Below are 144,179 nucleotides of genomic sequence, written 5' to 3' on the forward strand. Positions count from 1 at the left end.
ATGGTTTCTTTGAGATTGTGGTCCCAGCTTTCTTCAGGTCATTGACCAGGCCCTGCCGTGTTGTTCTGGGCTGATCCCTCATCTTCCTCATGATCCTTGATGCCCCACGAGATGAGATCTTGCATGGAGCCCCAGACCGAGGGTGATTGACTGTCATCTTGAACTTCTTCCATTTTCTAATAATTGTGCCAACAGTTGTTGTCTTCTCACCAAGCTGCTTGCCTATTGTCCTGTAGCCCATCCCAGCCTTGTGCAGGTCTACAATTTTATCCCTGATGTCCTTATACAGCTCCCTGGTCTTGGCCATTGTGGAGAGGTTGGAGTCTGTTTGATTGAGTGTGTGGACAGGTGTCTTTTATACAGGTAATGAGTTCAAACAGGTGCAGTTAATACAGGTAATGAGTGGAGAACAGGAGGGCCCACACAAGCTGCTGGCTCCAGGTGGTGGGGTTGGCGGAGACCAGGCAGTGCAGGTTGGTCTCGAGGTCCTGGTTGGCTTGCTCCAACTGGCCGTTGAACTGGGGGTGGAACCCGGAGGACAGGCTGGCGGCGATCCAATGAGGGTGCAAAATGCCTTCCAGAACTGGGATGAGAACTGAGAACCCCGGTCGGAGACCATGTCCACGGCAGTCCATGGATCCAGAAGACATGCTGCGCCATGAGCTGGGCCATCTCTTTGGCAGAGGGTAGTGTGGGGAGAGGAATGAAGTGGGCGGCCGATCCACCACGGTCAGGATGGCGGTATTGCCATCAGATGGGGGAAGACCCGTGAAAAAGTGTGCAAGCGGCAACGAATGCGGACACGTCCGTGACCATGGTAGGCCAACAAAAGCGGTGTTGCACAAAGGCCAGGGTGCAGGCCTTCCTGAAGGAGTGGTCCCACTCCAGGACCGTGGAGCGGACAGTGTCGGGAATAAACATCCGGTTATCAGCCCCCCCTCCGGGTTTGACTGGGAACTCTGTGCCTCACAGAGCTACTTACCTATTCCCCATCTGAGTTCCGTCGTCAAGCATGAGGTGGGAAGGATGTTCTCGGGTTCCGGGATAGTAGTTGTGGGGCTGTAGCTGTGGGACATTGCTTCCGGCTTGACATTCTTGGATCCCGGCAGCTACGAGAGGGAGAAGTTGAACCGTGTGAACAGCAGAGCCAATCTGACTTGCCTGGAGTTGAGGTGCTTGGCGGTGCAGAGATACTCCAGGTTCTTGTGGTCAGTCCACACGATGAACGGATGTTCCGCACCCTCCAGCCAGTGCCTCCAATCCTCCAAAGCTATCTTCACCGCGAGAAGCTCCCGATTCCCCACATCGTAATTCCTTTCCATGGCGTTGAGGCGATGGGAGAAGAAAGCACAGGGATGTAGCTTGAGGTCAAGGGCAGAACGTTGGGACAGGACAGACCCCACTCCGACGTCCGAAGCATCGGCTTGCACCACGAACTGACAAGATGGGTCCGGATGAAACAGGATGGGAGCTGTGGTGAAGCAATGTTTGAGGTCCCGAAATGCCCGGTCAGCAGCTGGCGACTACGTGAACAGAAACTTGGGCAAAGTGAGTGCTGACAGGGGGAAATCCAGGGTGCTGTAACCCCAGATAAAGCGGCGATAGAAATTGTCAAACCCCAGGAAACATTGCAGCTACACGCTGGACATAGGCTGAGGCCAATCCATCACTGCTCTCATCTTCCCGGGATCCATCTGGACACTCCCAGCAGAGATGATGTAACCCAGAAAGGGTGTGGAGCACTTGTTCTTGAGGGGAAAGGGAGAAGACGAGGATGTCATCAATGTAGAAGATTACGAACCGGTTGAACATGTCACAGAGAATATAATTCACCAGAGCCTGGAACACCGCATGGGCGTTGTTGGTGAGGCCAAAGGGCATGACCAGATACTCGTAGTGGCCACTGGCCATGTTGAAGGCAGTCTTCCACTCGTCCCCCTCTCATATCTGTTCAGTAGAACCAGCTTGGAAAACACAGTGGCACTCTGGAGCGGCTCGAAGGCCGAGGAGATGAGTGGTAGAAGGTTCTTAACCATACTTTCTTTGAGTTCCCGGTAGTCAATGCATGTCTGCAGGGTCTTGTTATTTTTCTCTACGAAAAAGAAGCCTGCACCGGCGGGAGAGGAAGAGGGACAGATAAATTCAGCAGCTAGGGAGTCCCCAATGTAGGTATCCATAGCCTTGGTCTCCGGTCCCGACAGAGAATACAGACATCCATGGGGCAGTGTGGTGCTAGGGAGAAGGTCAATCCCGCAGTCATAGGATTGATGTGGCAGAAGCGACGTGGCCCGGGCCTTGCTGAACACCTCCTGAAGGTCCATGGCACTTTCCGAGCCCCCCGGAAAACATCCCAGGGCAGGTTGTGTTGATTTCAGGCAATGGGCCTGGCAGAACGGGTTCCAGCCCATGATTGCACCTGTAGACCAGTTAATGATGGAATTGAGTCGTTGGAGCCAGGAGAATGCCCAATACGACAGGAATCAGGGGGGACTTTATGAGCACGAATTGGATAGCCTTGCTGTTGTTCCCTGACACCCATAGGTGGATGGGGGTGGTGTTGTGGGTGACTCTGCCTATAGAGTGCACATTCAGTGCTCTAACGTCCATGGGAATGGAGAGGGGCTGAGTGAGCATGTTCAGCTCGGAAGAGAGTCAATGAGGACCCGGAGAGATTTAGACTGGTTTCCCCACAGCAGAATGGAATGAAAAGGGGTGCGAGCAAGAGAAACAGAATAGTTTTCAATATGGCCAACCAGAGTCCTTGCTCCTACCGCCTTCTTTAGAGGACAAAAGGACACTAAATGACCAAGAGTCCTGCAATACAGACAACTCTTCATGTCAATCCTGTTTTGCCATTCCGCTGGCGACAGCCCAACTCTGTCTAGTGGCATATGCTCAGGAAGCGGTGACTCGGCCGTCGTCGGCAGCCCTCGAGACCGTCGGTAGCTTCCAGGTTGACTCGGAGGCAAGGAGGGATCCCTCGGCGTGCGAGCAACATCGAATTTCCTCTCCCTCCATCGTTCCCGTAGTCGCCCATTGATTCGGATGGTCAAAGCGATGAGGGAATCGAGATCCGTAGGTAACTCCCGAGCAGCAAGCTCGTCCTTGACCTCCTCCGATGCGCCGTGCAGGAACATATCAAACAGTGCTTCCTGGTTCCAAGCACTCTTCGCTGCCAATGTGCGGAAATCCACTGCATAGTCAGCCACACTGCAGGAGGGAGCCCTGCCGAAGCTGGAATAGCCTCTGGTCAGTTTCTCTCCCAGAGAATGGGGTGTAAAAAACCTTTGTCACCTCTGCCACGAATCCCTCCAGACTAACGCATATGGCCGGCTGCTGAGCTAGAAATGCACGACAGGTGCTCGACTATCCATTGAGAGAGGGGGGGTTCCCGAGAAGGTGGACAACCTGCTGAATTTCTCCAGAAAACTGTCCAATGCCCAGTCATAATGTTCAGCCAACGTTTGGACCCCCTCTATAAGGCCCTGAAGCAGTTCCTCGGGCCTCCAGATGGTGGCTCCTTGGGAGGAGATGACGTCACACAGCTGGCCCAGGTCTGCTGCGTCAGTCATGGCCAGTACGTACTATCAGGATAAGGTAAGACCCAGATGTAAACTGTGTCATAGTAACAGTGTGTATTACAGCAACAGAGACAAAGGTACAGGATGGCAGGCAGGCTCAGGGTCAGGTCAGGGTGAGGTCGAAAATTCAGATAGGGGCAAAGGTACAGGACGGCAGGCAGGCTCAGGGTCAGGGGAAGGCAGAGGGATCAGGCAGGCTGGTTCAGGGTCAGGGCAGGCAAGGGTCAAAGATGGGAAAGATGGGCGACACCTGGATGGGGGTAGAGACAAACACAAAGACAGGTGAAACCTATCAGGGCGTGACAGTACCTGCTACAAGCTTTGCACATCTGTATTTGGGGTATTTCTCAGTTTCTTCTCTGCAAATCCTCTCAAGTTCTGTCAGCTTGGATGGGGGAGCGTCTTTCCACAGCTATTTTCAAGTCTCTACAGAGATGTTCGATCGGGTTCAAGTACCGGGCTCTGGCTGGGCCACTCAAGGACATTGAGACTTGTCCGAAATCCACTCCTGCGTTGTCTTGGCTGTGTGCTTAGGGTCGTTGTCCTGTTGGAAGGTGAACCTTCACACCAGTCTGAGGTCCTGAGCGCTCTGTAGCATGTTTTCATCAAGGATCTCTCTGTACTTTGCTCCAGTAATCTTTCCCTCAATGCAGCCACCAATATGCTTGAAAATATGGAGAGTGGTGCTCAGTAATGGGTTATATTGCATTTGCCCCAAACAGAACACTTTGTATTCAGGACAAAAGTGAATTGTTTGACCACATTTATGGCAGTATTACTTTAGTGCCTTGTTGCAAACAGGATGCATGTTTTGGAATATTTTTATGCTGTGTAGGCCTCCTTCTTTTCACCCTGTGAATAAGGTTAGTTGTTCTATCTTCAGTTTTCTCTTATCACAGCCATTAAACTCTGTAATTAAACTCTGTAAGTCAACATTGGCCTCATGGTGAAATCCCTGAGCGGTTTCCTTCCTCTCCGGCAACTGAGTTAGGAAAGACGCATGTGTCTTTGTAGTGACTGGGTACATTGATAAAGTAGACCAGCCAAAGATAAATGAATAATTCCACCATGCTCGAAGGGATATTAAATGTCTGTTTTTTTACCCAACTACCAATAGTTGCCCTCCTTGGTCTTTGTGGTTGAATTTGTGTTTTAAATTCACAACTCAACTGAGGGACCTTACAGATAATGAAATGTGTTTGTGGGGTATGGAGATGAGGTAGTCATTCAAAAATCACGTGTAATACTATTATTGCACACAGAGTTCTAATTTGACATTTTTTGGTATTATGTGTAGGCCAGAGACAAAATTCTCAATTTAATCCATTTTAAATTCAGGCTGCAACACAACAAATTGTGGAAAAAGTCAATGGGTGTGAATACTTCATGAAGGCACTGTTTAATGCACAATGTCTCAGGAAAGACTGTGTGGGTTAACAATACTCAGTACAGAAAAAAGTCGGACTCAAAACCTGGTGAAATTATTTGCACACAGAAATGCAAGGCGATGCAGTCACATACTGTAGCTGCTATAGGCCTCTACAAAAATAGACAAACAAGCACAGACACTGGAATATTTGTTTCTAAGAGAAAGAAAGAGAAAAACTAACACAGAGAGAAAATCAGAATTGAGGGCTTCAGGACTCCAGGGGAGTCTCTCAAGTTGGATTAATTTGATATAATGTTAATTACCTTGAATATTGCAGCCCATTTGTGTAGGCTATAAGCCAGACAAAACACGTTGAGTTCAGCAATAAATAGTGTCTGAATTTATCCTCAAGCCAACTACTTTTTTCCTCATTGTTAGGTATTTTTATGTGTAATTCTATAAAAATCTTATAAATAGCAGACAAATAGCAGCTAAATACAGTATATTGCTATAGATAGTACACTGAATAATGAAACAATCCCTAGTAAGCAAGTGTTTTAAGGGTGGACTGACTGTATTATTTGGCATTAATAGACTGGTTTTATGTACAACTGCAGTGTTTGAATTTCCAACTTTAATTACCAAACAAGTAATTATTATAAACACCAGCCAACCAGCATACCCTGTGTACAGCTTTGTGAAATGCCAGGCTTAACATGAGAAAATTATGACCAAATAGGCCTGCCAATGAACATTTACACATTAGCTAAAACAAAGCTATAGGCTACATGCCCTGGCAGTGGCGTCACAGAAAGCCAATAATCGATTTGATAGGCAACTGTCAGCGATTGGGTGCAGAGTGAAAGCGGAGTCAGGCGCAGGACACAAGTATGGATTAATCCAACTGAGTTTACTCAAAGAATAAAGTGAAATTCCAAAATGGAACATACAACACAACTCTAACACAAACACAACCACTAACGACATAAACAATCATGGACAGAACAGAAATGTCTGTCAGATGGTTAAATAGGGAATGTAATGAGGGGATGTAAAACAGGTGTGTGTAATCAGACAAAACAAAACGAAACAGAAAAATGGATCGGTAGTGACTAGAAAGCCGGTGACGTCGACCGCCGAACACCACCCGAACAAGGAGAAGGGCCGACTTCGGCGGAAGTTGTGACAGCAACTGCATAGTCATGTCGCAATTTCAGCACCATGGACAGAGGTCTGTAGTCTATACTTTGTGAGTGGCTGTCTGGCGAACTCCATAGAACTCCAGTCCATAGAAACTGCATTACCCAAGTGGATAGCCTTCAAAATTGTACTAAACCATATGGTTTTAAAAATGTAGCGATATAATGTTAATTCATAACATACTTAAGTACCCCTGCCTGTGTGTTGCACTAAGGGTTGAGCAAAGTGCAAACTCATGGTAAGATCTTATTCAAAAATATTCACAGCTGTAATGGCTATCAATGGTGCTTCCACAAAGTATTAACTCTGGGGTGTGAAAACATATGCAATCAAGACATCTTTATTTATTTTTTATCAGTTTGGAAAATGTTCTATAATTGTCTTTCACTTTGAAAATGTGGAGTAGGTCAGCAGAATGTGAAGACTGCGCAACGGGTGTGCAGACTTTCACTAGGTACTGTGTACTAAGATATGCTATACTATTCTTTGTTCTGTGCTGTGCTTTGAGCGAAACCATACTGAATCTGTACCCTCTGGCCTGGAAGATGAGCCATGAGATCATTAATTCACCATTAATGAATTAATGAATTCATAGATATTAATTTGGCTATGATAAAGAGTAGAATGTCTCCTAATGTCTTCCAGTCTCTATCATCACACTCTCTCTGCATCTCTTCCCTCTATGCTATCTTTCTCTAGCATTTATTTTGACACCCTTTCCTAACTCGCTCTCTCATTGTCACACCCTCACTCCCTTTCTCACACTCTCTCTTTCTCCATTTCCCCTAATCTCCTCCATCTCACCCCTCTCTGTCTGTCTCCCACTCCAGCTCACTCTCCTCTCACTCTCACTCTCTCTGTCTCTGTGATGAGGGTAAGGCAGCTGTTCCTGAGAGACCACCCGTTGTCTCTCACCATGAGGCTCATGTCCAGACATATACTCATCCTGCATCTTCACACAGCCTATTACACACAGAGAGAGAGGTGGGGTGGAGGGAAAGAGAGGGGTGGGAGGTAGTGGGAGAGAGAGGGAGATAGAGATAAAGGAAAGGTAAAGGAACGAGAGAGGAGGGAGATATATCCCATCCTGAATCTTCAGGCAGCCCATTACATCCAGCCAGACACACTGAGAGACACAACACCCCGTCAGTAATCACCCAGGCCAGCCACGTCCTACTCACTGTGCAGGGGGAGAGTGAGCGAGAGGGGGGAGAGCAAAGGGGAGGGATGTAGGAAAAAGGGAGACAGAGCAGAGCGAAATGGAAGGTGGTGAGTAGAGAGAGAAGGAGTAAGTGATGTGAGGGAGATAGATAAAGAGAGGAGGGTGAGAAGGAGAGAGAGATGGGGAGGAAAGGAAAGTGTACAGACAACACAGAGGGAATTAAATGACTGGGAGACCATAAATGCCAGTTTTATGCAAATGGTGTTTGTATATTCTGGACTCCAGCATATATATATTCATAAGCAGCAGTGTTAAGGTATTCTCAAGATCACCCATTCGTTACACACTCAGACAGATGAATAATACAAGCCAGGCTGGGTAGAATCCATCTCCACTTCAGTTCGTTACTGTTTCTAACCCTGAGTGTGTCTCAAATGGCATCCTATTCCCTATATATGTTCAAAAGTAGTTCACTATGTGGGAATAGGGTGCCCTTTGTGACACATTCCCTGTCTGCTTTAGGCTTTGAATGGGTGTCTTTCTAGACACACACAACCTTCGGTTGATATTTAACTCATATACATTTGTCAGTCGTAGAGTACACTAATGTCATATACAGTGCCTTGCGAAAGTATTCGGCCCCCTTGAACTTTGCGACCTTTTGTCACATTTCAGGCTTCAAACATAAAGATATAAAACTGTATTTTTTTGTGAAGAATCAACAACAAGTGGGACACAATCATGAAGTGGAACGACATTTATTGGATATTTCAAACTTTTTTAACAAATCAAAAACTTAAAAATTGGGCGTGCAAAATAAGTTCAAGGGGGCCGAATACTTTCGCAAGGCACTGTATAATCAACTAACATGTCATTTGTCTTGCTGGTCCCCCTTTTCCTCCTCATTCATGACAGTTACAATATGCTAACTCTCTGTTCGCCAGCATATACCTTGTAAAACTCAGTAATGAAAAGGACTATGAAGGTATATATACAGTAGCAATAGACATATCCATGTATCCAACTGTATCATATTTTTTTAATGTCTTTATTCTTTAAAGGATCATCTTAGAATATAATACATATTGTATACCTCCCCCACAGACACTCAAACGATCCTCAATCAGCCATCTCCAAAGTTTGATCCGTCCATTGTTTTTACCATCACACGCTTCCTGTAGGTTGTTCGGTTGAGTTGCTTTACCTCTCCTCGGTGAAATCAAGGCAAGTTGGTGGGTGTATTTTTTCTGAGTCAAACTTCAAAGTGCTACAACCACCCACTCTGATACTGATACAAGCCCTGGTTACAAGCTATACCCAACCAGATCTATCTTCATTTATAATATGTTGTTGCCAATGTTTTTACATCTAAGATCGGTGCACTTATTTATACATGGTTTTTCCATAGTTCCATTTTGACATAGCTTTTTAAGGTTTATTCAAGGATTTACCACAAGTGGGTTCCGAGAGGGACTGTTTTCATTTCCACCCCTGGGTAAGTGTACTGATGTTGTCTATTTTGGCATGTGATGTGATGACCATACCTGCGTCCCAAATGGAACCCTACTTCCTATCTAGTACTACGTAGGGGATAGAGTGCCATTTGGGACGCAGGCCATGATAACAAGGTTGACACTGATCCAGAGGGAGATGGCATTTTAAGGGCCGGAAGGCGGATAATATGAAATATGAAACTGATTTGTACATTTTTGCTGCTCTGCAACAATATGTTTCTCCTGAGAGTTTTGTTGGTACTGTTTTTAGTAAACAAAATGAATAAAAAAATACAGAGCAAAACACAATTGGGTCGTTCCACGAAATAGGTGCTTTTGGAGTCCCTTTGATATTTAAAGTAGAAATTATACACCAATAATGCAGTTTTTAAAACCTGTTAAATAAAGTGCACGTTAATATAGACCAAGTGGAGAATTGAATACATCTGATTTGTATATGAATAAGGTTAGATCAAGTTCCAAAATTCAGATTTTATTTTTTACATGTCCCTCTATCAACCCTGTGTTACTTCTAGGAAGTAATCCAAAAATGTCTCCAAGATTCACCATCATTGTAAAGGCCTAGTTATTGTGCCGCTTTGACAAAGTCATTTCTGGAGATGATCATTTATTTAATTTGAATAGTGATGCATTTACATATTTTAAGGACAACCCTTATGCGAACAATTCACCCATTTTAAAATAATGGACCGTTCCACCAAGTTAAATGATTCACCGTAGGAGACATAGTTTGTCTTCTGAGCAGCATGGTGGAAAAGATAAGTCTTCTCTCTCTTCTTGGTCTACTTATAACACCTCAACCCTGTTCGCTCAATTTATGTCAGGAAAACTTACATTTGATTAAACTTTCATTATGTGTGGAACATATGTATAATTCCTAATTTCATGAACACCATGTGGTCCCATGCTCTTCACCACATAAGTCATTTCTGATCTTCACCTAAAACCTCAACCCTGTCATCGTCAACCCAACGGTAACTCTATCAGTTTGATATTATATGTGTGTTGATTTGATTACTTAAGAAAGAGAAATCGATTTATCTCAAACGTGCTTTTATATAATAGTTAGGCTAGGTAGTTGCACAAGTGTCTGTAACATAGTTGACAGACTGTGTGGTACAAGTGCAGATAAAATGCTCTTAGTTCATAGGACTTTAATGCCTGAGATGGGAAATGTGTTTCTCCGTAGGGTAAACATATCCTCCATGCAATTGAATGTTGAAAGAACAGATCTTTTAAAGAAAAAAAAATGTAAAGGCACCCATTTCGTGGAACAACCCAGTTACACAATTTCTCTAAGGGTCACAACATACGTAGGTCATTAGTACTATTCACTTAATTGCCCAATATTCACTTGTCAGCCTCGGAGAGCAAGACTCAAAGTAAGACCTGGTAAGGCAGAATGAGAAGCCCCATACACACTCAAGTTGTATAACTGATGTACAACGCATTTGACATGGCTGTGTTGATACAATGGAGAGTTTATCTGCACAAAAATAATTGCACAAGTGGTTTGGAGATACCGCATGATGGTTGTGTAAATATTTCATCCCAAGAATATCAGTTGTGTATCATAACCATGGTGTCAAATGGGTTGTAGATTAGTTGTACAACCTGAGTGTGTACGGGGCCTGAAATAAAACATCTGATCTGGTACAAGTTGTACTAATCCGATGATACGAATGGCACCCTAGTTCCTATATCGTGCACTACTTTTGACAATAGGGACAGGGGTGCTATTTGGGACAGAGACCGATGGTGTGTATTTACATTTCTAATCTAAATGCTAATAATTATTTTCTAGATTTGGAACAGTGCAGCCCATGAGGGTATATTGTACTACTGTAGGTAAATTATTGTGTGTATCGTGTGTATCATTATGCTAAAATACTGCTCTGGGAGAAATGTGTGTGTGTGTGCGTGCCTGTGTGTGCGAGGACCTCCATTCTGTATGTTCGTCTTCTCTCATATTTGCGGTCACATGTTTGGTTGTTGCTTTTTCTCCCCCGCCACTTACAGAGTGGGTTTATACAGAATTCGATATATAGTGAATCTTTCCTCCTTGTTTTGGTTTGTTTAATCGACCCCCAAGACATATTATATGTTTTTCACAGGCTTGCATCATCACTGTTTAATAATGAATTGAATCTGTTCATAAGGTGTGTCAGATATCCCAATTGTTTTTAACCTCAAGATAAATGTTGTTTCATGTTAATTGGCCCTATGGTATATTGCTATCAATAGGTTTTGCTATCAATTCAGCTTTCCAAACATAGATATTTATTTGGGTGATGTTCACATTTATTGCTTATAAAAAGATACACAGTTCCAATACAAAATATTACACTATAAAAGGAGCAGAATCTATGAGCATGTAATGTGATACGGTAAGAACCGTATGCCGTCTCCTCTCACTTGTGCTAACACTTCCTGGTCACGTGCGACCTATATACATGCGACCAGTGACCCATGAACCCATATATAGTGCCCCAAAACAAGTTAAAACATTCCTAGAAAGACAACATATACACAGTCTGCACTTTCATCAGAATAGTCATAAATAATCTAAGATAAATAAAGAAATCTGTAATCATTGTTGACCTTTTTTTGCTGAGGATGTCTTAGTCGCACAATTGAACTCATATCAAATGTTTGTGCTGTGCTTCTCAAGTGAAAAAATGTGCATGAAATCTAGTTGTCTCTCATTGAATGATAACCAACCCTTAATTGGAGTAGTACTGTTGACCAATCAACGACAAAGGGGCGTAGACTTCGACTATCAAACTTCGACTTGCCTCAAGAAAAAACAAAAATTGTGCACAAACAGTCACTAAAAAACCCAGTTGAAAACCAAAATGAACAAAACAAAGTCACAACATGTCTTCGTAATATATGCACAAGCTTTTTCGACTGGGAAGCGTGCAACACTCTTAAGAGACCAGATCACAGCGGTGTGGAATCCATCACCAACATTGTCGTCATCAGCAGGGTCGCTGGCCTGTGGAGCATCGCTGCAAATCAGCAACCCCATGCCGGCCCCAATATGACCCTGCTGTCCAAAGTCAGACGGCCCCTGTTTCACATGATCCAAAAACTCAAGGCTCGTAGACATTTTGGATTTAAACCAGTCAGTCTGCATGTGGTCTGATCTTTTCCATAGATCTGTCCATTTTCTTTCATGTTCAGATAATACCTTCTATAACACATTCGATTACATACCTATAGGCAGGTCAAAACGGCTCCTACAGGTTTTGTCGGCTTGGTAATAAAAAGAGAGTTAGAAAAGTTAGAGAACTGATTGATTGTTGTAATTCTCTGAACTATGTGATTACAATGATGAAGTCTACTGAGTATGGTGTAAAAAAGTGAAGTGAGGTGTAAAAGGAGTGTTGTATTCCAAACGTTACCCCATATCCTATATACTGCATTACTTTTGACCTGAACCCTATGGGCCCTGGTCAAAAGTAGTGTGGAAAAACAGGAATAGGGTGCCATTTGGGACATGAGGAGCAGGGACCCAAGTGTAGAGTCCAGGGGCAGGCCATTGTCAACTCAATTATACTGTAATTATACATTGAAATGAAAGAACACATATGACATGTGAGATGGATGTTTCGGTAAATAAATGAGTACAAGCAGAGATCTGTTTTGCATCAAACATTTACTTGCAATTTTCATGACCCACATACCACAACAGTCATTCATTCTTCTCCAAATGCTGGAACAACAGAGAGAGAGAGAGAGAGAGAGAGAGAGAGAGAGAGAGAGAGAGAGAGAGAGAGAGAGAGAGAGAGAGAGAGAGAGAGAGAGAGAGAGAGAGAGAGACTTACAAACGCCCGCAAACACTCACGCACGCACGCACTCACACACACAGTCGGTGCGTCTCTTTTGGTTTGTAGCCTAATACAACATCTAGATGTTTCATCAGAGACTGAGTGACCACTGTACAGGAAGTCTTTGATAACAGACTGTTCTCTATAATTCCCCACTACATTAATTGACATGCTCCTATCTAACGTCCCTACTCTCCCTCCTCCTCCCCAGAGATCCCTGCCATTGTAATGTTAAACTAAAAGTCTATTTCAGGAGGAAATTGGTCCCTTTGTGTTGGCAGAGGGGGAATTATGCAACGAACATGGACTAACTTCTAGTCATTTTAATTACCTCTCTCTCTCCAACTGAAAATAAACTGTTCTGTTTGTCCGGAGGTGTGTGTGCGTGTGTGAGTGAGAGAGAGAGAGAGAGAGAGAGAGAGATCTTAATTGGAGATAGAATGATCTTTGTTTTCATATGTTGCTTCCTGTCCTTGTTTCCAGATTTTCTCTTAATTGGTTGTGTGCTCATTGACGATCTGCCAACAAAAGACGACTGAAGAGGGGAAAGGAAGACGGAAGGAGAGAGAGGGGATGAGGACTTCATGAACACCTCCTCTGTGACAGATCATGCAACAGTTATTTGGCTGATGTTACGTACATCAGCCAAATAATTCAACAAAAGTGCTAAAAAATAGCCTGCGGGCTCTGGACCGTTTGAGACAATATCATGAAGTTTGTACGGTCAAAGTATGTTGTCTATGAACAATTCTAATAGGGAGTGGTAAACTTGTCAAAGGGTGGTGCACTTACTTTCATGTCATTGAACTAGTTGTGTATTTTGGTTCAGAGAACAATTGGTGTGCATTTCCTTTTCTGGCTTCTATAGCAGCCTACACACACACACACACACACACACACACACACACACACACACACACACATAAACACTCTTCTCCTGACTGTGTTCGGGAGATTCCTGTGGGGATCCATCACACCTCATCGAGTTCCACATGGATAGCTCATCCAAACAGCCACACCACTGAATGGCCCAAACAGCCCTCTGTCCATCCGCCACCTACGAGCTGTAGGCCTAACTCCTTCTCTCCCTCTCTGTTATTTCTGAAGCAGAGAGTTATTGTAGCTCAAAACAACTAACCTAATTTGTCACACAGAAGAAAAACTCTCCTCTCAGTAGTACAGTCAAATAGAAAGTTTGTTGTTGAGAATGACCACAGCTTACAAAGATCAGCAATACTCCCCTCTCAGCTTTCTGACCATAATGTGCAGTTACCTTGACAAGTACACTCACTCAGACAAACTAATGTTGTATATTAATAATGTGTGTGTGTGTGTGTGTGTGTGCGTGTGCGTGTGCGTGTGTGTGTGTGTGTGGTGTGTGAAAAATGGATGACATAACGCCCCTACTCACAACCATAAAATAGTATGTGATTTATATATTGTTACCATTAATCCATGCTGGGCTAAAGAATAGAGCTACCCATTAGACAAAGCTGGAACACGGATATGGACGAATACAAAAAAGCCCGCTACGACCTCGGACAATATAGGAGGAATGTGGATTCCTATTACACCGGTTTCAATGCACATCATATGTGGCAGGGCTTGTAGACGATAATGAATTACAAAGCAAAAACAAGCCAAGAGATGCCCAGTGATGCAGAACTCCCAAATTAGCTAAATGCCTTTTATGCTTGCTTCAAGCAAGGAATGCTTGCTTCCGAGTCTTGCATGAAAGCCCCTGTTTTCGGGATGACTGTGTAATCTCGCTCTCTGTGAGTTGTGAGTAAAAATGTTAAACAGGTTAACATTCGCAAGGCAGGCGGAATACAAGGGCGCATTCTCAAAGCATGTGCAGACCAGCTGGCAAGTGTGTTCAGGGACATTTTCAATCTCCCCTTGTCCCAATCGGTAATCGCAACATGTTTCAAGCTGACCACCATTGTCCCTATTCCCAAGAACTTCAATGTAACCTGACTAGATTGTCAATGGCGCCAGAGGAGATGGCTGCCGTTTTACGGGCTCTTAACCAATTGTGCTATTGTGTGTGTTTTTTTGAGTTAATTGTAACTTATTTTGTACATAATGTTTCTGCCACCGTCCCTTATAACCGAAAGATCTACTGGATATCAGGACAACGATTACTCACATCGTACTGGATGAAGGCCCACATCCCCGTCATTCGCATGAGAAAGAGACTTAGATATTGGGGGCGTAGGTTGGTGTGCCTTGTAAGGATCTGATGGCGAGTGGGTAATATCCTACCAACGGGACATTAAAAACTGTAATATCTAATGTATCACCGAGTCGTGGCTGACTGAATGACGACATGGACAAAATACAGCTGGCGGGGTTTACTCTGCATCGGCATGATAGAACCGCTGCCTCCGGTAAGACTAGGGGTAGCGGTCTGCGTATATTTATAAACAACAACTGGTGCACAAAATCTAATATTAAGGAAGTGTGGTGGTTTTTCTCACCTGAGGTAGACTATCTCATGATAAGCTGTAGACCACACTATTTACCAAGAGAGTTTTCATCTATATTTTTCGTAGCTGTTTATTTACCACCACAAACCAATACTGGCACTAAGTTGGCACTCAATGAGCTGTATATGGCCACAAGCAAACAGGAAAACGCTCATTCAGAGGCGGCGCTCCTTCTGAACAGGTAATCAAATGGCTAACCAGAATATTTGCATTGTCGCCTCCCTCCCCCCTCTTTTACACTGCTGATACTCTCTGGTTATTATCTATGCATAGTCACTTTATCTCTACCTACATGTACATTTTACCACAATTACATAGACTAACCTGTGCCCCTGCACATTGACTGTGTACCGGTACCCCCTGTATATTGCCTCGCTACTGTTATTTTTCTGCTGCTCTTTAATTATTTGTTATATTATTTTACAGTTGTTATTTATCTGTTTTTTACTTAACACTTATTTTTCTTAACTGCATTGTTGGTTAAGGGCTTGTAAGTATTTCACTGTAAGGTGTAACCTGTTGTATTGGGCACGTGACAAATACTATTTTATTTTATTTTATTTGATTTGAAATGACTGTGGTACTGACAGCTGTAATTAAGAAGTGCTTTGAAAGGCTGGTCATGACACACATCAACACCATCATCCCAGACACTCTGGACCCCCTCCAATTCGCATACCACCCCAACAGATCCACAGATGATGGAATCTCAATTGCACTTCACACTGCCCTCTTCCACCTGGCCGATGAGGTGGAAATGACTATGTGAGAATACTGTTCATAGATTACAGCTCACATACTGGGCACAGACGTAAATTCAACATGTAGTTTTGACTTGCATTTGATTGAGTTGTCAACTAACGTGAATTCAATGCGAAAAAAATAAATCAACATGTTATTGGATTTACGTAAAATAATTATAATAATGAAATGAAAAAAAATATGAAATTCCCTTACGTTGATGACTTTTCTCCAATGCAATCAGTTCATGTTGTTTCAATGTCATCACATTTAATGTTTTTGAAATTATGTGGAAACAACATTTATTCAAACAGTTTTGTCCCAGTGGGCAGTGTTCAACACCACAGTCCACTCCAAGCTCATCACCAAGCTGAGGGCCCTGGGAATGAACACGTCCCTCTAACTGGACTTCCTGATGGGACGGTCCCAAGTGATGAGGGTAGGCAACAACACCTCCGCCACGCTGACCATTAACACTGGGGCCCCTCAAGGGTGTGTGCTTAGTCCCCTCCTGTACTCCCTGTTCACCCACGAGTGCATTGCCACGCACGACTCCAACACCATCATTAAGTTTGCTGATGACAGAACTGTGCTAGGCCTGATCACCAACTGCATCATTGGGGCCGAGCTCCCTGCTATTCAGGACTTCCATATCAGTCGGTGTCAAAGGAAGCCCTGAAAATGTGTCAAACATTCCAGCCACCCAAGCCATAGAGTGTTCACTCTGCTACCATCCATCAAATGGTACCAGAGCACTGGCTCTCGGACCAAAATCAAATCAAATCAATTTATATAGCCCTTCGTACATCAGCTGATATCTCAAAGTGCTGTACAGAAACCCAGCCTAAAACCCCAAACAGCAAGCAATGCAGGTGTAGAAGCACGGTGGCTAGGAAAAACTCCCTAGAAAGGCCAAAACCTAGGAAGAAACCGAGAGAGGAACCAGGCTATGTGGGGTGGCCAGTCCTCTTCTGGCTGTGCCGGGTGGAGATTATAACAGAACATGGCCAAGATGTTCAAATGTTCATAAATGACCAGCATGGTCGAATAATAATAAGGCAGAACAGTTGAAACTGGAGCAGCAGCACGGTCAGGTGGACTGGGGACAGCAAGGAGTCATCATGTCAGGTAGTCCTGGGGCATGGTCCTAGGGCTCAGGTCAGTTGAAACTGGAGCAGCAGCACGGCCAGGTGGACTGGGGACAGCAAGGAGTCATCATGTCAGGTAGTCCTGGGGCATGGTCCTAGGGCTCAGGTCCTCCGAGAGAGAGAAAGAAAGAGAGAAGGAGAGGATTAGAGAACGCACACTTAGATTCACACAGGACACCGAATAGGACAGGAGAAGTACTCCAGATATAACAAACTGACCCCAGCCCCCCGACACATAAACTACTGCAGCATAAATACTGGAGGCTGAGACAAGAGGGGTCAGGAGACACTGTGGCCCCATCCGTGGACACCCCCGGACAGGGCCAAACAGGAAGGATATAACCCCACCCACTTTGCCAAAGCACAGCCCCCACACCACTAGAGGGATATCTTCAACCACCAACTTACCATCCTGAGACAAGGCTGAGTATAGCCCACAAAGACCTCCGCCACGGCACAACCCAAGGAGGGGGGGGCGCCAACCCAGACAGGATGACCACATCAGTGAATCAACCCACTCACGTGACGCACCCCCTCCAGGGACGGCATGAGAGAGCCCCAGTAAGCCAGTGACTCAGCCCCTGTAATAGGGTTAGAGGCAGAGAATCCCAGTGGAAAGAGGGGAACCGGCCAGGCAGAGACAGCAAGGGCGGTTCGTTGCTCCAGAGGCTTTCCGTTTACCTTCCCACTCCTGGGCCAGACTACACTCAATCATATGACCCACTTAAGAGATGAGTCTTCAGTAAAGACTTAAAGGTTGAGACCGAGTTTGCGTCTCTGACATGGGTAGGCAGACCGTTCCATAAAAATGGAGCTCTATAGGAGGAAGCCCTGCCTCCAGCTGTTTGCTTAGAAATTCATGAATTTATCACTGCTAAAGTGAAAGTCATCCTCTCTTGGGAATGCTGCTTTTTATTTAGCTTTGCGACAGTATCAAAAAGGAATTTTGGGATTGTTCTTATTTTCCTCAATTAAGTTAGAAAAATAGGATGATCGAGCAGCAGTAAGGGCTCTTCGGTATTGCACAGTACTGTCTTTCCAAGCTAGTCGGAAGACTTCCAGTTTGGTGTGGCGCCATTTCCGTTCCAATTTTCTGGAAGCTTGCTTCAGAGCTCGGGTATTTTCTGTGTACCAGGGAGCTAGTTTCTTATGAAAAATGTTTTTAATTTTTAGGGGTGCAACTGCATCTAGGGTATTGCGCAAGGTTAAATTGAGTTCCTCAAATAGGTGGTTAACTGATTTTTGTCCTCTGGCGTCCTTGGGTAGACAGAGGGAATCTGGAAGGACATCAAGGAATCTTTGTGTTGTCTGTGAATTTATAGCACGACTTTTGATGTTCCTTGGTTGGGGTCTGAGCAGATTATTTGTTGCAATTGCAAAAATAAAATGGTGGTCCGATAGTCCAGGATTATGAGGAAAAACATTAAGATCCACAACATTTATTCCATGGGACAAAACTAGGTCCAGCGTATGACTGTGACAGTGAGTGGGTCCAGAGACATGTTGGACAAACACAACTGAGTCGATGATGGCTCCGAAAGCCTTTTGGAGTGGGTCTGTGGACTTTTCCATGTGAATATTAAAGTCACCAAAGATTAGAATATTATCTGCTATGACTACAAGGTCCGATAGGAATTCAGGGAACTCAGTGAGGAACGCTGTATATGGCCCAGGAGGCCTGTAAACAGTAGCTATAAAAAGTGATTGAGTAGGCTGCATAGATTTCATGACTAGAAGCTCAAAAGACGAAAACGTCATTTTTTTTTTTGTAAATTGAAATTTGCTATCGTAAATGTTAGCAACACCTCCGCCTTTGCGGGATGCACGGGGGATATGGTCACTAGTGTAACCAGGAGGTGAGGCCTCATTTAACACAGTAAATTCATCAGGCTTAAGCCATGTTTCAGTCAGGCCAATCACATCAAGATTATGATCAGTGATTGACTATAATTGCCTTTGAAGTAAGGGATCGAACATTAAGTAGCCCTATTTTGAGATGTGAGGTATCATGATCTCTTTCAGTAATGACAGGAATGGAGGTGGTCTTTATCCTAGTGAGATTGCTAAGGCGAACACCGCCATGTTTAGTTTTGCCCAACCTAGGTCGAGGCACAGACACGGTCTCAATGGTGATAGCTGAGCTGACTACGCTGATTGCGCTAGTGGCAGACTCCACTATGCTGGCAGGCTGGCTAACAGCCTGCTGCCTGGCCTGCACCCTATTTCATTGTGGAGCTAGAGGAGTTAGAGCCCTGTCTTTGTTGGTAGATAAAATGAGAGCACCCCTCCAGCTAGGATGGAGTCCGTCACTCCTCAGCAGGTCAGGCTTGGTCCTGTTTGTGGGTGAGTCCCAGAAAGAGGGCCAATTATCTACAAATTCTATATTTTGGGAGGGGCAGAAAACAGTTTTCAACCAGCGATTGAGTTGTGAGACTCTGCTGTAGAGCTCATCACTCCCCCTAACTGGGAGGGGGCCAGAGACAATTACTCGATGCCGACACATCTTTCTAGCTGATTTACACGCAGAAGCTATGTTGCGCTTGGTGATCTCTGACTGTTTCATCCTAACATCGTTGGTGCCGACGTGGATAACAATATCTCTATACTCTCCACACTCGCCAGCTTTAGCTTTAGCCAGCACCATCTTCAGATTAGCCTTAACGTCGGTAGCCCTGCCCCCGGTAAACAGTGTATGATCGCTGGATGATTCGTTTTAAGTCTAATACTGCGGGTAATGGAGTCGCCAATGACTAGAGTTTTCAATTTGTCAGAGCTAATGGTGGGAAGCTTCGGCGTCTCAGACCCTGTAACGGGAGGAGTAGAGACCAGAGAAGACTCGGCCTCTGACTCCGACCCGCTGCTTAATGGGGAAAACCGGTTGAAAGTTTCTGTCGGCTGAATGAGCGACACCGGTTGAGCGTTCCTACAGCATTTCCTTCCAGAAACCGTGAGAAAGTTGTCCGGCTGCGGGGACTGTGCCACGGGATTTATACTACTATCTGTACTTACTGGTGGCACAGACGCGGTTTCATCCTTTCCTACACTGAAATTACCCTTGCCTAACGATTGCGTCTGAAACTGGGCTTGTAGTACAGCTATCCTCGCCGTAAGGCGAGTACAGCGACTGCAATTAGAAGGCATCATGTTATTGTTACTACTTAGCTTCGGCTGTTGGAGGTCCTGACGAATCGTGTCCAGATAAAGCGTCCGGAGTGAAAAAGTTGAGGAAAAAAATTATATATATATAAACGGTAATTAAAAAGTAAAAACCGTAAATTTGTCAGGTAGCAAAACAGGTTGTCAACAAAACGCACAGCAACTCGAAAACAAGTCTGCAAGTTGTGACCGGAAATGACCAGAACTGTCACCAACAGGCTCTGAGACAGCTTCTACCCCCAAGCCATAAGACTGCTAAATATCCATAAGACCGCTAAATAGTTACATAATTAATGGTTAACTGGCCTATCTGCGCTGAGCCTATCTTGCACTAAGTCTATACACGCTCAAAAGACTATTGACACACTCACACATACACTACACTGGCACTCACACAAACCCACACACATTCACATACACTACATACACACGCACACATATGCATACCGACAACACAAACACGCATGCAGACACAACGCAAACAGAGATACACACACATATACTTACACTTTTACATTCAACATTTGCTGCTGCTACTGTTCTTCATTTTACTCTTATTAATATCTATCCTGATGCCTAGTCACTTTGCCTTGCTTTTTTGTACATATCTACTTCAATTTGTTTTTAAACTACTTTTCGTTTCATAATTGCATCATTGGGAAGGGCTTGTAAGCAAAGTGCATGTGACATTACAATTCGATTTGATGACACACTGTACAATACTGTCTATTATACTGTAAAAAAAAGTCAATGCTACCATAATCAGAATGAATGGATGAATGAATTCCATTCATTGAGGGGAGGAGTTTGTATTTCACAGTTGGCTATTTTACTGCAATTACAAGGGATTGATGCAAGCAGGTTGGCTGTTTGATGAAGTGTTTACACATTACAGCAAATGAATATTTGGTGTTTTACATCACTTGCACTTCTTGAGATCTTAACAAAAGCTTACAAACTGGCAGCAACTACGGGGCAAGTCAGACATCGCAAAATATTAAATCATTTAAGGTTTAAGACTTGCTGCCACTCTAATCTGTCCCCTGTGCTGTACATTCTAAATTGTTTGGGCACTATAACGACATACGAGTTAAGTTGGGACTGCTCACGGGTGCAACAAATATAGCCTCTTACAAGGCACACCTCAAAATATGTTAATGAGACAGAAACAACATTACCATGCACCCACTAGTAGTTAAAAGGTTTTTGGTGCTCCGAAGATACGGTACGGTACTCTGTGGTGTGGAATTACAGTACCATTAGAAATGCAGCAATTTTCACCAAATGCATCATCATTTGGTTAAAATTGCTGCATTTCTAATGGTACTGTAATTCCACACCACAGAGTACCGTACCGTATCTTCGGAGCACCAAAAACCTTTTAACTACTAGTGGGTGCATGGTAATGTTGTTTCTGTCTCATTAACATATTTTGAGGTGTGCCTTGTAAGAGGCTATATTTGTTGCACCCGTGAGCAGTCCCAACTTAACTCGTATGTCGTTATAGTGCCCAAACAATTTAGAATGTACAGCACAGGGGACAGATTAGAGTGGCAGCAAGTCTTAAACCTTACAGTATAATAGACAGTATTGTACAGTGTGTCATCAAATCGAATTGTAATGTCACATGCACTTTGCTTACAAGCCCTTCCCAATGATGCAATTATGAAACGAAAAGTAGTTTAAAAACAAATTGAAGTAGATATGTACAAAAAAGCATTTGGTGGATATCGGATTTCCTGAGATGGGAATATGCCTAGATATTAATTTATTGGAAAGGTATTCCATAAAGGACATTCATTAATATGTACAGTTGTATAGATCCAAGACAAGTAGATTATTATGGCAAATTTCAAATAGTACTTTGTGCATAACAATAACCCAGTGCAGGCTACATTCCAAGAACAACTGCTACACAGCAAGCAATTTGCGCGCGAGACAACAGAGCATATCAGTCAGGGGGTGGTGCGTCTGTTTCGAAGTTGACCTGATGAACTCGCATACAGAGAAGGATATCTCTATCGCTCGCTCTCTCTCTCTCTCTTTCTCTCTCTCTCTCTCTGCCATTGAAGGCATTTAATTGGAAATACATGAAGCAAGAATGTAATAATCGCATTATTAAATGGCACGTGATGTTTAAATTGACTAATGAGAATTAACTCAAACGTTCAGAACTGTCCATTCTGGTTTTGAAGAGCGCTTGCAGATCGAGATATTTAGGAGCATTTTGAATTACATAACTTCATACTTTGCTATCTACTCTGGTCAGTGTGTCCGTTTAAAGTCATAATAGCCAACTATATCCTACACTCAGCGCCTTGGAATTTCGAGCACAACTATGTGGTCAAGAATGTCGAGGAATTTCCCACTCCTGCCAATCTGATCTAGATTTCAGAACCAAGGACAGTTCACACCTGCTCCACCTGGGATACCGACGCGCGACGTTTCCTCACTTCCCGACTTTAACAATGCAACCAGGTAAGAAATTAACTCTGCTGTTTTAGGCTAGGCTACTCACTGTCACAGCATGCCAGTTTTATCAGAAATACTTGTGCATCAATATAGAATTGGCTAATCCGTTATTCACATGGTTTAATAGTGCCTTTCCTACAGGTCTATAGCAACTGTACAATACAATTTTACCTCCATATCGATGTAGGTTTTAACATTGTAGCCTTCTATGCTATTTGGCTAAATTATGCCGTTTATGGAAATAGCCTACAAATAGATTATTTTCCATTTGAAAAAATATGTTGAATTTAGAAGATCTATTGCATACAATAGCAGGCTATATTACATACTGGAAGAGTAGGCTTATTAGTATTACAAATAAATGTAATATTGAATCAATTGTTTATAAGCACATGCACAAGTTGTCACCACTCCCACCTCATCTGTAGTCCATGCTCTATTGTTCTGCACATTATCAATCTAAAGCAAAGTTTGACAGGTCAAGAAGAATGTGACATAGTATTGACTATGTTTTAACATGAACAATCCTAGATCGTACCTTGTATATTACTAGGGGCTATGTATTGCTCATTGGTAGGCTATATAGAAATGGTATTATTGCATTATATTTCACTTTTTAGTGATTTAGAAAATGCTCTTATCCAGAGCGATTTACAGGAGCAAAAGCCTATTTAAAAGTCACGATGATAAGTTGGTCTTAAGAGCAGGGAAAGGATAGATGTTATTGACCGTGCAGAGCTGGAGATGCAGGTGCTAGCCTACGAAAAGTGAAATATTCTAATCAATCAACACACCAAAAAACTGCATGTGCCATGCAAGCATGACCATCCTCCATGAGACATCCGAGATCTGTCCTAAGATTTAAAGCTGACCATAGCAGCATATAGTGTAGGCTACAGTAGGCCCTACCAGGCGCTATATTAATGTATCGTTAGATCACATTATGTGGTGAACAGGTACTGAGGCAACTTGGATTTTGTCTGCCCTCTCTACCTATAGCATAGGCTACTAGAGTCTGTCCTCATTGTTAATTCTGCGTTGTGAAGTAAAAGTTGTCACAAATATAAATAGTAAAGTAAAGTACAGATTCCCCCCAAAACGACTTAAGTAATGCTTTAAATAGTATTTTTACTTAAGGACTTTACACCACTGCATATAGGTGGCCCAAGGATTCAAACCCACAATCCTGGCATTGCAAGTGCCGTGCTCTACCAACTGAGCCATACAGGACCAGAAACAGACGCAGTTCCTCTATAGGCTAACATATTTAACTGGGAATAGAGATTCATCTAATTAAGCTCTATCCTTCTTCATGAAACACCATCAAAACCACCCTCCTTCCTGTTTTGAAGTCACACCCATTGTGTGTTGTTTCTCTGCTCACTTTACAGGACCAATAACCCCATTCATCTCATGTAGAAAGGAGTCAAAAGCCTCTTATCACCCGAACAAAAAGTAGATCGTAGTTGGATTACTTTTGGGGGGATTGAGCCCAAAACCCTCCTGTGAGAATTTGACACTCAGTCACTAATGTTCTATATTGTAGCATACAATGGCTATTCAGTCAAACTTTCTAGTTTGAATAGGCTTCCGTTTACTGAGTGCACTTTTTCGATACATCACAAAAGAACACCAGTTGGCCTTCTGAATGTCCCCCTGTGAGAACTACTTGAAATCTGAAGTACCTATCAGAGTTAGATTCAGCTATGGAACTTTTTGAGGTCATTTTGAAGCCCATTGAGTCTTGGGCATTCTCACGCTGTACTGATGAATATTCCATAGCAACGCAGAGTTGAGTGCCGGGGGAAGGTCTTGAAGTTAACGTTTTTGGTTCAAGTGAGGAGAAAGGGAATTGACCAGCATGTTGTGGTGTGTGTGTCCGTGTGTTTGAACCGAGAGATGAAATGGATCACTGAAACACAATAGTGACTTGGAGTGATAGAAAAGCTGGAAAGGTGCTATGTCACATGGGTTAATCTAAATCATGATTATTTCAGAGTCACAAATAGATACCACCTTTGGGTATATCTGTCTAGAATAAGACATGTTATCTCTTTATGATTGCAGGTGTTATTGCCATTCATCGACACAAGGTGTCTACTGTTAGTGTTGCCTTAGGGTGTAAGTCCTTGATACTTATTGTATGTGTTATGTGTTAAATATTTATATCCATCTTAGCACGCGTTGTTTAATTGTTTATTTATTGAAATGTTAAAACAAGTTAAGAACCTATAGCCATTATTTTAAATATTACAGACTGAGCATCAATCATACTTATACCAATGACATTATATAGAACTCATTATATTCACACCAGCCATTCATACTCATACCAATGGTGATACCCATTATAATGCCAATGTTATGATAGACACAATCAGACATGTTTAATCTATGGAGGCTGTATTTGAGCAATGCCTTGAGCAGCTGGGCTCTCTGTCTGAGGGCAGACAGGGCATAGGCTCCTTCTGGCTACACCATGTGTTGTGTGATGGTGTTCAGGTCTGTTAGGGAGGGTTACTGGCTGTGCTGTCTGACATCTCACCACCTGATCAGGGTGCCTCTTAACACAGCATGGGGACATCTACCAGCTAACAACATTACCGTCCATATGAAGGTGCTATCATGCACCACTTACCAAGATGACTAACTGCTAACTGTTTGGTCTGAAAGTCTAGCTCAGTAGAACCTATTCTAGACTCTTCTACATCAATATGTTCACAAGTGTCTGCTGCCCACAGTTGATGAAAACAGAAGCTTCAATCGGGAGTCTTTGTACAGTAAAAGCCAGTGAACTGTACTGTACCAATGGATCTTAAGGACCTGTGCTTGGTTGAAACATGTGCTCAAAGCAACATTTGTACTTAGTCACTCAATAATTTGAGAAATGTCCGTTATTTGGATCCAAGGGAGAGAGGCACATTGTATTGGAGGCGGCTGACTACTGTACTGTATGCTGCTAGAGGGACCTGCGTTGAAGAGACCTGCAGCTTTTCAATGCACGTGATGGGAGGCTGGTGTGTATTTGGTACTGTGTGTGTGTGTTAGCTTGCTAGCTGAGGGTTCAAAGTGGAGCAATTATGCACACTGTCTTCTCTTTTTGAACTCCTGCTTCACTGGGAATCATTGTGCAGAGATAGCTGGGTAGGGAGGGAGCAGCTCTCTTGGCTGCCAAGTGCTATTGTGACGGTCGATTCGGCCACGAGACAGATTTAATGACGTGACCATGGCCTGATAGAAAATTCCTCAGAACTAAGAGGAGGCTGAGCAAGAGTTGACAGTTGTCGTAGCAGCTCCAACTCATGTCAAATGACTCTTGGTCCCCTTGGTTATTTGCTGTCTCCTGTTTAAGGGGAAAGTATTATGAGCTCTACTAAGTGGGAAATGTTTTCCTAATATTGCCAGAGATATCATTTGATATCTATCTACCTCCCATACTTCAAGCTTGTGTATCCCCACATCTCTTCAACACACATCTGGGGAACTTGCAGTAGGACTTTATTTTCTATCAACAGACTAAGATCCACTCTTAGATCAAAACGTTGTATAACTAAGCCTAATTAAATGTATGTGGTGATGCCATTGTGTCCGTGTTCTATATCTGTAGGATTTTTTTGGGGCGACTATGACAGTCAGTCCTTAGACCATACCTTGGCCTAGTTCCTTTTGGCCCCCTTCTTGGTCTTCTTGTTTGGCCCTGATTCCTCCATTAAACTCAGGCTCTGCAAATGGAGAGTCCCTACCAAGCCCACCTGGTACAAGGGACAGTCGAGTGGGAGAATTCGATTGCTAACATCAATTAAACCGTTTTGGGTCACCTGTACCCTGTAGCTCCTGTTGGAAGGCTTTACGACAACAGACTGTGGCTCAGTCCCAACAAGTTCTCCTTCCTCTTGAAGTGTGCACTCGTTCACTACTCCCCACAAATTGTAAAGCGTGGATTGGTGTAGGCATGGGCTAGAGGAAGTTTCCATATACCAGTCACATCCCTTCAAATCCATAAAGGGAACTGAACAAGTACACCGTTCGAGAGAAAGGAGATACTATTGGTACACACGCTATGAGACAGGAAGAAGGATATGGCTGGCATATTTGTATGCTTCATGATCTCACCATACCAGTCATAGCCATACTAAACACCTGCTCCACTAAAGTACATCAAACAAAAGTTCTGGGTTTTGCCTTGACAGGTCTAAACAGCTATAAAACAGAATAGAAGGTAGAAGAAAATGTAGCATTGTAAAATAGTTAACTCAGTCTACTTTACCTTGTAGAATAATATGAACAGTTGATTTGGACAGAATATTTGGTTGTTTATGAAGTTTTTGCCATTATAAGTGTTCCCCTCACACTATTTTTATTGAGCGTGGATCACTGTCTTGCCAATGGAGCACAGGCAGTTTCAGTTGTTTTTCTCTTGGAGGGAGAGAAGAGGTTTCATCAAAGCACCATATGGTCTACAGTAGTGTCGGGGTTGTGTTTCTGTAGAGATGGCAGATTCAGCAGCAATCATTGCACTTGTTCCTGCTCATTTGCTTCCTTGTCTGTTGCTGGGGTATGACTGAACAATATCCCATTGAACACCATCACACACACACGCACCAGGGGGGAGAAGCTATACGGACACTCCTGGTGTACAAAGTGATGATGTATGTCGCGCTGCTGAGAGCCGAGTGAACCAAATCACACAGACCAACTTTCTCTGGCCAAAGACTGAACTGACTAGCCTCTTTCTCACCAGGGGCCCACCCACAGGAAGAGTGACAGGACATGCTATAGGTGGCATACTATGACCACAGGTTATTACTAACTATAGTCATGGGTGCTGAGAGATGTAGGTGTGCACATTCCTTTTGTACTAAGTTTTTGAAAAAACGTATATGTTTAACATTGACCAGTTTACTGCGATAAGGTACCTGTAGGTAGGAAACGTTTAAGATTAAGACATGTATCTTTACAAATAGTATTACATGAACTCCTCTATATGTCCACTACCAAAGCTTGGCAAAGATTATCAACATCTTGCCGTATCCTTTTAGCAACGGCAAAACTGGTTGAAATTATGTATTTTCAACCAGTTTTGCAACAGCATATACAGTATGAGTGAGATGGTTGATTGAAAACCCAGGCCACACCTTCAACTAACAGCTATAGCTAGTATCTCCCATCAGTGATGAGGTGGTGTGTCCAGCAGCTAATGGGACTGATTACCTCAGCTTCCCTTAACAAAGTTCTCAGATGGCCAATCATAGTTTAAAATTGAATGTCGATTGTGAAATAAAAATCACAAAAAAGTAGTGTTGTCACGATGCCAGAATTTTTACTTTGATACCGATACCAGGTATAGTATCACAATACTCGATTCCATTACGATACTCAATACCAAAACAATACCAAAACAATACCAAAACAATATCACTGGAAAAAAAAGAAGGCATATTAGCCAAAGTCACAGAATGGCACTTGATCCAAACAGTTAAGCTCAGCTACTGCTCTGTTCAATCGCTGGGCATCTTTTGAGTTATCATTACATTACAATTTTTTTACCTCAACATTTCATACAATCAATTTTACTTTGTATTTACCAATCTACATAACAACATAATGGTAATAATTTATTTGAATTAAAAATCTATATTGATATACTGGCTAAATCAAGATGAAGCCTAGGCATATCCACAATACACACAATGTGTGTGCCTGCATTGAGTTATTGAGCTTGTTTTGGCTGATTCCATGGGACTACAGATAGCAAACAATCTGTTTCCCTTCCTTATTGTATATTTGCATACAAATAGCCTATTTTATACAAATGTGTGCTGTCTCTTTAACCAGTAATATCGTCATTCACAAGGCTAGAGTGGGGCGGCCTGTCGGAACACAGCCAGTTCGCTCAGGCAATAGATCATCTTTGGGAGAGATGTGAGACAAAGACCGAATAAGTGAATGAATAAAGTTTTTGTTGTCAATCAGCTTTGAAGTCAGCATACAAGCTTGGCACACCTCTATTTGGTGAGTTTCTCCCATTCTTCTCTGCAGATCCTCTCAAGATCTATCAGGTTGGATGTAGAGCGTCGCTGCACTGCTATTTCCAGGTCTCTCCAGAGATGTTCGATCGGGTTCAAGCCCGGGCTCTGGCTAGGCCACTCAAGGACATTCAGAGACTTGTCCTGAAGCCACTCCTGTGTTGTCTTGGCTGTGTGCTTAGGGTCGTTGTCCTGTTGGAAGGTGAACCTTTGCCCCAGTCTGAGGTCCTGAGTGCTCTGGAGCAGGTTTTCATCAAGGATCTCTCTGTACTTTGCTCCATTCATTTTTCCCTCGATCCTGACTCGTTTCCCAGCCCCTGCCGCAGAAAAACATCCCCACAGCATGATGCTGCCACCACCATGCTTCACGGTAGGTGTAGTGCCAGGTTTCCTCCATGTGTGATGTTTGGCATTCAGGCCAAAGACTTCAATCTTGGTTTCATTAGACCAGAGAGAGTCCTTTAGGTGTCTTTTGGCAAACTCCAAGCGGGCTGTCATATGCCTTTTACTGAGGAGTGGCTTCCGTCTGGCCACTCTACCATTAAGGCCTGATTAGTGGATTGCTGCAGAGATGGTTGTCCTTCTGGAAGGTTATCCCATCTCCACAGAGGAACTCTGGAACTCAGAGTGACCATTGGGTTCTTGGTCACCTCTTGGTGGTTCCAAACTTCTTCCATTTAAGAATGACTATGGTACCCTTCCCCAGATCTGTGCCTCAACAAAATCCTGTCTCGGAGCTCTACGGAAAATTCCTTTCGACCTCAATGCTTGGTCTTATATAGACAGGTGTGTGCCTTTCCAAATTATGTCCAATCAATTGAATTTACCACAGGTAGACTCCAATCAAGTTGTAGAAACATCTCAAGGATGATTAATTGAAACAGAATGCACCTAAGCTCAATTTCGAGTTTCTTACAAAGGGCCTGAATACTTATGTAAATAAGGTATTTCTGTTTTCGCCTCGTCATTATGGGGGTATTATTGTGTGTAGATTGATGAGGAGAAGAACAAATATTTAATCAATTTTAGAATAAGGCTGTAACGTAACAAAATGTGGGAAAAGGGAAGGGGTCTGAATACTGTCTGAATGCACTGTATTTTCCCATTCATTACAAAGACCCCCATTGCTTTGTTTGACAAACCCATGCATCTCTCTCTCTCTCTCTCTCTCCAGTCAAACAGGTATTTTCAACCCCTAATATACAAGATATGACCTCAACATGATACGAATTTATATCAGCAAACCTCTTGTCATTTATATCAGCAAAACTCTCTGCCCACTACCCCTCCCTGCCCACCCACCACCATCCTCTTTTTTTGCCCATCATGTTTCCATGGCAACCCCAGTTAGCGAAGAAGAGAGCTCTTCCAAGTGTGAGAATATCTCCCTATTATACTTCTTGTATTGTATGGTGGTGGTATGGTTCACACTCCATGATGCTATACTATAAATATTTGATTAGGTTTTTCAGTATGGATTTGTCTTCGATTAGAATAATGAATAACGAATAACGGAGTATGCTATAACCACTGTCCAAGGCCAGAGCTCTTTTATACAGTATTCATTCACTTCTACCTTTCATTCAAAAAGTGATCTCACTGTGGTTTTCCACACGGTTTCTCCTTGCATGTGGTCCTTGGAGATGGTTCTTCACTGAACTAGCTCCCAGTACACACACAAAAAATTGTGCTTAATAGTACCAAATAGGGTTCTTTAGCTTGTAACCATAGCGGAACCCTTTTTTGGTGCTACTGTAAATAGAACCCTTTCTTGAAGTAAAAAAATAACTATGCTCATGAGGTTCTAAATGGAACCTGTATGGTGCTATAAATAACCTTTCCTACGGTTCTATAAAGAAGCATTAAAACAAAAGATTAAAGCCTTAAAACCCACTTTTATGGGTCTTGAAACTTCCCATTAGCACTTTATGAAATGGTCACATTTGCACTTGTTTTTAAGGACACACCTCAAATATTTCCACCCCTCCCACCTCAGTTCAAGCGAGCTGATGTTAGACAGGTAAATTGACAAACCTCGTGTTATGACTGGAGAATACCAGTTTTTACATGACGAAATAGAAAAATTAACGTGAATTTGACACTTGTGCTTCCTTAGCGCCAGCCAGAAATAGAGCCCTTTATCTGTTGTAACGTTCTTTATCCTCAAGTCAGTGTTCACTGTTTATATTCTTAATCTCCCAGTGATGCAATTAGTTAGAACAAATCGTGTCAAGTGCTGGACGCACTCGACAGAAGCAGAGGGCAACACATGATACAGTATATTCACTAAATAAATGTATTATTGTAACGGCTGTCGTCGGATGAAGAAGGAGACCAAGGTGCAGCGTGGTAAGTGTTCATGATAAATGTAATACTCAAAACACTCAAACAAAATAACAAAGAGGGAAAACCGAACAGCTGCCTCTGATTGGGAACCACACCAACATAGAAATAAAGAAACTAGAATGTCCACCCTAGTCACACCCTGGCCTAACCAAGATAGAGAATAAAAGCCTCTCTATGGCCAGGGCGTGACAATTATGTACCCGTGTGCATGTGCTGTGTATGTACTGCGAAGTCAGTCAAGTGAAAACAGAGGAAGTATGTATATAGTGTAGATGTACAGTATGTGAGTGAGTGCAAGTGGGTGAGTGTGTCACGTTCTGACCTTTATTTTCTGACCTTTTATGTTTCGGCCTAGTATGGTTCTCAATCAGAGGCAGGTGTCATTAGTTGTCTCTGATTGAGAATCATACTTAGGTAGCCTGGGTTGCACTGTTTGTTTGTGGGTGATTGTCTATGTTGATGGCTTGTTTCAGCGCAGCTCGCATTAGGTTCACGGTTGTTATTTTGTTTACTGGTTTTGTATAGTTTTCAGTGTTCAGTACTTTCTTTATTAAAGATTTACCATGGACACTTACCACGTCGCATATTGGTCCTCTGATCCTTTTCGCCTCTCCTCTTCAGATGAAGAGGAGGACGACCGTGACAGAGTGTTTCATGTTTCAGAGAAGTCAAATGTGTCATAAGATTAAATGTATCTTATCAAATCATCAAATCAAGCTTTATTTATACAGCACATTTCAGACATGGGATGCAACAAAATGTGCCTCATAGGAAAAAATATGTAAAAAAACAAAGCAGAAATATTTACAACACAACAAACACAAGATAAAAAACAAAAGAATGACACAAACTGAACGACTAAAAAGCACCCTAAGAAAAGCTAAAAATATTCAATTTAAGATCTCTTTTAAATATGTCCACAGTTTTGGCCCCCCTCAGGTTCTCTGGCAGGCTTTTCCAGATGCTGGGGGGATAATAACTAAAGGCTGCCTCTCCAAGCCTCTTGATCCTAGGTTTTGGATAGTTAAAAGGCCAGTGCCAGAGGACCTGAGGGACCTACTGTGTACATAACTTAAAAGCATGTCTGACATGTATTGCTGTGCACAATCGTGGATTAGTTTAAAACCAATTGAAGAATCTTGGTACCCGTGCTGCAGAATTCTGTATGTTTTGCAGTTGACCAATGGCTTTCTTGGGTAGAACAGACCGGAGAGCATTACAGTAGTCAAGCCTGCTTGTAATAAAAGCATGGATGAGTCTCTCTGTCCTAGCCTGAGAGAGAAACTGCACACGTTGGCAATGTTCCTCAGGTGGTACATTTTTTTTTGTCACATTCCTAATGTGCGATTCGAAATTTTGTTCTGAATCTAAAACTCACACCTAGGTTTTTTATCTTTATTGCCCATGAATTAATATGTGCGGCCAGATTTGCGCTCTGTGCTTTGGCACCAACAACAAAGTACCTTGGACTTGTCTTGATATAGTTGGAGGAAGTTGCAAGCCACGCAAGTATTTAAATCACTAATACAGTCTAATAATTTATCCCAAAAATTCTCTGGTGACACTTAAATATAAAGTTGTGTATCGTCTGTGTAGCAGTGAACATCCTTGCTGTGCTTTCTGATAGTGCTGTTCAGATCTAAATTGGTTTAGGACCTATTTATTTGGTCAAGATTTCTCTGTCACCGTATACTGTGAACATAACTCAGAGAAAATACATATCACATGTGGCGTTCCACAAGGTTTGATTTTGGGTCCAGTACTGTTCAGTTTACATATGTTACCCCTTGTAACATATATAAACTGAACAGTACCGGACCCAAACTAATCCACCTCTCCAGTCTGTCCAGAAGGACATCATGGTCAACAGTGTCGAATGCAGCACTTAAATCTAAGAGTACAACAAGGACAGAGAGCTGTTTGGCATATCGGTTGGCTCTAAGATAATCTCCCACTTTAACTAAGGCTGCCTTCTTCAGATATGCTATTAAACACTGTTTTGAAGAAGGTGGTGGGGATAGGATCAAGAAGGCCAGTAGAAGTCTTAAGTTGTAATATCACTTTCCTGAGCATGTCTGTGTCAACCAGGGAAAATACATCTGTAGTGCCTTTGCGTGGTAGGCTAGGGAACAAATCATCAAACTTCTCATCAGGTTTTGCTTGACTGATACCCAGCCTACTGTTGATTATCTTATCTTTTAAATATGCCGCAAAGTCATCACATTTAGATGTGGAGGGAAGTTCAAATAGGTTTGAGGTGGTAGGATTTATCAGGCCATCAATGGTCGAGAAGAGCACTCTCAAATTATTCTGATTAATAGTGATCAAGTTAGAAAAATGAGCACGTCTGGCATTTCTAATTGCCTTGTTATATAAGCCAAGTTGCTCTCTCAGAATATCATAATGGACCTGCAACTTTGACTTTCTCAACTTCCGCTCTGCCTTTCTGTAATTTCTCTTTAATTTATTAATTTCCTCACTCATCCAAGGGTCTCTCTGTTTGAATGTGGCCCTTTTCAAATGTAATGGAGCTATGGCATCAATGGTTGCCCTTAATTTTCTATTAATGTTATCAACTAAATCATCACAAGAGGAAGGCAGAATAGGTGGTGGAGAATTGTTCATACATAAAATCTGTAGCAACTTCAGAGGTAGGATAGTGTTTCTTAATAATGTGTTCGGTATTACCCTGTGCTATGGGCAACAAGGTAGTAAAAAATACACCGTGGTGATCAGATAAAGCAACATCAACAATAGAGGATATGTCAATAGAAAGTCCCTTGGTAATAAACAGGTCCAGAGTATGGCCGCAGTTATGGGTGGGCCTAGTAACATGTTGGGAAAAGTCTATAGTGCTCAAAAGATTCATACATTTAACGGCCTTTTAGTCAGTCTCTTTCTCAGCATGAATATTAAAATCGCCCAACACAATGATTTTATCATAGTTCTCAAGGACACAATTCAGATAAATCATTATATAAAGTGTGGCAGGACTTTGGTGGCCGATACATGGTTATAGCCAGCACTGGATGCTGACATTTAAACAGTACAGCATGATGCTCAAAAGACCAACAGTCGCCAAATGAAATATCCTTACAGCTGAGAGTATTAGTAAAAATAGAGGTTGTCCCCCCCCCCACCCTTTTTCCATTTTCTGAGAGAGTATGAAAATCTGTAGTCCAGGGGGAGTCTTCAATTATTCGAGGAACAACAGTCTGATGACAGCCAAGTTTCAGTGATCAACATGCAATCAACTTTGAGCTCAGTAATGAGGTCATTCGCGAGAAAGCTTTTACTAGTGATTGCTCTAACATTTGAAAGCCCTATATTCAATGACTGTGGGCCACTCTGCCCCTGGGGAATCTGCCTTGAGGTAACCAATGGAATAACAACCAAATGATTAACGTTATAAACAAGTTTTCTGACAGTCTCCAGTATAACAGAATGGTAGGAGATGACAGTTTGTATAAACTCACCAGAAGGTGGAGTTAAAGTAACATAAATTTGGTTACTCACAACAACCATAGCGCCATTTCAACAGGAGTTGCTTATGCTTTCCAAGTTCTGTGTTGCTTACATGCTGACCACACCTCTCGCGTTACATGCACAAGTGTTGCAAAATATATTTACACATGCAGTTGAAGTCGGAAGTTTACATACACCTTAGCCAAATACATTTAAACTCAGTTTTTCACAATTCCTGACATTTATTCATAGTAAAAATTCCCTGTCTTAGGTCAGTTAGGATCACCACCTTATTTTAAAAATGTGAAATGTCAGAATAATAGTAGAGAGAATGATTTATTTAAGATTTTCTTTCTTTCATTACATTCCCAGTGGGTCAGAAGTTTACATAAACTCAATTAGTATTTGGTAGCACCTCCTTTCAATTTTGTTACTTGGGTCAAACGTTTCGGGTAGCCATCCACAAGCTTCCCACAATAAGTTGGGTGAATTGTGGCCCATTTCTCCCGACAGAGCTGGTGTAACTGAGTCAGGTTTGTAGGCCTCCTTGCTCGCACATATTTTTCAGTTCGGCCCACAAATGTTCTATAGGATTGAAGTCAGGGCTTTGTGATGGCCACTCCAATACCTTGACTTTGGTGTCCTTATTAAGCCATTTTGCCACAACTTTGGAAGTATGCTTGGGGTCATTGTCCATTTGGAAGACCCATTTGCAACCAAGCTTTAACTTCCTGACTGATGGCTTTAGATGATGCTTCAATATATCCACATAATTCTCCTACCTCATGATGCCATCTATTTTGTGAAGTGCACCAGTCCCTCCTGCAGCAAAGCACTCCCACAACATGATACTGCCATCCCCGTGCTTCACGGTTGGGATGGTGTTCCTCGGCTTGCAAGCCTCCCCCTTTTTCCTCCATAACGATGGTCATTATGGCCAAAAAGTTATATTTCTGTTTCATCAGACCAGAGGACATTTCTCCAAAAAGTAAGATCTTTGTCCCCATGTGCAGTTGCAAACTGTAGTCTGCCTTTTTTACGGTGGTTTTGGAGCAGTGGCTTCTTCCTTGCTGCGCGGCCTTTCATGTTATGTCAATATAGGACTCATTTTACTGTGGATACACATACTGTTGTACCTGTTTCCTCCAGCATCTTCACAAGGTCCTTTGCTGTTGTTCTGGGATTGATTTGTACTTTTCGCACCAAAGTCTGTTCATCTCTAGGAGACAGAACGCGTCTCCTTCCTGAGCGGTATGACGGCTGCGTAGTCCCATGGTGTTTATACTTATTATAGTATTATTGTTTGTAAAGATGAACGTGGTACCTTCAGGCATTTGGAAATTGCTCCCAAGGATGAACCAGACTTGTGGAGGTTTACCATTTTTTTCTGAGGTCTTGGCTGATTTCTTTTAATATTCCCATGATGTCAAGCAAAGAGACACTGAGTTTGAAGGTATGCCTTAAAATACATCTACAGGTACACTTCCAATTGACTCAAATTATGTAAAATTGCCTATCAGAAGCTTCTAAAGCCATGACATAATTTTCTGGAATTTTTCAAGCTGTTTAAAGGTACATTCAACTTAGTGTATGTATGTCAACTTCTGACCCACTGGAATTGTGATACAATGAGTTATAAGTGAAATAATCTGTCTGTTAACAATTGATGGGAAAATTACTTGTGTCATGCACAAAGTAGATGTCCTAACCGACTTGCCAAAACTATAGTTTGTTAACAATACATTTGTGGAGAGGTTGAAAAACAAGTTTTAATGACTCCAACCTAAGTGTATGTAAACTTCCGACTTCAACTGTACATGTTATTCAATCATTGCATCCACACTGCTCGCACACGTCAACGAGCGTCTGCGTAGCCAGGCTCTAAAATAGAACTTGGTTCTATTTGTGACACTTGACGCGCTGCAAGTCCCCCCTCTCCCATCTCCTCATTGGTTTTTAGGAGCATATACCCACGTGAGTGATTGAACGGTGAACTGAGGTCCACACTCCCGTCCAGTTGGTGGTGGTAATGCACCTTAAAGTTGGTTGCCAACCGCAATATAAAGTCCAAAGAAGAAGAAGAAGACTGAAGGAGGAGAGATTACTAGAAACTAACTTGGTTTACCCTTTTATCTGTGGATTAATTGTCAGAGTAGAGGACCTTGTGCGTTTCAGGTAGAATAAAAGCCAATGTTAATGTCCCAGGATAAATTATCTAGCAACAGCAAGCTTGCTAGCTAAATTGCCATGAATGTTGAATGTTTTTTTAATGTCCCCAATGTAATATAGTTGGCGCAGAGTTCATCTTGATATTTCAACCTGCGTGTCCTGATCACGTCTGGTGTGGATGGACAAAATCAACATGTGCGGTTAGGGTGAATCACGTCTCTTTTAAAACATTCTGGTTGCTCCCACAGTAAATGAAAGTTGTCACAAAGAGATTCCTGTTGTTGCAAAGTTTCTTCAGGTACTTGTTCAAGGCAAAGAGTTGGCTGAAACGTTACGGACACCTTTGATAGCACGGGAGGGGGCAAGAGATAATTATTATCTTCCCTGTGCTAGTGTAAAATGATCGCCTAAAATGAAAGTCGTTATAATCTACGTGAGTGATGATGGTGTCAATGGAGTAGTTGGCCAGAACCGTGGGCAGAAGGGAGTTGATGTCATGGACATGGGCTCCTGGGTGACCTTGGTCGGTCCACAGATCGTAGGCAGGCCAAAATCTCTCACCATAGGGCTGCCTACATTGATGGTGGTCGTGATGGAATCCGATGGGTAAGTGACCTGCTGAACTATGGTGGCCGTTGGAGAGGATGCCACTGGGCGGCCTGTTGGTATACACGCAGGATACATGCTGACTCCCTGGGCTGGTAGGTCCGTCTCAAGCGGGGCAAAGCTGTTTGATAGCTGGATTGCATCTTCTCGGATAGATGAAGGGTGGCCAGACTTCCTCCCCGATCTCCTACGCCTTGCGTGTGTCCAGTCTCCCATCTTATGTCTCATGGAGTTTACTGTAGGATCTCATGGAGTTTTCATGTTAGATTGTAGTATAAGGCGTCAATATAAAGATTAGCCAAACAACCTCTCTTAGAAGATTAATATTTAATATCCAACTGCTAGCTTCACATAGAACAAGTCATACAAAGGATAGTTCAAAAGACCACCTGGGAACGTGAATGAATACCAATAACCTTTTCCGAGGTCAAGTATTACATAGAGTGATTATGTCCGCTCCTGGTGAGGGACTATCTTGAGCAATGTCCACAGGGGTTGCAGCCTGATTCAAAGGGGAACAGGCAGGAGCATCAGGGGACAAAGGGAAAGTCTGGTGCCCTGGGGGGACCCTGGTGGAGTGCTTGGAGTCTCAGGAGTAGCTGACAGTGGGGCTGCCTGTCTCAAACCATGCCCATGAGATAGTGGGTGAAGGAAAGGTAATGGTGCTTAGAGGGCAGTGAGAAGGGGGTATGGGATTGGGCTGAAGGTACAAAACCCTGCTAACACTTGTGGCTGCCTAAGGGGTGGGACATTCTCTGCAACATCACCATAGAGTGGTTTCAGTCTATTGTGATGGATACATTTCGGGGTAGTTTGAGGTGATTTCAAATCCAGTACCCTGCATGTTACACCAGGCTGTCCATCTGTGTCGAACAGATGTAGGATTTTGGATGGGCCCTTCCAACATAGGGATAGTTTGCAGTGCAGCTTTGCTGGATCAGTCATGAAAACCAGATCCCCAACTTAAAATGGTTTGAAAAAAGTTCCCTTGTCGTATTGCTCCTTCTGTTTTTTTCCTCCGAGCCAGCTGTAACTGGGAGTTGGCATCAGCGAAGGCCAACAATAGTCTGGATGTTACAGAGGAGGCGTACTGTGATGGGGACTTTGAGGAGATGTCAGACGGGCTGGGCAGCATGACAACTCACTGCCATTGGCATGTTTCTTCTTGACCACGTAGTTGTAAACATTGAGTTCCAGTATGTGATCAGTTACGACCTTGAACGGATTGCCTCCCAGATAGTGTATGAAATATCAGATGGACCACGCTATAGCGTAGAGTTCCTTGTCATATGTGGACCAGTTTCTCTCAGATGGGTTGAACATGTGACTAGCATAGGCGATCACTGATTCTCTGCCATTCTGCACTTGACTGAGAACAGCACCAACTGCCATCTCGGATGCATCACAGTGAATGAGGAAGGGCTCGGGAAAAGTCAGGGAATGACACGATAGGTGGCACTGAGAGGGTCTGTCTCAAGTATTTGAAAACCTCATCTGCCTCCCTTGACTACTCAAAAGGAACGTCCTTGAGTGTGAGCTTGTGCAGTGGGGCTGCGATTTGGGCAAAGTTCCAAACCTCATGTAATAAGTGCACAAACCCACAAATGCCCTGACTTCTGAAGGAAAGGATGGGAGAGGTACATTTTTGACATGCTCCACATTTCTGGGATCTGGTCTCAAGCCCTGGGCAGACACAACTAGAATTGCCACTTGGCTCTGAGCAAAGGTGTGTTTTGACGGCTTCAGCTTCAAACCTGCTGACTTGAATCTCTGGAAAACATGTGTTCTTTACAGTTCCTGCTGAACACAATGACGTCATCCAGGTAAATGAGGCACTGGTTCCAGTGACAACCACAGAAGACAAGTTCCATGAGGTGTTGTAACGTCGGCGGTGTGTTGGACAAGCATGACTTTAAACTGGTAGACCCCACTCCCTGTGTTAAAGGCTGTCTTGTCCCTGTCTGTAGAAACCATGGGAACCTGTCAGTAACCAATGGATAGTTTGAGCCTTGTTTGAGGGATGACCTGGCACTTGACCCACAGTACCAACTAGTACTAATTTCCCTGGTCTTGAGTGTGTGAATTATCAAACAGATGTCTTCATTTTTGGGCCATCTCCTATTGTTGTTCTTGTGGTCGTAATGACTGTGTCCCTATCCCTGTCTGTAGATACATACTGATGGGTGTCTGAGGTCTGTTGTAGCCAGAGCTGCTGTAGCCCCGTTCATGACGTCCAACATTGTTATGTCTGTAGAGTACTGTCTGTCGTCTTGGGAAGGTTTACCACAGCCATCATGCTGTCCACCATCGCTATCACGTTGCCCTTATGGTTGGTGTGAGTAACGTTGCACTGTGTACCTAGGGCAGCTAGGTGAGCGTTTCCTCTGATGAGATGAGCTGTAGTCTGGAGTAGGTGAGTAGGTGAGCTACCGTTGACTGGGACGGCCTCTTGAATCCTGTTGTGGGTCATCCTGCCTCTGTTGTTGCATTGACAAAACCAGTTTCATCACCTGTTGTTCTTCACGTAGTCCTGAAAAATCACTTTGCAGTACCAGTGATGATTAATAGGGCCTCTATTAATTTTGATTAGCCATCCCATGAAGCTTCATCACATGAAGCGGTGGGTGTGGTTTCACCAGGTGAAGCCTGGCATGAGGGGTTAGATGTGGCAGGCATGTTAACCATTAGACTTGGGGAGCTAAAATTAACTTCATCCTGTACTCTCTGGCTAACAATTACAAGTGTCTGTTCCAGAGTAGCAGCCCCATGTTCATGGCACTTAGCCCGAAACACCAGATCCAATCCAGCTACAAAATGTCTAAAATGTTCAATTTGGATGGCAGCAATATTGTAGCCTGGAAAAGCTTCCTGAGTTAGACGTGTGCTTTCAGCTGCATAAACGTCTAATGTTTTTCATGGGAGTCTGGGCCTAGCGTTAACTCTGAAAAAGAGCTAAGTATTGCTTTCCACCAAAAACATCAAACTTTCCAATAGTTTCCCCATAGAAAATTGAGTTGCTTGTGGCAGAGAAATCCAGTTTGGTTGGAAGGATTGTGGCTAAATCATTGTCTGTTGTGTCAGCACAAGCTTTGACAGCTAATTCCCCCCCCCCCCCCCCCAAAAAAAAAATCCTTAGAGTAAAAACTCTCCTTGTCCTTTCCATCACCCTGAAATGGTTGGAGAAGATCCACTTTATAATATATCACTTTGTTAACAGCAGCAAGCTCTCGCCTTTCCTCTCGCCTCTCCTATCCTCCTCCGAGTCTGACATTCTTGAATTATTGATATATCTTGAATCAGATATCAAATTGAATTATTCTCACATTTTAGCTGTTTAGTCTGTTTGTTATTCCACTCACTTGTAATTGTATAGTCCTTTCGTAAGTCTGTTTGGTTGCATAGTTTTGAATGTATTTTATTTTTACAGGGACAGTACACATTAATCAACGTTTTAGTAGAAGTTACCCGTTTTTACCCGCTAGTTCAAAAGACCACCCGGGAACATGCATGAACCCCAATAATCTTTTCCCAGGTCAAGTATTTCAGAGTGATTACGCCCTCTCATGCCGAGGAGATAATAACAGTACATCACTTTCTACACTAGTATGAAACATGTGCTGCCCTTTTTTTCATGTTTTATGTGGAAGTCTTTCCCACTGCTATTGCTACAAATACAGTCAATAAACTTGCCAAGGTGGAAAATGCTAACTTAGGAATGTGATATCTATCAACAAGTGACACGTGACATGCACACAGATGATAGATTGGACTGCCCAGAATTGGACTTTCTATCATGTTTCGATGAAGAGCACAAACACATGGAAAGGTTAACATGCTCAGGGAGCATTATAATTGACAGATTAAGTTGTGCATCCGAAATGGCACCACATTCCCTACCTAGTCCACTTCTTTTGCCACGAGCCATGTGGGTCATGTTCAAAAGCAGTGCACTATAGGGAATATGGTTCCATTTAGGATGCAGACAAGGCTATCAGGCTAACAGGAACCACATGAACCAGTTGTACTTTAACTGAAGCATTGTCATTTATTATTATTTTTTTAATTATGTGCAAAATGGTAGAAAGAGGAAGGGTGGGAGAGAAACTCAGAGGTAGAGTCTGTGTGGCTGTGGGAGAGAGAGAAAGACAGAGGTAGAGTCTGTGTGACTGTGGGAAAGACAGAGAAAAAGAGATGATGAATTAGGAAAAAATGGGAGAATAGATTGGGATAGATTGGGGTGCTGGGAAATCCAGGCAGAGGAGTGGAACGTGACCAACCACCTCGATTAGGTCTTAAGTAGCAACATTTGAAATTGCGTTTTTTACATTGGATAAAAGTAGAGTATCAGAGCTACAAATTATATGTCATACACTGCAGTTGAGGAACAATTGGACAGTAATTCTGCTTTGAAAGTGAATGAACTTTTGAGAAAATGGCCCTTGGATGTTTTGGTACACCTCCTGGAGAGCTCTTCTTTGTCTACACATATTCAGCATCGTTTACACCCTCTTAAGCCTTAGCCTCACCCATCTCTTTAAGGATTCACATGTGAGGCCATGTGCTAAACAGAATGAGTAAGATAGTGTAGTAAACAACCAAACATTTCAAAACTAAAAATTGTGAAAGTCCTAGCCCACAATAAGAAAAACTCCAAGTTAAAATACACTTCTAGCCCTTGGTCTATATCCTAATCTGACCTTGCTGCAGGTTGTGTTGTTCTTCACATTACCATCTATGGTAAACACACAAATAAAATCACAATTATTTGTCACAGTGAAATGGTTACTTCTATATTTGCATAGTAGCAATATAAAAAATAGAACGTTTTCAGATAAATATTTTATAATTATTAGATGATGCTTACCAAGACACTAGGGGTGTGCCGAGTAGTCGGACAAAGTATAATAACGGATATGGGCAATTTTCTGGATACAGTTATGATCCTAGTATTTTTTTCGGGTGCCAGCAAGGATGTTTCTCATGTGTTAGTCAGAGAGTTTCGGAGCCATACTGTACTGTCTTTGAGTCACTCGTTTGCGTGGTCTAAATAACTCAACTGGCTTGATACTTGATACTGCTGCTGTTGATACTACTGCTCTGATTGGATAGAGTGAAGATCTGTTTCTCCTCATAATTTCAGGATCACTTTTCTTTGCATGTTTTCGGTCTGATCATTTAGATTGTTACTGCCTGCTACTATGATAAATCACATTGCGAGGACATTTGCTATCAAGCTATCAATGTGCGTAATATCTAATAAGTTGGGCAAGGGTAGGGAAAAAAGCTAAAATGCTAATGCGCATTCTGACTGAGTGACAGCAAACTTGGTTGCCTGCAACAAAATGAGGACACAGACATACATACGCATTGACACCTACGCGAGCTGCATCTTTTTTTTGCAGTGAGAACATGCAGGGAGATAAATTACCATTAACTATTTAGGCATATTAAAACCCTTCAGTTTTTTCTGATCACATGTATCATCCTATCCAACTGTCACGTGTCAATTTACAGATACGATTACGAATATGAGAATGGCCATATCAGCACACAGCACCAGACACACTTGTCTAAATTGATGGGACATGAAAGAAATGCGATAACCACCCCCCAGCCACATTTAGCTAAGTGGTTGGGTCACTATTGTCTAGACACATACACATGTTCGTGAAATACAATATATGGCCGTAATCACCCACAGGCACACCTGGCTAACTTGATGGGTCATGTAATCATCTGGCAAAGTGGAGTATTTTCTTAAGACATGTAGCTAGCTAAACAATGAACCATACTCCCAACCCATACTACTTGCAATACAAAACTGATTGTCATAGCTAGCCACCATTTATGAAATGCTCTAGTATGTATCTACAGGTAGTTAAAGCTAACCAACTAGGTTCAATGTGAGCTAGCTAGCTAACGCTATGCTACAACTAGCAATTCAAATGGATTAGCTAGCGAGCCAGCAAACTAACGTTCGCTAGCCAGCGAACAGTACACTTTAACTTGCAATGAAAATGACTTTCTGACCAAATTAGAAACGTATAATTACCCGTGTACATGGGTGAATGCTTTATGGCAGACTGGAACCCATTTAACTCGGTTTTGTTTGTACAGCTTGTTTGGCCTGCGTTATGTCAAGTCACTCCGGTTCACATTGACTGTGTGCAGAAAGTAGTCCATCAAAACTTTTCCCCACTAATCTTGGTCGATAGTGCCTGCTAAACTCAGGGCAGCAATGTTGTTGAGAGGAGTAGCAACACTTTTTCAGTTCTCCATGGATAACATTATATCTTTAAAAAAAGTAGTGGTAGCAAAGATTATCTACACATACTGCGGAGCTCACATTATAGACAGAAGCATGCTAAATGGCAGACCAATCTGAACTCATCTATCTGCACGTTCAGCCCATCCATTATCTCAGCCAATCATGGCTAGCAGGAAGGTTCCCTGTCTTTTTTCGTGGGTAAACCAACTAAGCTCGTAATTTAACAATTTTATTAGTATTTACAGATGACATCCTAATTTTTTATTAAGGCAGATGAAAGTTCACATGTTCCAGAAGCCATTTCTGCCAAAAAACACATTTTGATAAATAAATTACATTCAAATGCCTCTTCTGTGAAGTAGTAACGTGCGACATATGCCTAGTTTCCTGAAACGGGTCACAAATACACACACACAGACACACACACAGTGGCTTGCTGAGGACGGGCGACATACTCACTCATCTGTTGAGATGGCTGACAGTCTGGTTATGTGGCACAAGATAAGTTGCTGGGGTGAAGTGCATCTTGAGGAATTTGCCGAGAGTCACAACCACCTGCAGCCAGTCTTTAAGATTGAGAGCTCTTATAGAAGGGCTGTAAATCAACATGTAGAGGTTGTTCAAAGATGTATGGGAAAAATGAAGACATCTATTCCCTTTACACCTTAAAGGGATACTTCAGGATTTTGGCAACGAGGCCACTTCCCCAGAGACAGATGAACTTGTGTATACCATTTGTATATCTCTGTGTCCAGTATGAAGGCAGTTAGAGGTAGTTTCAAAAGCCAATGCTAACTAGCGTTAGCGCAATGTCTGGAGGTCTATGATACCCATAGACATCCAGCCATAGCGTAAGCGCAACTAACTCTAACTTCCTTCATACTGGACACAGAGATAAAAATGGTATTCACAAGTTCTTCTGACTCTGGGGAAGTGGATAAAGAGCCTTGTTGACAAAATTGTGACGTTTCCCTTTAAACTAGACTGGAGGTAGTGAGGAAAGTCTGGATTTTCACACGATCCTGCCATGAGTAGGAGAAAATAGCATCTGTGAACCTCAATTTGGATTGTTTGGAATAAATGATGTGCTTTTATTTTGGAGGGGGCAAAAATGCTATTTTAATTTCAAATTTGTATCAGTCACTTTTATAACTGAAGTACCATAACATTACTGGAAATGTAACATGAACAATTATATATTATTCATTTTCCTCTCCTCCACTTGCAGTGAATAACCAAGATGACATGAGTGTCAAGAGTAGGCTCTAGAGTGATCCACCTCACCCGGCCTCCTACACCCACTTACCCACGACCCACTACACTGACCCCAGCTGACTACCTTACCATGCCCACCACCGGCCTCCTCTGCCCTGGGCTCTGGGCCAAGGCTGCCCTTTGGTGGTCCCTTCACCTGCTCCTCTTTGACCTGCTCATCTCCGAGGCCCTGGCGAGCCCTAACAACAGATTCCCCCCTTCCACCAAGAGGGAGATCACCATCGACGGGGACCTGGTGATCGGCGGACTGTTCCCGGTGCACGAGAAGGGTGAGGGGGTGGAGGACTGTGGGAAGATCAACGAGCAGAGAGGGATCCAGAGACTGGAGGCGATGCTTTTAGCGCTGGACGAGATCAACGCAGACGAGAGGCTGCTGCCAGGCCTCAGGCTGGGAGCCCACATCCTGGACACCTGCTCTAAGGACACCTACGCTCTGGAGCAGAGCCTGGAGTTTGTACGAGCCTCCCTCACTAAGGTGCACGAGCCGGGGTTCATCTGTCCAGACGGATCCAACCCCATTCAGGATGATGTCCCTCTGGCCATTTCTGGAGTCATCGGGGGCTCCTACAGTGACGTTTCCATCCAGGTATGTTTCTCATAGAAATCTGTTCATTAACTGGTTATGACTGTGTCCAGTTATTTCTATACCGTCTATGGTCCATACAGGTACCTTTACACCTCGTCATCTCACACTCCACCCATAGGAGTCTAAGCCCCCACCCCTCCATATGTAATAAAAATGTAATAAATAATACTAATGAATCCTCATACAATGTGATATTTGATTATGTTTAATATATTACACATGACAAACAGTTGAGGTTAAGGTAGGCTACCATTACCCACCAGCAAATAGGACAACTTAGTTTTGGTCAGTTTCTTTCAGTCATCGCAGGTTCCGAAGCGAGCCTTGGAGGATGCAGCTATGCAGTCTTTTTAGCTATTAGCCACACAGTATTATTCACTTTGCACATTAGGTATCAGGTGTTGAATTCGTCTTTTTTCTGTGCCTATGCCTGCATATACCTGCTGGTAGATAGATGTGAGACGTGCTGGTAGATAGATGTGAGAAGTGCTGGTAGATAGATGTGAGAAGTGCTGGTAGATAGATGTGAGACGTGCTGGTAGATAGATGTGAGACGTGCTGGTAAATAGATGTGAGACGTGCTGGTAGATAGATGTGAGACGTGCTGGTAGATAGATGTGAGACATGCTGGTAGATAGATGTGAGACGTGCTGGTAGAGGCGTGCTGTTAACGTGAAATCAGTATTCAGAGAGGCAGAAAGAGATGGAGCTAAAATAGAGTGAGATTAAATTCAGTTCTCGGCTTTCGCTGATGATTCAAAGCTCTCTGTAACTAATTGGTCCCAGCTGAGATGATGTCGTATTCCTGTTTCATGAGTCAGTACTCCAAATACTGTGTTTGTGTGTCATTGTGTGTGTACATGTGTGTTTATGTTTATGAGTGGGTTGCTATGTCTGTAAGTGTCTACACTATGTCTTTAAGATGGTGTCATGTTGGATAGGAAGTGTAATATACTGGGGGGAAAACACTTTTAAAAAAAGAGAAGACAACAGTTACCGGAAACAGGTTGTATCCCATCCCCACCTACCTCCACTTGCCTCTAGTTCCAGTTCTGTACATTTTGTTTGGCTTTGGTCGGGCTGGAATAATTATCCACCTGGGAGGCTTGCAGTAGATGCCCACATTAGCTGTTTGAAGCACTGCTCCTCTACGGCGTTTGTTCACAGAGACCTCTGTCACTTTGTCAGTGCACTAACCTCTGTATGCCACACGGAGAACTTTGACCTTTCTTGAAACCTATGAAGAGAAGCCCCTACGTCCTATACATAGCTACTCAATTAACACTGGATGCAGTTTATCACAGTGCCATCCGTTTTGTCACTAAAGCACCTTATACCACCCACCACTGCAACCTGTATGCTCTAGTCGGCTGGCCCTCGCTACATATTCGTCGCCAGACCCACTGGCTCCAGGTCATCTACAAGTCCATGCTAGGTAAAGCTCCGCCTTATCTCAGTTCACTGGTCACGATGGCAACACCCACCCGTAGCACGCGCTCCAGCAGGTGTATCTCACTGATCATCCCTAAAGCCAACACCTCATTTGGCCGCCTTTCGTTCCAGTTCTCTGCTGCCTGTGACTGGAACGAATTGTAAAAATCGCTGAAGTTGGAGACTTTTATCTCCCTCACCAACTTCAAACATCTGCTATCTGAGCAGCTAACCGATCGCTGCAGCTGTACATAGTCTATCGGTAAATAGCCCACCCATTTTTACCTACCTCATCCCCATACTGTTTTTATTTATTTATTTACTTTTCTGCTCTTTTGCACACCAATATTCCTACCTGTACATGACCATCTGATCATTTATCACTCCAGTGTTAATCTGCAAAATTGTAATTATTCGCCTACCTCCTCATGCCTTTTGCACACAATGTATATAGACTCTCTTTTTTTTCTACTGTGTTATTGACTTGTTAATTGTCTACTCCATGTGTAACTCTGTGTTGTCTGTTCACACTGCTATGCTTTATCTTGGCCAGGTCGCAGTTGTAAATGAGAACTTGTTCTCAACTAGCCTACCTGGTTAAATAAAGGTGAAATAAAAAAAAATAAAAAAACACCTGTTCTCCACTCCCAGGGCTAACTGTAATTACCCATGATGCACTAGGCGTAAAGGAGAGGAGGCCTGTGTGAATAATTGAATAATTCAGAGACAGGACATTACACTGGGAGTGATGTTGTTAGGTAAGGATCATGTCAACGATGGACCTGATAGAGAAGTGTACAGTGTGCGTGTGTGTCTGTGTGTATTTGTGGGTGTGTATTGCTGATGATGAAGTGATCCCACAGACAGAACATGTCATCATGGAGTGTTACAGCATGTCAGCTTCAGAATCCATTAGCATCATCTTATTCAAGACATGTAAGGATGTGAATGAGATCAGTATATGATCACACATCATATGAACTGTGACTTTGTTAAGTGCCAATCCTCTGTGAAATCTAGTTTGCATCTAAAATTGTACCCTTTTCCCAATGTAGTGCACTACCTTTGACCAGGGAACAGAGGAGACACAGACATAGCTCACATCGATGCGTCAATTCTGGAATGATTTATCAAGTGCAGTATTCCCTTTTGCCATGCTTCTTAGCAAGTGAGTTAAAACGATCAAAATGATGAAGGAACAGAACACACATCTTATAGCAACTCTGTGTTATAACAAATCCCTTGATAGATGGCTCTCTGTCAGATGTGAGGCACAGTAGCTTGTGGATGCTTGATGATTAAGCTTCTGCTCATTAAGTCATGAAGTTAAATTGTATTTTATGCCTAGCAGTTTATGCCTGGCGAAGACTGAGGATATTGAGTCAATCAATAGTTGATCAAGGAGATTGTAGCTAGGACAATTGAACTATATGGTCTATAGAGGTGGGGTCTAACAGAGAGAGTTCTGTTCCCTTCTTAAAGAATCCGGAAAAGGATCATTTATGTTGTCATCCCTCCATAAATAATACAAACAGAGTAAAATTACTGTTCCTTTGGATCATTCAGTATGCATGTTTCCAGTGGATCTGCATTCTTTTTTTCCGATTCTGCATTCTGTATTGAAGTCGATTGAACTTTTAAGGTCTAATTAATGCTTTTGTTCAGAGCTTGCATAAAATACATTTCTGGGGAAGGTCTATACAGATATTCTATATTAATTTGACCAGTTTCTCACAGCACAAAAAGTATTTTGCAGCAACAGGAAATGCATTTTTATGTGGGTTATAATTAATGTACATTTTTGTACATGTTTTGTTAAGATAAATCAACTCTGGCATTTTAAAGTGGAAATTACAATCTTTAGAAGGCTTTTTAAACCTCAAATACACTACAATTTGCATGTCCTGCCACATAGTGATCAAATTAAAACAGTATACCTGTAGCTCTCTGTCTGGTAGAGAAACACCAGACAACACAGCAGGGATTGTATTATACACTTCGGTTGAGTCAGTTGAGGCCGCAGCAAACACAAGGCCTCCCTACTGAGAGAGTAGAGCTTTATGGATCTGCGTGGCCATCTGTGGCCCCTTTTGTGGTCAATGACAGTCAGTGACAGGAAAGCTGAAAGCGATTGGATACTTCACCGTGATTGGGAAAAAGAGCCAGGCAGGGATACTTTACAGGACTGTCGCACACAAAGGTTTGGAAAATGTTTATTTGTCACATGCTTCGTAAATAACAGGTGTAGACTAACAGCAAAACGCTTACTTACGGGCCTTACCCAACAATGCAGAGAGAAAGAAAATAGAGAACTAATAGAAAAGTAATCATATGTCAAAGTAATAATAAATACACAATGAGTAACAATAACTTGGCTATATACATGGGGTACCAGTACCGAGTTGAAGTGCAGGGGTACGAATAATTGAGGTAGATACATCTAGATGGGAATAGAGTGACTAGTCAACAGGATCATAAAAATAAATAAAGTAGCAGCAGCGTGTGTGTGAGTTAAAAAAGTTTACGCAAAAAACGGTCAATGCAGATAGTTAAATAGTTAACCAAATAGCTACCCGCACTAGGTATTTAGCAATCTTATGGCTTGGGGGGGTAGAAGCTGTTTAGGGTCCTGTTGGTTCCAATTAGAATACATGATAACTGTACTGTCATAATGCCATAGGGGTTCAAGGTTCTGTTGGCAGTGACCTATAGTTTCAGGTCCCCTTCATTGACTCACTCCTTTGTGAGTAGTGAGGACTGAGGAGCCTGTGGTGAGGTTTGTCGGAAGGAGGGCGGCTGCTTACGCACTCAGTCCCACTGTGTCTCAGAGGCAGAATTGTGTGTGTGTGTTTTTTTATGCTGACGTACACTGTCCCACTGTGCTTCAGACTCAAAAGCAGAGTTTACTGTATTAGAGGACGGGCACCACCAGGGCCGGTGGAATGACGCCACTGGAGAGCTATGGCCTTAGAGATACAATATAACACTCATCCATTCAATTCTGTGATGCTGTCTGCATCCTTCAGAGGAGCTGCTTTGCTTTTCCCATCTGTGGGGTGCAACAGGGCCACAGAGAAACTGAGAATCTTGGCAACAGACCTCTCCACCTGACTGTGGTGGGGGAAAGACGCAACGACACTGCCCCAGTCTAGATGCCTGTCACTGGGGCCAAGGGCTGCCTGTGAGGGGGTTGTGTGATGTGCTGGCCATCTGGTGGTGCATGTATGCATGGGCGTCAGGACCAGTCATTCACAGCCTCCGCACGGTGCCATTTGGGACACATCCATAGGCTATAACAGGAAACTCAGACGGAGAGCACATGGGACGGCATCCTCCCCGTTTAGATGAGCTGTTTTTTCTCTCATTGATGTGAAAACGCTTTATCGCCATCTGGGATGAGGCTGGGGGCAAAGCATCACTGATGACTAAATTACACTTAGTTCAGGTGACAGATGATAGGTAGCTGACAAGTTTAATTGCGTACTGGAAATTATGCTCTTTAGGCTTTATAAATTGTGCTGTTGCTTAACAACCACCACAAGTAGAAATTGAATCCGTGTGGAATTGACTTATGCATGGTGCAAATGATAAGGATATACCCTATACATTTCATAGTGTATCAAAAAATATTATCTTTATATTAGCTATGCTGCTACTGTTTACCCACCACAACTAGACATAGAATTGTACGCATGATGCTTATTGTGGTCAGACTTGTATTTCTACATGTTCAGCACATTCCTTCTACTTGACAGCGATGTCTACTAAGATCGGTCTGTTTGAGCATTCTGTGGTCGTGCTTTGTATTCAGACAGAAGGCTTTGTGTGAACTCCTCACAAAACAACACCTCACTCCATGTGAATATTCTAGAAAGTCTCTCTATTTTTCACCTTAAATAAACCTCAGATATACCAGCCCCATATCTGCATGGTGTCCTGTAGATCAAAATAGGAACATATTGCATGTGAACATTCAATGTCTTAGAGCAGGTGTTAGATATCAATCCATAATTTCAGCAAATTAGAAAAAGAGACTCGGCACACCCAATCACATTACTAAAATCTATTTTAGAACTCTCATAACTTGAGGCAATATGAGTTGTTTGAGGAAGGAGGTCCACTTTGATTTGGGGTGTTGTTATCTCAGGGTGGATAATAGTAATTATGAGGTAGATGTTGGAGTGTAGGGGCTCGAATCACTCCGTAGTGCTAAAGTTCCGTGTCGTAGCCTGATTGACATTTAAATACAATGTTCCTGCATTTGCAGAGAATGCATTCACGGTAAACGCTGCATATGTCAGCTAAATCTGAAATTACCTTTCAATTTCAATCGCACTACAGCGCTGATCTTCAGCTCTATACGGATTGAATCGAGCCCTAGGTTTAGAGTGTGCTATAGTGTTGTATAAGTGTTGATTATGTGTCAGAGTGGCTAGAAAGGTGGATGAATCTCTCACTGTGTGTGTTTGTGTTTCAAACTGAGCTGAGCATCACACAGAGATTGCAATGCAGGGTAAAAAAGACTTCTCCTTTGGTGTTTTTCATGTGCGGTATCATTGCCATCTCCCTCTCTCCCTTCTTCCCTCCCTCCCTACCTCACCTCCTCCCACCTTCTCCTACCTGAACCTGTGATTTTAAAACTGTACATTTTTGCAAACTGCGGTGAGGCACGCTAATTAGTGCGGCAGAATGTCGTTTAGAAGTGAGGGAAACAGTGGAGGTTGAAAGAAGTGGGATTCAAGAAGCCCATGCGTACCACACAGAGACAGGCGTTGTTAATGCCAGACAATCTACGTATATCCACGTGCGCTCACACAAACTTGCACGCACGCATACACACACACACAAACCTTGTATTCCTCCCATTTCCCAGAGAACTGTTATTTTCTTTCTTTCCTTCTCTCTCACAAGGTGACATTAATTAAATGTTCATTTTTTTTGTTCAGAACCTCTGGGTGTTCCACACTGCATTTTGAATGTAATTATATGCATAAATATGGATGACAAGCTTATATCCTCTGATATCAACTATGATGAAATAAAAAATACCTGGAGTCGTTTCAGACTTTTTTACAAATGCAATGCGGGAGAATGGGGAGAAAATAGCATTACACAGGCTCTGCAAACAAATGATGCAGAACAATGTGTTTGTGTGTGCAGGCATGCATGTGTGCGTGTGTGTGTCGGGGTGTTTTTGTGGTCACTCACTCTGAGCCTTGCATTGTTGTTGGTGTGGAGGAAATTTTAATAGAGGTCATTAACATGTGGTTGATTTGGCTGTGGGTGAATTCCTGGTAAAGAGCACTGTCAGCCGATCCAATAACATCTCACAGGCTGCGTCTGATTGTGTGTGTGTGTGTGTGTGCGCCAGTGTTTGCCACTCTTTTTACATTTAGTCTAGTCTTAGTTATTTTAACTAATAGGTCACTAAGTTGTCACATTAATCTATCGTAAACATAAATCACTGACTTCCATGTGCACAAACATACATATCCTTGTCTTACCAGCATATGTTCCGGCATAACATTCCATGATTCCCTTCCCAACAGCCAAATTGGTAGAAGAACACATTACTCTGCAGCAGATAAAAATCACACCCCTTGACAGGGCTCCAGACTAACATTTTCCCCTAGTGACACTGGTGCCACTAACTTTTTCAGTTGGTGGCACCAGCTCATGATTTGGTTGCAGCAATTTTTTTTCTGCGGCGCCACACAATATTAAAAAAACATTTAATCACCTTATAAAGTCATCCACAGTGCCTGACACTGTGTAATAGACTACTGAGATGGTAAGCTATTCAATAAATAAGTTGTTTCATCTGTCCAAGTAGGAATGAATGATTCAACATATTTTGATGTACAACCTAATCCTGTGATTGCCATGAATTGTAGGTTGACAATAGGGTATTATTAGGGTTATATTTTAATGTCAAAATGGGACTCCAGAATTTTCTGAATTGTGTTGTTGAATTTAGATTAATTTTTCTCCATCTTTATGTGCACTAATATCATAGGCACATTTATTTTGGGGCTAATTCACCACCATGAGGAAGTGAAAACTAAAAACAAATTTGCTAGATTGCTAACACTAAATATAATACCCACTGCTAGTAATCATGTATTAATCTAACAGTAAATGTTATTTGCTAAAAATACTTTGCTGTTGGAGCCTGCTACCCTATGCACTTGCAATGGCTGATGCGCAATTTACCATTTCGTACGTTTCATATCGTAATTAGCAGTAGACTTTGGGCAAAAACGCAAAAAGAACAGCTTTAAACTGTATAACTGATCAATGCACCATCATACCAGGTAATTTCATGCGTAAAAAAAAAGGGATCAATACGATATTTGGTTACAGAAGTGTCATTGCTTATGGATCTCTACAGCTTCGGTCCAATAACAAATCCTTTCAAATGATGTCAACACATACTGGAAGAGTTACTGGCTAGCTAAAGTGGCTAGCTTAGCTAACAAACTAGCTAACAAACTAAATGTTGGTCACGGTGCGCATGACCAGAATGATATATCGAAGAACCACCAAAGGCACACCCCATTTCTGTTAGAAAATGTAGAAAGGGGCGGAAAGGGACCGTTTTTAATGCCCAAAGTCAACATTTAAAGCAATTTCAAATCTCAGTTGTTGAATAGTTTCTATTGAGCTCAATATTAAGATGACAAATAAAAATTATACCCACAGAAAGCTGAAACCAACAGTAGTTGCTTCCAAAGCTATGTATTTCCCATAATTGGATATAGAAACGTTATACAATTAGAAGGCTTTTTTCTCTCTCCCAGAGCACACATCAAGTGGCTCATTCAACACAGCAGCAGGCCCCAGCAAGACAGGCCTCAGCGAAACAGGCCCAAGGTCTGGGAAGACACTTTCATTACAGAAATAATGAGGATAATGCACTCACTTTGAGTGAGGTGGTCATACAATGAAGGTTGCCCGCACTGATGTGACCAATTAAAAATGTAACTCGCAGAGCCAAGTCAAAGGATCGCAAAATGTGACTAAATGGTTGCCGTCTGGAGCCCTGCCGCTTGACATACTGTAGGTAAATTGTAATCAACGTTCTGTCATAAGTAGTGGTCTGATAGGTTGCAGCAAGCTAATTAGCCAGCATTATCAATCTGTTATTACCTGAGCGTATATATTGGAATGATGCGCTTTCAGATGTCTCGAGGTTGGTGTATTTTTCCGTCAACTTGTGGGTGAAAATGCAGTAATAAACAAAACTTCTCAGTGGAAACGTTGCATTCGGTCTTGTTTGAATCAAGACAATGAGTAAAGTGGCTCCAAACATTGGCCCTTTTTTCTACCGGGAGCTTATACTACCTGAAGAGTAGCCATGGGGTGTACCTTTGTTGCATCAATGATTTGTTGCCACCAAATTGGAGAGCAGATGCCGGTTAGAGAGGTGACTAGTGAATGAGAAACAAGATTCTCTGGTCTGATGAAACCAAGATGCAACTCTTTGGCCTGAATGCCAAGTTTCACATCTGGAGGAAACCTGGCATCATCCCTACAGTGGAACATGGTGGTGGCAGCATCATATTGTGGGGATGTTTTTCAGCGGCAGAGACTGGGAGACTAGTCAGGATCGAGGCAAAGATGAATGGAGCAAAGTACAGAGAGATTCATGATGAAAACCTGCTGCAGAGCGCTCAGTACCTCAGACTGAGGCGAAGGTTCACTTTCGAACAGGATAACGACCTTAAGCACACAGCCAAGACAACTCAGGAGTGGCTTCGGGACATACCAGAGTATGTCCTTGAGTGGCCCATTCAGAGCCTGGACTTGATCCTGATCGAACATCTCTGGAGAGACCTGAATATAGCTGTGCAGCATCGCTCCCCATCAAACCTGACAGAGCTTGAGAGGATCTGCAGAGAAGAATGGGAGAAACTCCCTAAATACAGGTGTGCCAATCTTGTAGCGTCATACCCGAGAAGACTCGATGCTGTAATCGCTGCCAAAGTTGCTCCAACAAAGTACTGAGTAAAGGGTCTGAATCCTTATGTAAATGGGATATTTCAATTTTTTATAAATTAACAAACATTTCTAAAATCCTGTATTTTGCTTTGTCATACAATCTTGTGTGTAGATTGATGAGGCAAAAAAAAAAAGCGATTTAATCAATTTTAGAATAAAGCCGTGGAAAAGGTCAAGGGGTCTGAATACTTTCTGAAGGCACTGTATAATAGGGTGGTTTTGAACATGATGAACCAGGCAAAGCTGAGCACCATGGCCTTAGACAATGGGTACACAGCCCATATTGGCCATAGAGATTGTCATAGAGAGAGAAAGATTCAGATAAAGAAAAAAAGTAACAATCTACAAGGTTCACATAATCTCCTTATCAATCAAATGATTGTCATATCTGACATTGACTGACAGTACACAGTTGAGTCGAGTTTGTGTTTTCCCATGGTAGAAGGCTGTATGTATCATTACACAAGGCAAGACCCAAATGCAGACACAGGAGGCAGATGGTTGGAGTCTTACCCTATTGGAATAATACATATTGTAAGGCAAGAGAATAGTCGTGGACAGGCAAAAGGGTCAAAACCAGTTCAGAATCCAAAAGGTACTGAAGGGCAGGCAGAATCAAGGTCAGGGCAGGCAGGATGATCAGGCAGGCGGGAAAGTAGTCCAGAGTCAGGCAGGGGTCAAAACCGGGAAGACTAGCAAAAAGAGAACAGCAAAAGGAATACAGGAAAAACACGCTGGTTGACTTGACTAACATACAAGATGAACTGGCACAGAGAGACAGGAAACACAGGGATAAATACACTGGGGAAAATAAGCGACACCTGGAGGGGGCGGAGACAATCACAGGAACAGGTGAAACAGATCAGGGCGTGACAGTATGGAGAGGAGAGGCTAAAAGATAAGGGCTTGATTTGCTCTCTTCTACACGTCATCTGTAGTGGATCTGTATCTCAGCTTTCTTCCCTCCTTCCTCTCCATCCTGTATTTATACTTGTCTAAGCTGGGGGGGAGTCTATGTCTAAGCCAGGGGGAGTCTATGTCTAAGCCAGGGGGAATCTATGTCTATGTCCCAGGACATAGACATGTCTTATATGGGCAGAAAGCTTAAGCTTGTTAATCTAACTGCACTGTCCAATTTACTGTAGCTATTACAGCATAAAAATACCATGCTATTATTTGAGGATAGTGCACAACACCAAAACACTTTTATCACAGCAACTGGTTTGATACATTCACCTCTGAAGGTAAATAATGTACTTACATTCAGTAATCTTGCTCTGATTTGTCATCCTGAGGGTCCCAGAGATAGAATGTAGCATCGTTTTGTTTGATAAAATCTATTTTTATATTCAAATGTATGAACTAGTTTCTAAAGTTTGAACCCCTGCTGTTTCTGGTTGGCAGATCGACTGTACCGACTTCAGAGGAGTCCCAATTTGCTTGTGAGGGTTGTAGAGCAAAAACGGAGAACACCATTGTGTTTGTGAGAGTCTCATCGTTCTTTAGAGGGGTCATAAACCGTTTGGACACTAGAGACAACTTTGTGAGGAGACCAATTTTTGGGAGGTCTCATGGTCTGACAAATACCGCTCTAGCTCTGTTACCGTTCACTGCAGAGGTCTCATGGTCTGACAAACACCGCTCTAGCTCTGTTACCGTTCACTGCAGATGTCTCATGGTCTGACAAACACCGCTCTAGCTCTGTTACCGTTCACTGCAGAGGTCTCATGGTCTGACAAACACTGCTCTTGCTCTGTTACCGTTCACTGCAGATGTCTCATGGTCTGACAAACACCGCTCTAGCTCTGTTACCGTTCACTGCAGATGTCTCATGGTCTGACAAACACCGCTCTAGCTCTGTTACCGTTCACTGCAGATGTCTCATGGTCTGACAAACACCGCTCTAGCTCTGTTACCGTTCACTGCAGAGGTCTCATGGTCTGACAAACACCGCTCTAGCTCTGTTACCGTTCACTGCAGAGGTCTCATGGTCTGACAAACACCGCTCTAGCTCTGTTACCGTTCACTGCAGATGTCTCATGGTCTGACAAACACCGCTCTAGCTCTGTTACCGTTCACTGCAGAGGTCTCATGGTCTGACAAACACCGCTCTAGCTCTGTTACCGTTCACTGCAGATGCGGAAGTGCGACATCAGCAGATGCGGTCGATTGAGACGCATCCAATGCAAAACAGATATCTCTAGTTTAAACTGATGAGTTTTTATAGGCATTGTTTTATTATGCTAATTAGATTTCTGCGGTGGTGCGGACATCGACTCTAGGGGGTTAACTAGAACTGGAATCTTCTTTGTACAGTATATAGAAACAGGTATGCACCTGTAACTGGAACTCTTACATCTCAAACAGTGATGGATCAATAGATACATGTATAGATGCATTCTGTCCATGTAGTCTCATGTATGTATAGGGAATCAATTCATAACTGGAACTCTTACTGTTAAAGGACTGCTATGATTCCACTCTTACATAAACAATTCTGTAACCTCAAAATACAATGTTCATTAGTCTTGCTGTAATGCCTGCATTACTATACTGTCTCAAGGCTCAACTCACTCTGGACCTGACCGGAGTTAAAGCAGCAATGAGGGGGGAGCTACTCACTCAGCTAGCATTTTAAACTCTTTCTGAATAATACAGTCTATCGGAATCATATTAGCAGAGTTTAAGTACAAATTGAATGACAACATTCTGTCAATTAAAGGTTAAGCAGGTGAAGGTTTGACTTTTGGAAAAAATATTTAATTGAAGTACCCGATAAGGGTCTAATGCAGCGGAGTTGTTTGTAGTCGTACCTTGCAAAGAGAGGGAGAAAGTGTGAATGAAACAGAGAGAGAGAGATGGAGCAAGGGAGAGAGAGAGAGAGTGTACGTGAAGGAATACACAGACAGTTACTGTCACACACTCCAGTGGTATGCTGATAGGTTTTCTGAAAGATATTTTTTGGGGGGTGGTATCTGGTGACAGTTAAATGACACTTCCCTGTAGGTCTGAGAGTGCTGGAGGATGTGGGACCCATGCATGTGTGACCGCCTGGCTCAGGGTAGTCAGCTATATAAAGTCAAATAATGTATAAAAATGGCCAGCATTGAGAGCTTTCGATGTCATTGTTGGTTCATGCAGCCTAGTACACTCTTGTGCTTAACCCACCATGACCCTTCATCTAATGTCCTAAGTATGAGCCTCAAACTTGTAAAACACAGCATTTAAAACTTCTTAAGGACCGAACGAACCCTTTTTTTCAATTTTCACCTATAATGACATACCCAAATCTAACTGCCTGTAGCTCAGGACCTGATGCAAAGATATGTATATTCTTGATACAATTGAAAGGAAGCACATTGAAATTTTGTGAAATGTGAAATTAATCTAGGAGAATATAACACATTAGATCTTATAAAAGATAATACAAACAAAAAAAACATGTTTTTTCGTTTATTTTTTGTTACATCATCTTTGAAATGCAAGAGAAAGGCCATAATATAATATTGCAGTTTAGGAGCAATTTAGAATTTGGCCAATAGATGGCAGCATTATATGTGCACAGTTTCAGACTGATCCAGTGAAGCATTGCAATAACTACAGAGAACATACAGAGAACATACAAAAATGATATGGTAATAAAACAATTTTTACACACACCCAGGAAGGTCATAAATGATAGAAAACTAGCTTCACTACAGAAAAGACACTAACCTTCACACATCTAGATGGCCGGGCGGGGTGGGTGTGGGACCAGAAACAGCAGGGGTTCAAACTGTAGGACCCAGTTCTTACATTTGAAAATTATAATGGATTTTATCAAACAAACTATACTACATTTTATCTCTCGGACCCTCAGGATGACAAATCAGAGGAAGATTACTGAATGCAAGTACATTATTTACCTTCAGGAGTGAATGTATAAAACCAGTTGCCGTGATAAAGGTTTTGTTGTGCACTCTCCTCAAACAATAGCATGGTATTTCTTCACTGTAATAGCTACTGTAAATTGGACAGTGCAGTTAGATTAACAATAATGTAAGCTTTCTGCCTATATAATACATGTCTATGTCCTGGGAAATGTTTTTGTTACTTACAACGTCATGCTAATCACATTTGCGCACATTAGCTCAACCATCCCGCTGGAGGGGCAATGATCCCGTAGAGGTTGAAAAATATCTTAAATTTTTTTTACCCTGTACCGGAACAGTAACATACATCCATTATGTTTTTGTCAATTTGACCCACAATTTGACCTTGGTCTATATAATTTTTTTACGGTTTGTACTACAAACCAGATCCTTTCTGCACATGAATGGTGCAAACATGCTGGTCACATAGATATTCGTATAATTTCTCTATGATTCTCAAAGACTGAGCAGCACAGATCTGAAGTAAATTTGAACCACAATTTGACCTCCACAATTTGACCTTGACCTTGGTCTACAGTGGTTCCTCCTTTAAAAGTTGTGACCTTACACCGGGGGACTAGGAGGTGCCCAGTGTCACGGCTTCATTGCTCCAGACCACCACAAGGGGGAGTTAGAGCACTCATTATGCATTTGGGTACCAAGGTTTTTATATGACCAATCATATCGAGTGGTTCCAATGATGAGATTGATGCGAGCCACCCATCCCTGGTGACTTCCTTCAGTAAAGATGGCTGACAAAACATGGGGGAAGCAATTGGAAGTAGTTATAATGTCATAACGAGTCAAGCTAAAAATATACAATTGAGAAGAATATGTTAAGAATATGAATAAGTAACCCTTTCACACGTACCATCACATGGGTGTGATTGCTCTACAGTGGTCCCTGAAGCGTACGATCACACCCGTGTGATTAGAACACTCATTTAGAATGCTCCTTTAGAAGGGCAGTTTCGAATGACGCAACAATCAGCGTTTGAGCTGGCCACACTTTTTTCAGAAACTATTTACACAAACACAGTCCTTACAAAGTTATGTCCAGAATGTCAGCAGTTTATTTTGGGATGCAATGTTCAGATATTCACAGAAGTATATATATAGCATAACGCAATCATCTTAACCGGAAAAATGTAGGCTACATTTGTCCTAGCGCTGAGGAAAGATTGACCCAACACAAGCAGTCATATTTTCTAACTCTCGGCTGACATAAACTACAATATGAATTAGATAATAGCAATTACTATGTATAATTAATCACATCACGGGTGAGCTCACCATTGATCGAAATAACTAGGTAAAACACTTTATAGAAATCGAAAGTAATCCGACGATTAGTTTCAGCGCGCAGCCATGCATTTTTTCCTCACAGAAACCGAAGATAATAGGAGAAGACGAGATGAGTTTGGTCTGTTTATAGTATGCATGTTGAAGGGGTGTGTCATCTACCGTCGTTCACATCCCACCATTAATTTCCGGAAGTCCTCAAAAAATGAGTGAACTCTTACTCACCTAGTTTTGTTATAACATCTTTGGTCAAACAGATGTGAAACCAAGAATGCATTGTATGTCAACAAACATGGCTACACAGCTGGAATTAGCTTAGCTCTTCATAATCAGTACAACCTTCAAAAAAGTATATTACACACATAATACGTGCCCATTACAATCTGTGCAAGAATCGGAATGCATGATTTGTCACCTAGAATTGAAAACATGTGAATAAAACTGTAAATACACAAATAATTGCCACACAAAACATTTTCTGATTGTGATTTATTGATACAAGTGGCAGTCAACCACGTAACCTCCCACTCTGCGCCATTCAGTGTTGTTGTTTATGTATGTAGCTAGTGAGCTAAACTGTAGCATTAGCAATGTCTTTCAAAAGAAGACAACTCACAAATGTGGAAATTCTGGAGATTTTTTTGAAAGTCAGGAATCAGATTCTGACAGTGAGGAGCTGCCCCCCAACCTTGTAGCCATTGAGAACCCTGAATCTGAATTTCCCTTGTCCACTGAGGAAGTACCAGGTCCCTTTGAAGATGCTGGTGGTGATGGAGGCAGACCGACAGTGGATGAAGTACAGGAGTTCTGTGGTAGCTGGAAGGCCACCAGTCATTTCACCCCTCCTGGTCCTGCTGTTTGCTTTGACGAGTCCCAGTCTGGAGTGCAACGCCCCTTGCCATTTCCAACTGAGGCAGAGTGCTTCAAGTTGTTTCTGACAGAGGAGCTGATGGGAAACATAGTAGAGGAAACCAATCACTATGCCTTTGAGCTACAGGAGAAGAGAGAGCCAGGAGTGAGGGGGAAACTCGTGCCAAACTTTGTGCCATACAAGGACCTATGCATTGATGAGTCCCTGATGTTATGGAAAGGTGGGCTGGCGTTCCGTCAATATATTCCCTCCAAAAGGCACAGGTTTGGAGTCAAGTTCTTTGTCATGTGTGACGTGAAGACAAGATTTGAACTGTTAAGGAGTGTACGTTAGCATACAAAAGCTGTCCTCATTCTTCAGCTCCAAAGATGTCCAGCTCCAGTTATGATATTGGCAAATAATGTTTGTGGTTTCTGAAAGTACAGAATAAAGAGGAATTATTCATTAGAATACAATATAAGGATATAGCAATAAAACAATACTACAAAGAAGTAACATAATAAACACTGCTATAAAAAATAGTTTATTGCATTGACAAAATCACAGATTTGAGTTATAACAGTAAGAAACTAACTTTTGACCTCCACAAGGGGCAAGGCAGGGCAGAACAGAGCTATGCTGAAAAGACCAAATTAACAAACCATGGTCATATTTTTATTTTATTTAACTAGGCAAGTAATTTAAGAACAAATTATTATTTACAATGATGGCCTACACCGGCCAAACTCGGACAACGCTGGGCCAATTGTGCACTGCACTATGGGACTCCCAATCACAGCCAGTTGTGATACAGCCTGGATTTGACCCAGGGTGTCTGTAGTGACGCTTCTAGCACTGAGATGCAGTGCCATAGACCACTGCGCCACTTGGGAGTCATAAGGCCAGGGTAGCTTCAAAATACAACACAAGCTAATAGTTCTCTGACGCAACTAGCATAGTTTTACAGAGCTAATAGAAAAACGAAGCTACGTAAGCGCGATTCACTATAACACCATAAAGGTTATAAAATGAACAACGTTGCCTCACGTGTCCGCGGTTTGTTTGAAATTTTGTTTCAACAAGTCCAAATAGATTTCTATTTACTCCTCAGATACCCTAAAATGTAATCAAACTGTAATATTTATTTCAGAGAGAAGTATGTTCGATAGGAAACCGATCAGGTGCGTAATGTCTTCATGGCGTGCAAACACGAATTTCCAAGACTGTCTTTCTACTAAAACTGATATTTCTTATTTGTTTTTGAAGTTACAAGCCTGAAACCTTGAACATGGAACATAGACTTTAACATAGACTGAGCCAAACATTTGGCTCTGAATTTGGAACAGTTGGGTCCATCAATTCAGGGGAAAAACATATATGAAAGAGAACATTCTCATCTACTGGAAAATAAATTTTTGGGAGGTTAAAATCATATATGTATTATCTTGATGTACTTACTGTACTTCGTTTACTCTGAACATAAATGGTGTAGGCTTAATTGAACATAAGGTAAGGGTTACAAGGGTTACATGGTTGCAAAGACAGGGAACCTATAAAAGCAAGTGTTTTTTTTATTTTACTAGGCAAGCCAGTTAAGAACAAATTCTTATTTACAATGACGGCCTACCCCGGCCAAAACCTAACCCGGATGACGCTGGGCCAATTGTGCGATGCCCTATGGGCCTCCCAATCACGGGCCAGTTTTGATACAGCCTGGAATTGAACCAGGGTCTGTAGTGATGCCCCTGGTGCTGAGATGCAGTGCCTTGGACTGCTGAGCCACTCGGGAGCCCACCGATTAGTATAATGAATGTTGGCTACAATATCTAACGTATTGATTGAGTTTGTCATTTGAACACCAAGATCAATTTATTCTAATTAACTTCAATTATGTGTTTTATTTTGTACTTTCTTTTTTTAACTAGGCAAGTAAGTTTAGAATAAATTATTTTATACAATGACAGCCTAGAAACAGTGGGTTAACTGCCTTGTTCAGGGGCAGAATGACAGATTTTCTGACCTTGTCAGCTCAGGGATTCAATCTAGCAACCTTTCAGTTACTGGCCCAATGCTCTAACCACTAGGCTACCTGCCACCCCAGCTAGCCATCATGATATGTTAAAGTTTAGTTCTTTCAGTGGATTCATATTTCAGTCGACCCTCTGCTCCTGCTCTATATTCAGCTAGAAGGAGGACATGGAATGGACTTACGCTGTTGTCCAGAGGGATCATTGCATTGCGCCTGTCTAAATAGATCATATTTACTCCATTTCCTCTCTAGGGACAAAGTGTGCCTGCTGCTCCCCCAGGCCTGTGGTCTACAGGGTGTTTTAAATGGAACTGTCAGAGTCGGTTAAGATCAGGGTTAATTTCAGTTAACTCCATTGAGTTAGAAAGATAGCCCATCCCCTATCTTTGCCATGATCACGACTGTGACAGCATGGGCAGCCACATTGAGGTTTTTCTGGTAAGTGCGTCCTCTCTATCCAACTCTATGGTCAGTTTATAGAGGCACGCTCTAGGGAGACGCACTCCACAGTATGTTAGCGTTACCATCACCATACTAACTGGTCTATTTGGTCTCTCCAGCATGTACAATGTCCGTCCACTTTGATGCCCTGACGTTTATTTATGCAACAGTGTCCTTGAAATTAAATACCCAGATATGTCTTGGACAAAATCGCTCAATCAGCTGTAAGCTCCCAGATGCCGTCCATGGGACTGAAGGAATGTTGTCTACAGTTTAGGCAATCTATTGTAAGTTAAGTCTTATTTTTCTATGTCAGACACACATGTCGAGACTTCTGTAGGATCATGCTCTTTAGCATCTCATAATGTACATCTGATTGAAGACAGCACAATGTCCAATCATTTCATACCACATAAACCACAATTACGGCCACATATGTCCTCTGAAAAAGTAATCAGTGTCAGTGTTGTATAGAATTGGAGAACGAAAAAGGCCACATATTTGCTTTGAAAAACATACAGCTGAAACACAGCATACAAATACTTGTATTTTATGTTCCACAGAACATTGTTTGTGTAAGGATGTGCATGACGTATCAAATACTGGATTAATTTCCCTATTTAAAGATTAATATCTGGCTACTTAAATTCTCATGAGCTGGAAACTGGGAAGCGAATGAAGGCTGGTGAAAGAATGGGAATCTAAATGTGGATTAGTGTGAAGAGGAACTGTTAAATGAGCTCCAAGGGAATGGTAGGGCTATTGAACCCTCTAGGCATCGTGAGGTGCCTGGGAGACAGTGCTCGTTAGTTACAGTAGTGTTAGAACACACATTGGCACAAACTCAGAAACCCTGAGGCGGACAAGGAAAGCTGGAGAGATGGAGAACAACATAAAATAAAATGTCACATACAAGTATTTAGCAGATGTTATTGCAGGTGTAGCGAAATGCTTGTGTTTCTAGCTCTAACAGTGCAGTAATATCTAAAAATTTCAGAACAATACACACATCTAAAGTAAAGGAATGGAAATTAAGAATATATAAATATTTGGGCGAGCAATGTCAGAGCGAAATAGACTAAGATACAGTAAAATAGGATAGAATACAGTATATACATGTACATATGAGATGAGTAATGCAAAATATGTAAACATTATTAAAGTGACTAGTGTTCCGCTATTGAAGTGGCCAATGATTTCAAGTTTATGTAAATAGGGCAGCAGCCTCTAATTTGCTAGTGATGGCTATTTAACAGTCTGATGGCCTTGAGATAGAAGCTGTTTTTCAGTCTATCGCTCCCAGCTTTGATGTACCTGTACTGACCTCGCCTTCTGGATGAAAGCGGGGTGAACAGGCAGTGGCTTGGGTGGTTGTTGTCCTTGTTGATCTTTTTTACCTTCCTGTGACATCGGGTGCTGTAGGTGTCCTGGTGGACAGGTAGTTTGCCCCCGGTGATGCATTGGGTAGACTGCACCACCCTCTGGAGAGCCCTGCTGTTGCGGGTGGTGCAGTTGCTACACCAGGCAGTGATACAGCCCAACAGGATGCTCTCAATTGTGCATCTGTTAAAGTTTGTGAGGGCTTTAGGTGCCAAGTCTGTGTGGGTGGAACATTTCAGTTTGTCAGTGATGTGTACGCTGAGGAACTTGAAGCTTTCTACCTTCTCCACTGCGGTCCCGTCATTGTCGATAGGGGGGGTGCTCCCTCTGCTGTTTTCTTAAGTCCACGATCAGCTCCTTTGTTTTGTTGAACGTTGGGTGACAAGTTATTTTCCTGGCAAAACACTTGCAGGACTCTCACTTCCTCCCTGTAGGCTGTATCATCATTGTTAGTAATCAAGCCTACTACTGTTGTGTCATCTGCAAACTTGATGATTGAGTTGGAGGCGTGCGTGGCCACACAGTCATGGGTGAACAGGAAGTACAGGAGGGGGCTGTGCACGCATCCTTGTGGGGCCCCAGTGTTGAGGATCAGTGAATTTGGAGGTGTTTTTCCTACCTTCGCCACCTGGTGTTGAATGCTGAGCTATAGTCAATGAACAGCAATCTTACATAGGTATATTCCTCTTGTCCAGATGGGATAAGGCAGTGTGCAGTGCGATGGCGATTGCATCGTCTGTGGATCTATTAAGACGGTAAGCAAATTGAAGTGGGTCTAGGGTGTCAGGTAAGATAGAGGTGATATGATCCTTGACTAGTCTCTCAAAGCACTTCATGATGACAGAAGTGAGTGCTATGTTGCGATAGTCATTTAGTTCCATTAGCTTTGCTTTCTTGGGTACAGGAAACAATGGTGACCATCTTGAAAATGTGGGGGCAGCAGACTGGGATAGGGAGAGATTGAATATATAGATAAACACTCCAGCCATCTGGTCTGCGCATGCTCTGAGGACAATGCTAGGGATGCCGTCTGGGCCGGCAGCCTTGCGGGGGTTAACACGCTTAAATGTCTTACTCACATCAGCCACAGAGAAGGAGAGCCCACAGTCCTTGGTAGCGGGCAGCATCGGTGGCACTGTGTTATCCTCAAAGCGGGCGAAGAAGGTGTTTAGTTTGTCCGGGAAGCAAGACATCACTGTCCACGATGTGGCTGTTTTTCCCTTTGTAGTCTGTTATTGTCTGTAGACCCTGCCACAGATGTCTTGTGTCTGTGACGTTGAATTGTGACTGCACTTTGTCCTTATACTGAAGTTTTGCCTGTTAGATTTCCTTACGGAGGGAATAACTACACTGTTTGTATTCGGCCATATTCCCAGTCATCTTGCCATGGTTAAATGCGATGGTTCACGGTTTCAGTTTTGCGCGAATGCTGCCATCTAATCATGGTTTCTGGTTAGCGTAGGTTTTAATAGTCACAGTGGGTACAAAATCTCAGATAGACTTCCTGATAAACTCAGTCACCGTATCAGTGTATTCATTTATATTAACCTCGGAGGCTTCCCGGAACATATCCCAGTCCGTGTGATCAAAACAATCTTGAAGCGAGGATTCTGATTGGTCAGACCAGCGTTGAATAGTCCTTAGCACGGCTACTTCCTGTTTGAGTTTCTGCCTATAGGAAGGGAGGAGCAAAATGCAGTCATGATCAGATTTGCTGAAGGAAGGGCAGGGGAGGGCCTTGTAGGCATCCCAGAAGTTGGAGTAGCAGTGGTCTAGTGTTTTAGCAGTGCGAGTACCACAGTCAATGTGTTATTCGAACTCCGGCAGCGTTTTTCTCAAATTTACTTTGTTAAAAATCCCCAGCTACAATAAAGGCGGCCTCAGGATATGTGGTTTCCAGTTTGCATAAAGTCCAGTGAAGTTCTTTGAGGGCCGTCGTGGTATTAACCTCGGTATTAACCTTGAGGGGGAATATACATGGCTGCGACTATAACTGAAGATAATTCTCTTGGGAGGTAATACGGTCAGCATTTGAGTTATTCTAGGTTGGGTGAACAAAAGGACTTGAGTATGTTATCACAATCTCACCAGAGTAGTTAATCATGAAACATATACCCCCACCCTTCTTCTTCCTGGAGAGATATTTTTCCTGTCTGCTCGATGAACTGAGAATCCAACTGGCTGTATGGACTCACAGTATATCCCGAGAGAGCCATGTTTCCGTGAAACAGAGTATGATACAATCCCGGATGTCTCTTTGGAAGGAAATCCTCGCCTTGAGCTCGTCAACTTTATTATCCAGAGACTGAAAATTAGCGAGTAATATACTCGGAAACTGTGGGTGGTGTGTGCGCCTCCTTAGTCGGACTAGAAGACCACTACCTCTCCTCCGCCGGCAGTGTTTTGGATTAGCGTCTGGAATCAGTTCAATTGCCCGGGGGGTACGAACAAAAAAGGAAAGTCCTATTCCTGGTCGTAATGCTGGTAATGCTGGTGAGTTACTGCTTCTCGGATGTCCAATAGTTCTTCCCGGCTGTAATAACACACAAAAAAATCTGGGCTAATAATGTAAGAAATAACACGTAAAAAAACAAAATACTGCAAAGTTTCCTAAGAGCTAGAAGCATGGCAGCCCTCTCTGTCGACACCATTTTTCTTGCTGAAAGGAAGAGGATTTTTGCTACCATTCTCTTGTGGACAATGTGGCACTCAATAAAAAAAGGGCAACGATTGTGACAATGATTACAATTTCAAATGCTCATTCAACATGATCTGCTTTCAGAGTGGTGCATCACACATAGTAATGTCCCTCGTTGCTCTCAGCAGAATACACTTTCCCTAGCGCCCACACTGTAGATCAATAGATCTTGTTCAAGTTATTTGGGGCATAATGAGCTTATGGTGTCAGAATATTGACTGTAGATTCCAACACACACGCACACACACACACCTCAGTCTGTCTTTCTGGGGGCTTGACTGTATCTGGCCCAGCTTTAAGCTGCTGGGAAAATGGCAAAACAAGTGTCTAATGTTCTTATCTCATTGATTGTTTTGTTGTTGTTATCATATAATTAAACAGATATGGCTGTTATCCACTTATGGCTCCTGCTCCAGGTAATGTGGATAGCTGACATGGTAAACAGGGTTAGAGATATGTGAAAGGGGCATTGGCTGGAGGCCTCCTCATCTCACCAATGCAAGTCAAATCCTAAGGTAGGCTCCTGATAGACAGCAGAAGCTGCAACGGTTGTCGTCGGGAGAAAGAGAGGACCAAGGTGCAGCGTGGTAAGTATTCATTGTGATTTAATAAAGAATGAATACTGAAAAAAAACAATACACGACAAACGAACAGTCCTGGACGGTGCAACAAAACACAGAACAGAAAATAAACAGCCACGAAACACAGGTGGAAAAAGGCTACCTAAGTATGAGTCTCGATCAGAGACAACTAACGACACCTGCCTCTGATTGAGAACCATACCAGGCCAAACTCAAAAACCAACTTAGAAAAACGAACATAGACAACCCACCCAACTCACGCCCTGACCATACTAAAACAAAGACCTAAATAAAAGAACTAAGGTCAGAACGTGACAGAAGCTGCTTTAAAGAAGCTCCTCTGAGGAATACTGATACAGTAGAAATAGGCATTTTTGGACTGGGGCTGCAGAGATAAAGAGATCAACATTTTTGGAAGCAGAAGATTTATTAGATATATATATATATTCATGCTTCCCAAATTGCACCCTTTCCCCTATATAGTGCACTACTTCTGACTAGAGCCACCATATAGGGAATAGGGTGCCATTTAAGACACAACTATAGACACATTTGGACTGGGGCTGCACAGTTGATATCACTCCCTGATAAATTAGCTCTGAAAAGAGAGCACAGGTTGTGCTGCAGTGGTTTTGTTAATTTCCTTTAAAGCTACAATATGTAACGTTTTGGGCGACTTGATCACATTTACATAGAAATGAGAGTTATAGATCTGTCATTTGCTTTGAAAACAAGTCTAAGAAGTGAGATAGCTGTTCTATGTGCTCTGTTTCTATGCTTCCCATTCTGAAGTTTGATTATGTGTCTTTTACTTTCAGTTTTGTACACCAGATTTAAACAGCTGACAATACAATATTTTTGGTTACGGAAAATATTTCACAGCGATTTAGATGCTACAATGATTCTCTACACAATTACCCTTTTACATAAACTGAAGATTAGGCGAACTCTTATATTAGAATATTAGCAACCAGGAAATGGAGGAGCGATTTGTGCATAGTGCACCTTTAATATATATATATATATATATATATATATATATACAGTGCCTTGCGAAAGTATTCGGCCCTTGAACTTTGCGACCTTTTGCCACATTTCAGGCTTCAAACATAAAGATATAAAACTGTATTTTTTTGTGAAGAATCAACAACAAGTGGGACACAATCATGAAGAACGACATTTATTGGATATTTCAAACTTTTTTAACAAATCAAAAACTGAAAAATTGGGCGTGCAAAATTATTCATCCCCCTTAAGTTAATACTTTGTAGCGCCACCTTTTGCTGCAATTACAGCTGTAAGTCGCTTGGGGTATGTCTCTATCAGTTTTGCACATCGAGAGACTGACATTTTTTCCTATTCCTCCTTGCAAAACAGCTTGAGCTCAGTGAGGTTGGATGGAGAGCATTTGTGAACAGCAGTTTTCAGTTCTTTCCACAGATTCTCGATTGGATTCAGGTCTGGACTTTGACTTGGCCATTCTAACACCTGGATATGTTTATTTTTGAACCATTCCATTGTAGATTTTGCTTTATGTTTTGGATCATTGTCTTGTTGGAAGACAAATCTCCGTCCCAGTCTCAGGTCTTTTGCAGACTCCATCAGGTTTTCTTCCAGAATGGTCCTGTATTTGGCTCCATCCATCTTCCCATCAATTTTAACCATCTTCCCTGTGCCTGCTGAAGAAAAGCAGGCCCAAACCATGATGCTGCCACCACCATGTTTGACAGTGGGGATGGTGTGTTCAGCTGTGTTGCTTTTACGCCAAACATAACGTTTTGCATTGTTGCCAAAAAGTTCAATTTTGGTTTCATCTGACCAGAGCACCTACTTCCACATGTTTGGTGTGTCTCCCAGGTGGCTTGTGGCAAACTTTAAACAACACTTTTATGGATATCTTTAAGAAATGGCTTTCTTCTTGCCACTCTTCCATGAAGGCCAGATTTGTGCAATATATGACTGATTGTTGTCCTATGGACAGAGTCTCCCACCTCAGCTGTAGATCTCTGCAGTTCATCCAGAGTGATCATGGGCCTCTTGGCTGCATCTCTGATCAGTCTTCTCCTTGTATGAGCTGAAAGTTTAGAGGGACGGCCAGGTCTTGGTAGATTTGCAGTGGTCTGATACTCCTTCCATTTCAATATTATCGCTTGCACAGTGCTCCTTGGGATGTTTAAAGCTTGGGAAATCTTTTTGTATCCAAATCCGGCTTTAAACTTCTTCACAACAGTATCTCGGACCTGCCTGGTGTGTTCCTTGTTCTTCATGATGCTCTCTGCGCTTTTAACGGACCTCTGAGACTATCACAGTGCAGGTGCATTTATACGGAGACTTGATTACACACAGGTGGATTGTATTTATCATCATTAGTCATTTAGGTCAACATTGGATCATTCAGAGATCCTCACTGAACTTCTGGAGAGAGTTTGCTGCACTGAAAGTAAAGGGGCTGAATAATTTTGCACGCCCAATTTTTCAGTTTTTGATTTGTTAAAAAGTTTGAAATATCCAATAAATGTCGTTCCACTTCATGATTGTGTCCCACTTGTTGTTGATTCTTCACAAAAAAATACAGTTTTATATCTTTATGTTTGAAGCCTGAAATGTGGAAAAAGGTCGCAAAGTTCAAGGGGGCCGAATACTTTCGCAAGGCACTGTATATATATATATATATATATATATATATATATACACACTACCGTTCAGAAGTTTGGGGTCACTTAGAAATGCCCTTGTTTTTGAAAGAAAAGCTCATTTTTTGTCCATTAAAATAACATAAAATGTATCTGAAATAGAGTGTGACATTGTTAATGTTGTAAATGACTATTATAGCTGGAAACGGCAGATTATTTTATGGAATATCTACATAGGCGTACAGAGGCCCATTATCAGCAACCATTACTCCTGTGTTCCAATGGCACGTTGTGTTAGCTAATCCAAGTTTATCATTTTAAAAGGCTAATTGATCATTAGCTGAAAACTGTTGTGCTGATTAAAGAAGCAAGAAAAGTGGCCTTCTTTAGACAAGTTGAATTTCTGGAGCATCAGCATTTGTTGGTTCGATTACAGGCTCAAAATGGCCAGAAACAAAGGCCTTTCTTCTGAAACTCGTCAGTCTTTTCTTGTTCTGAGAAATGAAGGCTATTTCATGCAAGAAATTTCCATGAAACTGAAGATCTCGTACAACGCTGTGTACTACTCCATTCACAGAACAGAGAAAACTGGCCCTAACCAGAATAGAAAGAGAAGTGGGAGGCCCCGGTGCATAACTGAGCAAGAGGACAAGTACATAAGAGTGTCTAGTTTGAGAAACAGACACCTCACAAGTCTTCAACTGGCATCTTCATTAAATAGTACCCACCCAACACCAGTCCCAACGTCAACAATGAAGAGGCGGTCTTCTAGGCAGAGTCGCAAAGAAAAATACATATCTCAGACTAGCCAATGAAAATAAAATATTAAGACGGGGAAAAGAACACAGACACTGGACAGAGGAAGATTGGGAGAAAAAAATGTAAGTTTGAGGTGTTCGGATCACAAAGAAGAACATTCGTGAGACACAGGAATTATTTTAAAGATGCTGGAGGAGTCAGATGGCGTCAAGCATGGTGGACGAAATGTGATGGTCGAGCGGTGCTTTGGTGCTGGTAAAGTGGGAGATTTGTACAGAGTAAAAGGGATCTTGAAGAAGGAAGGCTATCATTCCATTTTGCAACGCCATGCCATACCCTGTGGACGGCACTTAATTTGGAGCCAATTTTCTCCTACAACAGGACAATGACCCAAAGCACAGCTCCAAACTATGCAAGACCTATTTAAGGAAGAAGCAGTCAGCTGTTATTCTGTCTATAATGGAGTGGTCAACCCTATTGAGCTGTTGTGGGAGTAGCTTGACCATATGGTACGTAAGAAGTGCCCATCAAGCCAATCCAACTTGTGGGAGGTGCTTCAGGAAGCATGGGGTGAAATCACTTCAGATTACCTCAACAAATTGACAACTAGAATGCCAAATGTCTGCCAGGCTGTAAAAGCTGCAAATGGAGAATTCTTTGACGAAAGCAAAGTTTGAAAGACACAAATATTTTTTCAATTAAAAATCATGATTTATAACCTTGTCAACATCTTGACTATATTTCCTATTGATTTTGCATCTCATTTCATGTATGTTTTCATGGAAAACAAGGACATTTCTAAGTGACCCCAAACTTTTGAACGGTAGTATACACTTGTATATATACAGTTGAAGTTGGAAGTTTACATACACCTTAGCAAAATACATTTAAACTCAGTTTTTCACATTTCCTGACATTTCATCAGAGTAAAAATTCCCTATCTTAGGTCAGTTAGGATCACCACTTTATTTTAAGAATGTGAAATGTCAGAATAATAGTAGAGAGAATGATTTATTTCAGCTTTTATTTATTTCATCACATTCCCAGTGGTTCAGAAGTTTACATACACACAATTAGTATTTGGTAGCATTGCCTTTAAATTGTTCAACTTGAGTCAAATGTTTTGGGTAGCCTTCCATAAGCTTCCCACAATACGTTGGGGGAATTTTGGCCCATTCCTCCTGACAGAGGAAGGTTTGTAGGCCTCCTTTCTCACACACGCTTTTGCAGTTCTACCCACACATTTTCTATAGGATTGAGGTCAGGGCTTTGTGATGGCCACTCCAATACCTTGACTTTGTTGTCCTTAAGCCATTTTGCCACAACTTTGGAAGTATGTTTGGGGTCATTGTCCATTTGGAAGACCCATTTGCGACCAAGCTTTAATTTCCTGACTGACTGACTCAAATTACGTCAATTAGCCTATCAGAAGATCCTAAAGCCATGACATTTTCTGGAATTTTCCAAGCTGTTTAAAGACACAGTCAACTTAGTGTTTGTAAACCTCTGACCCACTGGAATTGTGATACAGTGAATTATAAGTGAAATAATCTGTCTGTAAACAATTGTTGGAACAATATGTTGTGTCATGCACAAAGTAAATGTCCTAACCGACTTGCCAAAACTATAGTTTGTTAACAAGAAATTTGTGGAGTGGTTTTAATGAGTTTTAATGACTCCAACCTAAGTGTATGTAAACTTCCGAATTCAACTGCATATATAAATGATGTGCCGGTTGAGATCACCTAACCCAAGGCAGGAACTGTGTATTGTCACGTCCAAGCATACACAAGCTGCAGCCATTGTCACTGTGAGAATAATTTACATGATAAATATGGTGATTATAGTTCATTTGAAATTTAGATGAGGATAAAGCTCTCTTAGGCCTTTTTCAACAGTAAGTGTAGGTGGTAAATGTCTGGAACTAGCTGACATAGTTTTGCCGTCCCTCCACCTCTCTCTGTATAGGTGGCCAACCTCTTCCAGTAGTGAAAATGGCGAGATCATTCAATTATTATTAGATTTGAATTTTAGATTAGATGTGAGATTGCAGTATGTTAAATGTCTGAGACTAGCTGGCATGGTTTATCACTCTCCCTCCCTACTTCCCACCCCAGGTGGCCAACCTCCTGCGCCTCTTCCAGATCCCTCAGATCAGCTATGCCTCCACCAGCGCCAAGCTCAGTGACAAGTCTCGCTATGACTACTTCGCCCGCACCGTGCCGCCAGACTTCTACCAGGCCAAGGCCATCGCCGAGATCCTGCGTTACTTCAACTGGACCTACGTGTCCACCGTGGCATCCGAGGGCGATTACGGTGAGACAGGCATCGATGCCTTCCAGCAGGAGGCCCGCGCCCGCCAGATCTGCATCGCCACCTCGGCCAAGGTCAGCCAGTTGTTGTTTGTTTGTTTGTTGTTGTTTCCACTTTCACAGTGAAAATAATTAATCATTACAAAGGTGTCATACTGTAGCAATATTTACCCAACACCTACGGACCTAGTCAAGGGGTTCAGAAATCTTGACGTAATGGTTAAGGTGTTGGTTTAAGAGTCTCTGGACCCGGGTTAGAATCCAAATCTGGGTTACCCACCGATTTCGCTGCAATACTATTGCATGGTATTAAATTAAATTTGATCACGGGGCGACGACAATGGGGTTTCTAAAGGCAATTTTACCACGTTAGCAGAGATCCCATTCACTGTAAACACTGCAGCTCAATTGGAAATTGCCTTTAAAAGGTGATTTGTAGACATCCCACGATCAGATTAAATCCTGACATTGGTTGATTCCATTTAGAATAGTGTTGTATCTTTTGCTGCCTTGTTGTTATAGACTATGTCTTATTCGAGCACATGATGGTTCAAAGCTGGTGCATAATCAACAGGTGAGCCGCTCGATGAACCGGTACAGCTTCGATCAGGTGATACGCTCGCTGCAGCAGAAGTCCAATGCCAAGGTGGTCATTCTGTTCACACGCAGTGAGGATGCCAGGGAGCTGCTTGTGGCTGCCGCCCGCATGAACGTCACCTTCATCTGGGTGGCCAGCGACGGCTGGGGGGCGCAGGTAGGGCCTTGGCCTCCGTTCAAAAAGAGTTGATTACCGATTTCCTAACAGTCAAAATCGACTCCTTCACAATTAAGGAATAAATTCCTTTATAAGAATGATTTCCATCATTCCATCATTTGTTTACCATGAAATGTAATGTTTTGAGAGTTTGATAAAGGGTGTATTTTCATTCCAATTACTGAGAAAATGTGAATGATTTGCAGGAGAGTGTTGTGAGGGGAAGTGAGACAGCAGCCGACGGGGCCTTCACCATCGAACTGGCCTCCTACCCCATCCGGGAGTTTGCCGACTACTTCACCAAGCTGAACCCCTACACTAACACACGGAACCCCTGGTTTAGAGAATTCTGGGAGCACCGCTTCGACTGTAGTCTTACAGAGCCTGGTTGTAGCGAACACAGTCTGCGGGACGGCAAGTTTGAGCAGGAGTCCAAGATCATGTTTGTAGTGAACGCAGTGTATGCTATGGCTCATGCTCTACATAATATGAGGCAGGCAGTTTGCCCACTCAATGCAACCAAGATCTGTGATGCCATGAAGCCAGGCACCGGGAAGAGGTTCTATAGGGATTTCATCCTCAAGGCCAAGTTCGATGGTGAGTGAAGCAGTCTTAACAATAGAAATATAACTCCCAGAAGGGGATATCCCCATTTAAGTAAATGTTCCATGATGGGTGGACCGGAGGCCATATGCAGTGCATCCAATTCTGCGGGTAATGTAATAAAATGTGTACAGCCTTAACAGCCATATAAGGTCAGGTGACTTGATTATGGGCTGTATCACAATGTTAGCCTATATGCACCCTTCATTCACTGCACAGGTTTAGATATACAGTACCAGTCAAAGGTTTGGACAGACCTACTCATTCCAGAGTTTTTCTCTATTTTTACTATTTTCTACATTGTAGAATAATAGTGAAAACATCGAAATGAATAAATAACACACATGGAAACATGTAGTAACTAACAAAGCGTTAAACAAATCAAAATATATTTTATATTTGAGATTCTTCAAAGTTTTCTTTGATGACAACTTGGCACACTCTTGGCATTCTCTCAACCAGCTTCATGAGGTAGTCACCTGGAATGCATTTCAATTAACAGGTGTGCCTCCAAACATTTGGCTCGTACTGTAATTTATTGTTAAACTGTATATGTACACCACCTGACCAAAAGTATGTGGACACTTGCTCATCAAACATCGCATTCCAAAATCATGGCCATTAATATGGAGTTGGTCCCCCCCTTTGCTGCTATAACAGCCTCCACTCTTCTGGGAAGGCGTTCCACTAGATGTTGAAACGTTGCTGCGGGGACTTGCTTCCATTCAGCCACAAGAGCATTAATGAGGTAGGGTACTGATGTTGGCCGATTAGGCCTGCCTCGCAGTTGGCGATTCACTTCATCCCAAAGGTGTTAGAAGGGATTGAGGTCAGGGCTCTGTGCAGCGAAGTCAAGTTCTTCCACACCGATCTCGACAAACCATTTCTGTAGGAACCTTGCTTTGTACACAGGGGCATTGTCATGCTGAAACTGGAAAGGGCCTTCCCCAAACTCTTTCCACAAAGTTGGAAGCACAGAATCGTCTAGAATATCATTGTATGCTGTAGTGTTAAGATTTGGCATCCGCCAAACCCAGATTCGTCCATCGGACTGCCAGATGTTGAAGTGTGATTCATCACTACAGAGAAATCATTTCCACTGCTCCAGAGTCCAATGGCGGCTAGCTTTACCCCACTCCAGCCGATGCTTGACGTTGCACATGGTGATCTTAGGCTTGTGTGCTGCTGCTCGGGCCATGGAAACCCATTTCATGAAGCTCCCGACGAACAGTTCTTGTGCTGACGTTGCTTCCAGTGGTAATGTGGAACTCAGTAGTGAGTGTTGCTACGCGCTTCTGCACTCGGCGGTCCCGTTCTGTGAGCTTGTGTGGCTTACTACTTTGCGGCTGAGCCATTGTTGCTCCTAGACATTTCCACTTCAATATAACAGAGCTTACAGTTGACTGGGGCAGCTCTAGCAGGGCTGGAATTTGATGAACTGACTTGTTGGAAAGGTGGCATCCTATGACGCTGCCACGTTGATAGTAACTGAGCTCTTCAGTAAGGCCATTCTACTACCAATGTTTATGTATGGAGATTGCATGGGTGTGTGCTTGATTTTATACACCTGTCAGCAACAGGTGTGGCTAAAATAACCAAATCCAGTCATTTGAAGGAGTGTCCACGTCCACATACATTTGTATATATAATGTACCATTCATGTCATCAGAAATAATACATTTAATCTATTCTTACATTTCTTATTTTCAATGTGATAACACAGAATGTAAGAACAGACCGGAAGCAGCTCAGAATCACATAGTAATCCTGTTATTACCTGAGCTAGTCCTAGAATGATGTCTAATTATAATTGAGTATTACATGTTTTATTTAATCATCAATATTGGTACATTGGGGCAATTTGAAACAAATGCAGATCTGAATTGACCGTGAGATTGGTTTCGCAGTTTATGTTGTGTCCCTGTTGAAAAGGGTTTGGTGATGATTTGATTTGCAGTGGGATCAGTAACAAATAGGGACTCAGTAAGATGCGTAGTTAGAGTAGGCAAACAGTGTGCACTATTTTGAGAAGATGCCTCATGAATATATGTTGCATTAAATAAATGAATTAAAAAGCAAATGGATAAGATAAAGGAAACATTGACACAGCATCTCAATTGTGATTTCTTTGTGAGATAACTAAATGACTGGAGACTCATATTAAAACTCAATATCTAACTAAAATGGAGAGTTGTTCTTTCTTCTGAAATGTCATCATTGATATACAGTATTTCTGTTTCTCGTCAGCTCCCTTCAGACCTGCCGACACGGAGAACATTGTGCGTTTTGACGCCTACGGGGACAGTCTGGGCCGCTACAACATCTTCCACTATCACAAACAGGATGATAAATACGTGTATAGGAAGGTATGTAGCTCTTCATCCAGGAGTGCTGAACCACGGCTGACCCTGTGTGTGTGTCTGGGGAAGGGAAAAAGGAAGAAGAATAAAGTATCTCTCCTTTCCTCTTCAGGTGGGTTACTGGGCCCAGGGCCTGATCCTGAATACCAGCCAGGTGCCATGGAGGGGCCCAGCCGGAGTGCCCCCCACCTCCCAGTGCAGTGATCCTTGCAGGAAGAACGAGGTGAAGAGCATGCAGCCTGGAGATGTGTGCTGCTGGATCTGCATCCCCTGCCAGGTAATACATCCACAAGCAAGGAGAGATTCATTTCTTTTTTCATTGTATCGTTTATCCTCCGATAGTCAGCAGCTCTCTTTGAGGGTGTGTTCCGCCCGGAGCCATTCATTTCTGCCGGTTGAATATGCACTACCTTTCTTGGGTGGCGTTAGGATGAAGGTTAAGTTAAGGGCTAGGGTAAGTGGATAGTAAGTTGAAATATTGTTGATAGTTAGTTAAACATCTACAAACTATCTATTTCCCCTGCCAGCCCTACCAGTACCTGCTGGATGAGTTCACCTGTGCAGACTGCAGCTTCGGACAGTGGCCCCAGGCCAACCTGACAGGCTGCTTCGACCTCCCAGAGGAGTACATCCACTGGGAGGTATTGTCACTGTTTTACCTTATTTTTCTCCTCTTTTTAAAATATGTGTCTGAGTTTTGAGACATTTAAGTGTGAAATAACACTTTAAATAAAACTTCATTTGATTTAGGATGCCTGGGCCATTGGGCCCGTCACCATCTCCTGCCTGGGCATGTTGTGTACCCTTTCCGTGGTGGGCCTGTTCTTCAAGAACAATGACACCCCTGTGGTCAAAGCAAGCGGCCGGGAGCTGTCCTATATCCTCCTACTCGGAGTCCTAATGTGCTACAGCATGACCTTCATCTACATCGCCAAGCCCTCGATGGCCGTGTGTACCCTACGTCGACTAGGCCTGGGAACCTCCTTCGCTGTGTGCTACTCGGCACTGCTCACTAAGACCAACCGCATCGCGAGGATCTTCAGCGGGGTGAAGGACGGGGCCACACGGCCACGGTTCATCAGCCCAGCCTCCCAGGTGGCCATCTGCGGCGGACTTATCTCCTGTCAGCTCCTGGTGGCTGTGGTCTGGCTCCTGGTAGAGATGCCTGGTGTCAGGAAGGAGGTGGGCGTAACAGAGTTGGATTCCTAACATCACTCCCTAGCCTGAAATGTTTCCACACAAGCTATCAACTCATTAGCTTTTGTCAAGTGGGGGGGTCATGTATGTTTGCAGAGCAGATGATCCCTGGTTCCAGCCCAGTGAGGGTCAGGGAAGAAAGCTATACTGTTAATGAAGCACAGTGATATTATTGCCCATCACATGAGCATAGAAATATATAATAATATTCTATATTAATATACTATATACACTACTCTATTTCCTAATATGGTTCTGTTCTATTTAATTATATGGAGGTGAGCCCCGAAAGGAGGAATATAGTCACCCTGAAGTGCAACAGCAAGGACTCCAGCATGCTGGCCGCTCTGGCCTACAACTGCGTCCTAATCGTCCTCTGCACAGTCTACGCCTTTAAGACCAGGAAGTGTCCAGAGAACTTTAACGAGGCCAAGTTCATTGGGTTCACCATGTACACCACCTGTATCATCTGGCTGGCCTTCCAACCCATCTTCTACGTCACAGCCAGCGACTACAGGGTGAGTGGTAAAAATATACTCCAATTAGGGTTGTAAAATGCTGGTAACTTTACCAAAATGTCTAGATTTTCCAGAAATCCTGGTTGGAGGGTTCCAGATTTCCTGCTTATTCCCCTTCTGATTCTGGGAATATTCTAACCAGGACTTCTGGACAATCTGGGAATTTGGAGAAAGTTACTGGAATTTTGCCACCCCAACTCCAATATATTGTAATGAAATGACGGAGTAGAACGAGGTAATTGTACCTATCAACACTAGGGTCATTACGATATTAATGACAAGGTGGGTATATTTTCATTGTTTAAGAAATCTATAAGTCTTTGAATGTGTCTTTAATGTACCAATGGATCTAGGTGACATACTGTACATAAATTCCTTTTGATCATCATCATCATTTTGATCATTCCTCGTATAGTCATTCTCCAAATGACGTTCCTTATCTAATCTAAAACTCCAGTATTGCCATTTATATACATTACATTATGATTTGAAAATAATGCTTTTTTTTTCTCCCTTCTAACATCGACAATGAAATGTGCAGGAGATTTCCCCCGGGGAATTTAGATAGGAAGACTCTTCCCACTGGGCAAAAACTAGTTGAATCAATGTTTCTACGTCATTTCAACCCAAACATTCTATATGAAAACGTTGAATCAAGGTGAAAAACTGATTGGATTTGAAAAAAGTCATCAACGTTAGGGACCTTCGTATTTTTAACCTAAATCCAATGACATGGTGGAATGTTTGGTTGATTTCACATTGAATTCACGTTAGTTGACAACTCAACCAAATGTAAATCAAAAGTATATGTTAAACTGATGTCCATGCCCAGTGGGTTGTTCCCAGCATTCCTCTACAATATTGCCACGGCTTCGTTTTCCAGTTCTCAGCTGAGATCAGTTCAAACAAGGGAATAGCTGGGCTTCTTAGGGCCTGATGCTAAGATTGTCTTAGTCATCTACAGATAGCCATCTGCTTAACTGAACTACTAATCAACTAATGAACACCCAGACCCAGTGACCCAGTGTGCCCCTTCTCAACACCCAAATGACGAGCCCAATATGACACCACAATACAGCCTAACAGGATAGATGACTTACTGTATATATTATATCTATATAAAAATATAGCTTAAAGGTGCTTTCATCGCCCTGTTTCAGACCTATGCAGTCTTTGTTGGCATGTAAGCAAGATAAAGAGAGACAATATGTATACAACTGACACAAAAGTTTAGTCCAGGGTGTATGATAACTGGGACCCAAGGCTGAATCTAGTCTAGTCTAATGCCTGTCCGGTTGGTGTTGGTGTGCCACTGGGCTCTGGGAGGAGAAAGGAGAGGGGGAGGAGGAGGGAGTCTCATATTGGTCTTGCATCAGAATCATGAGTCTCCCCAGGCTATCTCCTCATCATCTCTATGGTGTTCTATGTACTAGCAAAAAACACCTGAGTTGGAAGAGAAAAGTTTGAGAGAAGGGGTGAGAAAGCAGGCTAGAAAGGAGTGAGAGACTGGATGAACAGTATTAGGATGAGTGTACATATTGAATATAGATGATGAGTGTTCATATTGGAGCTGTGGTAGACAGAATAATTAAGCTAGGAAGAGGTTTTGGCTATGCAACAGAACACTTTGCTCTCTGTGTGCCATTAATAATGACAGCAGTTGGGCTCAGCGTCCTGCATTTCAACATTGGAGATGTTCTCACATGAAAGACAAGCTGTGTTGTTCATTGAATTTCAATGAACCTGGGGTCTCATATGGACATGGACATTCAATATTCCAGACGGTACTTCCATCAACCGTCAAATGGCAGACTTTTTCTCTCTCTCTTTCTCTCCTGATTTCTAAGTCATCTTCTCTCTCTCTCTCTTAAAGCTCAAGGCTATTGATCTAGTCCAGTGCCATGGTTCGTTAAATTATCTTGTGTTAAAATACGCATTGAATAGCTCCTAGGTAGCTAAATGCCTACTGTATCTTTATATACATGCATATATATATATATATATATATATATTATCAAACCTGATGCTTGTTGAGGTCAGCGAAGGGCCATAGACAGCTCTTGGAAATTCACACTCAACTGTGACTTGGACAAAAGCTGCGTCATACTGTCATAGTGTTATTTCATCAGGGTGAAATGGAGTTCAAATTCAACAGAAACAAATCTGAAAGCCTTCCATCATACTATTATGGATTGTGCATGCTGTTAATGTACTACATAGATGTGCTTTGATGCTCAGAGTCAGACCATACTGTTGTGCGAACTGGTGATCTTTGCATGCGGAAACAGCAGTGGTACGAGGCAGCCTATTGGTTGGGAAGACTGAGTAATCACAGGTTAGGTGTCAGAGCAGATTAACGATGGGCTCATGATGACAACCCAGGGCCCAGATTCACAGAACCTTTTAAAGAAGACATTTCTTCTTGACTGCCATGTTTTCTTTAACCATAGGCTTAAGACGAAAGTTAAGCAAAGTTGCTATTCCTTAAAAAGGTTCTTGGAAATATGCTTGCGCTATTTCTTATGTTTCTCCTTAAGCAAAAAGTGAAGAAGAAATTTGATTCTTAGTCTTAAACTCAGGGCAGTGAGAGAACAAGTTCATGAAAGCAATTGAACGTTTAATTCACTCAGAAACTTAACCTGAAAATTTCAGTATTGATTATTTTAAACCCAAGAACATGTTTTAGAACAGGAATCTCAGTAAGAAATATACTAACATTATTGCCATTGCTAGTTGGATAGCTAGCAAAAACAGTTGCCTAGCAACAAATATTTTAAGAAGATATTGGAGAAGTTCGTAAGAAATTCATTACATCTTAAGATATTGTTGAAGAATTTCACTTACAAACTATCACATGAACTTCTTTTTTTTAAGAAGCTTCTTAAGTTTTTGCATAAGAAGTGTTTTGTGAATCTGGGCCCAGGCTCTGCCAGGACAGACAGCAGTGGCAGTCATTAATGGGCACAGTTGAATGAGATTTCCATCAGTTTGGTCCACCAGAGCTGCTGAGAACAGCTCAACTGGTTGGCAGAAATGGCAGATAGCAAAAGACCACTACAGTCACTGGTCTTGAAATAGAGCTCCATCTCTGTCAGGAAAAGACTAAAAGACCCCAGCCCTATCAGTATATTCAGTGAATCCTGATGATTCAACCTGTCTCCTCTATCTCCCTATACAGGTTCAGACCACCACCATGTGTATCTCTGTCAGTCTGAGTGGCTCTGTAGTGCTAGGCTGTCTCTTCGCTCCTAAGGTCCACATCATCCTATTCCAGCCCCAGAAGAATGTGACCACACTAAGGGTGCCTGCCAACCGCTTCGGGGCCACGGTCACCACAACATCAGCCTCCGTCCCCAGCTCGTCGAAAGGTAGCTATCACTGGCAAATTTGAACGTTTCAGTCATTGTTGGTGAACATGACATACATCTCATGACATACAAGATTTGGTTATGGGTTCCAAAAATAGTGAGCCATCATCTGAAACATACATAGGTCTACTGATATTTATGATCACAGTGGTAGAGGTGTCTGTTGCGTTTGGCAACTATATAGGCGTATGCAGAACACTACTAAAATGTACTAAAACCAGATCCCTAAGTTAAATATTTTAGCTTTAATCAATGTGAAAAACAAGCAAGTTATTTTTTATTTTCTTTAAAAGAAAATGTATTTTACATTTTTACTCTCTATTTTGTATTATTATTGTTGCATCAGCCTCTCTCTGCCTGTGTGCCAACAGCGGTAACAACGGTGTGTAACGGTCGTGAGGTGGTGGACTCCACTACATCCTCTTTGTGAAGAAGCTTGAGCTGCTTGTATCATTCCTCCGTTCTCCAAACACAAGCTACAGTGCCATCTGAAATCACCCCCTCTCATCCAACAAAGCTGCTGATGACATAACGCTCATGCCATATCTCAAGTCCCATTTACAGTAGAGACAAGTAGAGGCTCTCTCTAGTCAGACAGAGGACTGTGAAAGCTAAATTATGACTATACATACCAGTATTACGTAATGTATGAGTGTAAATCCTTTTGGTATAGATTTAACAACATTGCATTGATTTTATTTGGTTTCAGGATAGACTTGTCGTTGAATGCACTGCTGTATGAAGGGTTGCAAAGGGAGGGTATATTACTGAAAACTTTCTAAGTTTACCAGTAAACTAGCTGAATTTTGGTCATTTTCAGGTTTCTTTTGGAATCGAGTGGCCTTTTTAGTACTTCAGATTATCACAGGTGTCTGTAATTATGAAATAATTCAATAAGTTGATTTTAAAATAAAAAAAATACAAAGACAAGCAGTAAAACATTATCCTAAATATAAACCATCAACTAAGTGAACACCATTGGTGTTTAATATGATGGTTTCAGCATGAAATATCCTTTATTTATGTTTTACACACTTATTTTACTCTTTCAATGTCTATGTTGTAAATGTTTTGGAATCAAACTGGTGGCAGTTGTGAAATAAGTCAATAGTTTGAAGAGTTAATGAAAACAATTGTTGATTAGATGCTTTTTTCATTAATTAGGCTATATTTTCCTGAACTTTATGGTCTATCCACTAGAAACTCATGGACAATATGCACACAGATATAAAAAATGAATACTATATATTATTTTTTATTTTTTTTTAAGTTATTCAAGTATAAATTAACAAAGATCAGTTTTCCATCCCAAATGTGTGTGTGTGTAAAGTACATGTAGGAAAAAGAATTGCACAACAGTCCTGATGGAAAAGGCTAATTTGTTAACTTTCCAAATGTCAACAAAACACACTAGACAAGGTGGAATCTTTTTGTGTGCGTAAAATTAATAAAAATTAATTATGTGAGGAATTGTAATGGAAACTCCTTTATGCGCAAATATTGTAAACTTGGGAGTCACACGATGGTATGTTGTTTGGTCCTCCTACTACAACTCAGGAAAGCATGCAGTTTATTAGGCTACAGATTAATTAAATTATGAACGTCACAGGGTGGTGAAAGTGGACAGTCATGAGCTTGATGCTACTTTCCAATAAATATCGAGGGACTTATTCTGGTGACACGATGATCAATGCTTGGCTGCTGTTTGACAAATGAAAATAATCTCTCTACTGTACATAATAATATCATCATGTAGGCTATACCTGCATTGTACCTGCCAGCTGTTGGCTAGAGCATGTGCCAAGACCAGAGTGGACACATTCGCTATATAACGCAAAATACATGCTGACAAAAAAATCAGAAGAGTTGAAAATAAGATGGAAACCCATTTAACATGGGAATAGAAATTCAACCACAAAAGTAATTATGTGCACTACGTCATCGCACACATCCTTTTCCCCACAAGTCAATTTGATGGAAATATGACCATATTGTATGCGCATATTGTTTTTATAGAGATTTTAGAATATTTGCATTAAGATCTGTCGCAATTGGCTGGAAACATAGCTATAGATTGAAATAGATTATGTTAATTACCAAAATTCCAGTAGCTTTGGTCAATTACCGGTAGCTTTGCAACCCTAGCTGTACGCCTTACTGTCAGTACAGAGAATCCGTATTGTGAATAAGGTGGTTCATGGTGTCATACAGTTATGTGAATACAATATCCAAACGTTTTACTTCTCTTCCAACTACTAGAGTTAGTATTATTAACACAAAACACTTATTTTGAATTAATTTTCCCCCTACCTCTTAAACTACATTGAAAAAAATATATAAATGCAACATGTAAAGTGTTGGTCCCATGTATAATGAGCTGAAATAAAAGATCCCAGAAATTATCCATAAGCACAAAAAGCTTATTTCTTTTAAATTTGGTGCACAAATTTGCTAACATCCCCGTTGGTGAGATTTTCTCCTTTGCTAAACTAATCCATCCACCTGACAGGTGTTGCATATCAAGAAGCTGATTCAACAGCATGATCATTACACGGGTGCACCTTATGCTGGGGACAATAAAAGACCACTAAAATGTGCAGTTTTGTCACACAACACAATGCCACAGATGTTTAAAGTTGAGGGAGCGTGTAACTGGCATAATGACTGCAGGAATGTGCATCAGAGCTGTTGACAGAGAATATAATGTTAATCTCTCTACCATAAACCAACTCCAACAACAATTTAGAGAATTTGGCAGTATGTCCAACCGCAGACCACGTGTATGGCTTCGTGTGGACAAGCGGTTTGCTGATGTCGTTGTGAACAGAGTGCCCCATGGTGGCAGTGGGGTTATATGTGCTGGCATAAACTAAAACAATGAACACAATTGCATTTTATCAATGGCAATTTGAATGGACAAAAATACAGTGACGACATCCTGAGGCCCATATTTTAAGGTATCTGTAAACAACAGATGCATATCTGTATTCCCTGTCATGTGAAATCCATAGATTAGGGCCTAATGAATTCATTTAAATTGACTGATTTCCTCATATGAACTGTAACTCAGTCAAATCATTAACATTGTTGCGTTTATATTTTTGTTCAGTATACATTTGAATGACATGAGATTAACCATAGTGAAAGTGATGATTAAAAACTAGGCTACTATCAGCATGGACAATGTTTTAACGTAGACTTTGGTGAACCAGTTTGTGCTTTCTTGTAATTTATGTAAATAAAGTGTTATTTTTTATTATTAAAACAAATTGTCAGTGTTTATTTTGTTCACAAAACTCCAGAGACACCAGCAACGAACTGTAAAGAGCCACTACCTCATCTTAATAACCTCAGAAATATAATCTCCTTAAATGTTGCAGGTGTATCAGCATTCTGGATCGACCATCAATACTGAGCAAAACACTGATTATTACCCAGCACCGAGTGTGCATATTCCAATGGTTAAAGGATGCACAGAGGTACTCTAACCAGAAACGTTAAGTCCCCTATTTAGGGGACTTTGAGAGGTTCTGGACCGGTTCCAACTGACATTTGTGTACAAAGCGCTCCATGAACATCGCAGTGTCCAGTGCCTTATAGTGTCAGAAAACACCATATGTCTGCATTGCACTACCACTGTCAGCAGAGTTGACTTGAAGTGTCAGGTTTCACACCCTACATTCACGTAGGGAGGTGACGTGTCACATTTTACGGCTCATCCTTTTCTGGGATCCCTCTGAATAATGGCGCTAGAGCCTGGGAGATCTATTAAAAAGGGAACAGTCTAGCAATTTCAGCAATTGTGGTTTCATCTCACTTAGAGCTCTCAACATGAAGAAAAACACTAAATTATTTTGTAGAATTGAAACAACCATTCCTCTTGGTCACAGAGGGAGGAAAACACGTTGTGCGTAAGGCTGAAGTTGTAACAAGTCTGCAGACATTTAAATGTTGTTTCTGCATCGCTCAGAGGATGCTTGGCAGAAAATGCTCGGTCGTCAGCCATATAAAAATGGGGCCAAATTTGGGCTGTCACTAAATATTATAATAATATTTTACTATACAGTGATATCTTATAGTAAGTCTTTATAATTTCATTGTTACTATATTTATAAAGCATTTCAGGTCATTTCAAGCCCTATTCCCCCACTTTTGAATAGAAATAGAATATTTTTTTAAACATTTGTACTGGGTACAAATTTGTGTCCTCAAGTGAGTACACCTCAGCATTTTTTTATTATTATTTTCACCAGGTGAGTTGCAGATCTTCCTAGAACGATGCAGCATTACTTGTTATTGTTTATGGCCATCTCGGGTATGTCTATTTAGGCAGAAATATTTTTTTTGCCAATAAAGTCCAAAAGGTCTTATCCATCGCAACCTCAGTGTGAACACTTAGCGCCTTCATCACCTAAAAATCTAGCTAAATCTATGTTCACGTCGAGGTAAGCAACACTTAAGCATGCATGAGCGCACCAGCTGTTCCGGAGAGCTTCCGGACAGAGTGATTGATCACGCCGATGTGATTAAACAGGTCAACATTCACAAGGCCTTGGGTCCAGATGGATTAGCAGAATGTGTACTCCGAGCATGCGCTGACCAACTGGCAAGTGTCTTCACTGACATTTTCAACCTCTCCCTGACAGAGTAATACCTACATGTTTCAAGCAGACCACCATAGTCCCATGTGCCCAAGAAAGCGAAGATAACCTGCCTAAATGACTACCGCCCCATAGCACTCACGTCTGTAGCCATGAAGTGCATTGAAATGCTGGTCATGGCTCACAACACCGCCATTATCCCAGAAACACTAGACCTACTCCAATTGAGCCCTCTCCTGTACTCCCTGTTCACCCACGACTGCGACTGCTTGGCCACGCACGCCTCCAACTCAATCATCAAGTTTGCGGACGACACAACAGTGGTAGGCTTGATTACCAACAACGACGAGACGGCCTACAGGGAGGAGGTGAGGGCCCTCGGAGTGTGGTGTCAGGAAAATAACCTCACACTCAACGTCAACAAAACTAAGGAGATGATTGTGGACTTCAGGAAACAGCAGAGGGAACACCCCCCTATCCACATCGATGGAACAGTAGTGGAGAGGGTAGCAAGTTTTAAGTTCCTTGGCATACACATCACAGACAAACTGAATTGGTCCACTCACACAGACAGCATCGTGAAGAAGGCGCAGCAGCGCCTCTTCAACCTCAGGAGGCTGAAGAAATTTGGCTTGTCACCAAAAGCACTCACAAACTTCTACAGATGCACAATCGAGAGCATCCTGGCGGGCTGTATCACCGCCTGGTATGGCAACTGCACCGCCCTCAACCGTAAGGCTCTCCAGAGGGTAGTGAGGTCTGCACAACGCATCACCGGGGGCAAACTACCTGCCCTCCAGGACACCTACACCACCCGATGTCACAGGAAGGCCATAAAGATAATCAAGGACATCAACCACCCGAGCCACTGCCTGTTAAACCCCGCTATCATCCAGAAGGCGAGGTCAGTACAGGTGCATCAAAGCTGGGACAGAGAGACTGAAAAACAGCTTCTATCTCAAGGCCATCAGACTGTTAAACAGCCACCACTAACACTGAGTGGCTGCTGCCAACACACTGACACTGACTCAACTCCAGCCACTTTAATAATGGGAATTGATGGGAAATGATGTAAATATATCACTAGCCACTTTAAACAATGCTACCTTATATAATGTTACTTACCCTACATTATTCATCTCATATGCATACGTATATACTGTACTCTATATCATCGACTGTATCCTTATGTAATACATGTATCACTAGCCACTTTAAACTATGCCACTTTGTTTACATACTCATCTCATTTGTACATACTGTACTCGATACCATCTACTGTATCTTGCCTATGCTGCTCTGTACCATCACTCATTCATATATCCTTATGTACATATTCTTTATCCCCTTACACTGTGTAAAAGACAGTAGTTTTGGAATTGTTAGTTAGATTACTTGTTATTACTGCATTGTCGGAACTAGAAGCACAAGCATTTCGCTACACTCGCATTAACATCTGCTAACCATGTGTACGTGACAAATAAAAATTTGATTTGATTTGAATTCGCATACCGCCCCCACAGATGATGCACTCCACAATGCCCTTTCCCACCTGGACAAAAGGAACACCTTGGTGAGAATGCTGTTCATTGACTACAGCTCAGCGTTCTGCACCATAGTGCCCACAAAGACCATCTCTAAACTAAGGACCCTGGGATTTAAACACCTCACTCTGCAACTGGATCCTGGACTTCCTGATAGGTAATGGTAGGCAACAACACATCTACCACGCTGATCATCAACACTGGTGCGCCTCACAGGTGCTTGCTTAGTCCCCTCCTGTACTCCCCGTTCACCCACGACTGTGTGGCCAAGCATGACTCCAACACCATCATTAAGTTTGCTGATGACACAACAATTGTGTCATCAGCAAAGTTGTGGTCGGTAAATCCGACCACAACTCTATCCTCCTGATTCCCGCTTACAAGCAGAAAAAATGGTTAGATGAAGCCGATGCTAAACTACAGGACTGTTTTGCTATCACAGACTTGAACATGTTCCGGGATTCTTCCGATGACATTGAGGAATACACCACATCAGTCACTGGCTTTATTAATAAGTGCATTGAGGACGTCGTCCACACAGTGACTTTACATACATACCCCAATCAGAAGCCATGGATTACAGGCAGCATTTGCACTGAGCTAAAGGGTAGAGCTGCCGCTTTCAAGGTGCGGGACTCTAACCCGGAAGCTTACAAGAAATCCTGCTATGCCCTGCGACAAATATTCAAACAGGCAATGTGTCAATACAGGGCTAAGATTGAATCATACTACACCGGCTCTGACGCTCGTCGGATGTGGCAGGGCTTGCAAACTATTACAGACTACAAAGGGAAGCACAGCCGCGAGTTGCCCAGTGACACGAGCCTACCAGACGAGCTAAACCCCTTCTATGCTCGATTCGAGGCAAGCAACACCAAGGCATGCATGAGAGCATTAGCTGTTCCGGACGACTGTGTGATCACGCTCTCCATAGCCAGCATGAGTAAGACCTTTAAACAGGTCAACATACACAAGGCTGCGGGGCCAGATGGATTACCAGGACGTGTGCTCAGGGCATGTGCTGACCAACTGGCAGGTGTCTTCACTGACGTTTAACATGTCCCTGATTGAGTCTGTAATACCAACATGCTTCAAGCAGACCACCATAGTCCCTGTGCCCAAGAACACAAAGGCAACCTGCCTAAATGACTACAGACCTGTAGCACTCACGTCCGTAGCCATGAAGTGCTTTGAAAGGCTGGTAACGGCTCACATCAACACCATTATCCCAGAAACCCTAGACCCACTCCAAGTTGCATACCGCCCAAACAGATCCACAGATGATGCACTCTATTACACTCCACACTGCCCTTTCCCACCTGGACAAATGGAACACCTTGGTGAGAATGCTATTCATTGACTACAGCTCAGCGTTCAACACCACCCTCAAAGCTCATCACTAAGCTAAGGAACATGGGACTAAACACCTCCCTCTGCAACTGGATCCTGGACTTTGACGGGCCGCCTCCAGGTGGTAAGGGTTGGTCGCAACACATCTGCCACGCTGATCCTCAACACTGGAGCTCCTCAGGGGTGAGCGCTCAGTCCCCTCCTGTACTCCCTGTTCACCCACGACTGCATGGCCAGGCACGACTCCAATACCATCATTAAGTTTGCAGACGACACAACAGTGGTAGGTTTGATCACCGACAACGACGAGACAACCTATAGGGAGGAGGTCAGAGACCTGGCCAGGTGGTGCCAGAATAACAACCTATCACTCAACGTAACTTAGACTAAGGAGATGGATTGTGGACTACAGGAAAAGGAGCACCGAGTACGTCCCCATTCTCATCGGCGGGGCTGTAGTGGAGCAGGTTGAGAGCTTCAAATTCCTTGGTGTCCACATCAACAACAAACTAGAATGTTCCAAACACACCAAGACAGTCGTGAAGAGGGCATGACAAAGCCTATTCCCCCTCAGGAAACTAAAAAGATTTGGCATGGGTCCTGAGATCCTCAAAAGGTTCTACAGCTGCAACATCGAGAGCATCCTGACCGGTTGCATCACTGCATGGTCCGGCCCAGTACGTCACTGGGCAAAGCTGCCTGCCGACCAGGACCTCTACACCAGGCGATTTTATTTATTTATTTTACCTTTATTTAACTAGGCAAGTCAGTTAAGAACAAATTCTTATTTTCAATGACGGCCTAGGAACAGTGGGTTAACTGCCTGTTCAGGGGCAGAACGACAGATTTGTACCTTGTCAGCTCGGGGGTTTGAACTTGCAACCTTCCGGTTACTAGTCCAACACTCTAACCACTAGGCTACCCTGCCGCGATGTCAGAGGAAGGCCCTAACCCCCCCCCAACCCCTCTTTTATGCTGCTGCTAGTCTCTGTTTATCTTATATGCATTGGCACTTTAACTATACATTCATCTACATACTACCTCAATTGGCCCGACCAACCAGTGCTCCTGCACATTGGCTAACCGGGCTATCTGCATTGTGTCACACCACCCGCCAACCACTCTTTTTACGCTACTGCTACTCTGTTAATCATATATATGCAGTCACTTTAACCATACCTAGACGTACATACCTCAAAAAGCCTAACTAACTGGTGTCTGTATAAAGCCTTGCTACTCTTATTTTCAAATGTCTTTCTACTGTTTTATTTCTTTACTTACCCACACACACACACACACACACACACTGACACTATTAGTTGAGCCTGGATGTAAGCATTTCACTGTAAGGTTGTATTCAGCGCACGTGACAAATAAACTTTGATTTGAAGGCCTGATCACCAACAAGGATGAGACAGCCTTTAGGGAGGTGGTCAGCTACCTGGCAGTGTGGTGCCAGGACAACATCTCCCTCAACGTGAGCAAGACAAAGGGGATTATCCTGGACTACAGGAAAAGGAGGGCCAAACACACCCCCCCATTCACTTCGAAGTGGCTGTCATGGAGCAGGTTGAGAGCTTCAAGTTCCTTGGTGTCCACATCACCAACAAACGAACATGGTCCAAACACACCAATACAGTCGTGAAGAGGGCACGACAACACTGTTACCCCGTCAGGAATCAAAAAGATTGGGCATGGGTCCCCAGATCCTCAAAACTTCCTACAGCCACACCATCAAGAACATCCTGCCCGGTTGTCACACCACCTGGTATGGCAATTGCTCAGCAGCCGACCATAAGCCACTACAGAGGGTAGTGAGTATGGCCCATATATCACTGGGGCCAGGCTTCCTGCCATCCAAGACCTATATACTAGGCGGTGTCAGAGGAAGGCCCCACATTTTTTTAAATCAAAGACACCAGTCAGAGACTTCTCTCTGCTACAGGACAGCAAGCAGTATCGGAGTGCCAAGACTTGCCTAGTTAATAAGTAAAAACTTTATTTTACACAAATAAAAGTCCAGGTCCAAAAGGCTCCTTAACAGCTTCTATCCCCAACACTTCTGAACAATTAATCAAAATGGCCAATTGGACTATTTACATTGACCTTTTGTTTTTATGCTGCTGAGCTATGCATAAGTCACTTTACCCCCCCCATCTACATGTAAAAAAAATGCATCAACTAACCTTTCTCCCCGCACACTGACTCAGTACCCCCGGAATATAGCCTCTATTTTATTGTGTTACTTTATTTTATACTTTTAGTAAATATTTTCTTAACCATTTCTTGAACTGCATTGTTGGTTAGGGGCTTGTAAGTAAGCAGTCTACAGTAAGGGCTACACCTGTTGTATTCGTTGCATGTGACAAATATGTTTTTTTACGCCCTATGGTAGGAGAGGGGGCTATCGGCTAGGCCACCAAAGCTATGGTCCGTGCACCACCTATATTCCAGAGATTGGAAATATGCATTTTAAACCATTTCATCTGCATTTTATATTTAAAGTAAAGAGTGTTTTGATTCAATAGTGAAGGAGCATGCCACTAGTTTTTCCACACCTAATACATTATTGCAACAGTTGGTAGAAAATTGTTTGTCAGATGACAGAAGTGGAACGCTGTTTGGCTAGCAGCCACAAGTAAACTGGCTTACAATGAAAAGGCAAGATTTGTTTTTTGCAAAAATCATGAATGTCCATCAATTTCTAATGTTTATGATAGCATGTAGCCAGCTACATGTCTTAATGTTTTGCTTGTAGATAATCTTGCATTTGAACTTTCTACCAGAGAAAAACAACACCTGAGGAAATGACCCGCTGGAGATCCAATCAGAGCAAATTTCATACAAGTGGAGAAGTGTAACTGAAGCACAAAACTACTCCTTTTACATTCATGAGTTGTAACAAACCCTGACTAAAGTTGAAGCATTTTAGATCTGCAATTACAAAAATGCAGCAAGATGTGTTGTAGCTTATCTTTTTTGCATGAAGAACACAGAATCCTGCATTAACTCAACCTCTGGTGACACAAAAGTTGTTAAATAATTTCATTTTCAAATAACCAAATCCCAGGGGATTTTTCAATCTACAGTCCACAAGCTGTGTAGCTGAGAGAATACAGGTACCAACAGCACAGACTGATATTAGATGCAGACAGAACACAAGACTTCAATGAGATTTAAAATAGAATGAAAGTTGTTTTCTAACAAACCATTTACTGTAGTTAATTGATAGGCAGTAATACAAATAGTATTTCTGGAAAGAATTTAATTTACAAAATCAAATGTCATACATATCATATTCTAAGGCATACACAGATCAGCTACTCCCCATTCACCTCTTCTTGTCGTCGTTTCAGAGGAATAATGTAGAGTCCGTTCTTCGCTTCTTTCAGTCTCCACCATCGACCAAGCCTGAAAACAACCACCGTTTTAACAAAAACAAAGACGGTTGACAAAACAGAGCTAATGCATGAATAAAGTTATGAGTAAAATTATGCGGTACATAAGATGCCATTTAATCTTGTAATAAGGAAAGAAGGTAATTCCATCACTGCCACTGAGGCAGTCTTAAGGATTTGAGGGTGAAATAACAGTGCCACCACGTGGACAACGGTCCTCATTGCAACAACTTCCATACAGAATACTGAAAACAGGTGTGTTTAAAGAAAGGGTAGACACTGATTACATGATCAATCAACAAGTCAGTCTATAATGCTAGTAAGTATGCTCTGGGCTATATCTCTGTAGGAGAGGCATGAGTGAGTACCTACCTGTGCTCCTGTCCTACTCCTGCCACCAGGAACTTCCCAGAACTGGAGAACTTTAGACTGTTGACAAAACCAATCTACACGAAAAGAAAATGAATATGCTGTATTGAGAAGACAGATGTTTTAGTGCAGAACTCTTACTAGGCAATTCCTCATACACATACATAACTAGGCCCAATGCTTAATGTTTGAATTATAGCCAATGGCGCTACCCACATATTGTTATGCTACACAACACAAGGTGTATTAGGTATGGAGCAGTGTAGCTGGGACTTGCTTACCACAGGGACGCTGAAGAGAGGCTCCAGATGACGGAACCCCTGACCACATTTCCACAGCTGCACCTTAGAGTTGTGGGAACCTGCAGAGTGACGAGACTACCGTTGTTCAATTACAGAATCATCAATTGGACAAGTAAATATTAGCGGTCAATTCCGAAATTATGTCCAAGTCTGCTATGAATGCGAGCATGCTGATTTTCCTACGCACACTACGTAGATTTACAGTATGCATTATATCAAGGAGGTGGAAGTTTGGGGTTGATTGTTAATTAAATAACTCACACAGGGTGTGTGTATAGAAGCGACAGTGTATAGTAAGGTTGGTGAATAGGACTCTCACAGCCGAGGCAACGTGTCAATAGTTCTGCCGTGCTTGGTGTATACACTGAGTATACAAAACATTAAGAACACCGGCTCCTTCCATGAGACTGACCAGGTGAAAGCTATGATCCCTTACTGAAGTCACTTGTTAAATCCACTTCAAATCAGTGTAGATGAAGGGAAGGTGACAGGTTAAAGGACTAACAATTGAAGTCGGAAGTTTACATACACTTAGGTTGGAGTCACTAAAATTGGTTTTTCAACCATTCCACAAATTTCTTGTTAACAAACTATTGTTTTGGCAAGTCGGTTAAGACATCTATTTTGTGCATGACAATTTGTCCAACAATTGTTTACAGAGATTATTTCACTGTATCACAATTCCAGTGGGTCAGAAGTTCAGACTAAGTTGACTAAGTTGCTTGTAAAATTCCAGAACATGTCATGGCTTTAGAATCTTCTGATAGGCTAATTTACATCATTTGAGTCAATTGGAGGTGTACCTGTGGATGCATTTCAAGGCCTACCTTCAGACTCAGTGCCTCTTTGCTTGACATCATGGGAAAAATCAACATAAATCAGCCAAGACCCCAGACAAAAAGTCTGGTTCATCCTTGGGAGCAATTTCCAAATGCCTGAAGGTACCACATTCATCTGTACAAGCAATAGTAAGCAAGTATAAACACCATGGGACCACGCAGCCTTCATACCGCTCAGAAAGGAGACGCGTCTCCTAGAGATGAACATACTTTAGTGCGGAAAGTGCATATCAATCCCAGAACAGCAAAGGACCTTGTGAAGATGCTGGAGGAAACAAGTCCACAAGTATCTATATCCACAGTAAAACAACTCCTATTTCGACATACCCGAAAGGCTACTCAGCAAGGAAGAAGCCACTCCTCCAAAACCACCATAAAAAAAGCCAGACCACGGTTTGCAACTGCACATGGGGTCAAAGATTGTACTTTTTGAAGAAATCTCCCCTGGTCTGATGAAACAAAAATAGAACCGTTTGGCCATAACGACCATCGTTATGTTTGGAGGAAAAAGGGGGAGGCTTGCAAGCCGAAGAACACCATCCCAACCGTGAAGCACGGGGGTGGCAGCATCATGTTGTGGCTTAGCTGCAGGAGGGACTGGTGCACTTCAAAATAGATGGCATTATGAGGGAGGAAAAGTATGGATATATTGAAGCAACATCTCAAGACATCACTCAGGAAGTTAAAGCTTGGTCGCAAATGAGTCTTCCAAATGGACAATGACCCCAAGCATACCTCTAAAGTTGTGGCAAAATGGCCTAAGGACAATAAAGTCAAGGTATTGGAGTGGCCATCACAAAGCCCTGACCTCAACCCTATAGAAAATGTGTGGGCAGAACTGAAAAAGCATGTGCGAGCAAGGAGGCCTACAAACCTGACTCAGTTACACCAGCTCTGTCAGGAGGAATGGGCCAAAATTAACCCAATTTATTGTAGGAAGCTTGTGGAAGGCAACCAGAAATGTTTGACCCAAGTTAAACAATTTAAAGGCAATGCTACCAAATACAAACTGAGTGTGTAAACTTCTGACCCACTGGGAATGTGATGAAAGAAATAAAAGCTGGGGGGAAAAAAAATGTTATTCTGACATGTCACATTCTTAAAATGTGAAATGTATATTGATTGTTGAAGTTATATCTATGTCAGAACGATAAAAAAATTGCCTTATTTAATTAGAACAGTGCTAACTCTGACAACTCAATATTAGGAAAGAGTTAATGTTTTGAAAACTCAGTGTAGAACTGTGTTATAAAGCTGGTGACTCTCATAGCCGTTGGTACCTGAGGCTACGGTGTCAGAGTTCTGCAGAGCTGCCACGGCCGCTACCCAGTAGGGCTGCTCCAGTCCCGAGTCGCCATGCCGACCGTGGGCTGCCTTCACCATGCTAAGAGGCTTCTTCTTGTTCACACTCCACAGGGAGACAGAGCTGGAGGGAGGACGAGAGAAAGCTTTTTAGACTAATGAAAACATTTGTAAGGAACCATTCCCTCACAAACTGGTTGCAGAACTGCTACAGAGGTGGAGTACGATGACACCTAGTGGAGTATAAATCAATATTTACCCATCATTAGCGCCTGTTATCATGTGTTCCTCGTTAATGAGCTGGATACAGTCGATGGAGCCCCTGAGAGAGAGAATAGCGAAAATGAGTGGAAATAGCATTACCAGTATGTTAACACACAAGGATAATAGACACTCTCCGAGACCAACAAAGACTAGGCCTATACAGTGTTGTGAGACTGACTAACACAGAGAAGGAGACCAGGGGGACTCACTCATGGCCATGGAACACTAGCTGGGACTCCTCAGCGATCTTCCACACCCTCACAGTGCGGTCCCTCCCCCCTGCAGTCACACAGCGCTCCCTACTCCCACTGTCCAGCCCTGTGATCACATCCTGGTGTCCAAACCTAGGGAGACACATGGTCAATAAAACACACAAACCACATGCCAAAACATAGATTTTACTATTCAGCTACTTACAGTGTTTCCACATAGGCGTTTTCATCCACGTTCCACACCTTGATGGAGCGGTCATGAGAAGCACTGTACAAGTCATGGGTGCCCCTCCTGAATGATAGGCCCTGTGGAGGAGATGGCAACGTTTGTGAATGTAAATATGAAAGGGTGAGAAAGCAAGAATAAAAGCAGATGGAAAAAATGAATATACAGGAAGGTGTGAAAGGGAGTATATTTTACCGATACTGGGCCTCTATGTCCTGTAAACTTGTACAGGTTGCTGCCTCCCAGATCATGATCAACTTATTCATGTCTCCAGTAGCCAGGTATTTGCCATCCGATGATATAGACATACATAGGACATGGGCCGTATGTCCCACATGGCGATCCTCTGTTCCTTTCCTCCCACCAGCTATCGTATGAAGTCTCTTACCACTCTCAACATCCCCTGCAGTTAGAGAAGACAACGGGAGAATGCATGAGTAAGTTCACTTTGACTGTGTTGCATTCTAGGTCACATGCAACTGATTTTGAATATCCTATTTCAGTACAACAAACATTTTTCAGATTATTTTGGCGAAGAGAGTCAAATATATTCTCCAGACTCACATTTGTTGATGGAGCAGTCTTTGGAAGCGGAAAATACGTGTTGGTCATCGGGAGAAATGACCAGACAGGTGACTGGCAGCTTGTGGCCCCTCAACAGACGAATCTCTGACACATCTGGTGGCAGGAGCTGGAGACCATGACAACATAGGGACACATGAAGAGGACTGACCATAGAAAACTCATAGCACACATGTTCCAGTATCCATAATAGTATACCACTTAGAATGCAATATATACATAGTTTCATTCTATGTAGTAAAAGAGTGAATGATGGGCATGCACAGGGCGCTTTTACGGGAGACACCAAAACAAAGGTACTCACATCTTTTGCAACCATCCGTTGGAGCTGTCCTTTCTGCTCAAGCTGAGGGGGAAAATCTATGAGATAAATAGCAGCAACCAAACTCATGTGACATTTACTAGGGCTATATACAAGCAACACAATGATGTAGCTAGTTACACTTACCACTTCTTCTTGAAGTCTTCCAGCTATCAGGTCTATCTCAAAGGACTCCTCCTCTGCCTTCTTTTCTTCTGTTGATAAGACATGACGAACACAAACCAGTCAAGCATCAGATTCATGAGATGTCATTAAAACGTTGACGTTACCCATTTTAAGAGAGCTTTGTTGAAATTGATAATAAGTTTTCAGTAGCTCTTCCCTTACCCTCATCCCTCAATTGGTCGAGGTAAAGTTTAGCTAATCGTAGTTTTTTCTCCTGTGGGGTCTCATCAAACTCTTCCTCGACATTGGCCCTCCGTTTTCTGTGCAGTGAAAGGCTACATAAAGAAATTGATTCAACTCATGGTTTGTCCACGCATAAAAGGAATTCAGTTTGTTAGCCAACTTAGCTAGCCAGCCAGCCAACTACACCTCGAGTAAGTTAGCATACCCTTCTGTTTCAGAGTCGCTGGAGATTTCTTCATTGTGCTTTGAATTTCGTTTTTTCTTGAGTTTGTTTCCTGTGTCTGTATCATTCTAATGCACCAACACAAACAAACATCAACGATTAAACGAATGCTACGTGTTAGATAGCATTGTAATACGTAGGTCGCAAACTAAGTGCTAGGCTACGTGTGGCTAGTTAACGTTAGCTCCGTACCTTTCGTTTTGAACCTGCTGAATTCTCGTTCTTTTTGAAAACTTTTGGCGGTCCTATTTTCTTTATAAAGAAAGACGACATGATAAGAATATATAGATTGACTAACTATGACGCACTGTTACAACCTTTACACTAGTTGGCACACATTTCGTCCATGGAAATCAACACTGAACCCACATGGATACCACAAACCCAGTTTTAAAATAGAGGATTTAATTGGATAATATTGAGGCACCGGTATTGAGGCACCGAGTTGTCCCGCCCCCAAGTACAGACCTCTCATTGGACAATCGAGCAAGTAGGAACTAAATTCCAGATTTGATTGGCTAAGAATGCAGGTAAAGTCATCAAGAAAAGTGTGCGAAGTAGGGCTGGTCATTCCGGCTCTTTTCAGTGCGCCGGCTCGTTCGGCTCAGCTCATAAAAAAGAGCCGGCTCTTTTGGCTCCCAAACGGCTCTGTATTTTTTCTAGTCAAAAAATTTGCGATAGTTTGACTGTGATTGGTGTTAAAACAATTCTAATTAAATGATTAAATGAAATCATACTCTACCTTAACCACAATGTATTTAAAAATGCATTGGTTTGTTATGAAAAATAATGGTATTAAACATTTGCATTTAAAGTAAAACGTTTTAATGTATATAAACAAAGTGCACATACATCTAACCATTAAAAACGAATACAATCTGAACAGAATAATGGAATATTGCACCATATCAAAGAAAAATAAATAACAATTTGCAAAACTGCAGCATCCAACAAATTGAAATAATTGTAAAAAAAGAAGGATGCTATTACACATGTGCATTTAAAGTCTAACTTTGTTAATGTATATAAACAAAGTGCATATAAATGTAACAATTCAAAACGAATACAATCTGAACAACATAATAATATAATATTGTACCATATCAAAGAAAAATAAATAACAATGTGCAAATCTGCAGCATCTCACTTAAAACATTAAACTGGTATTTTCAAACTCTCCTCTTTATTGCCATGGTATAACCAGCAGCACACAGCAATGATGACCATATTTTCCTTTAATGAGAGATTTGCATTCAGAAATGCAAGTTGCCTCACTTTCGAGGGGCTGATGCGATTTCTTCTCTCGTACAGTTGTGGAATAAGTGATTTTGAAAGGGTTTTCCTGCTTGGAATTGTGCACATTGGATTTAGACTATTGCAATAATGTATAAAACCTCTGTCCTCCACGATCGAAAATGGCTGGAAATCGGTGGCAATCATTTTTGCCAATGCAGTATCAATTTGGCCTTGTTTTGCTACAGACATAGACGTTTGGCATAAACTGGTCCATAGCAGTCTGCGTTGCTGTGGGTCGCGGCGTAGGCCTACTTGACTTGAGTGGATACGTCTCCACGTGTGGAGGTGCTGGCTCCACCACTATCACTAGTAGTCCTACTTGACTGAGTGGATACGTCTCCACGTGTGGAGGTGCTGGCTCCACCACTACCACTGCTAAGCGTGTGACTGTGAATGAGTTGGCTCGGGCCTCCCTCAAGCACCTTGGTTCAATGGTTGACATTGCGTGTCTGATTGACAGGAACAACAGGTGAGGCTGTTAGTCTGAGTAGACAGTCAGAACGAATGTGTGCGCTTGAGCATTTAGGCCTATATTATTTGTATTTATTTTTTCGTTCTTTGAATTAGTTAATTATTTTCATTAAAATATTTTAATTATTAACATCTTAATGTTTTAAATATTCTTCTGATATGCAACCCGGCTCCCAACGTTCACCTACAAGATCCGGCTCTGACTCTTCACGAATGACGCATCACTAGTGCAGGGGCAAAATCCCCCCCTTCCCAAAAAGTTGTGATCCTGACACATTTTTCCTTGCAGAATGCAGTTAAACCAAGTAAATAATTAACATGATTAAATCATGTTTTTAAAGGAAGGTTACATGTTAAGCACAAACCTATAATAATTGGAATTATCTCGTTTTTTTTTAAGAAGCACATTTTCTCACTGCCATCAAACACACACTGAAATTCTTATTGCGAACAAATACACACTTCCTCTAGCTACTAGCTAGTACCAGCTAGTACTTTTTTTTATGTACTTACAAATGTTTGTATCGATTGTCACTGTCTTAACTTCTTGATCCTACTTGAGACGCAGACGTCTCAAGTAGGCACCTGGAAATGCAAATGCGCTACGCTAAATGCTAAATGTACTCGTTAAAACTCAAACGTTCATTAAAATACACATGCAGGGTATTGAATTAAAGCTTAACTCGTTGTGAATCTAGCCAACAAGTCAGATTTTTAAAATGCTTTTCGGCGAAAGCATGAGAAGCTATTATCTGATAGCATGCAACACCCCAAAATGCCTGAAGGCGACGTAAACAAAATAATTAGCGTAGCCGGCGCTACACAAAAACACAGAAATAAAATATAAAACATTCATTACCTTTGATGAAATTCTTTGTTGGCACTCCTATATGTCCCATAAACATCACAAATTGGTCTTTTTCCCGATTAAATCCGTCCATGAATGCCCAAAATATCCATTTGTATAGCCTGTCTGCATCAGGAAAAAAGCTCTCTTCCAACACGCAACGTCATGTTTAAAAATTATATAACTTATAACTTAAACACTTCAACCTACTTTTATAACCCAACTTTAGGTATTTGTAAACGTTAATAAGCGATCAAATTGATCACTGGGCGATCTGTATTCAATAGCAGCTACTCAAGAAAATAGTGTCCATTTTTCAATCTTCCAAAATCGATTGTTGTAGGCTGGATGGAATGACGGATCTATTGGTAATGTCTCAAAGGATTTTTGTCAATGAAAATGACGTTTTTGGCGACATCGTGTGGAAGTAGGAATTGCATCCGTCTCCATATTAAATTTGGTTTCCTTTAAACAATACATGAAAGGGGCGCATGGATACTTTTTTCAGCTTTCAGTGACCAGTTTTTCTTGCGCTTTTCGATGAAACACAGGCTCTGTTATAGTCACAGCCGTGATTTAACCTTTTTTAGAAACTTCAGAGTGTTTTCTATCCACACATACTAATCATATGCATATACTATATTCCTGGCATGAGTAGCAGGACGCTGAAATGTTGCGCGATTTTTAACAGAATGTTCGAAAAAGGAGGGGGTAGGATGAAGAGGTTTTAACAACAACATTTTATATACGGGTGGGTGGGTAACTTTAACAGCAATCTGGTGTGTTAAAATCTGTAATGTGTTGTTTGAGGTAGGCACATTTGTCCAATTATTAGGAAATACCCAAAACTGCTAACGCAGAGTTCACATCCTGATAACGACCCACGATATGGAGTCCACAAAGATTATTCATTATGGCTGCTGAGAATGCAGTATCATCCATGTAGCAATAACCAATTTTAATTTAATCCCAATGTAAAACTAATGGATTTAAAAGTTGATGGAAGAAAGTAATGTAGAGCTTCAATATTTATATTTTATTTCTTCAACTACACAATTGAATTATAGTGCTTCAGATCTGATGAAAATATGTTTTGTGTATTTAGTCAAATGTACTTACTTTCTGTGCCTGTGTTATATATTTCATCAGGGAGTTTTTCCACCTGGAAACATGGCATCCAAGCCGGCAGCAACAACAACAACACATTCCATCATTGTCAACACAGGCTCTTCTGTCAAAATGATGAAGATTGGATCATTCTCTGGATGATTTTGGTGAGGTAATAGAGGAGAAGTACTGAATACCGGAATGGACATTCGGCCATAGAGATGAGAAAGGTTATCTTATTGATGATCAGTTACAAACAGTTACTGCAGATGACCACCCTGTTACAATCTTGGCTAGTCCATTTTTTTTCAGATGTCATTTAATTTACTTCACGGAATCCCTACCCCTTTTCCACCCTGCAGTATCAGTAAGGATTATTGCCCATGTGCAATACCAGTACTAGTTGAACTGTACTGTATTTTACACCATGGTGTTGTACTTTGTTTCTCTCTCTCTGGGAGAACCAATCACTTTCTGGGAAGAAGATGATCAAAGTCCTGGAATGAGAACCGACACCACAACTCTCCTGATGAAAATGGATAATCTCCAAGCAGAACTGAAATATGAGCGCAGATGCAGACAGCTGGCAGAGAGGGAACTGAAACAGATGAAAGGTACATTCTAAAATTACACTCATTCCAATTGAAGTACTGAATCCTATTCAATAAGGTGTTCACAGTTGCCCAAAATGTAAACTTTTGGGGGGGTTTACTAGATTATTAAGCTTCATGCGTGTTAAACTTTTTAAAAAAAATACTTATCATGCCAGATACTGAAAATATTTGAAACACCATGGTCATTGTACTCAGTTATTTTTTTCATTTTTATTTCACCTTTTTTTAACCAGGTAGGCTAGTTGAGAGTTCTCATTTACAACTGAGACCTGGCCAAGATAAAGCAAAGCAGTGTGACACAGACAACAACAGAGTTACACATGGAATAACATGGAATAAACAATAAACATTCCAATAACACAATAAACAAATCAATGACGCAGTAGAAAAAAAGAAAGTCTATATACAGTGTGTGCAAAAGGCATAAGGAGGTGGGCAATAAATAGGCCATAGTAGCGAAGAATTACCTTTTAGCAGATTAACACTGGAGTGATAAATGAGCAGATGGTTGTGTGCAAGTAGAGATACTGGTGTGCAAAAGAGCAGAAAAGTAAATAAAAGCAGTACAGGGATGAGGTAGGTAGATTGGTTGGGCTATTTCCAGATGGACTATTTCCAGATGGACTATGTACAGCTGCAGCGATCTTGCAAAGATGCACTTAAAAAGGTTAATCAATTAGGGGGATTGCTGATTAGCTATTTCCTATCTTTATAACATGGCTTGGCTAAATACTCAATTCTGATTGGTCAAATGGGTGTTGTTGATTATTTTCTGATACTTTGTCAGAGATGAAGAACCTGCCAATGTACTCAGTTATTGTAATGGCTCTCCTCTTCGTCTGATGATGAGGAATAGGAATCACCGGACCAACACGCAGCGTGGTAAGTGTTCATAGTAAATTTAATTAAATAAACTGAACACTGAATGACAAAAAAACACCAAAAAAAACCAAAGAGTGTGAACGACACGAAACAGTCCTGTAAGGTGAAAAAACACAAAACAGGAAACAACTACCCACAAACACAGGTGGGAACAGGCTACCTAAGTATGGTTCTCAATCAGAGACAACGATTGACAGCTGCCTCTGATTGGGAACCATACCAGGCCAAACACATAGAAATACAACACACAGAACAAAACATAGAATGAAAAACATAGAATGAAAAACATAGAATGAAAAACATAGAAAGCCCACCCCAACTCACGCCCTGACCCAACCAAAATAGAGACATAAAAAAGGAACTAAGGTCAGGACGTGACAGTTATCTTGTCCGTACTCACAAACTTTTTAGACCTGAGGTTTAGACCTTTGGTCTAAAATGGATAGCTGCTAGCTTTTCTCATAGACAAACCTGCCACAATTATTCACTATGCCAAGTACAACCAGCTGATCTGTAACCTCAGTAATTTTAAATGGTAGACCCAGGCATGAAAGTAGATTTTCTTTCTTACTGGTACGGGCATCATCAAATTACATATAGAATCCCTATTAATTTAGTATGATCTCGGTGGGCCTAGTAAAGATTTGTCATATAACTTGTATCATGTATTACCTTTTAATATGTCTCTGTCGTAACCGGCCGCGACCGGGAGGTCCGTGGGGCGACGCACAATTGGCCTAGCGTCGCCCGGGTTAGGGAGGGCTTGGTCGGTAGGGGTTTCCTTGTCTCATCGCGCACCAGCGACTCCTGTGGCGGGCTGGGCGCAGTGTATGCTAGCCAAGGTGGCCAGGTGCACGGTGTTTCCTCCGGCGCATTGGTGCGGCTGGCTTCCGGGTTGGATGTGCGCTGTGTTAAAGAAGCAGCGGCTTGGTTGGTTGTGTATCGGAGGACGCATGACTTTCAACCTTCGTCTCTCCCGAGCCCGTACGGGAGTTGTAGCGATGAGACAAGCTACTACAACAATTGGATACTACGAAATTGGGGAGAAAAAGGGGTAAAATTCAAAAAAAAAAAAAAATTCAAAAAAAAAAAAAAAAACAGTGCACTGTGCGCTCGCAATTTCATGGATAGAAAGAGACATCTGTTACAAAAAAATGAAATGTGTAATGACATTCACCGATTGTCATTAGGCACACAACACTTGTAGCCTAAATTTATGCATCAACTGCCGTACACAAGCATCTCGGTCTTGGCCACTTATCTCCACCTTAGTGTTCTTGTCGAACCACAAAGCAATTTGGAGGCTATACCGCCAGTTTTCAAGTCAATTCACTCAGCTGGCATGCGGTAATGTTGAGTAATGGTGTAATTGCCAATCGTTTTCTTGCCTATTTGTTTTAATTATTGTGATAGGCTCACGTTTTACCGGTACGGGGTACCTCCAAAATCTATTTTGCTGGGACGCCATACCGGGCCATACCGCCTTACTTTCACCCCTGGGTTGATCCACCATCCAATCACATTTGTTAAGAAGGTCAACGTGGCCACCAACCTTCAAGGTTTACTTTGTTACCCTTGGTCTAACAAGTGGAGTGTGCCAATATTGCATAATGCTTCCTTGACTAGGCTACTGACGTTACACAAAATTCAAAAGGCAGCTTGAAACTTGATTGCTGACTAGCAAAACATGTTGGGTCTATGTCAACAATGGACTAATGAAACAAATACCAAAAGATTGTTTTTGGGTGGAATTTTGCTTTAAGGATGCTTTCGTGAAAAAGTGTTTGATCACATCCAACTATGTTGATAATTTTAATTTGCTGATATGGAATTTGTTACCGGATATAATCAAGGTGCTCAGCTGGTCGTACTTAGCATAGGGCCTATTTGGTCAGGTTTGCCTATGCGAAAAGCTAGCCATTTAATACCAAAGGTCTGAACCTCGGGTCTAAGCAAAAGTTTGCGAGTATTACTCTCTTCTCTAATACTTTGACAGAGATTAACTACTTGATGACCCAAATGAGAAAAACAGCCCATGATCTGAGGACTGTTCTGACAGCAGGGGAACAATGTGAATAAAGTTGTCATCCCACAGAGCTGTGAGGGACAGAGCATCTCTTATGCCAACTTGCCAGTTCATGTGTCACAGATGGTGTCATAGGAGGTAGAGGTGAGGTCACAACATCGAGGCGATTCCACATTGTAGTTGCTGCTACAAGCACACTAAAAGTATCCTGTGGGGAGTTCTCAGGCAAACTATTTACATACTTTGCCTGAGAACTCCCCACAGGGCTATGACTCCAACCGCAATGAGACAACCTGATTAAATAATCGTTGAATAACATAGACAGCAATATGAAAGATACAAGGTACAGTACTTAAAAGGGCTCTCATGATGCCAGGGGGGAGTTGAGGTTTCTGGGTCTACACTTTAGCAATGTTACACCTCCTGCCCTACAGACTGTGTGTGCCCAGAGTTTCCTTATCAAACAGCACACTTAGCATGGCTGAGATGTAATTTCTGAAGTCCATGATCTCTGAGATCCCCTTGTACAGGTTCCCAGGAGGAAGATGTAGTTAGCATCCTGATAAAGTTCAAGACAAAACAAAGTGTTTTGAGTACATTGCATTGCATTTATGACCAGCAACGATTGGATATTGTGTATCTCCTTTCATCATAAGTACCCCTATCCTGGTTATACCAGACTGCGCTTACCATTGTTCCCAAAACAATGGTTTGTGTCACGCCTGCTCCCGCTGCCCTTCATTACGCACACCTTTCACCATCATTACTCGCAGCTGCGCAATATTGGACTCACCTGGACTCCAATACTTTGTTGATTACCCCCTCTTTATCTGTCTGCTCCTCACATTATTCCCTGTGTCAGAATTGATGTTGTTATTTTTCCCCTGTTGAGACGCTGTTTCTGTCCTTTTTCATGTCCGTTGTTCATTAAATGATCTCCCTGTATCTGCTTCTCATCTCCAGCGTCTATCCTCACGGAATGCTGTGTGGGCACCTTGGCAGGTGCCCACCCTACGTCATTCTTCAGCCGGCCATCAGGCTCCCACGCCTCAGCCGGTTCATCAGGCTCCCATGTCTCATCGGGATCGTCAGGCTTTCACGCCTCAATCGGATCATCAGGCTCCCACGCCTCAGCCGGTTTGCCAGGCTCCCACGCCTCTGCTTGTTCGTCAGGCTTCTATGCTCCAGCCGGCTTGTCCAGTGCCCCTGCCTCGGCTGGCCTATCAGGCTCGCCCAGGTTGGATGCCGGGTGGGGATACTGTCACGTCTGCCCCCGCTCCCCCTCTCTGGCGCTCGAGGGCTCCAGGTTGCCCTTCATTACACACATCTGTCACCATCATTACGCACCGCTGCGCAATATTGGACTCACCAGGGGCTCCATTACTTTGTTGATTTCCCCCTCTTTATCTGTCTGCTCCTCACGTTATTCCCTGTGTGAGCATTGATGTCGTTTTTTTGCCCCTGTCCAGATGCTGTTCCTGTTCTGTTTCATGTCCGTTGTTCATTAAATGCTCTCCCTGTACCTGCTTCTCGTCTCCAACTTCGATCCTCACAGGTTTGAGCCAGTCACATGTGTTTGTTTACAAAGAGGCACAAGGACTTGTATGAAATTCACTGCTAATGCTTGCCAGCTACATATCTTAGAACTATTAAGTTAACTATCTAAGCTGTGCCAAATCAATTCTCTCCAGCTGGGTTTTGCTAACTTGCTAATGTTAGCTAAGTGGCTAACGTTAGCTTGCAAGATCAAGCTTCCTGGTAACAGCAGCAGAGATCATCCCCTCCTAGATTAAGATAATATTTATTTTGTGCATGCCGCAAACTGCGTTTTGAGATACTTGCATAACTTAATGAGCATTTACCTCGGATTCGGTACAAGAAACTATTTAGTACTTGTTAGCATTCTTGTAAATTATGTTTTTGGGGCTTTTTTTCAGTTTGAAAAAAAAAATGGTGCCCCTTGTGTACACCATGTGTAATACTGAATATCCCGGAATGGCACAGGCACAAAATGAAGGTTTCAAATCTGGATACCGCCCAACGCACTTCAGCGAGGAGGCTTTTCTAATCGACCTGGCTGGGTATCCTGAAAGGATATTGATCTCATCCCGTCAGTAGAGGATGCCTGGTTATTTTTTTTAAATGCCTTCCTAACCATATAAGCATGCCCCATTCAAGAAATTTAGAACCAGGAACAGATATAGCCCTTGGTTCTCCCCAGACCTGACTGCCCTTAGCCAACACAAAAACATCCTATGGCGTTCTGCATTAGCATCGAACAGCCCCCGTGATATGCAGATGTTCAGGGAAGCTAGAAACCATTATACACAGGCAGTTAGAAAAGCCAAGGCTAGCTTTTTCAAGCAGAAATTTGCTTCCTGCAACACTAACTCAAAAAAGTTCTGGGACACTGTAAAGTCCATGGAGAATAAGAACACCTCCTCCCAGCTGCCCACTGCAGTGAAGATAGGAAACACTGTCACCACTGATATATCCACTATAATTGAGAATTTCAATAAGCATTTTTCTACGGCTGGCCATGCTTTCCACCTGGCTACTCCTACCCCAGTCAACAGCACTGCACCCCCCACAGGAACTCGCCCAAGCCTTCCCCCTTTCTCCTTCTCCCAAATCCAGTCAGCTGATGTTCTGAAAGAGCTGCAAAATCTGGACCCCTACAAATCAGCCGGGCTAGACAATCTGGACCCTTTGTTTCTAAAATTATCTGCCGAAATTGTTGCCACCCCTATTACTAGCCTGTTCAACCTCTCTTTCGTGTCGTCTGAGATTCCCAAAGATTGGAAAGCAGCTGCGGTCATCCCCCTCTTCAAAGGGGGGGACACTCTTGACCCAAACTGCTACAGACCTATATCTATCCTACCCTGCCTTTCTAAGGTCTTCGAAAGCCAAGTCAACAAACAGATTACCGACCATTTAGAATCTCACCATACCTTCTCTGCTATGCAATCTGGTTTCAGAGCTGGTCATGGGTGCACCTCAGCCACGCTCAAGGTCCTAAACGATATCTTAACCACCATCGATAAGAAACATTACTGTGCAGCCGTATTCATTGATCTGGCCAAGGCTTTCGACTCTGTCAATCACCACATACTCATACTCAGACTCGACAGCCTTGGTTTCTCAAATGATTGCCTCGCCTGGTTCACCAACTACTTCTCTGATAGAGTTCAGTGTGTCAAATTGGAGGGTCTGCTGTCCAGACCTCTGACAGTCTCTATGGGGGTGCCACAGGGTTCAATTCTTGGACCGACTCTCTTCTCTGCATACATCAATAATGTCGCTCTTGCTGCTGGTGAGTCTCTGATCCACCTCTACGCAGACGACACCATTCTGTATACTTCTGGCCCTTATTTGGACACTGTGTTAACAACCCTCCAGGCAAGCTTCAATGCCATACAAATCTCCTTCCGTGGCCTCCAATTGCTCTTAAATACAAGTAAAACTAAATGCATGCTCTTCAACCGATCGCTGCCTGCACCTGCCCGCTTGTCCAACATCACTACTCTGGACGGCTCTGACTTAGAATACGTGGACAACTACAAATACCTAGGTGTCTGTTTAGACTGTAAACTCTCCTTCCAGACCCACATCAAACATCTCCAATCCAAAGTTAAATCTAGAATTGGCTTCCTATTTCGGAACAAAGCATCCTTCACTCATGCTGCCAAACATACCCTTGTAAAACTGACCATCCTACCAATCCTCGACTTCGGCAATGTAATTTACAAAATAGCCTCCAATACACTACTCAACAAATTGGATGCAGTCTATCACAGTGCAATCTGTTTTGTCACCAAAGCCCCATATACTACCCACCATTGCGACCTGTACGCTCTCGTTGGCTGGCCCTCGCTTCATACTCGTCGCCAAACCCACTGGCTCCATGTCATCTACAAGACCCTGCTAGGTAAAGTCCCCCCTTATCTCAGCTCGCTGGTCACCATAGCATCACCCACCTGTAGCACGCGCTCCAGCAGGTATATATATCTCTCTGGTCACCCCCAAAACCAATTATTTCTTTGGCCACCTCTCCTTTCAGTTCTCTGCTGCCAATGACTGGAACGAACTACAAAAATGTCTGAAACTGGAAACACTTATCTCCCTCACTAGCTTTAAGCACCAACTGTCAGAGCAGCTCACAGATTACTGCACCTGTACATAGCCCACCTATAATTTAGCCCAAACAACTACCTCTTTCCCTACTGCATTTATTTTATTTATTTTGCTCCTTTGCACCCCATTATTTCTATTTCTACTTTGCACATTCTTCCACTGCAAATCTACCATTCCAGTGTTTTACTTGCTATATTGTATTTACTTCGCCACCATGGCCTTTTGTTGCCTTTACCTCCCTTATCTCACCTCATTTGCTCACATTGTATATAGCCTTGTTTATACTGTATTATTGACTGTATGTTTGTTTTACTCCATGTGTAACTCTGTGTTGTTGTATGTGTCGAACTGCTTTGCTTTATCTTGGCCAGGTCGCAATTGTAAATGAGAACTTGTTCTCAACTTGCCTACCTGGTTAAATGAAGGTGAAATAAAACATTTAAATTAAATAAAAACCTAATATGTGTACACTACTGTTACCATAGCACATTGTTGTCACCTTATTACCACTTTGTTAGATGCTCTTAATTATCTTCTTTCATATATTCCATTACCGTTAGTTCACTCCTCTGTAAATGTGTGTGGTATGTGCCTGTCTTGGGTGTGAAATTAAGTGTGGATTTGATCCCTGTCTCCTGCTGGTCGTTATCAGTCCTCTTACTGGGACTCTGGGGCAGTTGTACCTATACTAAACCGGCACCTCTTTCGGAGACCGCATATTAAAGCCTATTTTCATATCAAATGCTAAAATATATTGATAATACATGTTAAAATTATTTTCCACAGCAAGTGAGGATAACATTTGGTGAGGATTACAGTGCGATCTGAGCTGCCGTCAGAACAAAGTTGAATAATGAAGACAAACTGTTGAAGAACAGACTTGAGATCCATTAAAACATAACCATATACCAGGTTAGAATCACACAATTGTTGACATTGCAAGTACTGTAAATGCAGTGTTTTATTCCTCCAACAGATGTCAGTATGTAGCAGTTTAGTTGTGGGATGTCACTTTTGATCAGAAGGATTTTGACTATCAAATCAAATCAAACTTTATTTGTAACATACACCTGTTGTATTCAGTGCATGTCACACCCTGATCTGTTTCACCTGTCTTTGTTCTTGTCTCCACCCCCCTCCAGGTGTCACCCATCTTCCCAATTATCCCCACCTGTGGTCTCTGTTTGTCTGTTGCCAGTTCATTTTGTTTGTCAAGCCTACCAGCGGTTTTCCCCTTGCTCCTGGCTGTTTCTAGTTCCTGTTTTCTAGTTTTCCCGGTTTTGACCATTTCTGCCTGCTCTGACCCTGAGCCTGCCTGTCGTTCTGTACCTTGTCATATCACACTGGACTATTGACCTCTGCCTGCCCTGACCCTGAGACTGCCTGCCGTTCTGTACCTTTTGGACTCTGATCTGGATTACCGACCTCTGCCTGCCCTTGAACTATTGTTTTGCCTGCCCTCTGTTCTAGTAATAAACTTTTGTTACTTCGACACTGTCTGCATCAGGGACTTCTCCTGAGCCTTGACAGTACGAACTGGCCATGACTGACCTAGCAGACTTGCACCAGCTCCACAATGCCATCTCCTCCCAAAGAGCCACCATTGGAAAGCCCGAGGAGATGCTTCGTGGTCTGATGGAAGGGTTCCAGACCTTGGCAGAACGCCATGACCGAGCGTTGAACACATTGCTGGAGCAATTCCGCTGGTTGTCTGTTAGGCAGCCTACCACGACGGTAACCTCCCAGCCCCTCAGTAACCTGGCTGTTAGCAGCGCCCTTTCCCCGGCCACCCCGGTTTCCCGGGAACCCTGCTTACCTCCCCCAGAACGATTCGATGGCGAGTCGGGGACCTTTCGGGCGTTTCTCACTTAGTGTTCCCTCATCTCCACTCGCTCATCACCTTGACCATTCGGATCGATGGGCGACTACGGGAACGAAGGAAGGACAGGAGATTCGATTTCACTCGCCAGTCCAAGGTTCCACCTCATCTTCCTGTGGGCTCGGAAGTTGCCAGGACCTTCGGGAAGTGTTCAGTAAGGCCCAGGCCACTTCACTTCCGCCGCACCGACCCTATGACTGCGGGATTGACCTTCTGCCAGGCACCACTCAGTCCTGGGGACGACTGTACTCTCTGTCGGGTCCGGAGACCAGGGCTATGGAGATCTACATTGAGGACTCCTTAGCTGCAAGGTTCATCCGTCCCTCTGCCTCCCCCGCCGGTGCAGGGTTCTTCTTTGTGGAGAAGGACAAAACCCTGCACCCGTGCATCGACTAAGAAAGTATTTACTAAAATAAACTGAAGTAAAAATAAATAAAATGTTAATGTAAAATAAGATTTAAAAAAAATAATTTAAATAACAAATAATTAAGGAGCAAATTTGAATCAATCAATCAAATGTATTTATAAAGCCCTTCTTACATCAGCTGATGTCACAAAGTGACATTTTCATAGCCTATCATTCAGAGTATCTCTACCGCTCCTGCTGTCTCTAGAGAGTTTAAAACAGCAGGTCTGGGACAGGTAGCACATCCGGTGAACAGGTTCCATAGCCGCAGGCAGAACAGTTGAAACTGGAGCAGCAACACGGCCAAGTGGACTGGGGACAACAAGAGGTCATCAGGCCAGGTAGTCCTGAGGCATGGTCCTAGGAATGATTTAAGAGTACTGTAGATTATATATATATTATAGATTTGATTTGATTTGTGATATATTCACTCACATAGCCTTAAAAACACATTGTGCCTGTTATATACATTACTTTCCAATTCCCACTCATCTCACAATATTCAGTTTGGTCTTCACTGATGCTATTAAATTACTTTTTGCAACTGTTTTCCAAATATAATAAAACATGTTGAACCCCTAACTGTGTGTGTGTGTGCGTGTGTGTGTGTGTGTGTGTGTGTGTGTGTGTGTGTGTGTGTGTGTGTACTCTTAGGACCCAGGGGAGTCCTGGAGGGACAAGAGGAGGACAGAGAAGTGTGTGTTTAGGCTGATGCATACCATTCAATGTGTGACAGTCACAGCCATATACTGACTGAGAGATGAGAGAAAGAGACAGTGTGGGCGGGACAATGAGGGTGGGCGTAGTTTCACAAAAGAATCCTCACCAATGATGTGATTCTAACGTTGACTGGTGCCTAGCCCCTCCCCCATCTAGCCAGCCAGCTGTGCTGTTTCTGAGTTCCCTAGTCTGCACATCACCTATCAGTCTATCGCTCCTCTACTCTGACACCAGTCCTACCCAGGAGTCCTTCCCACAGGACATCCGTCCATCAGGGATACTTATCAATCGTGGACCAGGAGCAGAAGGAGCAGAGTGCCAAGCTTTAGTGAGCCATCCTTGGTGTCAGATCTAGATGTTGATCGGTACTGAAAGAGGTCTGGAGGGTTAGGGAAGGGTACACCTGTTGTCTTAGCATCTGTTGGCACCGACCCAGACTTCAGAGCCTTATGGCAGGCCTGGATACATAAAATACATAATGGAATTCCAGTCCACCTGGGAACAGAAAACCCCCTGGACAATCCACGTAGTTCACCCTACATAACTCAAGAGGAGTGGGAGTTGGACTGGAGGATTTTATGTTTTTATGATAAACATCCATTCACAACTCATGTCAGGTGAGTTATGATTTAATGATAAAAACATTGACTTGAATCATTTAAAACAAAAATGTTTCTTTCCTGTGTGTGTAAGCAAGTCCAGGTCAACCAACTAAATTTGGTGCCTGAAATAAATACTATAAATACTAATAAATACCACTTTATAGTGGTGCCTATGTTGATAACACTTATTGCGTAATTTGAAATAAGATAAGATAGCGTACATGTTGAAATAAGATAAGATAGCTTACATGTTGATATAAGCTTGGGTAGCCTATTATTTAGCCGGAGCTCAGTGTGTTGAGTGTGTTAGGTTCTAATTCCCAGAAGAGGAAAAACTCAACGGACATTATGAAAGCTTAAACCAAGTAAAATTTTTCCCAGAGGGTCAATACAGCTGCATTAGACAAAACATGTTTCCACCACCACACGTATATATACTCCAGTTTAGATGCACTCTTCCTTCTCTCCAATCCTTACATCTATTATTCGACAGGAAGACAAAGTAATAGGGTAATAAACCATTGTTTCTCCCTTAAGGGGATCTGACCTGACCTCAACCCCCTTGATGCCTAATCCAAAGATCTCCACCTGTATCCCCTAGCAATCCTGTGACTTCCTCCCGCCCACCCAACATTCCAAAGCCATCTGACTCCTACAGATAACCATTAACTTCTGATGTAAAAACCAGTCTCTATCACTCCTCATATACTATACCTCTGAGTATAACAATGTTCCAAGTTTAACCCAGAATCTAACTGTTGTTAATCGATGCACAACAACCTCTTAAAGACTGTTGTATTCTGATCATCAGGAGGATGTCTCACATCCAAAGAGGTGTGATTTATTTGTGGCAGATGTTTTCATTTCAATCAAATTGTACTAGATCACTCATTCAAATCCACAATACCCTCTTGGTCTCCTGAAACTGACAGTCATTTTTTTTCAATTGTCCTGGGCTAGACATTTAAGAAAACCATACATTTTGCCAGACAAAATACTTATAATAGACTTTTATAAAAGTAATCTTCCTGAGAAAGAAGTGATATTGAACCAAATGCTATTGCATGGCTTAAAATGGCCAGTTCAGAAGCCTAACTTATGCATTTAAAGGAGATGCCAAATGCTGTATGTAGGCTTGACACTAGGACAGGATGAAAACGGGGACATCCTTACATAATGTACACAAAGACGTACAGACACTGACTCGTCCTTTTTGTACTGTGGATAAATCTCATTACTAACATGGCTTGCCAATCCGCCGGACGGCCACCAGAGCCGATTACAGAGGGAGAGAGCATCAGTAGAGCAGCACTAGTCTACCAGCAAGCACATGGAAATAGGACACAACAGAACAGCATGCATAGTCATAGGTTCTGGGAAACTGATGATGCTCCTTGCACAGCCGTGTTTCAGGTGACTGTGTGTGTGTGTGTGTGTGTGTGTGTGTGTGTGTGTGTGTGTGTGTGTGTGTGTGTGTGTGTGTGTGTGTGTGTGTGTGTGTGTGTGTGTGTGTTTGTGTGTGTGTGTGTGTGTGTGTGTGTGTGTGTGTGTGTGTGCATGAGTGGGTGTGTGAGTGAGTGAAACAAGCAGGAACAGCAATACATTGAAGGTTGGGGTTTTTGTGGTTGCGTCCCTCTTATCTTCATGGCACACACATGAAGGGGAGCAGAGCATAATATGTGAGCCATTTGTGTGGGGATAAAGTTGCTTTGAAGTCACCCACACACTTGATATCACTGTCCCTCTGACATATGACAGACCTTAAAAAGGTTTAGATGCACAGCTACAGTACATAAGAAGGCACTCAATACGCACATACAGTTCTGATAAACAGGGGCAAGTGAAATGTTAATGTGACGAGGCCTATGTTGTACATTGTTGTTACCAAAAGCTGAACACAGTGTTCATTGAACTATATTGTATTTGATAGAGATGGAGATCAAGTCTGTTCTGGTGAGAGGTTGTGTGTCTTTGATGGCCCTATGCAGGCCCTACGCAGTCAGGGTGACACTGGGCACATACTAATCAACAGTGCCAGTCCCCCGCAGCTGCATGGCTAAAACAAGCAAGCTCATTATCTTCCATTTCAAAAGGTTAGGGAACGATAGAAGGATGGAGGAGAAAAGAGAGAGGGAGAGTGTCCTCTCCTCCATGAATTATTCCTATTGATCAGGTCCCTATCCTCCTATCCTCTTACGGAGAGAGAGAGATGGGGGGGGGGGGGGCGAGAGAGAGAGCATCCTTTCTTTTATAAATAGTCCCACAATCCAAAGGGAAATGTTACAGATGTCCTTTTCTATAGATTTAGGGTCGATAGTAGTGGACACCTGTGTCAATCAACTGTGTTGAAACTAATGGGCAGTATCAACACAGAGGGGTTAAATCTATGGATATTTGTGAACACAACGGATAGGCCAACAGTGAAGTGTCTACAAAATGAAAGCAAATTATATTCCTAAACAATAGAAAAATGTCACTTCCGTTGTGGATTTGATGTTAAATAGTTGTTATTATCCCTTGAGAGTATTAAGTGGGACATTGCAATAATGAAAACGGAACAGGGCTTAGCATGCAGAGATAATCTCATCATTCTCTTGCAATGGTGAATTATGATGTCAGTGTTTGTGTTGTTTTTGCCAATGTGTATTTCAAGGTGAAATACACATTGGTCTACAGAACTTGGCTGATGATGTTTTACTGTCAATACAGAAATATCCCCAAAAACACAACCAGTCCATTGATGATGTCTTCCTTTTTCTTCCAACAGGGAAACGTAGTTTAACCGTTTGACTCTTAAGCAGAAGGAATCCTCTGGCTCACCACACCAGTGAAAGATGGGGGAGTCTAGGCCTAATGGAACGCTTTTTATGTCTGTTCTGGAACTCTCATTGTGAACTATGGAACACTCTGGTTCACCTCTGACCCCTGACCTCAATGATACGACAGCCAATGAGAGCCTGTGGTGGGGGCTGGGGGCGCCCCTCCCTTCAGCCCCTAGCAGACAGCTGGGCACATTGCCCAACTCCCAGACACGCTTCAAGGACCTGACAGGGATATTCTTCATGGTGACCCTGAACGTGGTGGCGCTGCTGGCTAACACAGCCGTGCTGGTGGTGGTGGTCAAAGCCCCGCACCTCAGGTACTTTGGTACTTTTTGATTTGATTTATTTGACCATTTAAAAACATAATTCAACCACAATTGATAATCATCAAGGATAACACATAAGTGAATACAATGCGTAATCAACAAGAATAACACAAAACAGTTTTGCAACTTATTTCCATTGTGGCCATCTTGTTTTGGCTGGCAGGCTGTTAAAAAAATACACCAGATTATAAATGCATGAAAACAGATACACTGTACATCATAAAAGGAACTTGGGTCCCCTATGACTTTCTAATGTACTGATAATGTATGCACAATCTCCTTGTTTCTATTGCGTATACTATTAAATAATTGAGTTGTATCTTCTGGAATGTATATATATATATATTTATTGTACTTGTTTCACCAGACATCAGTGCTAAAGTTCAATTTGTTCTAATGAACACATACAGAAAAAAATACATTTCAATATATTAACATCACGTAAAATGTATTTCAAATACATGTACATACATTTGTATCTTTGCTCAAATGCATGTAATGCCTGACAATACTCCAGAAACGCATGGCTATGACATCTAGTCCACAGGGTGGCCAAAGTGGTTCCTAATTCGACTTCGTAAATGACTGTAGGTCATTTTTGGGACCACCAAGCCAAAACATTGGCAGTGATATCATTTAAATTGTGACGGTGTGTAAAAAAACAACTTTGATTTCACCTCATTTTAACATTATAGTACAGTAAGTGCATCTCCCCAGGCTAATTAAATAGGCTAAGGGAGAGGTATAATTTACACAATAGTTACCCTGAGGAAAATGGGGGAGGGTCATGCTTTTTCAATTTCAGTCAGGGGGAGGGTTTAGTATTTGTATTTATTTTTTTTGTCTAAGGGAGGGTCATGTCATTTGTAATAGATTAAATGTCATATTGCTCAGGGTTTGAGAGTTAGTTGCTTACTATAGAATTTCATGTGTGCCCAATGATGCCCCTCATCCTTATCTATAGCCTATACCAGCCTTTCTCAAACCCCAGCGCAGTTCTGTGGAGGAATGCTTGCAGGCCTGCAGCATATTTGTCTTGAATATGATGTATTTTGTGTTGTTGTGGTCTGCAGCTTATTTGACTCAAATAAATACTTAGACGTAGACCTACTTGCCCAATGCGCTGAACTATGCATGACACAGTAAGCGAATTGTGTCACCATGACTAAGTATAGCTACACAAAACACACACACACACACAAGCTAACCTTGCTGTGCAGCCTGCATGCTCTCTTTCTCTCTGGATTTTATTCAAATGAGACCTGCCTGCCAAAACTAGTCTCTGGGATATATCAGACTTGCCTAAGTAACAATGCTATGAAGTTATCCAAAATCTGCAGACATTTAGAAACAAAGTATCCACATCTCAAGCATGAACCAGATTTTTATTTTTACAAAAAAGAAAAGTCCAACCAAGCAAAAATGCTGCACAATAATTTCACAGACAATGAGAGTTTACTGAAGGTGTCTCTCGTCAGAAGGCATGGACCAAAGCGCAGCGTGATAAGTGTTCATGATATTTATTGATCAAAACCCTCGAACAAAATAACAAAGTGAAAAAATGAACAGCTCTGTAAGGCAAATAAATTATACAGAAAACAACTACCCACAAAACACAGGTGGGGAAAAGGCTACCTAAGTATGATTCCCAATCAGAGACAACGATAGACAGCTGCCTCTGATTGGGAACCACACTCGGCCAAAAACAAAGAAATAGATAACATAGAAATAAAGAAACTAGAATGCCCACCCTAGTCACACCCTGGCCTAAACAAAATAGAGAATAAAGGAGGCTCTGGAGGCTCCAGACTGCGGATCAACGCTGGAGGCTTCGTGCCATGGATCCTCACTGCAGGTTCCGTGCCATGGATCATCACTGGAGGCTTCGTGCCATGGATCATCACTGGAGGCTTCGGGCCATGGATCATCGCTGGAGGCTTCGGGCCATGGATCCTCACTGGAGGCTTCGGGCCATGGATCATCACTTGAGGCGTCGGGCCATGGATCATCACTGGAGGCTTCGAACGTGGAGCCGGAACAGGTCTCACCGGACTGAGGAGACATACTGGCAGCCTAGTGAGTGGAGCTGCCACAACACGTCCTGGCTGGATACCCACTCTAGCTCGGTGAGTGTGGAGAGCTGGCACAGGACACACTAGGCTATGACGGCGCACTGGAGGCATAGTGCGTAGAGCCAGCGCAGGACACACTGGACCATGGAGGCGCACCGGAATTCTAGAGCGCAGAGCTGGCATAACTTGTCCTGGCTGGATACTCCCCTTAGCCCAGCAAGTGCGTGGAGCTGGAACAGGCTGCACTGGGCTTTGCTGGCTGAAACGGGGACACTATGCGTAGAGCTGGCGCAGGATAACCTGGGCCGAAGAGACGCACCGGAGGTCTAGAGCGCAGAGCTGGCATAACTTGTTCTGGCTGGATACCCCCCTTAGCCCAGCAAGTGCGGGGAGCTGGAACAGGCCGCACTGGGCTTTGCTGGCGAACCGGGGACACTATGCGTAGAGCTGGCGCAGGATAACCTGGGCCGAAGAGACGCACCGGAGGCCAGGAACGCTGAGCCGGCACAATCCGTCCTGGCTGAATGCCCACTCTAGCACGACCACTGTGGGGAGCTTGCACAGAGCGCACCGGGCTGTGGATGCACACTGAAGGTATGGTGCGCAGAACCGGATAGGCATGGTGCACAGACCGGTCACTCGCTCCCCACGGTAAGCACGAGGAGTTGGCTCAGGTCTGAACCCTGACTATGCCACCCTCCCTGTGTAACCCTCCCCGTGTACACCCCCCCCCCCCCCACACACAATTTTTTGGGGCTGCCTCTCATGCTTGCCTCGTTGCCGTGACTCCTGGTATCGCCGCCATTCCTCCCTTGCTGTTTCCGCCTGTTTCCATGGCAGGGTCTAGTCCCCTGCCATAACCTCCTCCCATGTCCGTGAAGTCCTCCACTCACTCTTCTCCCGGGCCCAGGATCCTTGCTCCTCCTGGCCACGCTGCTTGGTCCTTTGGTGGTGGGTAGTTCTGTTACGTCCAACCAAAATACAGAATAAAAGGCTCTCTATGGCCAGGGCGTGTCAGAAGGCTTCATATTTCCTCTCTCATAACATTTTCCAGGCTCCTTTCACTATAGTTGAAAATATGGTCATGCCCTCAGTTGTGGATCCTTGCCAAGAGGTTTTAGACCCAACTGCTGCTACAAAGATCAGTGTAATCCCACTTTCCAATGACACTGTCACACGTAGAATCCAGGATGTGGCAGATTATGTTGAATCACATGCAGGTTTTAGACAGAGCCCACACTTTGCAATCCAATTAGATGAGACGACTGACATTTGAAATGCACGCTTCTTGTATATATTCGCTACATGTATGAATAATTTCCTTGTTGCAAAGAGTTGCCTCAAAATACAACTGCAGGTGAAATAGTCAATGTTCTGAATGAGTACATAAAGGGTCATGAATTACATTGGGACCATTGTATCGGGATCTGTAGGCCTACCGTCGAGACAGCTGCTCAACCTATCCATGCAGGAACACGCAAGTAACATTTCCCAAGCAAATGTAAAAAATTGCTGATTTCAAGAAAAAATTGGGCATCTGGAGAGACCGAGTGTATAGAGGCATTTTTTATATGTTCCCCTTATTCTCAACTCTGGCTGACGTGGGTGATGTGGATATGGATCACATGGGTAAATTGATGGGGACACATCTAAGCAAAACTCTGCTCAAATTCGAGGACTACCTTAAAGTTGGTTGCCAACCTCCATATAAAGTCTACGGAAGAAGAAGAAGAAGAAGAAAGAAAAAGACTGATATCTGTAGATTAATTGGCGGAGTAGAGAACACATGATTTTGGGTCTAAATTCTACAAAGATCCAGAAAAAAAGGACCTTGTGCATTTCAGGTAAAATAACAACCCAATGTTTATATGGGGCTCCCAAGTGAACAAGCGCTCTAAGGCACTGCATCTCAGTGCTAGAGGCATCACTACAGACCCTGGTTTGATTCCAGGCTGTGTCGCAACCGGACGTGATTGGGAGTTCCATAGGGCGGTATACAATTGGCCCAGCGTCATCCGGGTTATGGTTTGGCCAGGGTAGGCCGTCAAATAAGAATTTGTTCTTACTGACTTGCCTTGTTAAATAAAATGAAATACATTATATCGCAGGACAAACTCGCTAGCAATATCAAGCTATGACGCACGCGCTTGCCCGGTCTAGTCAGCATGCCACAGCTTATCACCGGTTCTTGATGATAAACTATTGGAGCTGTCCTGTGACCAAGGCCTGCACGCTCATTTTAATGAGATGTGTCTGTCCACGTTCTGGCTGTTCAGCAGCAGAGAATACCCGCAACTCTACAAGATGGCAGTGAAGACATAAAACCCCCTTCATTCTACCTACTTATGTAAGACCAGTGTCTCCTCTCTTGCTGCAACAAAATCAAAATATTGCAACAGACTAGCTGTTGAAAACACCTTGACACCTCTATGGTGTCCCTGGCACAAAAGCTTTGAGAAAGGCTGGCCTATAAAATGGGCTTAGGCCAAGGCTATACGAAGAGCATGCTTGGAGAAGCACATGGCAAAGTTATATTTCATAGAGTTTGCCCTGCTGGGATGGTGTATATAAAACTAGACTACAGTACATCACACACTGCAATGGATAGGCGTTCCCAATCATGAGCCCCAGCCTGCCCTGCTCTTGCTGATGTAAACCCTTTTGTGCCGCCTAACCAATGACTATGCTCTGTACGGTGGCACTTTAGGAGGCAAGTCAATTTGTCCAAAAATGCTATATGTGCGCACAGTCTAGGCCTACTGCTACCTTGTTAAGCTGTAAAAATGGGAAGGAGGATCGGAGGTAAGGTTGCTATTGCTATAATTGATTTGAATTAAAAACAATGTTTCATTGCCCATAATGAAGCAATTAATCAGAGTTTTTATTGACCTCACAGTAACCCATATTCTAGTAATATACATACATTACTATGAAGTGGCAGCCGTGGCGATGGACAGCACATGGGTGCTGAAAGTAGGCTAATTTGAGAACACCTAATAAATTTAAACATTCTTCATTTTAGTTTTAATGTAGGCTACTAACAACAGGAGGGCTTTGTGTTGTAGCCCATTTCTTCCTGTTCAATAAATAAGAGGTAGGCCTACCTGTTGGACAGGCAAAATGATAGTCTACTATCCATAGATTGGGTCAGCCAGGTCCGTCAGTCATCATGCACTCCTTAAATATCTCAGTGTCAGTGAAGAGCTTGGTGTGTTAAGTTAAAACCAGGGCTTGAATTGAGGAGGTATGTGAGGGTACTGTGGTTTTTGTTAAAGTAAAGGGCTAAAAGCATAGGCCTACCCTTTGTTAACTTAAGAATTTGAAAACAAGTTTAATGGACCTGATTGTATAAAGCGATCAAAAACAACACTTAAGTCCGCAATGCTTTACACTAAAAACAAGCTGTAAGATGCAGGGGAAAGTCACAACTCTGATGCATATGGGATATATTTGGTTTGTCTCTACGGCATTCAGAGGCTGTGCTACAACCTTCTTTAGCTGAGGACAAGGAGACAAAAAATGTACTTTGCTTGGAAGTCACTAATTGACGTTTGACATTTAAAAGGCTATTAAAAACCTCTCAAGGATCGGACCATTTTTTTAAAATGTTTGCCTAAAATGGCATACCCAAATATAACTCCCTGTAGCTCAGGACCTGAAGCAAAGATATGCATATTCTTGATATCATTTGAAAGGAAACACTTTGAAGTTTGTGGAAATGTGAAATTAATGTAGGAGAATATAAATCATTAGATCTGGTAAAAGATCTAATCTGCCCATCATCTTTAAAACGCCAGAGAAAGGCTACAATGTATTATTACAGTTGAGGCACAATTTAGATTTTGAACACCAGATGGAACCAGTGTATGTGCAAAGTTTTAGACCACGTACAGTTCAAAATGTTGTATCACATCTGCCCAAATGTGCCTAATTGGTTTATTGATACATTTTCAAGTACATAACTGTGCAGTCTCCTTATACAATAGCATGGTATTATTTCATTGTAATAGCTACTGTAAATTGGACAGTGCAGCCCATATTAGATACAGTGCCTTGTGAAAGTATTCGGCCCCCTTGAACTTTGCGACCTTTTGCCACATTTCAGGCTTCAAACATAAAGATATAAAACTGTATTTTTTTGTGAAGAATCAACAACAAGTGGGACACAATCATGAAGTGGAACGACATTTATTGGATATTTCAAACTTTTTTAACAAATCAAAAACTGAAAAATTGGGTGTGCAAAATTATTCAGCCCCCTTAAGTTAATACTTTGTAGCGCCACCTTTTGCTGCGATTACAGCTGTAAGTCGCTTGGGGTATGTCTCGATCAGTTTTGCACACCGAGAGACTGACATTTTTTCCCATTCCTCCTTGCAAAACAGCTCGAGCTCAGTGAGGTTGGATGGAGAGCATTTGTGAACAGCAGTTTTCAGTTCTTTCCACAGATTCTCGATTGGATTCAGGTCTGGACTTTGACTTGGCCATTCTAACACCTGGATATGTTTATTTTTGAACCATTCCATTGTAGATTTTGCTTTATGTTTTGGATCATTGTCTTGTTGGAAGACAAAGCTCCGTCCCAGTCTCAGGTCTTTTGCAGACTCCATCAGGTTTTCTTCCAGAATGGTCCTGTATTTGGCTCCATCCATCTTCCCATCAATTTTAACCATCTTCCCTGTCCCTGCTGAAGAAAAGCAGGCCCAAACCATGATGCTGCCACCACCATGTTTGACAGTGGGGATGGTGTGTTCAGGGTGATGAGCTGTGTTGCTTTTACGCCAAACATAAAATTTTGCATTGTTGCCAAAAAGTTCAATTTTGGTTTCATCTGACCAGAGCACCTTCTTCCACATGTTTGGTGTGTCTCCCAGGTGGCTTGTGGCAAACTTTAAACAACACTTTTTATGGATATCTTTAAGAAATGGCTTTCTTCTTGCCACTCTTCCATAAAGGACAGAAGGCATATTTTCGAATGTTGAAGTCATTCTGTTGATTTACTTCTGTTTTTTGGGGTTGTTGTCCTGTTGCATCACCTAACTTATGTTGAGCTTCAGTTGGCAGACAGATAGCCTTACATTCTTCTGCAAAATGTCTTGATAAACCTGGGAATTAATTTTTCCGTTGATGATTGCAAGCTGTCCAGGCTCCCTCCACCATACTTTACAGTTGGGATGAGGTTTTGATGTTGGTGTGCTGTGCCTTTTTTTTATCCACACATAGTGTTGTGTTCCATTCAAACAACACAACTTTAGTTTAGTGGAACATCCAGGTGCTCTTTTGCAAACTTCAGCAGTGGACAGCAGTGGCTTCTTCCATGGGTTCCCCCCATGAACACAATTCTTGCTTAGTGTTTTACATATTGTAGACTCATCAACAGAGAAGTTAGCATCTTCCAAAGATTTCTGTAAGTCTTTAGCTGACACTAGGATTCTTCTTAATCATTGAGCATTCTGCGCTGTGCTCTTGCAGTCATTTTTGTAGGATGGCCAATCTTATGGAGAGTAGCAACAGTGCTCAAATTTCTCCATTTATAGACAATTTGTCTTACATTGAACTGACTTTTAGAGATACTTTTGTAACACTTTCCAGCTTTATGCAAGGAAGCAATTCTTAATCTTAGGTCTTCTGAGATCTCTTTTGTTCAAGGCATGGTTCACATCAGGCAAAGCTTCTTGTGAATAGCAAACAAACATTTTGTGCATGTTTTTTATGGGTGCAGTGCAGCTCTAACCAAAATCTCCAATCTCGTGTCATTGACTCAACTGCAGGTTAGTTGACTCCTGACTCCAATTAGCTTTTGGAGAAGTCATTAGCCTAGGGGTTCACATACTTTTTTCCAAACTACACTGTGAATGTTTAAATTATATATTCAATATAGACACCAGAAATACAATAATTTGTGTGTTATTAGTTTAAACACACTGTGTTTGTCTATTGTTGTGACTTAGATGAAGATCCAATCAAATTTTATGTCACATTTTTTGCAGAAATCCAGGTAATTCCAAAGGCTTCACATGCTTTTTCTTGCCACTGTTTTTAACAAGATACATCAAGAAGTATCTTACATTTGAACATCACGCACATCACAGCCATCATAAACAAGTTGCTAAATCAATCAAAACAATTGCCCACCTTAGTGAACAATTTTAACATCAGGGGTTTAAAACGCCTTAGTGGCACCAGGGAATCCACATGTAATGCATTTTGTAAGTGATCCCAAAAATCTGGGGCATGAAATTAAAAAAGGATTTACCTAATTCCGTGGATACTCCGAGGAATCTGAAGAGTTAACCAACCCTGTGAATGGGTTTGGCATCTCATTTTTTATATGTTAGCAATGAAGTTAGGTAAGTTGGAAGCTTGTGTAGAAGGGCTTTGTAAATAAAAAGGGAGTAATAAATTGATCTACAGGACTTTAATGAGGACCAGCCAACCTTTTGATGAGGGATACAGTGGTGAGTATTAAAACTGTCACGAGTTATAAAACAAATGGCAGCTTTAAAATAGCCTGTTCGACAGTTGGGGCAATGGCATACATAACAGTGTCATCTGCATGCAGATGAATATGACACGTTTTAACAGATAGACCAACATTATTTACAGTTGAAGTTGGAAGTTTACATACACCTTAGCCAAAAACATTTAAACTCAGTTTTTCACAATTCCTGACATTTAATCCTAGTGAAACTTCCCTGTCTTAGGTCAGTTAGGATCACCAATTTATTTTAAGAATGTGAAATGTCAGAATAGATATCGAAGGCCTGGGAAAGGGTATCGAAGGCCTGGGAAAGGGTATCGAAGGCCTGGGAAATGGTATCGAAGGCCTGGGAAAGGGTATCGAAGGCCTGGGAAAGGGTATCGAAGGCCTGGGAAATGGTATCGAAGGCCTGGGAAAGGGTATCGAAGGCCTGGGAAAGGGTATCGCCTGGCAAAGGGTATCGAAGGCCTGGGAAATGGTATCGAAGGCCTGGGAAAGGTCAATAAATAAGACAGCACAATAAATGTTTTGATCCAAGCAATTTACCACATCATCTAAAACAAGTGTGGCAGCTGTAACTGTGCCCTGTCCAGGTCTAAAACCGTATTGGTGCACGTTAAGAATAGAGTGAGAAGTTAAAAGAGTTCTTAGCTAAAAGTTATTCAGGGATTCTAAAACTGGAAAGGCAATACATTTTGGAAATTGGACAGTAGTTAGAAGGATCTCCTCCTTTATGTAGGGGGAGGACGTATATAGGTCAGTGGTTCTGCAATATGTGGGGCAGCAAGAAGGGATGAAGTGAATCAGACCCAATGTTTTTTTTAACATCCATCTTTAGCAAAGCACTTAGTACATCATAGCCATCAAAGGGTTGAAATGAAAATAAAGTATGTGAGTCTGAGGTGACTAAAAGACTCCCTCTATGGGATTAGATTATCATTTTAAACGCGTGGCCAGCTGAAGCAGAATGGTTAATATGAAAAGCATCTCAAATTGTAATTTTGTTTAGAATTTCTTTTCAAAGATTTGACCACTTTTCAGAAATTGCCTGGATTACCACCACTCTCTGATACACAATTCAATAAATTTGTTGATTTAGCTTTCTTTTTTAAAATTTTTACCAGGGATAGACACTTATTTCTGAAATGTCTGAAGGACTGCCAATCAGATGTAGAATCAGTCCGTCTAGCCTTAGCCCAAGCTACATTTCTTTCCTGTAATTCCTCAGACAATTCATGAGTAAACCAAAGATTACATCGTTTTTTTACCCTTAGTTTTATGTACGGCACACATTTATCTGCAACATTGTTAAACAGAGTAATACAAAAATTAAGGGCCTGATCCAAGTCATTGATAGTTGACACTACCCCCCTGTCACTCAACCCCATCTCAAACAAAAAATATAGCTCATTAAAATTCCTAAAATGTATCTTTGTAGTAATGCGTGAGTGAGATTTAAATTGTATACTCATTGGCAAATATCCCATTTGCTGTCAATTAATGAGGGGCATTTGTTAGAATAATATCTAATTGAGTCAATTTGTCTAGGTATTTAAAGACGTTGTGAGTTGTTCAGCTCAGTTAGATTTAGCTCAATACAAATATATTTCAGCCCATCACATACTGGCATCAACCAATCTAGATTAAGATCAATCACTATCTGTAATTCTGATTAAACAGTTGGACAGTTAGACAGCAGGTCAGACAATTTGTTAAGGGCACATATGGAGGCCGAGGAAGAGCAATAAATTACCACTAATGTCAGAGTTCCACATTTAGGACTAGACATTCAAAATGCTTAGGGACAGAGGTGGTGATGGATACAGACACATTTGGATTGCTCTGTATGTATACGGCGACACCCCCTCCTCTGCCAACTCTACCAGACCTAAAAATGTTATAACCTGTCAGATACACATCAGAGTCCGCAATGGACTTCTTTAGCCAAGATTCAGTTATAACCAGAATGTTTGAGAAGCAAAGATTCAGTTATAACCAGAATGTTTGAGAAGCCAGAGTTACAATCAAATACATTTTAGAAATCAAACTTCTGGCATTGACATGAATCAGTCTAGTGGATAGGGTGCTGCGGGATTTCTATTACAAACATGCCATGTTCAACAGGTAACCCCTTACTAGAAAATACCATGGGGTTGGCTTGAATTGTAATAGATACCAGATTGCCTGGAACAGAACCATTAGGCCTATGCCTCGACCTATGCTTAGTTGGTGACCCCTTATTTGAAAATACCATAGGGCTAACTTGAATTGGCATAGATACAAGATCGTCTAGAACTGTACCATGGGGCCGATGCTTTGATTGAGGACATGGGTTAAAACAAGAATCAATGATGGTTACTTGTTACGGGCCTGCAGTATGATGATAATGCTGCTAATTTACCTGAGCGGGACTTAGGGTGTATATCGCTTCTTCTCTGGGGATTAATAAAGTTAAAATCATTCAATTCAGGAAGTTTGCCTTTGTGTGCCACCTGTGTGCGGTGGACCTGCTGTGTGCCGTGCTGCTCATGCCCTTGGGAATTGTGTCCAGCTCGCCGTACTTCGCCAGCGTGGTGTTCACAGTGCTGGAGTGCCAGGTGTACGTCTTCCTCAACGTGTTCCTCATCGCAGGTAAAGTACAAGGGACAGACACAATTTAGGGCTGCATCCTAAATCGCACACTATTCTGTATATAGTGCACTACTACTCACCAGGACTTTGGTCAAAAGTAGTGCACTATACAGTGGATGGGGTGCAATTTCTGATGCCTATAAGCAATCAGTTGTTTGATTTAGATTTGTGTTTTTTATGTTCAAATATTAATCTCTCATTTTTTGTCTTCTGTTTCTTTTTATCATATTCATTTGATTGTTGTACTGTGTGTAGCGATTTATAACGTTTGATTTGATATGAATTACAGCCTCCATCTTCACCATCACGGCCATCAGCGTGGAGCGTTACTACTACATTGTCCACCCCATGCGCTACGAGGTAAAGATGACCCTGAAGCTGGCCACAGCCGTCATGGTCCTGGTCTGGGTAGCCTCAGCCCTCCTGGGGCTGGCCACTGTGTTCGGCTGGCCCAGCTACGGCAGCCTGAGCTCCATCAGCGCCGCCCACTGCTCTCTCCACTGGAGCCACAGCGGCCACCGTCGGGCCTTCTCTGTCCTGTTCACAGTGGCCTGTTTCTGCCTGCCCGCTGCAGTCATCTTTGCTGTGTACTGTAACGTCTATAAAGTGGCCCGCGTGGCGGCTAGACAGCATGGACCATTACCGTCCTGGACGGCCAGCCATCTTAAACACCGCTCAGATTCCATCAGCAGCCAGACCACTATCATCACCACCCGCAACGCCCCCAGGAGGCTCCACCAAAAAAGGCCCTTTGGTGGGGGCAAGGCCGCCTTCACCCTGGTGGTCATTGTGGGCCAGTTCCTGCTCTGCTGGTTGCCTTACTTCGCCTTCCACCTGCACCTGACTATCAACAACCCGCCCAAGGTCCCACCTGACCTAGAGGAGGCCGTCAATTGGCTAGCCTACTCCTCCTTTACCGTCAACCCATTCTTTTATGGGCTGCTGAACCGCCAGATCAGGGAGGAGCTGTGTAAGCTGCGGCGCTGCTACTCCACCCGTCTGGCCCTGTCCAGCGGCCACGAGGGCTCGGCTCACGAGAACTTCCTGCAGTTCCTCCAGAGAACCAGCTGTACGGTGGAGACCAGAGCCAGCTTCACCTGCACATCCAGCCCCAGGAACACCCTGGACCAGACAGCACAGCAGACAGCGGACTTCAGGATACCTGGACAGATACCGGAGGAGTTCAATTAAAACGCCCCTGATATACTAACCTGGACCCCAGTGTTACTGTATGGACACAAGCACCTGACTTACTGAGTTAAAACTGTTAAAACACCTTTATATTGGGCCACTGGAACCTTATTGACTTCGGTAATGGCTGCACCACAGGAATACTAGAAGCAGGAACAGCCTGGACAAGACTGGGCATACAGCTGGGTTCAGGATACCAGGGCAGATACCTGAGGATTTCAGTTAATCAACAATATTCTTAGATACGTATGCCACTGGCACCTACTGTAGTTGACTGCTGTAATGGCAGTGCAAACTTCCCCAGGATCGCTGACCTAGAGCAGCAAAATTAGCCTGGGCGTAATTTCCCAGAGCCGTCGTAGCGTTAAGTTCATCGCTAAGAACCTTCTTGCGATGTATCATTAGCAGCGAAGGTTTTTCCCAGAGCCTTCATTAGGAAAACTTTGCACATCTACGAGGGATCCAGACCACTTGTAGAGGAGCCAAAGTGCATCGTTGGATGCTTTTTGCCCTTCCACGTCACTTTATTCATAGAAGATCAAGATGTTTAGGCTGTCTGTCTGACTGTGACTGACAATAACTTCAGAACGAAGTTGACTACAGATACAAAGTTACCAAAGTATTAGCACATTTTACAAACAAGCGAAGGATAAAATGGTGCTTCAAATGAAAACCGAGATGGCTGCATTAAAAGATCCATAGCCTATAACGGCCCATATAGCCTATTTCAATCATATTGAAATAATTTCATATTCAATCCCACTGGGCACAGATGGTTCAACCTAATTTATTTTAAATTACGTGGAAACAACATTGATTCAATCAGTGTGTGTCCAGTGGGATCAATTTAGTTATATTTTGCCTCAATGTGTTTCATGATGTGTGACAACATTTGTACAATGATGTGCCCAATCTGTGATTCAGTGCATTATTATCGGGTAAGCATAATACGCTGCCTCAATAGCTTATTTACAGCCATGGGTGGTAATATCTCTCTAGTAGCTGATCTGTTTTCAGTATTGTGGAATAGTTCTCATGTTAAGATATGATTTAAATGGAGAAAGCTGATTCCGAGAGCAGCGCTGCTTTTCTTTGGATCCTATCACTATCGACACGTGGTCTAACGACGCCCTTAGCGAACATTCTCTTAACGTGGTTGTTTAGGAAACGCAATTAAAAAGTTGGTTCGTAAATAACGATACATCTGATGTGATCGTCATAATGCTTAAGTTACAGTACATCGCAACTGGGAAACGAGGCCCCGGTCCCAGATCTGTTTGTGCTGTCTTGACACTCCTATTGTTATGCCTGACAATGACTGTTGTTTCCACGTCATTTCAACCAAAATAATAAATGTGATGACGTTGAATCAACATGGAAAACTGATTGGTCCAATGAATGACAGGGTGGCATTTTTGGTTCATTTCACATTGAATTCACATTAGTTGACAACTTAACTAAAATGTAAGTCAAAACTAGATGTTGTACTGACATCTGTGCCCTGTGGGAGACCACATCAATGTCAGTCCAGTAGAGCAACCGTACACACTGCCCTTAAAACACACAGAGACAGGCCTCCTGAGTGGAGCAGAGGTCGAAGGCACTGCATCGCAGTGCTAGCTGTGCAACTAGAGAACCTGGTTCGAGTCTAGGCTCTGTCGCAGCTGCAATGCATGCTGACACGGTTGCCAGGTGTACGGTGTTTCTTCAGACACATTGGTGTGGCTGGCTTCTGCGTTAAGCAGGCGTTCTGTCATGAAGCAGTGTGGCTTGGCTGGGTTGTGTTTCGGAGGACGCACGGCTCTCGACCTTCCGTACGGGAGTTGCAGCGACTGGACTGTAACTACCGATTGGATAGCATGAAAAATGGGTAAAGGAAACACACAGAGACAGCACTTGAAGGGACTACAAGTAGTGTGTTTCTTTTGATGTTTCCATTATATTAATTTGATTGAGTTTATTGTGTTGTTGCATTCCGAGATCAGTCCAGCATATACCTTAAGTGCATTAAGTCCTGAAAGATACAGTTGTCTCAATTATTATTTGTTCTTTCTTGCTACAACTACCACAAATTGTGGGACTAATTCTACTACCAACCATTCAATCACCTATATTAGTACTAGTGTATTCTACTACCACTACTACTACAAGTACAATGTTTGAGTTGAGAGACAATACAAATTAATACTTGAATAATGTTATTTACACTGTACTATACATCCACTGTCTGAACAACTCTGAACAAATTATTTATTATTTATTCCATGTTCAATATGGTGAACATTCAACACTCTCTAAGTGTAACAGGTGAGTTATTTCTATTACACAATGTCAAATGTGATAATTTAACTATTTGGTTCTCAGTTGAGGTTTAATTGCAATATTCTTAACTATGTGCAGTTTGTTTCTCACAAAACAATGTGTTATTATACACTAAGTGTACAAAACATTAGAAACACCCTCCAAATATTGAGTTGCGCCCATTTTTGCCCTCAGAACAGCCTCAATTCTTCGGGGCATGGACTCAACAAGGTGACAAAGACGCCAATGCATCCCACAGTTGGGTCAAGTTGGCTGGATGTCCTTTGGGGTAGTGGACCATAGTTGATACACACAGGAAACTGTTGAGTATGAAAAACCCAACAGCGTTGCAGTTCTTGACACACTCAAGCCGGTGCGCCTGGCACCTAATACAATACCCCGTTCAAAGGCAATTCAGTCTTTTGTCCTACCTATTCCCCATCTGAGTGGCACACGTACGCACTCCATGTCCCAATTGTCTCAAGGCTTAAAAATACTTCTTTAACCTGTCTCCGCCCATTTATCTATACTGACTGAAGTGGATTGAATAAGTGACATCAACAAGGGATCTTAGCTTTCACCCGGATTCACCTGGTCAGTCTATGTCATGGAAGGTGTTCCTAATATTTTGTACACTCAGTATATGTTATCATAAGTTGCATTGCATTCAATAGGCTACCTTTTACATGTGATGGCAGAGACCGCCCTATCAAAGGGGATTTCTTTCTACATGGACTAGTTGTTTTTGCTTTAACTCTGCAAATAAACTTCTGAAGGAGCTGTTTGCAAGAAATTATGATTATGTTGTTCTGAAAAGCAAGTACTTTACTTCATATATATGGGAAAAAATCCATTGCTTAACAGCTCTCAAGTGGTCATCTCTAACACCTGTTTCACGTGTGTAGAGCTCGCCAGCTGAGTTAGCCATGGCTCGTTGGTCAAAGCCTATGGGGAAATGAATGAGGTTTAACACAGGCTTAGGACATCTTATGCGTTTTATTCTATGAGATAATATCAGCCAGTTACATGACTTCTATGAATTATGAAGCATTTATGTGCTTGTTTTGATTACATAAATGCTTAAAAAAAAAGTGACATTAGCTGACGAAAAAAATGTATATAAGATATCCTAAGCCTGTGTTTACCACAGAACTTATTTTTGTTGTTAAATCCAACCCCCCCCCCACCCCCAACAAAAGAAACATTAATTTCACCATAGGCTTTGACCAATGAGCCATTGAAGAGTTAGCCTCCGTTAGAAAAGCCATTACTATGGCTCTCTATACACCCACAGATTAATAAAGACAAATGACTTATATTACTTATATTACTGGTTCCATTATGTTTATTCATAGACGTTGTGTATAAATTATCGACTGACATACAATGAAAGGATAGTACAGCCTCCATTGTGTTTTATGCAATGCAAGTACAAAACTGTTTACAGTTCAAGTTAAGGTGTCAAATGAGGGGAAATCAGTTCCCCTATCACTCCCACAAAGCACAGAGAGAGATTTGATTTAAGGGATAACATTATGGGATAGAGACAGACATGGATGATCAACACAGAAAGAACATTTTGAACTACATTTTTAAAAGCCTTTTGTGTCCCCATGTCCCAGATTCGAACGAAAAGGGGAATCTGCGAACAGATAGATAAACGAATAGATAAATAAACAGATTAGTGGAATAGCTAGATACACTGTATATGAATGAGCTCCAGTTCCTGGTCCAGCTATGCCCACTCATGCAGGCTGGCTGGGTTGCCATGGGAATTCCCAGGAAAGACAGGAAGTTGGAGCATCTTGGGTGTTTGGAGGGAATTTAGGGCAAGACTTTCGCTTGTGACAGCCAGACAGAGGAAATGCATCCTAAACAGATTCATACACACACACACCTGCTGAACACAGACAAAAACAAGGTCAGAGTATTTTTTATTGAGGCTAAATGTTTTATTTAAACTTTATTTAAATTGGCAAGTCAGTTAGGAATATATTCTTATTTACATTGAAGGCCCCTTTTTCAGGGGCAGAACAACAGATTTTTACTTTGTCAGCTCAGGGATTTGATATAGCAACCATTTGGTTACTGGACCAAGGCTCTAACCATTAGGCCACCTGCCGCCCCAAGGGCCAAATATTGTAAAGTCTTAAAACCGTGATAACACAGTGCCAGATTATGGTGCTCTGCTGTTTGGTGTGCAAATATATTGAAATGACTATCACCTCTGCAGGAGAACATTTACAGAAATGGAGTATCCAGAATTAACAATGATAGGCATGGTATTCAGGATGGAACCTCACCACTGGACACCAGCAAGCTCGGTCTCTGGACCCAAGCAAGCTCTGTGCATGCACACATATGTGTACTCACACAGAGGGAGTAGTGCTCCATTTTAGGATTACAGTGTGCTGGCATAAAATAAGACACAACTCGTATTAAGCCGAGGATTAGTTCCCTTTATACACACACACTCTCTACATCTATACGCACATGCACACACACATTAAAACAAACGATTGCCTTAGTGTTCAACCGACACCAATTTGCATCTCATATTATCCCTTTCTATCTGGAATTTACATGAGCGGAAGTAGGTCAAAATGCTTCCATTAGTGTCGTATTATGGACCATGCACAAAGTTGAAGTTATGGACAGAGAGAAGATTTGATTCCCGATTTCTAAGCTGAGCTTAACATATTTTCACATGATTTTGAGGTTTATTGTGGTTTAAAACATGTTGATTTGATATGTAAGAGCACAATCCAACACAATGGATTTATCATATACCAAAAACAACCACTGCACAGCTGAACCAAAATCTTCTCATCCATCCTTTTCAACCAAATTGGCCATTGGAGGAGAGTTGTTCAAATGAAAGATGATGGATGATGGATGATGGACACAATACATTTCAAAATGGTTTCCCAAAATGGAAAAGATGTAGAAGAATTTGTGTATGTTCTACCTGTTACTTGTATGTAATACATATGGCAACAAATACACTTTACAAGATTCATAGAAGATTCCGTAATATCTCAATTATATGGGTGGTTAACATTTAGGCATAATAGAAATGTTGCATGTATTATATAAAAAAACATAAAAGAGACCTTTAAGGTATGCCTTCTAAGGTCTCATGTACATGGGACATTGACATTTCAAAGCACTTACGTAGCACTGTCTGATGTCATTGAAACATACAATGTGACATGTTGAAAAAAATAAGCAAAGTCCGCTGGAAGGAGGAGCGGGATCAGGAGAAGTAAGGGGAAAGCAGAAGAAGGGGGAGGAGGAGGAGATGAGAAGGAGGAGAGGAGGTGGACTGGAGGAGGGGTAGGGGGGGGAGAGGAGGAGGAATTGAGGAGGACAGGAAGAGGAGAGAGGGGGACAGGAGGAGGAGAGAAGAGGAGGAGGAGGAATGACTTTGATAGTAGCAGTGAATCTGCTTTCAGATTTCTCAACAAATCAAATCAAATTTTATTTGTCACATACACATGGTTAGCAGATATTAATGCAAGTGTAGCGAAATGCTTGTGCTTCTAGTTCCGACAATGCAGTAAATAACCTAACAATTCCACAACAACTACCTTACACACACAAGTGTAAAGGGATGAAGAATATGTACATATAGATAGATATATGAATGAGTGATGGTACAGAACGGCATAGGCAAGATGCAGTATATGGTATAGAGTACAGTATATACATATGAGTTGAGTAATGTAGGGTATGTAAACATATAAAAGTGGCATTGTTTAAAGTGGCTAGTGATACATGTATTTCATAAAGATGGCCAGATGCAGTAGATGGTATAGAGTACAGTATATACATATGAGATTAGTAAGAGTTGAGTCAGTATGTTGGCAGCAGCCACTCAATGTTAGTGATGGCTGTTTAACAGTCTGATGGCCTTGAGACAGAAGCTGTTTTTCAGTCTCTCGGTCCCTGCTTTGATGCACCTGTACGGACCTAGCCTTCTGGATAATAGCGGGGTGAACAGGCTGTGGCTTGGGTGGTTGTTGTCCTTGATGATCTTTATGGCCTTCCTGTGACATCGGGTGGTGTCCTGGAAGGCAGGTAGTTTGCCCCTGGTGATGCGTTGTGCAGACCTCACTACCCTCTGGAGAGCCTTACGGTCGTGGGCGGAGCAGTTGCCGTACCAGGCGGTGATACAGCCCGACAGGATGCTCTCGATTGTGCATCTGTAAAATTTTGTGAGTGCTTTTGGTGACGAGCTAAATTTCTTTAGCCTCCTGAGGTTGAAGAGGCGCTGCTGTGCCTTCTTCACCACGTTGTCTGTGTGGGTGGACCAATTCAGTTTGTCCGTGATGTCTACGCCGAGGAACTTAATAGCATGATAGCACATTGGTAGTAGTCAGTGAGAAAAACAAAGCTAAGCAGGGCTTTATTTAAAACCCTGGATGAGAGACCAGATGCATAGCTATATCAACTGTCCAGTAGGCAGTGGCGCTGCCAAGGGGTGGTCAGGGGGGTGCCACTGGCCCCACGAGTCGCATATGCATAATATGCTTTTGAGTATGCATAATATGCCTCTATCTGGTATTTTACATGAGGTACTATTCATTTAAATCAATAATGCATATTTTTCATAACAGTTAATCTGAAAGAAAATAACAAATGCATAGCCAGCCAGCTGCTTTTGACCGCCCGTCATTGCGTCACACTCCAACCCCTGTCACCCCTCCCCCGACCTGCTGCTGCTGAGCAGAGCTGGCAGCTGCCTGCAGAGTTAAGTTGAGACCACCAGCCTGCTAAAGGGTACAACAACTTATTCTAAAAAAAATTATGTATTCAGTAAACTGTTCATTTTTTTGACGGTGTCGAATTACCTAGCTAGCTAGCTGGCTTACGTTAGTTAGCGAGCTAGCAAAGTTAGATAGCTAAATTAGGCATTGGGGGAACTTAGCTAGCTCATTTATTCCATAAGGTTACTCTGCAGCTTAGTTAGTTATCGTAGCTTTCTAGAACGATTTTCAAACCACCTGATGAACTTAGGGCTGCCAGAGCATCTAACGTTAGCAAGCTGACGATTAGTCTAGCGATTAGTCACTGTTGCTGTGTCAATTTGCAGGCAATGAAGAGAAAGTCCACGGATCTCTCCTTGCTTTAAGAAGAAAAGTAGTACAGGGGAGACGCAGCAGAGGGTTAGCGTTAGTGAGGATGCAGTCGAAGCCAATGAACAGGCAGAGGCAGCGAGAGAGCATGACAGAACAGAGGCAGAACATGACAGCAATGAACAGGCCCAGGCAGCATCAATGACAGAGCACAGTGAAGAACAACAGACAGCAGCAACATGGCACTAAAGTGCGGAACAGGCAGCAACTCGAGCTCGAGCTATTCAACCCGTTCCTGGACCCACAGGTGAAGTGTGTGACAGTGCCCCTGATAATGAAATGGATGGCTAGAGACTAATCTAGCTAGAGACTTATCTGGATAAATGTATGGTTATAGCGTGTCTACATTTAGTTATGAGTCATTAAATAATCACATAAAGCCTTCTGATTCATGTTTATTGGTATTTGAGTTTGAATAGTCTGAATAGAATTGTCTATAGGCAAATATTACAAATGTAATTGGTAATTACTATGGAGAGTGGCTCGCTACTCATGTTATTATTATTATTATTATTGTTATTATTATTTTAAAATCTGAATAACTGATTTTGCCTCTTGTTTCATCCTAGATGTATACCAGTCAAGAGCAGAGGGGCCCAAACAGCCACATCTGAAGTTTTTCCCTTGGACCCTTCAGGGGGATAGAAGACGGAGCTTCATGAAAGAGCTGGAGTACTCTCAGAGTAAAGACTCTGCCCACTGCTATGCCTGCCAGCACTTCAGTCTCCCCTCCTCAGGTGATTCAGTGTTTATATCTGAAGAGGGGTTATTATAAATTACATTTTAAAAAGGAAACTTACTGAGATGGGGGGTTTCGTAGGCCATGCCAAATCAGAATCACATACTAATGCTATGTTAGCATGGGCAGAATATGAAAAGTCGAATGCAAGCAAATGCTCTCTCTCAGCCTCCTTAAATGCAGAATATAATAAATTAGTGAGGGAAAAAAAGAGAGCACATTAAAGCTGTTGGAGAAACCCTGCACCTCACAGCTACGCAAAACGTTGCACAGAGAGCACATAAAGAAACGGAGGAATCAGAATAAAGGACATTTCCTCTCTATTATGGAGCTGCTAGCCAAGCATGATCACACAGTCTAAAGAAAAATGACAAGTCAAAGAAATGCAACACACCTTGGCCATAGAACACAAAACTAAATAATTGATTGCTTGGCTGAAATGGTCCGCATAACTAGTGAAGTTGCACAAAGTGAGGCTTTCAGAATTATGGTCGACGAGACCAAAGACATTAGCAAGAAGGAACAGATGTCCTTTGTATTTCATTACAATGGGTCAGTATGTACTACACAGGTATGCAAGCACACATTAAATCAGAGGCCCCATTAGCTTTTTATGTTCACTGCAATGCACATTGCTTAAATATAGTATTAGTTGACAGTGTGAAATGCATCCCTGAAGCCCATTGTTTCTTTTCTCTTTCGCAGAAACTGTATGTCTTTGTGTCAGGGTCATATGTGCACCAAAGGTGGCTAGGGGTACAGAGGGAGATGTTTCAGGGGGCCCCGAGAGAGAGTTACAAAGGCTGATAGAGACATGGTGGGCATGGAGGTACAATGCTTGCAAGACAGTGGGGGACAGACTGCCAGCCATCATACGTCTACTGAAAGAAATATCTGAAGAGAGAAATGGTGACAGAGCCATAGAGGCAAGAGGTCTATTAACCCAAATAGATCTAAAGTTTGTTGGCCTCGTAACAATGCACCAATATTTTTGGTGAGATTAAACATGTCAGACATTTTACAGTCCCCACAACTCAATTTGGGCACGGCTGTTAGCCTTGTTGATTCTCTTGTTGACACATTGAACAGTTATAGAGAGGTCTATCTCTTTAATGAGATTTGGGACATTACTGTGACCCTTGCCATTTTTGGACATATATAATGTAATATTTTCGTTTACAATAAAGCTGTATTGAAAATAGTTGGAGGCCTCTGTGTGGTGTTTCTAAACTTGAGTAGGCTTGTTCCCAGTAAATGTTTTGCTCCTCAATGTACTCCATCAAATTGAAAGTGTATATTTGTCTTTTTAAGCAAAAGGACAACTAGCCTATTTGAAGAACAATGAATCGCCCGGCACATGTACATGACATGACACATTAAAACAGGATTGTTGTCGAACTCAAAACATGAAACGTACCGGTATTAGTCTATGCGCATCAGATAATTAGTAACATTCACTGTAAAATAAGAAACCAAAGTATATCAGTGTGCGATACTCTCATATTGACATAGTCTTCAACTAGCCTATATACTACAACAGCATAATAGAATTTCTGAAATTCAGTTATAGCTTTTGGTTTTAGTGTGCCACCCCAAGATTTTCAGTGGCCCCATCTGGTACCCATATGGAACATTTCTGGGGTGCCACTGCCAGTAGGATGTTCTGCTTAGCCTTAACCACAGAAAAAAAAACATATATTAAAATGTATATACATAGTAATTGTCATGTTTTTGTATATGTTGACTTAATCCTAACCCTAAAAGAATGTGAAACCTATAAGGAGATTTTGTAGAGGTTACGTTCTCAGAACATACACTTTTCTTATAATATCATAGATGACTCGTATAATTAATATATTTTGTCTCAAATATGTCATACCATATCTTTGTAGGTAATTCACCACAATAATGTATTCAATTGTGTGCGTCATATGAGGCATATAAGTCATGACGTATACAAATTCACCACTGACATACAGTGAGTGTACAAAACATTAGGAACACCTGCTCTTTCCATGACATAGACCGACCAGGTGAATCCAGGTGAAAGCTATGATCCCTTATTGATGTCACTTGTTAAATCCACTTCAATCAGTGTAGATGAAGGGGAGGAAACAGGGTAGCCCTTTCCTGCAGTCAATGACTAAAAGCTCCTTCTTCGGCCTCATGGGTGGAATGTTATTAATATTTTTCATAATGAATAAAAACGGACAAAAATCCAGTGTTTCAATGTCAACAGTTTTGTTATATTTCTGTCTTCTGTGATTTATATAAAGGGTAATACTGGGATGCAAACTCAAAATGGAATACATTTCAACTCTATATCTGACATGGTACGGATGTAATTATTTTAAGCCCATAACCATGTGTGTGTATAATTTTGTTTTAAAGTAGATTTGTTTAAGACTACCAAGAATCAATCTGTGTTGCCCTGATTTAGCCCACTGCAGATTTTTAAGCCTTGAGGCAATTGAGACATGGATTGTGTATGTGTGCCTTTCAGAGGGTGAATGGGCAAGACAAAAGATTTAAGTATCTTTGAACGGTGTATGGTAGTAGGTGCCAGGGGCACAAATTTGAGTGTTCAAGAACTGCAGTGCTGCTGGATTTTTCACTCTCAATAGTTTCACGTGTCTACCAAGAATGGTTCACCACCCAAAGGACATCCAGCCAACTTGAAACAACTGTGCGAAGCATTGGTGTCAATATGGTCAGCATCCCTGTGGAATGCTTTCGACACCTTGCAGAGTCCATGCCCTGACAAATTGAGGCTGTTCTGAGGGCAAAAGGGGAGGTGCAACTCAATTTTAAGAAGCTGTTGGTAATGTTTTGAACACTCCGTGTATAAGGCAAAACATACCAAATCTTACCAGATCCTTATTAGAGTAATTATTTGATTTTTGTACAAATAATCGTCTTCTGCCCTACAAAATTATTATTTGATTTTCATTATTATTTTCCATATGGGTCAAGTTGCAGTGAAGTAGGTGATCTAACGATGTGTCCTATTAGATCCTGTGCCGAGTTTTTACCACACGGGCCTTGATGAACACAAACACACCACTCTGGCCCTAATGAATATAGATTTGTTTTATTCACAGTGACACGCTAATTAAAGTGAACAGGCTCACAATCAGAAACCTTCCATCTCTACAGAACCACATTGCCTTTCAAAGCCAGGATACACAATCTCATCAATGACCTGTCCCTTTCTCAAGGGAAGATTCAAAGTCAATCAAAGAAGTGCACACACACTCCAAAGAAGAATCCTGTTGGGATGTGAAAGTTCATAGAATTTTGCTAATTAAGGGAAGCTTTGCCTTTGGCCTTTTTTCCGGTTGTGCCAGTTAAAGCCAGTGTGAGGCTACTTGAGAGGCTTGGAAAACAAGAACAAACTATATGTTGCCCCCTTTGCTCTGTCCACTGTCCGTCTGTCTTTGACGTAATGATAATATTGAGTTTTGTGGCTTTCGCAGAGCCTTCTGGAGAAATTATGAGTGAAACAGACCTGAAGAATAAAAGCAGAGGGATGGAGCTTGTGGTTTGATGAATGAGCCTGTCCCAAGGCGTGTTCTTCATGATTTAATTACACTGGCTCTGAACAGTGAGTGGGACACACACACACACACACTATCTCTGCTACTTAAAGACATGCTCGGGTACTTAGGCGACTAGTAAATATTTTTTAAACCTCCCACTTTGGGCTGGATGTGTAGTCTGTACCTACATAATCTATGAGATGAATTACTGTCTTACCTCAATTAGCCATGAAATTACTATTTTGAAAGTGACTTTTTTTAAAAGCTTTGCAGCGCCATTTTCCTTACATATTCCCCCATGTGGGCGAGCCCCCCAACAATTTGAGTGTCAGCCAAAGAGCTTCAGCCCCTCACCGTTTGAAAGTTATAAAATGTACATTTTGTACTGTTAAAGTCGACCCAATACATATATTTATTCCCAAGTCTTTGCCAGCCATGTCAAAGTTTGGCCATCCAGTGGGACATCATGACATTATGACATGGGATTAGAGAGTTGGAGTGGGGTGTCTGACCTGCTGTGATGAAACTATGGAAACAGCCCCCACCAATGCATTAAACAGTTCAATGAGAGTCCAATCATTTGTTTAATACAGGCACCTACAGTACAAACACACCTGTGACCCTTTTCACCGGCTCCTTTTGTTTCATATTATTGCTTTGATTATCACTGATGTCTGTCCAGGACCAGGTCATGACTATTCACCACCCAGGGATGAGCCCACATTAGGAGGGAGTCAGGTGAGCCAGAGGCGCGAGGGGGAGAAGAGATGGAGCAGCATTGGTTCTGTCAGATACCTCCTTTTTGAGGTATCTGACACACACACACCATCCAGGTCAACAAACAAGGGTAGGCCATCTGCCAGGATGCTCAGCCTGGGTGTTCACTCCATTACCATACCTCCTGGTCAAGTAAGTAGACACACATGAAACTACTTCTCAGCCATCAAACTGATTAATCAGCATGATCAGTACACATGTGCACCTTGTAGTGGGGACAATAAAAGGCCACACAACACTATGCAACAGATGTCTCAAGTTTTGAGGGAGTGTGCAGTGACCCATGTCGCAAGGATATGTACACAATTCCTGGAAGCTGAAAATGTCCCAGTTCTTCCATGGCCTGCATATTAACCAGACATGTAACCCATTGAGCATGTTTGGGATGCTCTGGGTCAACGTGTATGACAGCGTGTTCCAGTTCCTGCCAATATCCAGCATCTTCACACAGCCATTGAAGAGGAGTGGGACAACATTCCACAGGCCACAATCAACAGCCTGATCAATTATATTTTAGATGGAGATGTGTCGTGTTGCATGAGGCAAATGGTGATCACACCAGGTACTGACTGGTTTTTTGACCCACGCCCTAACTTTTTTTTAAAGATACCTGAAACCAACAGATGCATATCTGTATTCCCAGTCATGTGAAATCAATATATTAGGGCCAAATTAATTCATTTCAATTGACTGATTTCCTTATATTAACTATAACTCAGTAAAATCTTTGAAATTCATGATTGCTGCGTTTATATTTTTGGTCATGTTTCACTTTGTAGTGCAGATAAAGTGTCATGAATATGACTGTGCTGGTCTTGATGATTGGGGGACAAAGACAAATCTTTACGGCTGCCTTGTCTTTGATAACAGTAACAGGTTGGCTAGTTAGTGTGAGGGACTCATCTCGCCAACTCCCAAGCACACTGCCCTGATGAGGCTGCTCAGCTCCTGTCCTATTAATAGCCATGTGTGGATGATTTGATAATGGGTCCAAAGGTTGGATTTGGAGAATAAAGGGTTTTCTCTAAAAGCATGTTGTGAAACCCACCTTACAGCAGGAGGAACAGAGAGCAGCCAGGTCGTTTAAGATTGAAGTCGAAATTGGAAGTCTATCCATGTCCTGAGGATGTTGGAAACAAACATTGTTAGGCACAGACAACAGCACAAAGGACAAAAGGTAGAGACAACAATACATTACACAAAGCAGCCACAAGTGTCAGTAAGAGTGTCCCTGATTGAGTCTTTGCATGTAGAGCTGGAGATACAACTATCATTACGACTGGATTTTATTTTGTGTTACGAGAGCATTTGCCGTGACCTAACGAATGTTCTGGGAACCTTCACAGAACCAATTTTGGTTTGCTGGGTTGTCTTCTTCTCCCAAGTATACTGTACTCAGTGATAAACGTTCAAAGTTAAGGGTTCTGGTTGGATTAACATCCAAAATGTGACTTTACTCTACCTCATTAAGGCCCATGGAAGCAAGGGGTTCCCAACCATTTTTATCCACCACCCTTCTGAGGCCAATCTCTGAGCCTTGGACCACCCCACGCCAGACATGAGCCCTGCAATTAATAGGCTCTCCTTTTCATGTATGAAAGTGCACGGTAACACTTTATTTAAAGGTACACATATTAGCCACTAATTTGTAGTTTATAGGTATGTATATAAGTAGCTTATAAGTAGCTTATCTGTATAATGTCTTATTAGCCATATATTAGGCCTTAATTAAGTGATTTGTAATTCAAACATTATAAGTCATGTACAAATAAGGATATTCCGTGCTTAAACACTCATATTAAACAGCAACGGTAGGATAATTGATGGGTTATGTTTAGGATAATGTTTTGTGATAATGTGCTCCCTATTGCCCTTCTTGGCTCCTGGACTCTGTCCACACATTTCAAGCCTGCTTTGAAACAATGACTTATAAATGACCCAAGACCAGCTCAGTTAATCCCTACCATTGTCACAATGGGTTGTCATAATGCTGCATCAAATGTACATTATCCTAGGGGCGTTGGCAGACACAATGTAAGTAACCTAATTTATGTCCCCCTAATTGCCATGTATACCTCTGTTTATCCAACAGCTATTGGATGCACTAATCATGAGCGTATGAACCAGAGTTACACTGTTAGCACTGAGGCGGTGTGCCTTTGTGGGAAGACCACTTTGTGCAGCTCATGCTACACTATCAAGTCTACTTCTGATAAGCTTCCCAGTAAAGCATTGAAAACAATCAAGCAACCCAGAAAAGTGCTACAAATAGCCCATATTAACATATGCAGTGTGAGAAACAAGGTATGAAGTCAATGACTTGCATGTAACAGATGACATTCATATTCTGACTATCTCTGAAACTCACTTAGAAAATACCTTTGATGATACAGTGGTAGCAATACATGGTTATAACATTTACCGAAAAGACAGAAATGCCAACGGGGGTGTTGCGGTCTATATTAAGAACCACATTCTTGTAAAGCTTAGAGACAATCTAATGTTTAATACTGTTGAAGTGTGGCAGGGTAGCCTAGAAGTTAGAGCGTTGGACTAGTAACTTAAAGGTTGCAAGTTCGAATCCCCCAGCGGCCAAGGTACAAATCTGTCGTTCTGCCCCTGAACAGGCAGTCCGTCATTGAAAATAAGAATTTGATCTTAACTGACTTGCCTAGTTAAATAAAAGTAACATGGCTAAAGGTTAATCTGCCTCACCTAAAGTCCATTCTTGTGGGAAGCTGCGATAGACCACCAAGTGCTAA

General features: G+C 42.4%; 2 protein-coding genes and 1 pseudogene across 2 annotated transcripts; 2 read left to right on the top strand and 1 right to left on the bottom strand.

Moving 5' to 3' along the window:
• Positions 1-22,413: 22,413 nt before the first annotated feature.
• Positions 22,414-85,747, top strand: LOC139370877 (metabotropic glutamate receptor 2-like). Its single transcript, XM_071110731.1, has 12 exons — positions 22,414-22,671; positions 44,774-45,406; positions 73,540-73,809; positions 74,309-74,488; positions 74,695-75,085; positions 77,339-77,457; positions 77,564-77,728; positions 77,979-78,092; positions 78,202-78,633; positions 78,927-79,166; positions 82,345-82,534; positions 82,906-85,747. The coding sequence occupies exons 2-12, from the start codon at positions 44,891-44,893 to the stop codon at positions 82,962-82,964; spliced, it is 2,676 nt and encodes an 891-aa protein (XP_070966832.1). The 5' UTR covers positions 22,414-22,671; positions 44,774-44,890; the 3' UTR covers positions 82,965-85,747.
• Positions 85,748-93,277: 7,530 nt separating this feature from the next.
• On the bottom strand, positions 93,278-98,777 carry LOC139369757 (U3 small nucleolar RNA-interacting protein 2-like; annotated as a pseudogene).
• Positions 98,778-113,043: 14,266 nt separating this feature from the next.
• Positions 113,044-128,944, top strand: LOC139370878 (probable G-protein coupled receptor). Its single transcript, XM_071110732.1, has 4 exons — positions 113,044-113,415; positions 116,168-116,539; positions 127,572-127,732; positions 128,022-128,944. Exons 2-4 carry the CDS (start codon positions 116,298-116,300, stop codon positions 128,921-128,923), a joined length of 1,305 nt encoding a protein of 434 aa, XP_070966833.1. The 5' UTR covers positions 113,044-113,415; positions 116,168-116,297; the 3' UTR covers positions 128,924-128,944.
• Positions 128,945-144,179: the final 15,235 nt, after the last annotated feature.

The sequence above is a fragment of the Oncorhynchus clarkii genome, chromosome 17 (assembly GCF_045791955.1).
Source record: "Oncorhynchus clarkii lewisi isolate Uvic-CL-2024 chromosome 17, UVic_Ocla_1.0, whole genome shotgun sequence".
In the NCBI taxonomy this organism is placed as follows: Eukaryota; Metazoa; Chordata; class Actinopteri; order Salmoniformes; family Salmonidae; genus Oncorhynchus; species Oncorhynchus clarkii.

Coding starts and splice junctions, on each gene's coding strand:
- LOC139370877 (XM_071110731.1), top strand. CDS start 44,891: ATGCCCACCACCGGCCTCCTCTGCCCTGGGCTCTGGGCCAAGGCTGCC. Junction 73,810..74,308: donor GCATCGCCACCTCGGCCAAG/GTCAGCCAGTTG, acceptor CATAATCAACAG/GTGAGCCGCTCGATGAACCG. Junction 74,489..74,694: donor GCGACGGCTGGGGGGCGCAG/GTAGGGCCTTGG, acceptor AATGATTTGCAG/GAGAGTGTTGTGAGGGGAAG.
- LOC139370878 (XM_071110732.1), top strand. CDS start 116,298: ATGGAACACTCTGGTTCACCTCTGACCCCTGACCTCAATGATACGACA. Junction 116,540..127,571: donor GTCAAAGCCCCGCACCTCAG/GTACTTTGGTAC, acceptor CATTCAATTCAG/GAAGTTTGCCTTTGTGTGCC. Junction 127,733..128,021: donor CAACGTGTTCCTCATCGCAG/GTAAAGTACAAG, acceptor TATGAATTACAG/CCTCCATCTTCACCATCACG.